Here is a 138271-nt window from a genome sequence, read left to right as displayed (position 1 = left end):
AGCACGTCTCCACTCTAGCTTTTTGTGGTTAATTGGAGATAAGAGGCTTTCAGACTTTATCCTGCCCAAGCTGGCTTTCAACCATGATCCTCAGATCTCAGCCACCTGAATAGCTAGAATTACAGGCATGCGCCACTGGTGCCCAGCTAGCTAGTTGATTTTTTTTAATATATATATTTTTTTATTGTAAAGATACTATACAGAGGGTTACAGTTACATGAGTGAGGTAATGAGTACACTTCCTCTTGAACATTGTTACCCCCTCCATTGTTTTCCCCCTACCATCCCCTCCCTCCCTCCCTTCCCCAAGGTTCTTTTTTTTTTTTTGATTGTGATTAAGTGATTACATAATTTCCGGAAACTCACAGTATTGTGGAATAATGATGCTCATTTAAAGTCACAAGTTCATTCTAACTTTCCTGGAGCAAACTGTCTATCACAGTCTGTAATATATAACGGTGCTCACGTTATTTTTTTTTTTTTTTTTGTGGGCCGTGGGGCTTGAACTCTGGGCCTGGGCGCTGTCCCTCAGCTCTTCAGCTCAAGGCGAGCGCTCTACCACTTGAGCTACAGCGCCACTTCCGGTGCTCACATGTTATATACCATACATGTGATCAGCAGCATGGGGATATTTGGTAGTGGTTCAACCAGATGAGTGGGAGTTCTTTGTTTCTTAAGTCCTGTTAGTTTTGTCATATCACCTAACATTTTGGATTTAGCATCCACTTATCAGGGAGACCATGTACTGTTTGTCTCTTCGTTCTTGGCTTACCTCGCTCAACATGAGCTAGTTGATTTTTAATAAATACAAATTAATCATCTATCTTCCTCTTTGCCTCTGTAGGTCTTTGTGTGTGTGTGTGTGTGTGTGTGTGTGTGTGTGTGTGTTGTGTTGATGATGGGTTTGAACTCTGGGTCTGGGCGCTGTCCCTCAGCTCTTCAGCTCAAGGCAGGCACTCTATCACTTGCGCCACAGTGATCCTTCTGGTTTTCTCGTGGTTTATTGCAGATAAGAGTCTCACAGACTTTCCTGCTCAGCTGGCTTTGAACCATCTTAGTAGCTAGGATTACAGGTGTGAACCACCAGCACCTGGCCTCTTTTTGTGTTTTTAATCTGACCTCTCTGAGGTCCTCCCTATGTATAAAATGAGTGGCCTAAAGTACAACAGGCATACTTGAGTGGCCCTCCACTGAGAACCTCAGGGACTATGAGGAACAGAGCTGTGAGGAGGCCCACCTCTCCCTAGGACTGTTTCTCCAGACAAGCTCTGATTTATGAGAACACTTTTTTGAGTAAAATTCCATGGGAGATGGCTGACATTCATGTATAGGTCTCATATGGGGTGAGTCTTGTCCTCTGGGCTCCTGTTTGTTTTTTTTTTTTGTTTTTTTTTTGGTCGGCTGTGGGGGCTTGAACTCTGGGCCTGGGCGCTGTCCCTCAGCTCTTCAGCTCAAGGCAAGCGCTCTACCACTTGAGCTACAGCGCCACTTCCGGTTTTCTGGTGGTTTATTGGAGATAGGAGTCTCACCGTCTCTCCTGCCCGGGCTGGCTTTGAACCTCGATCCTCAGATCTCAGCCTCCTGAGTAGCTAGGGTTACAGGCATGAGCCACCAGCGCCTGGCGTGGGCTCCTGTTTGTAAAGGCAAAGAGAGAAGGCATTTCTTTGTGAGCCAGCTGATTTCTGACACTGTGAACCTGGGTCTGTTCCTAGGTCCAGCTCCAAGAAGAATGGTACCTTGGATCATGAGTGCATTCATACTGCCACTGCTCCTGCTCCCACTGGGCCAGGCTGCTCCCAAGGATGGAGCCATCAGGTAGGAGGGTTAGGGATGTGAGCTGTGGGCTGGGGCTGGGAGTCTCTGAAGGATGATCTGGGCCTCTCTGGGAGCCAGGTGCTTGGGCTCCCCTCCCCCAACCTTCTTCCTTGTGCCTGTTAGAATGGTACAAGGTGGGCATTCAGTTCCTGGTTGTTGACTCCTTTGCAACAGAGTGCTTAGCTCCAGTGCAGCGTGGAGTGCTGAGGAGCTAGGGACAGGGAAGAGTCTGTGGGAATGGCAAGGAACTAGAGATCATTAGTATATCATTTCTAATTTATTAGAACCCATGCTGCGCAGTACATATCGTGTGTAGGAGGGAAGGTAGAAATAGCCTCCAGGACTGGCAGCCGTGACAAAAATGGCCTCAACGACTCCTGCTAGCTCTCTGCCATCATGGCCTGGTTTATATGTAGCCCCATCCAGAACTGGGCACAATGTTCTGAGCATTGAAGGCAGACCAAGAGATGCGCAGCGACTGAAACCCCAAATTGAGCTAGCTATCATGGGTCATGGAGCAAGCTGGCCTGTATAAACATGGTCAGTGCCAGCACTGAAGGAAGTTGTTCTGAACCATGCTCCCCTGCCACTCAGTAGGCTGTCACCTCCCATTGTCTACAAGGTATGGCTTCTTCTGGTCTTGTCTACCAGATAACCTCCTTTGGGTTTTTATTTCCCTCCCTTCTTCCTTCTCTTCTTTCTTTCTTGGAGGTACTGGGGACTGAACTTAAGAGTCTGGAGTAGCAAGCGCTGTCATTTGAACCATATACCCAGTGTGTGTGTGTGTGTGTGTGTGTGTGAGTACTAGGGCTTGAAATCAGGGCTTCCCACTCTTGCTTGGCTTCTTCACTCAAGATTCTACCATTTGCTGGGACTGGGAAGGTGGCTCAGTGGTAGAGTGCTTGCCTTGCATGCATGAGGCCCTGGGTTCGATTCCTCAGCACCACATAAGCAAAAAGAAAAAAGCCGGAAGTGGTGCTGTGGCTCAAGTGGTAGAGCGCTAGCCTTGAGCTGAAGAGCTGAAGGACAGTGCCCAGGCCCAGAGTTCAGGCCCCTCAACCAACAACAACAAAAAAGGTTCTGCCATTTGAGTCACATCCCCAATTCCTGCCTTTTGCTGGTTAATTGGAGATAAGAATCTCATGGGCTTTTCTGCCTGGGCTGGCTTCCAATCTGAGTAGCTAGAATTAAAGGCATGAGTCACCAGCTCCCTTTGCTTGTCTTTCAGATAGGATTTCAAGCTAAATTTCCAGGGGTTAGTCTCCTGCCATAATCCTCCTACCTGTGCCTCCTGAGCAGCAGGGGTTATAGACATGTGCCAACATACTCAGCCTTTCTTTGGGTTTTCTAAAGACTAAATAAGGCAGCTGCAAAAACAGCCTGAGGCATTGACGTTCTGATTGCTAAGGCACTTGAAGTTTCTCGTCTTAAGGATTTTGGGAATTCAAGGAGCGCACAATTCCCTTTGGGGTTGAGGAGAACTCAGCCAGGAGTCTGGGGCATGGAAGGCGGGTAGGCTGGCCCTCAAGGAGGTTCTCTGAAAGGCTGGTCTTTCCTTCCCTACTCCAGGCCAGCCCCTGAAGAACAGCAGCGGCTCCTGCCCAACCCCTTTGAGCCAGGTCCAGAGCAGCTTCGGTGAGTAGCTGGGCTGGGGCCGTCAGAAAGGTCAGGTCAGGCGTGAGAGACTGGATGTGCCTGGCCGACTTACCTCTTTTCCAACAGGCTTCTGCAGAACTACCTGAAGGGCCTGGGGAAGATGAAAAGGGAAGAGGAGCCAGAGGCCATGAACCGGGAGCAGGGTGAGGAGCCGGGCTGCTGGGCCTGGGATGCCCGGGGCAGTAGCGCTGCCTACGGGCCTTCCCCACAGGCCCTGTGCCTCTCCTAACCAGCTTCTCCTCCCTAGTTCTCCTCTACCTCTTTGCACTCCATGACTACGACCAGAGTGGACAGCTGGACGGCCTGGAGCTCTTGGTCATGCTGACAGCAGCTCTAGCCCCTGGACTCGCTGACTTTCCCATCAACCCAGTAAGCTCCACAGGAGACTCTGCGGTGCTTTTCCATTATGGCTGTTGGTAGAGCCTCTATAAATGGTGGCTCGCACTTGTAATCCTAGCTACTCAGGAGGCTAGGATCACAGCCTAAGGATCTTTGAGGATCCTTGAGGATCACAGTTCTAAGCCAGCCCAAGCAGGAAAGTCTGTGAGACTCTTATTTCCAATTAACCACCGAAAAGCTAGAAATGTAGCTGTAGGTCAACTGGTAGAGCACTAGCCTTGAGCAAAAGAACTCAGGGACAGTGCCCAGGCCTTGAGTTCAGGCCTCAAGATGAGCACCAAAAACAAAACAAGAGCTGGGCACAGGTGGCTCACACCTGTAGTCCTAGCTACTCAGGAGGCTAAAATCTGAGGAACTCAGTTCAAAGCCAGCCCAGGCAGGAAAAACCATGAGACTCTTATCTCCAATAAACCACCAGAAAGCCAGAAGTGGCGTTGTAGCTCAAGTGGTAGAGCATTCGCCTTGAGCTGAAGAGCTGAGGGACAGCTCCCAGGCCCAGAGTTCAAGCCCCATGACCGACAAAACAAAACAAAAATGAAACAGAAAAACAGGAGTAGGGGAGGCTCCAAAGCCTCTATGGCAGGGCTGGGGTATCGGATGGGGCGGGCCTCCTGAGAACACGTCTGGAAACTCCATGGGAACTCTGTTGTACTCCCATAGGTGATCCTGGTTGTGGACAGGGTGCTTGAGACCCAGGACCTGAATGGAGATGGGCTCCTAACCCCGGCAGAGCTCGTCAACTTCCCAGGAGAAGCCCCCCGGCACACGGAGCTCCCAGGACTCCTCGTCCCAGCTCTGCAGGAGCCCCAAGCTACTGGGAGACAGGCCCTATCTGCTAAAAGCCCACTGAGACAAGAAACCCAGGAAGCCCTGGGATCCAGGGAAGAGGCATGGGGCCAGGACGCAGCCGGAAGGGAGGCTTTGCAGCCTCTACAGGAAGCTGCACATAAACCAGGAACTGAAGGCGATGCCCCCGCTTCCCGCCTCCCTGAAGCCAGGGGACAGGAAGTGGCTGGAGATACCGCAGGTTCTGAAGGAGAGGCTAGGGAACAGGTAGAGGTGGAAGGAGGATATGTCCCAGGTCCCAGACAAGATGCTGAGGCAGAGGCAGAGGCCAAGGACAATGGAGGGGAAGTCCTTCTGGGGGAAACACTGGAGTCCAAGAACCTCCCAAATGAGTTTGAGGTTCATAGTATTCAACTGGAGAATGATGAGATATAGACATTGAGGACACAGGCTTGCAACTCTCAAAATCTCAGTGTCAGGACACAAGCCTAGGGGGACAAGAGCCACCTTGGAACTGGATGTAATGGCCCAGACTAGTGATCCTAGCACTCAGAACACGAAAGCAGGAAGGTAGTGTGTTCAAGGCCAGCCTAGACTACATAGTGAGACCTTGTCTCAAAACCAAAAGAATATAAACCAATTTCTGTGGCCCCTTTGGGGGCAACAGCAGGAGACATGTCTTTCTGTGTAGTTCAAGGAGACCCTAAACTGAGAGACAACATTCAGATTCAGACAACCAATAAAGAACAAAATGAATTTATCTCTTGGGCTATTCTGCACTGGTCAAGCTTTGCCAGATCCTATCAGGGATACAGAGTTGGGGTGGGGATTGGGGGGGGTGTGCGATGGACAAGCATTTTAGATTCTTAGATTCAGCTTTCCCAGTGCCTCTGACCTGGGACTGTCAAAACAGCCAAATCTGCACCATGATCCACAACCTGCAGCAGACAGCCCAGGAGAAAGCACAGTCTGTCTCTGGAGCCTGAAGCTGCTCCCACACCTTCCACAGGGTGGTCAGATACCAGTGCCCTCCTCCTGCTCAGGCAGACGGTCTGTGTCATCCTGCACCTGCCCTCCTGTCTCTGGTAATACAACAACTACCATTTGTGAGAGCCTCCACACAGGTACCATGCCGGCATTTCCTGAAACTTCTGGCTTTTATCCTCACAACAATTCTATAACCAGATAAAACTGGGGTCCCCTCGTTTTGACAAGCTGAGATGTCATTTTGACAGATGAGGAAACTGAGGAAGATAAACTGAGTAATTTATTCTAAGGTGACACACCAAATTAAAGGACAGACTTGCAGATTTGCCATTCAGGTCTGTCTGACTCTAAAGCCCATGCTTTTTTTTTTTTTTTCCTTTGTCCATCGTGGGGCTTGAACTCTGGACCTGGGCGCTGTCCCTCAGCTCTTCAGCTCAAGGCAAGCACCCTACCACTTGAGCCACAGCTTCTGTGGTGGTTTATTGGCGATAAGAGTCTCATGGACTTTCCTGCCTGGGTGGCTTTGAACTGTGATCCTCAGATCTCAGCCCCCTGAATAGCTAGTATTACAGGTGTGAGCCAGCTTTTTTTTGGGGGGGGGGAGGGGAGAATGCCAGTATTGGTTCTTGGGCTCAGGGCCTCATATCTCTCAGCTGTTTTGTCCATGGCTGATGCTATACCATGGAGTTTTGCAGACTTTTCTGTTCAGGCTGGCTTTGAACCACGATTCAGGTCTCAACCTTCTGAGTAGCTAGGCTTACAGGCATGAGCTACTTAGCACCCAGCAGTGCTCATGCTCTTGATCCTGTTACAGGACCTCACCTCCTACTCCACCCTACCCCGCCTCTGTATCTGGTTACCTCTGTGGCTGAGATACTGAGGCAGGCAGGGAGGGTGGAGCACTGGAGAAGGGATTTTTGGACAGCAAAGGCCCCATGGAACCACAGAGCAGGCTCCCTGCCCACTGCTGATGTTTGGCTTCAGATCCTGTGGAGTCTACACAGCACAGGGCCCCAAGGAGCTTTTCTCACAGCTTCTGGTTGTTCTGTTGGCTGGCTGGGCTACGAGCTGCTATCTGTCCTAGAGAAGGATTCAAGGTCTCACGCCCGGAGCTGCCACCAGATTGAGGACAGCTGGCTGCAAGGCTGGGACACTTCCTGCCCCTGGGGCCTAGACAACCACTCCTCTGAGCCTGGCTGGGGAGGTTAGTTTGGAAATGGGGGATAAAACCTTAGGAATCTGAACCAGAGCAATTCGGACCTCAAGAAGGACAAACAGCCAGCCGGAAGCAGCTGGTTTGGGGAAAGAGATTTATTTGCTCAGCGGCTGTGCAGGATGAGATACGGCAGGACAAAGGGCACCAGCAGTCATTCCCATCTTCCCAGGAAGCAGGGCTGGGGGAGTCAGGCTGGATGGAGGAGGGAAGCAACAGCAGGCCGTGCGGTCAGCCTCCAAGGGAGAGGAGCTGATGGCCCGGCCACACAGCTCTCACACAATGCCATCGAACCCCTGTAGGCCACACTTCGTGCCAGCCACCCGGCAGCCAAACCTGAGTGAGTCTTCCATGCTGTTCCCTGGAGAGGGGACAAGCGGCTGGGTCAGCGTGCTGTGCCAGACAGGGCCTGGCCCCAGTCCCCAGAGGACCCCATGGCACTCACCCTTTGAGAGGCTGAAGATCACAGAGGCATTGAAGGTGTCTCCAGCCCCCAAAGTGTCCACTACCCGAGGTGGTGGGAAGGCATCTGAGTGGAGCAGCTGGCCGTCAGGGCCCAGGGCATCGGCACCCTCCTCGGCCCAGGCACAGATGAGTGTGGCCCTGTAAGAGGTCCACTTAGCTGAGAGCACACCGTTCCCCCACACAGCGGGGATGACCCTTGAAGGAGAGGCTCACCTCCCCCCATGGCCTCTAGGGCCCCTTCATGGCTTCCTTACTCACCCCTTCTTCACACGACTATACAAGCCTCTCAGGGCTTCCTCGGCTGACTTGAACCCCAGGTGTTTAGCTATGTCTTTGCTGACAAACACCTGTGGGGAATGGAAGAGAGGCTGGCAGCCACCTCAACGCTCACCACCACCAACCTGGGGTTGCCCCCTCCCCCCTCCCCGTGAAATAACACAGCCCCCCTACAATATAGCTACATAAATCCCCACATGGCATCTCTCTGTCTCACAGGAGCACAATTTTATGTTTGCTTAGAACACACCCTTGTGAATAGGAACCCCAAAGTCCTGGTCCATTCGTTCTAGCATCACAGAACTGAAAAACCAGAGTGGATCTGGAGCGCCATCTTGTGATAAAATCTATCCCTGCCCAGTTTAATAGTGCTAGTTCTCAAGAGTGAGCATTATTTGCTTTTGTTTCCCACACACAAATATGTACCACCCCCCCCAAAAAAAAACAGGTTTCTCTAGAACTCTCAACACTAGCTGTACATTAGAGTCTCCAGAGATAGCTATGGTAAGAAATAAAGAAAACCTGGCTTCTACCCTTACCAGTTAAATAACAAAGAAACAAAAAATGAGAGTAGCTGAGAGCTGCTAGTCAGGAGACTGAGATCTGAGTATTGATATTCAAAGCCAGTGTGAGCAAGAAAGTCTGAGAGACTCTTACTTTCAATTGACCAGCAAAAATCCAGAAGTGCCTGTAATCCTAGCTACTCAAGAGGCTGAGATCTGAGGATCCCAGTTCAAAGCCAACCCCAGGCAGGAAAATCCATGATACTCTTATCTCTAATAAACCACCAGAAAACCAGAAGTGGTACTGTGGCTCAAGTGGTAGAGTGCTAGCCTTGAGCTGAAGAGGTGAGGGACAGTGCCCAGGCCCAGAGTTCAAGCCCCATAACCAAAAATAAATAAACAAATCCAGAAGTAGAGCTGTGGCTCGAGTGGTAGACTGTCTTAAGTATAAAAACTAAGAGACAGTACCCAACCCCTGAGTTCAAGCCTCATTTCCCCTGGGGGCATGGAGGATGAGAGGGAGAGAAAAGAGAGAGAGGGAGGGAGGGAGGAGAGAGAGAGAGAGAGAGAGAGAGAGAGAGAGAGAGAGAGAGAGAGAGAGAGAGAGAGAGAGAGAGAGAGAGAGAGAGAGAGGAGAGAATGAGATTGACTCAGGCATCCATACTTTTAAATTATGTACCAAGGCCCAAGACTAAGATTCAATTCCATTTCCCCCAGTCCTGCCCATTACGTGCAAGTCTCCTTCCTGCCCTCCCCTCACTCCTAGTGGCTACCACCTGCACTCCAGAGATCAAAGTGTCTTGGAACCTCAGAGAACAGCTTGATCTCCATACTTGGCAGAGGAAGTCTGGGAAGGCTCAGAGGGAAGGTGCTATGGCTCTCTGAACACTTACCCAGGAGCTGCCATTTGGAGCTGATAGGTATGCAAGACCCCCGCCCTCCCAGCCCCGCTAAGAGCTACATTAGCTGAGTGTGGCAAGGGGCAGCTGTGGTGTACTCACCACCTCTCCATAGCCAAATAGCTGGAACAGTTCCTCCCGGGGCTTCTCTATCTCCACAGACACCCGAATCTTCTGCTCTGGAGGCTGCCTGGCATTGTGCTGTTCTATCCGATGTAGCATCTTCACCTGTTCTGATGCATTCCGGCCCTGGGGCAGGATAGGGCTAGCTCAGGAAGTGCTTGGTTCATAGAGCTCATTCTGGGTGAGGAGGTAGAGGGGTTGGAGGGGCTGGACTGGAACCCCATCTTCAGCTACAAAACTTTAGGGCTGTCACTGGACCTTGGAGACCTTATTCACCAGCTTTGCCATTTGACCAGCGAGGCAATTACAAAATAAAACAATATGAATGCAATGGTGCATGCCTGTAATCCCAGCACTGAGGCAGAATGATCAAGAGTTCAAGGCCAGCCTGAGCTATATATCCAGAAAGAGAATATTCCTCTGTACCCCTCTCCCTTCTACTACCTTCCATTTTTCCTTTCGGAGCCTCGTGCTTGTTAACCAGGTGCTCTGCCACTTGAGCTACAAACTCCAATGTTCTGCTTTTAGGTTATTTTATAGATAGGGGTTTTGTGGTGACTATAATCCTCCTTCTGACCTATTTACCTCCCAAGTAGCTAGATGACAGGGACATGCTACTACCCTGGGCTTGTTTTGTTGAGATGGAGTCTAAGTAACTTTTTTGCCCAGTCTGGCCTCACACTACAATCTCCATCTTCCAGATAGCTGTGATTACAGGCTTCTGTAACCTCACCATGTTGAGCCATCACGGCCAACCTCTTTTCTGGCTTTTTGAGATAGTGTTACTATATAGCCCAGGGCAGACTCCAACTGACAATCCTCTTGCCTCAGCCTCATGAGTACTGGGATTACAGGATATTGCTGTCACATCGAATGAGAGAGAGACTTTCTGAAGGATCTACAGTAATTTGAGTGACAGTGCTAGGATTGGAACTTCAGATTTCTAGGTTTCCTCTCATCCAGACTCCAAGACTTCTTCCAAGAGAGTGATGGCTCTCATTTCCTTTATTAGGGAGCGAAGTCAGCCTGTCTGGGCCCCCACCAACACAGGTAGAACAGAGCTTGCCTCAATGTGGATCCATTTGAACCGGGTCAGATCAACCTTCTCGAAGTCCTTAGCAGACACATCTGGCAGGTTCCTAAGCCGCAAGAGGTAAGGGGCAGAGAAGGCGCATGGTGAGCTCCGCTACATTAGGTTTTCAAACTGGCTGCGGAAGACCCTGGACCTAGTAGTGCTGCCAGCAGCATGGCAGGAAGCTGAGAAGCATAGGGTTCTCAGGATAAACTCTAGGATGAATTCTGTCCCAGCTGGCTGATGTGTCTCCTTTTGAGTTGCTGGAGGCTAGCTCTCCGGCCTAGGAGACCACAATATCCCAGAATGCTCAAGTGCCGGGGACTACACTTCCCAGAATCCCTCTTGCTGGCAGCATACAGCTCCCAGCATGCAGTGCCTCAGTGAAGTACAAGACCCAAGCCAGGTGCTCGTTCTAGTCCCACTTACTTTTGGTACCCCAGCATTGTGAGCTTGCCTGTGACAACAAGAACACCCTATCCTGAGTTTGGCAGCTCCCTGAGGACAAAGTTGTCACTTGAAGAAGAGTTTGTGTCTAGCTGGTCTAGGGGTGGAAGCCCAAGAAATGGTCTGTCCCCCAAACTCCTTGGCCAGAGCCCTATCACAGCTGGAGTCTTCCCTCCAGGTTCTGTTCCCAGCTGTGTGACTGTGGTCTTTCTGAGGCTGATGACCCACTGGTACCCAGGGCCCAGAGCTGTTGCCTTGCAGGCCTGCTGCAGTTGGAGGTATGTGTGTGAAGACGCCTGGAGTGAGGCTAATGGAAACATTTTCCCTCCGAATTCCACTCCCATGCTGTGAATGCCCGTGCGATGTCCTTGATCAGGTGCTGCAGATTGTTACTTAATAGGCAATAAACTGTCCAATGATAGACTGAAGGTCACTGCTAGCATATATGTGTGATTGCATGTGTGTTGGGATAGAACCTAGCATCATAAAACCTTTCCTGGAATGACTTCTCCTCTCCCCCAGAATCCTGGGGCAGCTGGCCTCCAGCCCTCCCAGCCCTAACCCAGGATTTGTCATGTACAAGGTTCTCAGAAAACTGGACCTCTTAATCTGAAGAGTGGCAAGCTCATACTTGGGTCTCTCATGACATCTGGTGGTCCTGATTTTCCAACTCATTGTTCCCCTTCCTCCTCCTTCAGCAAGGACTGAAAATCCTGTGTGGCACATTTGGTTTGGTTGGGTTTTGCCAGTCCTGGGACTTGAGCTTAGGGCCTGTGCATTGGCCCTGAGCTGCTTTTACTTAAAGCTAGCTCTCTACCACTTGAGCCACAGTGCCATTTCCATTTTTTTCTGTGTATGTGGTACTGAGGAATTGAACCCAGGGCTTCATGCATACAAGCACTCTACCACTAAGCCACATTCCTAGCCTGTGTGGCATGTTTGGTGTGTGGTGTGTTTGGTTTCATCTTGGCGGGACCTTTGGAGCATCATCCCTTTTGAACACTTCGATCTCAGCTCCTTGGTGCCATGCTGCAGGCTGGCAACCGTGACACTGACCTTAGAAAACCCAGTGAATCCATTAGCCCTTCAGGGACTCATAGGGGTCAATTTACATCTCCTACCCTCTGTCTTGGGAATAGATTCTCCAACTCCAAGCTGCCCATTGGCTAATTACAGAGGAATCACATCAACAATTACGTTCTGTACAGACTTGCCTTCCCATCCTTGGTGTTGGCCAAAGCCAAATGACCATGCAGAGAAGAGCCCGCCCCTCCCACCCCACTTCTCCTCTCATTGGAAGCAATTAAAAAATCACCAAACAGCTTGGCATGGGGGCAATTTCTGGCATATAGAAGCCATGGGGTGGCGGGGGGGGGGGGCAGTGGGATGGCCACCGTGGTGGGAGCTGATTGGTGGGTTGTGGCAGGGTGAGGCCAGGTGCCTTACGTGTCGTAGAGCAAAATGGTACGAGAACCATTGGAGGTGTTGACGATGCAGCAAGAGCAAGGGGTGTCCCCTCTGCTCTGCCAGGCCACGTGAGACACATCCACGCCCCGCCGTTTGAAGTCAGCCACCAAGAAGCTTCGGGTGGAGCCCGAGCCAAGGAGAGGGCAAGGAGATACAAGTTAGAGCCTACACACGGCCTGGATCTTCCCCAGGCATGGGGAGAAGGTGCTGGAACACATGGGCCTCTGGGAGAAGAAGAGTCCTGTCCTGGGAGTTGAGCGACGGCGCTAGCAGCTTGCAGAGAGCAGACAGATGCACAAACCTGTAGGCATGCAGGATGGTGCGGCTACCACTGGCTTCGCTGATGATCACTGTGGAAGTGGGAATGGAGCCTGTAGTTTGATAGACAGCGTAGCGTAGATCCACGGAATAGCGGCGGAAGTCATCCAGGACAAAACTGCCAGGGTGGAGCAACCCAGGGGAAGGGCAGTTCGGCAAACATTTGAGGGAGCTGGGAGCTAGATGGCAGGGACACTAGAGACCTTGAAAGGTAATGGAGCAAGCAGAGTAGAGGCTGGGCGAATCCTAGTCTTGCCACAGGTTGTGTTGTACTTAGGGTCAGGAGGAGCATTTCCAGGGTCTGGAACTAGGGTGCAGAGCTAGGATTTGGAAGGGGTGTTTGTTATTGTTTATTTGTGGTACTAGGTTTTGAACTCAGGGCCTTACACTTGTTAGGCTGGCCTTGCTTTTTGCTGGTTATCTTAGAGGTAGAATCTAGTGAACTTTTCTGCCTGGGTTGGCCAGAACCAAGATCCTATAGATCTCAGCCTCCTCAGTAGCTAGGCTTAAAGGCATGCCCAGCTTGGAAAAGACATTCTTTTAGGTCCTGACTCCAAGTCGGGCTGGAAAGAATTTACTCTTTTTTTTTTTGGTCCGGTCGTGGGGTCTGAACTCTGGGCCTGGGCGCTGTCCCTCAGCTCTTCAGCTCAAGGCTAGCGCTCTACCACTTGAGCCACAGCACCACTTCTGGCTTTTTTCTTTTTGCTTATGTGGTGCTGAGGAATCAAACCCAGGGCCTCATGCATGCAAGGCAAGCGCTCTATCACTGAGCCACCTTCCCAGCCCAGAATTCATTCTTGTTCAGAAAGCTAGACCTGGGTAAATTCGAAGTCTAGAACTTCTATGTTGTTTGAAACAAGTAGGTGTGGGCATTCATGCCAAGCCCAAGCAGAATTAATAATTACCAAGGTGATACTTTGTTCCCCTCCCAGCTTCCCTCTGCATGTTCATGCCCATGGCACTGTCCTCTCTGGAGTCCCTTTTAGTTCTACTGTGATTCCTTACTCTACATCTCTTTCAGGATGCCCAGCCAGGAAGTGGTGCAGTCCTAGTGGGCCTGCTCACTGTCCTGTCCTCCCAAAGCCAGGCTAAGGCTGATGAGCAATGAGCTGGCTTCAGCAGCTGAGGTCTCTCTGTATGGACCCAGTCCATAGTGATTTCCCCCAAAGACAGACTCTAAGGATGTCCCTTCAGAAAGACTGAGCCAGCAGAAATAGGCCAGCCCCAGACATCCCTATAAGCATAGGAACTGGCAACTAGCCCAGCAGCCCAGCACCATCCTGGCATATCTCATTACGACTCCATTTTCAGCAGCACCAAAGCTGAACAAGACAAGGTTGCAGGCACCAAAGCCTCTAACTCGAGTCCTTCAAAAGGTAGTTCCCCTCCCCAAGTATCTGAGATTTGGTTTTGTTGGCCAAATAACATTTGTACCCACAGTGTCTAGCATGGTAGGTGCTCATTAAATATTTGCAAACACACAGGAATTCTGAATGGCCTACCTACCAACATGATGGCTACGAAAAGGAGAATCTGCCACCCTAAGCTGCAAGCCTGCCTCCAGCCAGGAGGAAAGAGACCATTCAAGAGAGCATGTGTCTCCAAGTCCCTCTGTCCCACCTCCAGGGCAGGCTTTCTGCCCCTATTTGTCTTGTGCCAGTTCATCAAAGCATGGAATCTGGCTGTGGCTCAGGCTGGGCTCTGGCAGCAACCCCCTCAAACCAAGGTTCAAAGGGCTGAGTGTCACAAGCCAGTAACCTGGCCATCTGCCCCGGAGCCCACAAGAGGGCAAAGTGTGGGCCTCACCTCCTGATAAGTGCTGCTGAGTTGGCAGAGCCAAGGGTTAAAGGGCCCTTGAGTCCCTGAAGCAGCGAACATGGAGAAAGCACGTGGGGCACTTTTGGATTGTAGCATCCACAGCGAGCTAGGAGGCGTGAGTTCTGGACCCAGCTTTGGCACGTGGCTTCTGGGTGTCCTGAGCAGGGATGTTCTGTTGCTCCTCTAATGAGCAATGACATGAACACTAGCCCTGCCCCTCCACTGGAAAATGAACCAGGCCTCTGCCCTGGGACTGTGGAGGGTGAATATCCCTGAGGAAGTATGAGTATAGCATGTTCCTAACTGCCTTCTGCCTGAAGTACAGCCAGGATAAAGGACGTGAGAAAGGAAAAGGCAAGTCCGTCGCAGGGCCTGTAGGAAGCAAAGGAAGGAAGGAGGTAGGGATGCCTAAGCAGCTCTATGGCAAGCTATGGAAAAGAAACCGTCAGAGCAGCAGTAACTCCTGAACAGTGAGGGCCCAGGAGTCTCGCTCTCCACTGAATCCCCTCCTATCTATTTCTTCTTCTTCTTCTTTTTCTTCTTCTTTTTCTGATCATGGGGCTTGCACTCACGGCCTGGGTGCTGTCCCTGAGCTTTTTTGCTCAAGGCTAGCACTCTACCAAAAGTTCATCTTCCAGTTTCCTGATGGTTCATTGGGGATAAAAGTCTCATGGACTTTCTTACCCTCAAGTCCCAATCCTCAGATCTGAGCCTTCTGAGTAGCTAGGATGATGGGCCTGAGCCACAAGCGCTGGCTCCTCCCACCCATTTCTGATGGTTCACCAACCATTCACTTCTTTGCCCTGGCCCACTCAAGGTACAGACATTCTGCTCTCTACACCCTGTGATTGACTTCCCCCAGTGGGCAATCCCCCTGGACTCACTCAGCAACATGGTCACGGGCCAGTGAGCCCATGAAGGCACAGGGGGCTCCAAGCAGGGAGAGGACGGTGCAGGAGTTGGATGCATTGCCTCCACGTTGCCATCTCTGGGACAGGCACCTGCAAAGCACAAGGTAGATTCCTGCAGCCCTACCGGGCTGCTCCCAAGTGAGGTAGAGCAGACACCAGGCCCCTTAGTGGGCCATAGAACGCAAGAGCCAGGGGACATCCCAGGTAAACACCTAGATACCGGCTCATTCTCTGCATGAAGCAGCTGAGGATCAGCCAAGGGAGGGGCTTGGCTGCCAGCTAGGTCTCTCTCTCACACACACATACCCTGGATGCTTTATTCAGGCTCATGGCAGGGATTCTTTTGGCTGTTCCAAGAGAATCAGGAAACCATATGCTGGGGTCCACCACATTTTGAAGGCTCTACCAACTGGGCTATCTCCTCTCCAGTACAATGACAGCCACTCTCAGAAGGCTGTTACCTTCAGTCTCCTTCTCCCTGACCTGGTCGACTCAAAGAGTTCAAAGACTAAGTGTCACTCCCCAAAGGGGACATGTTTACTACCTGCTCCTGTCTCAGGAAAGCCTACTTCAATATTAACTGCAGAGCCGCAAAACAACATGAGCAAGCAGGAGAGCAAACCCAGTGCAGTGATCATTTAAAAAGTGTGTGGAGCTGGGCGCCAGTGGCTCACGCCTGTAACCCTAGCTACTCAGGAGGCTGAGATCTGAGAATCCGTTTAAAGCCAGCCCAGGCAGGAAAGTCCCTGAGACTCTTATCTCCAATAAACCACCAGAAAACCAGAAGTGGTGCTGTGGCTCAAGTCTCAAGTAGTAGAGTGCTCACCTGGTGCTGAAGAACTCAGTGACAGCACCCAGGCCCAGAGTTCAAGCCCCACAACTGACCAAAAAAAAAAAAAAAAAAAAAAGTATGTGGAGGGCTGGGATGTAGTTCAGGGGCAAAGTACCTGCCTAGCATGCTTACGGCCCAGGGTTCCATCTTCAAGATCTAATGTGTGACCTGGGTGCTTGAGTAGTAGAGCAATAGCCTTAGGCTGAAAAGCTGAGGGATAGTGCCCAGGCCCAGAGTTCAGGTACCACGAATGACAAAAAAAAAATAAAAAATAAAAAATAAACCAGCTTAAGACAGCTCCCAATGACTGAGTTCAAACCCCAAGACTGGCATACACACACACACACAGAGGAAAGTATTTGGGAATGACTTTTACAATGTTAAAAATTCAAAAGAGTGGGATGCTGGTGGTTCACATCTGTAATCCTAGCTACTCAGGAGGTTAAGATCTGAGATGGAAGCCAGCCCAGGGAAGGAAAATCTGTGAGACTCTTATCTACAATCACAGAAAAAGACACAAGTGGCAATGTGGCTTACGTGGTAGGGCATTAGCCTTGAGCAAAAAGGAGCTCAAGGACAGCACCCAAGCCCAGAGTTCAAGCCCCAGGACCAGAACAACAACAACTCAGGCACCTACACACTTTGGTGAGTTCTCATTTATGCTTAAGCAAGGCAAACAGTGTAGGTGGCTATTTCCATGTGCCAGCTCCAACAGAAGTAGTAGTAGTAATAGTAGTAAATGGTAATAGTAGCACCTTACAATAAGAAACAAGTGCCAAAGAGTCATCAAGAGAAATAACCAAAGCCAAGCTTGAGACTACATGCTTGCAGTCTCAACAACTTCAGAGGCAGAAGCAGGAGGATTGCAAGTTTGAAGCCAGCCTAGACTACTTAGCAAAACTCTGTCTCAAAAAATAAAACAACAAAAGAGAATTCAAACTAGAAAATTTAGGCCAAGCCATATTTGCATAAAATTCAACCCTGGAGTTCCCTTCAGTTTAGGGGAAAGGAGAGCACTGGGGAAAAGGATGCGTTTTTGTAGGGGATCAAAGATCTGTCAAGTGTCTTAGGATTTTGTTTTTTCTGCACAACAGAGCCTAGAGGAATGGGACCTGCTCAAGATCATATTAATGACACAACTGACATCAAAGATGAGTTTTCCAAAGCCATTGCTATTAATCCTGTATTTTTTTTTTTTTTTTTTTGCCAGACTTAGGGCTTGAACTCTGGGCCTAGGCACTGTCCGTGAGCTTCTTTTGCTCAAGGCTAGCACTCTACCATTTGCGCCACAGCACTACTTCCAGCTTTTTTTTGTGTACGTGGTACTGAGGAATCAAACCCAGGGCTCCATGAGTGCTAGGCATGCACTCTACCACTAAACCACATTCCCAACCCTCCTGTAATTTTTTTTAGTACATTTTAATTGTATAGAGTGAAGGGTTTCGTGGTGACATTGCTATACATGCATGTAATATAGTTTGATCAAATTCACCCCCTTTACCACTCTTTCTTGTTCTTTGATGAAAAGCACTTAGTTAGGCCTAACACCCTAGCCTACCTGCCTTCCTTCCTTCCTACTTTTTTTTCTTTCTTTCTTCTTTCTCTTTCTTCCTTCCTTCCTTCCTTTCTTTTTTTGTGCCAGTACTTGGGTTTGAACTCAGTACCTGGGTGCTGTCCCTTAGCTTTATTGATCAAGACTGGTACTCTACTAGTTGAGCCACACCTCCACTTGCAGCTTTTTGCTGGTTAATTAGAGATAAGAGTCTTACCAATTTTTCTCCCTGGACTATCTTTGAAGTAAGATCCTCAATCTCAACCTCCTGAGTAGCTAGGATTACAAATGTGAGCCACTGGACCCCTGTACTATGATGTTTCTAAAGATGAGACATTTCACTGAGGAACACTTCAAAGGCACACACACACTTCCTTTGCAGAAGTGCTCAGAGAGTACAGATGTTTTCTGAAGGCTTCTACTGGGCAGGGACTCCAGGAGACAGGGGCCACTCCTCAGGGGAATGGCTGAGTTCCAAGATCTGAGGTCCCTGGGACAGGCAGGGCTGATCTCAGAGCTGGTTCCACCTTGATAAGTAATTAGACATACACAGCAGCACACCCTGTACCCCTTCCCGCTGTCCCTGGACCCCTGGCAAACAAAGCAGCTCAAAGGGTAAACTCTATAAGACAGGCAGCAACAAAGGGACAGGAAGGATGAGACCACAGAGGGCTGGAGCATTAGATTCTGAGCTAGGAAAGCTGTAAGAGCTGTCTGTCTTGCCACTTGTTAAAGAGATGGCCTGGTCAATTTTCTCTAAATTTTCAGCTATAAAATGGGCTTGATTGATGCTTTTCTGTTCCTGGAGAAAGTGTGAGATAATGCATGGGCGGCAGGGGGGGGGGCACTAATGTGGACCCAAAGCAGGAAGAGCTCACAAGCCTCCATTCCAATTAGCTTCAGGGCTGTGAGCCCTATAGAGTCTCTCACCAGAGTTCACCTTGAGCTGTCATGAGTTCTCACCTGAGAACTGATGGCCAAGGAGCAACTCTCTGCTTGGAGTATCCCATCTTATGAAAGCCTTCATGGCACAGCAGCAGCAATAATGGAGAGTCCTCGTCAAAAGTACAGATAAAAACCATCAAAGAGTCGAGCACTGGTGACTCACACCTGTAATCCTAGCTACTCGGGAGGCTGAGATCTGAGGATCACAGTTCAAAGCCAACCCAGGCAGGAAAATCTATGAGACTCTTAACTCCAATAAGCCACTAGAAAACTGGAAGTGATGCTGTGGCTCAAGTGGTAGAGTGCAGCCTTGAGCTGAAGAGCTCAGGGACAGTGCCCAGGCCGAGTTCAAGCCCCATAACCGACAAAAAAAAAAAAAAAAAAAACCATCAAAGAGCTCAACTACTGCTGGACAACTAGGAAGGGGGTTCTTCTATGTCAGTCACCTATCTTTGTAAAAAGGACTTCTGGTAGACTGTGTTTGGGATTTAGTATAAAAAAATAGCTTGTTTTGGCTCATGAGCCAGTTTATTCCTAATCTGGAGAATCCCCAGGTTTGCATGTAGTTCTAGTGAGCCCTGAAATACAGGCCACTCAAGTATCATCCGTTTGACTGTTCAACAGTCTCATTACTTATAACTACATTATAAACTACCTTGCATCCTTTTTTGTTTTTAATTTTAGCAATGGGTGGAATACACATGTGGTAAAATAAATCAGAAATAATTGTTTCTGACAGAGGCTTGGATTTATTTTCCTTAATTTTCTTACCAACTGTAAACCCTTGGACAAATCACGTTATACTGCAGTCACTCCTTGTGTTTCAGTAAGTGGGGGCGGGGGGGGGGTGGGAGTCCTGATGGTCCCACACTGTCCCAGGATTGAGATGGGAAGTGGCTAACACTGCTGACCAAAGCTTGGGCCTTGAGCCCAGCACAGTGGCTCATGCCTGTGATCCCCCCACGTGGGAGGTTGAGGCAGGAGGATACACAGTTCAAGGCCAGTGTGGCTACACAGCAAGGTGCTCTCCCTCTCTGCCTGCCTGCCTGCATGCATGCATGCCCCCTCCCCCTCTCCTGGATGTTATTAAAAGCCTCCACTCTTGTCTCGGGCTGAGTCCCCAGGCTTTCCTGGCACAGAGCACCGGCAGGCTGGCCTTGCTGTCTCACTGTGGAGATCGCAGCCCTGCAGTCTTGGATGCAGGTTGCAATGGGCCCCTGGGGTCTCCGAGGGGCCTGGGCGCCCCTACCTGCGGTCCGTGTCCTCCTCTGGGTACTTGTCTACCACATTAATGACGTCCAGCACCACCAGCCCCACGCACAGGATCTGCTTCTCTTCCATGAGGCTGCTCGCCGCTGGGCTGACCGGGGCCTGCTGGGCTCTGCCTCCTGTAAGCCGGCCGGGTCCCCGCTCCCCAGACTCCTCCCCAGGCTCCTCCCGGGAGGCGTGCCGAGCTCCTCCCGCAGGAAGCCTCGGGCAGCTGCAGAGCGCAGGTTGCGGGCCGCTGGCAACGCCTCACCTGTCAGCCCGGCGGCGCAGCCCCTCCTCCGGCGCAGCCCCTCCTCCGGCGCAGCCCCTCCTCCGGCGCAGCCCCTCCTCCGGCGCAGCCCCTCCTCCGGCGCGCCCCCGGGCAACCCGAGGATGCAGAGCGGAAGCGCACAGCCGCGGGCCACCTCCAGGCCTGGCCTTCGCCCGCCAGGCGTCTGGCGACTCTGGACCGGAGCTGGGCCGAGGGGGGCAGCTGCAGCCACCACGCAGCCCCCAGGAGCGGCCTCGCGCTGGGGGCCCGCCCTGCCCGGGAGCCCGGCCCTTCCCATCCGCCAGGAGCCCTGGAGGTGGGCGGGTGTCCGGTGGCTAGGACTGAAGTCTCGGGCGCAGCGGCCCCTAGCGGAGGCCGGGGGAACCGACGTGACCCGGCGGAGGACCCCGCAGGGACCCCGCATCCCGGCCCACCTGGCGACCCGCACTTCTGGGGCTAAAGAGGGTGGAAGGGAGCGGGTGCCGTGGGAGGCCCGGGGTCCCCAGCCAGGCTGTCGGGTCCCGGCTGGCAGATTTTTGCCTCCTCGCGAACCTATACTGGGGCAAAATGTTAAGTTTTTGTAAAAAAAAAAAAAAGTGTCTTTATTATTCCTGAATAGTTTAGAATGACGGTGGCGTTGCGGGCCCGGGCACGCCCTGGATAGAGCCAGGGAAGTGGCCTGGAGGCCGGTGGAGGGAGGAGCAAGGGGTGCGAGGATCGAGGATCAAGGATCCAGGATCAGCTCCGGCTCCTGGAGCGAGGGTCCGGGGGGATCCGGAGGGGCCGTGCTCAGGCCGATGGCTGGGGCTGGACTGGGGGCGCCCGGGACCCCGCGCTCGTGTGCCCCGGCGCGTGGGGAGGCCGCTCTGGGCGTCTGCAGCGCGGCGGGGCTGGTGCAGCGGCTCCCCGAGGGCTGGGTGCCCGGAAAGGCTCCTGTGTGGCGGTGTGGCGGTGGAGACTATGCGGCTGGTCTACGCCCGCTCAAGCTCCAGGTCCCCGTAGAGCAGAGCTCCGCTGAAGATGGTGAGCGGCTCCTCCGAGTGCGCGAGCTGCCCCATAACCAGGTCGATACAGACGGTGTCCCCGGGCTGCAGCGGCAGGATGAGGCTGAAGACGCCCAGAGCGCCGGGGCTGGGCTGGCTCTCGGCCACCGGCTTGTTCTCCAGACCCTCGGGTTCGTAACCCCCCGAGTCGATGCGGGCCACGCCCAGGTTAGAGCGGGACAGCACCGCCTCCACTTTCTCGTGCCTGTGTCCCGTGAGCACCGCGCTCAGCAAGTAGCGGCCAGCTAGTGGCGCGGTGAACACACCTGGGGACAAGAAAGGACATCAGGGGGAGACATGGCAAGGCCTGGAAGACTTTAGGGGGCCCTCCTAGACCACAGGGGGAAGGCCTTGCACCTCTTTTGAATTAGGTGGACAACTGTAGGGGAATCGCGCCCTCCCCTCTCATTTCCCCTTCTGTGTGTGTGTGTGTGTGTGTGTGTGTGTGTGTGTGTGTGTTTCCCTCTTTTAATTTTTTTTCCCCCTGTGGATGTAGAGTTGGGAACCAAACTCAGGGCCTTATACATGCTTGGCAAATGAGCTAAATCACCAGCACCATATATATTTGTCAGTACTGGGGTTTGAACTCCCACTTGTCTAGGCTTGCCAGACAGATGCCCATCCCAATGCACTTAAAATAGACCCCAGTAAAGATCTGGGGAGGGAAATGTCCTCTTCTCACCTATTCTTTCAGCTAAAGGGCTAAAGCTGGGGTGAGGAGGAGTGAAGTAAAGGAGAGAGTAGGGGTCATTTAAACTAGAGAATGAATTCATGTTATCTGAAGAGGCAAAAATAACACTATCACTGTCCTGCTGTAGCCATTTCCCTAAGTATCCAACCCAGGAAGTACTCAACCCAGTACCTTCTTTGCTCACCTGTCTCTGGGTCATAGTAGCCTCCATCATTGAGCAGGATTCTGTCGAAGGGGACTGTGCCTGGTTCTGATCGGGGCAAACTCAAGGCAGCTGAAAATGCCACCCGGGGCACAGAGACTGCTGGTGCCCCCTCCTCTCCTGGGTTAGGGTAAGGTGGATGTTAGAATAGGTCATTAGTCAATTTGCTGGTTACCCTCCCCTCTACCCAGGCAGCCCAATGGTTTCCATCTTCCAGCCCTGAGTTTGGCTCTCTTTCCTCCAGAATTGAATGAGAACTTACCCTGTTCACCTTGGGGACCTGTGGGAACAGGAAAGGGAGCAGTGAGAAGTAGGGCAGCTGAATCAAGTCACTCAGCAAATAGCTGCTGCTGAATTAATTTCTCTCTTTCTCTCTTTTTCTCTCTTTCTCTCTCTTTCTTCCTTCCTTCCTTCCTTCCTTCCTTTCTTTCTTTCTTTCTTTCTTTCTTTCTTTCTTTCTTTCTTTCTTTCTTTCGTTCTTTCTTTCGTTCTTTCTTTCCTTCTTTTGTCAGTTGTGGGGATTGAACTCTGGGCCTGGGCACTATACCTGAACTCTTCAGCTCAAGGTGAGTACTCTACCACTTGAGCCACAGTGCCACTTTTCTGGTGGTCAATTGGAGATAAGAGTCTCACAGACTTTCCTACCAGGGCTGGCTTTGAACCTTGATCCTCAGATCTCAGTCTCCTGAGTAGCTAGGATTACAGGCGTGAGCCACTGGTGCCCTGCCTTGCTGAATTTCTTTCTACTCTGCATGCTAGGTAGATTTCAAAGCTGGAATAGGGTACCAAGAAAAGGAGGAATGGGCAGGGTCTGTTTTGTTTAATTGCTGGGCTGTGAATCCTAGCCTTCAGCCTTTCACATCCTAGATGACCCTTATAGCTCATCCTTAATCTTCAGTATACCTGTAGAACTAATATATCCAATGGCCGAATACAGCGACCATCTCAGCTCCTAGTCATTTTCTTCTCTTTCCACTGCCATACATTAGAACTCCTCAATTTCTTATCTCTTCCTCCTTTCTCTATGAAGATCAGAGAATAGAATTTCACATCTAGGGTTGCCCAAGTAGGTAGCAACTCTGGCTATATAACAAACCCACATACCTGGTGGTCCAATGGGTCCCTTTAGTCCATCCTTGCCTGGAAGGCCAGGAGGTCCAGCAGGGCCTGGGGGGCCCTGGACTCCAGGAGGTCCTGGGGGCCCAGCCTCACCAGAAGGCCCTATGGCGAGAAAATTAAGTGGAGGGAGAGTCATAAAGGGATGACAAAATTGTGTGGACATGTTGGTTTCTTTTTTGGGGGGGGTCTGGTTGTGGGGCCTGAACGCTGTCCCTCAGCTCTTCAGCTCAAGGCTAGCGCTCTACCACTTGAGCCACAGTGCCACTTCCGGCTTTTTTCTTTTTTCTTATGTGATGCTGAGGAATCAAGCCCAGGGCCTCAGGCATACAAGGCAAGCGCTCTACCACTGAGCCACCTTCCCAGCCCCATATGTTGGTTTCTGAGTGGCACCTCCACCCCCAGGTCTGAGCAGTCAGAAGATGGGGAGGGAGTTAGGATCTTGCATCTTCTCTCTGGACATAATGACTCCTGGGAAAGTGGCTGGGGCTATAATTTGTACTTGGGAGAGCCAAGAGGAGATAAATGAGATGAAGGAAATGAAGGAAGAAGGAAATGGCTGTCCTGCCTCCCTTTGCTCTCACCAGTGTGATCCTTCAGGCTGAGCTGCTGCAGGCGGTCTTCCAGGAGCAGCAAGGAGCTGTTGAGGGCACTGAGCCGTCTGCCCAGGCCTGCTTGTCCCCCCAGCAGCTTCTCTAGCAGGGCAGCCTGTGTCAGGGTGGTGCTGTTGGTTTCCCGTAGCCCAGCCCAGAGCCCAGCTACGTGTCTGGAAAGGCCTTCACGCAGTCCTTGCAATCCCGCAGCCACAGTGTCCAGCCGCTCACAGACTCCCTCAAGGCGACCCAATCGCCCCTCCAGGCTGGGGCACTGGCCAGCCTGTGCCTGCCCCTCCTCCAGGCCTCGGAAGCGCTCCTCACTTTCTGTAATGTGCTCTGTTGCCTCCTGTTGCAACCTGTTGATCTCAGAAATGATGCTGTCCTTGGTGGCCCCGAGGTCTGCCAGATCCGCACCCTGGCCCTCCACGGTGGTCTGCAGCTCATGGAGTGAGTCATTGAGGGAACTGAAGGTGAGAATGACCTCAGACAGCTCTCCTTGCAGGGCCTGAAGGGCTGAGCCTGAACTGCCCCCAAACACGCTGAAGCCATCCAGGGGCCCACGGCTTGGTCCTCCAACACCTGGACCAGCCCCAGGGCCCCGCGGAGGTAACAGGGGACAGGAGCAGCGCTCCACACCATCCCGAAGGCGGCCCAGCTCCTCCTGGACACCACTGCAGGCCCCACAGCCCTCGTCTCCACGGGCCTGCAACAGATCCTCCAGTTGGCCCAGCTGTGTAGCTGTGAGATTCAGCCGCAGTGCGAGTACTGAGGCTGCCTCCTCCTGTGCATCCATGCGCTCCTGGAGCTGGCTCATGACCCCTTGCAGTTTCTCCAGCAGGACCTGCTGGGCCTCTCCTGCCGCCCCTACCTTATGCAGGCCCGAGCCCACCAGCCGCAGTTGGCCCTCACTGTCCAGCACGCGACGCTCCAAGGCCCTGAGGATCTCACTGGCTGCAGAGTCCTGCTCCCGGGGGACTGCAGAACAGAGCTGCCCACATGCCTGCACAGCCCCTGCCACCTGTTCTTCCAGGAGATCCAAGCGTCCACCCAGCCTCCCACTCACATTAGCCAATAGCCCCTCCAGCTTCTCTAATCGGCCCCGGGTAGCAGGCAGCCAATGGACTAGGCCCCCGGGTTCCTTGGGCCAGCCCTCTTCCTGGTCCTCTGAGGGACCCAGGGTAGAGTTGAAGCGATCCTCCAGGCGAGAGAGGCGGGAGGCTAGGCTGGTATAGCCTGGGGGGTGACCCCCTTGCCCCGCAGCTCCTCCCAGCTCTGTTCCGCGTCGCCCGCTCAACACTGTCACCGAGCCAGCCACTACATCCAGCCTTCGCTCCAGCTCTGCCAGTCGTCGGCCCAGCTCTGGAGGGCAGCATTCCTGAAGGGGCCTGCGACCCATGGCAGGTCCCAGGAGCTGCCGCTGCCGCTCCTCCACAGCAGCCAGTGATTTCTCCAGTGCCCGCAGCCGCTCCCTGTCTTCCTGCTGCTGCTGGCGGAAGCCATCTAGCCCGGCCAGGCACACAGAGCAGGATTCCTGCAGCCGCCGCTCCAGCTGCCTGAGCAGCTCCTCACTGGGGCCAGCTGGGGCTGGAGCCGGGACTCTGCCTTCTCCACCACTACCACCATTGTGATGGTTGTTGAGGTGGCCCAGCTCTTGGTCATGGGTGGAGACACGGTTGTCAAGCAGTTGCAGTTGGTGCTGGATCTCATTGAGGGTTTCGTGCACGCCAGGACGGGCAGCTGCATCTGCTGGCTGCTGCCTCCCATTGAAGGCTGTCTCCACGGCCCGTTGCACGTCTTCTGCCAGGCGCCCACTCAGCCCCTGCAGGACACTCTGAAGGCCTTGCATCTCCTTGGTCAGGCTCTGCACCTGCTGCTCCAGCTGCTGCACTTTCTCTGACTCCCCAGGACCTGAAGAGAGGAAAAGGAAGAGCACAGAGGGGCTGAACCTCAGAGCCCAGTGCCTACCTCCTAGGCCCTGCTTACCCTAACCTGGGGCTGGGAATGTGACTCAGGTAGAGTGCTTGCCTAGCATGCATGAAGCTCTGGGTTCAATTTCTCTGTACCACATAAGCAGAAAAAGCTGGAAGAGGCGCTGTGGCTCAATTAGTAGAGTTCTAGCCTTGAGTATAGAGAGGTTCAGGGACAGTGCTCAGGCCCTGAGTTCAAGCCTCAGGACTGGCAAAAAAAATACCCTACCTCTGGCAAGAGTCAGAGGCTTCACTGCCCCTACCTCCCCTTTGGGCAAGAAAAGAAGAAAGAAAATTCCATTCACTGAATTCCTCTAGGCCAGATTTGGATTATGGCTCCATATTCCTTCCTACAGATTCTCCCCAGGAAGATACTCTTAACTCTTCCTTTTTTTTTGGCCAGTCCTGGGGCTTGAACTCAGGGCCTGGGTGCTGTCCCTGAGCTTCTCTGTGCTCAAGGGTAGCACTCTACCATTTGAGCCATAGCACCACTTCCCCCCTCTTGGCCTTCCCTCCCCCCCACCCCCTCCCCATTTATGTGGTACTGAGGAATTAAACCACTAAGCCACATTCCCAGACAACTCTTTCTTCCCATTTGATGGCTTGAGAAACAGAGAACCAAAAGAATTAACCAGCTGGTTAATTGTAACAAATGGCAAAGCCAAATTGCAAACCCAGATTATCTGTCTTGCCATCAAGCCTGCTCTACTTGTCCACAGTGTCTCTTAACTTTATGGATATTGTCATTTCATCTGGAAATGAAATGGGGCTATCTGCTATCATGGGACTATCAAATGACACAAAATGGGAGGCACTCTGGACATCACACAGTAGCAATGGCTGAGCACACTTCCCTACAACACCACGGGGACAAACAAGAGCTCGGTGACACGCCTGCTGGGATTCTGGTTGGATGGTTAGAATCAGCCAGAAGTTCCTGTTTCCCTAATTATAGTACGGCTATCTCTTTGTCAGAAAAACAGCACATCCGGTGTGCCTTTTGTACACAAGGGAGTGAAGACAAGCAAGGACTGCTGCATTCTGGGACCTGCAGTCTCCAGAGGCCATGGAGGGGTCTGGGATCTGTAGTCAGATGCAGTGCATGCTAGGACTTGTAGTCTCCACTGTTTTCTCCATAGACAGAGCTTCCCAAAGGAATTCCTTCCTTCTGCAGCTGTGCCCAGCTAGGAAGGATCTTGGCCACATGTGGGCGTGTGTGAGCACATTCTCTTTCTGCCTCTTTGCCCATCTGGTCTGTCTTTCTGACTTTCCTACTCTCATTCTGCCTGACAGCCACACACACACACACACACACACACACACACACACACACACACACACACACACACACACACACACACACACACACACACACACACACACACACACACACACACACACACACACACACACACACACACACACTCTGCAATCTCAGGATCTCACTAACTGGAATTCTGGCTCTCTCTTCCCTCTGATTTAGCATGTAATGGTTTTCCCTTAGCAGTTTGCCCCCCAGATTTTCTACCCAGGATCCCTACTCCTTTCCAGCCGCTCCCACACTCACCTTCTCCCCCTAGTCCACTGAGATGGCTGCCCGCACTGGAGCCAGAGAGATTGGGGCGGGCAGGACGGGGCCTGGGGTGTGGGGTAGAGAGTGCAGGCCCCAGTGCTGAGGCAAGACCTTCTCCACAGTCATCACCCCTATACCCTTGACAGCACCGCCATTCCATGTCTGTCACTGTCTTGTAGGCCACACGGTAGCGAGGACGGAAGAAGTTCCGATACCTGGCAAAGGTAGAGGGGGGGAGTCTATTCTCTCTATGCTGTTAGTGACCCTGGGCCCTGTCCTCAGAGATCAGCAACTGGTCCCTGTCCTCAGAGATCAGCAACTGCTGAGGAGCAATGACTGTATTTCATGCCGGGTCCCCCTTTCTGGCCAGTATGTGGCCTTGCTCAGTTGACAGCTGTCAGCTTTTTGTCCAAGAGTCAAATCTCTGCTCCCCTTGTCATATGCAGGAACCTTGAGCTCCTGACCTGTCCCAGAGAAGGCTGAGGGCCAGAGGCAAGGGAATTGTGCTTTCAATATCCCACCAGCCAAACTGCTGCCCTAGCATCTCCTCAAAATGGCTCTGACTGCAACCTTGTCATCTCCCCCCATATCAGCTTTGTACAAACTCCCTAAATGGCCACCAGCCTTCTGCCCTTGCTGATTTCCCACCAAGTTCCCATTTCCCCATGCTGGGGGCTCACATGATGCTTCCGGGACATTGGGGCTGGCCCCAGCTGCAGGGTTGGTAGTCTGACTTGATGAAACTTTCTACTCCATCTTCAAGGACACAGCTCACAGTCCGGGTCACCACATAAGCACACCAGTTCCTGTAGACACAATCCTATGTGGGCCAAAGGACCAGAGATACACGCCCCAGACCAGGATTCAGAGGTTTACCAGAGGGTCTGACAAAGGGCCTCTGGGGACCAGTGAGAACCAGGGCTCGGGCAGGGGCAGCCCTCACCCCCCACGCCTTCCTGTTTAGCCATAGCAGATAAAGACTTTTCAAGATGCGGGGGGGGAGTACAGAATGGAAAACCATAACTGAAAGAAGTCAGTAGATGTAGTCTTAGCTACTTCTAAAGTCACACAAATGCTTGTCCCAACTGGTCATACTATGTGTACAATGGCCAGCTGGGTATCTGCGGATGATCCCCTGGATATAGACCTCCCACCGCACAGAAAGGACAGAGCAGGCCAGAGTATGGTCAGGGTTAAGTAGAGAATAAACCACTGATGAGCTCTGCCCCTCTTGGGGTTTGAGCGCTGCCCTCTTGGCCCCATTCAAGCTGGCCCTTGATCCACAGCTGGGGAGCAGACCAGGAGTGGTGTTAGAATTACAGGATCACTGCATGGGCCAAGGAAGCCCTGAAGATCCAGGGCTGGCATACAGCTGGCACCAGGCAGGAAGGCCTGGCCCATTTCTATGAAAGTCTTTTCCCTGGGCCCTCAAAATGCAGGTCCTCATAGGGAGGTGGTGGGAGCTGGTCCTCCTCCCACCATAGATCACCTGGGTTCTGGAACACACCCTACAAGAAGATAGGCATGTGAGGGGCCATTGATGGATTGGTTTTGTCTCTCCCCTCTTTCTTGCATTAAAAGTACAGCCAAGGAAGGTACCCAGCACACCCATACATCTTCCCGCCCCCCTCCACCCTGCGCTGGGACACCCTCTTACCTGTGGCGGCTGGCGGGCCGGGGAGCGTTCTGGGCCTGGGTCCTCCCAGGGCTGAGGGCCCCGTTGCCCCCTGTGTAGAGGCTGTAACCTCGAGGAGGGTAGCTGGCAGCTTTGGTGGCTGCAGTGAGCAGGCAGCAGAGGTAGCAGCTCCAGAGGGTGCTGGGGGCCATGGTGGGGGACTCCTTTCAGCAATCAGAGGCACATCCCGATCTGACAATTAGTGCCTCTGCCTGGCCCCGGGGGATGCCGCTGCTCCCAGGCTCCACGGGACAGCACGCCCGGCCGCCCTGTGCCCCGCAGGAAGCCAAGGCCGGCAGCCCCCAGCCACACAGGCCCAGCCACACGCCTCCTCCTTGGCTGCCAGGCCTGACCCCTCTCCCCCTCTTCTTTCCTTCTCAGACTCCTGTCTGTCCCTCCCTCGGTTCCTTCCGCTCTCCTCTTCTGCACTTCTGAGGGGAGTCTGTTCTCTGGGCCCCTGGCCTCCTGCGCCTGGTCCCTGCCCTTCTCAGATGCTGCTTCCTGAGCCTCCACCCCCTGGCCCCAGCTGGCCCTCCTCTGGTCTCCCTGCCCTTTTCCCTGATGACCAGATCCTGGGGGGTGACAAGCTTTACCCCTGTGGCTGTTCAGAGGCACAAGAGTGACTGTGAGGCGGGCCAGCCTCCTCCCTCCTCTCTCATTCCCCTCCCTTCCCCCCCTGTCTGGCTGGCGGTCCAGCCTCCCCCTTCCTCCCCCCCACCTCTCCAACCATCGTGCGCCACATCTGCTTCTTGTTAACTCTGGGAGAGAGAGAGAAAGAGAGGGGGGGGAGAGAGAGAGAGGGAGAAAGAGAGAGAGAGAGAGAGAGAGAGAGAGAGAGAGAGAGAGAGAGAGAGAGAGAGAGAGAGAGAGAGAGAAAAGGAAAAACAGAAATGTGGAGTTGCTGCAGGGCTTGGGGCCAAGCTCTCAGACAGGACACATGGAGCCAGGGCCAGAGCTGGACAGGAGGCCCAGGACTGGTGACTAGGACCGGGAATAGGAGTTAGAGTCCCAGCTCTCCTGGGCCAGGACAGCCTCCCATGGGAAAGGATGGGGAAGGAGGGAGGGAGCCAAGGGGAAAGCAGGAGGCAAGACTATATAGGGGAGAATGAATGTACAGGGCTCAGCAGGAGCTCCCTCCCTATCTGGTCCAGATGCCTCTTTTAGAGATGTGAACACTAAGGCCCCAAGTGGGAAAGTAACTTGTTCAGGGTTACACAGAAAGTCAATGTCCTCTAATGTACAAATCAAGCAACTCTAAACACCCAGGTCAGTGACTCAGGAGAAACAAGTCAGAGAGAAGAGACAGCAGCTCCCGGGGGGAGGAGGAAAAGATGGAGTCCACCGAGGCAGGCAGGAAATCCAGAGAACACAGAAAAGGAAGAAAGGAATCAGGAAATGGGGTGGGGTGGTAGTGATAAGTTAGGTCCTTTTACTCCCTGGCCTAAGGGCCAGTCCCCTCTCTTCAACAGGCCAAGAGCCCTCAGCTTGGCATGAAAGCTCCTGGTAAGATGTCTGACCTGCAAGCCTGGCCTCCTCTTCCAACTGTGCTCTGAACCAGGCTTTCCCAAGTGGGAGAAGAGGTATTAGATGGAGGGGAGGCACGAAGGTGCTGGGCACTGTGATGGTGCTTCTGTCACAAAGTCATATCGAAGACTCAGGCATTGCCAACTAAGAAACAAGTCAGGCTGTCAGAGAATAGAACACAGTCCCTAAGCGGAGAAGAACCACCAGAAAGCAGGACAGATCAACTGCCAAGAGGCCAAGACAAAGGGATGATGTGTGTTCTGGCTAAGAGGAGGGGAGAAACAGCTGGCTGCTGGGGTAGTCAGAGAAGAGCTGCCGGAAAAGACAGAAGTTGAACAGCGCTGGGTGGCAGGGAGGAAGCAAAAAATAGAGACCGAGGAAGGGCAGAGATTTCTGTCAGGGAATATGGCCTACCTGTTTCCTTCTTTACAATACAGAGATAATAGGAGTAGCCTTTATCCTAGCTTTGTGAGGATTAAGTAAGCTAATATATGTGAAACATTTTAAACAGTACTTGGAATATGATAAATGTTCAAGATATGTTAGCTTTTCTGTGTGTCAGGAACAAGTAGGGCAAAAATCGAGAGGCAGATTATGAGCAAATTAGGGAAAGGCTCAAGTAATAGATAATGAGATTGGATTGTAAGGTTTTAGAGTAGAGAAGCACAGGTATACATAGAAAAGACTCAAAAGGTCCGACACTGATTGCTCACACCTGTAATCCTAGCTACTCAGGAGGCTGAGCTCTGAGGATTGTGGTTTCCTGCCCAGGCAGGAAAGTTTGTGAGACTCTTATCTCCAATTAACTACCCAAAAGCTGGAAGTGGAGCTGTGGCTCAAGTGGTAGAGCACTAGGCTTTGAGCAAAAAAGCTCAGGGAGAAAATCCAGGCCCTGAGTTCAAGCTCCAGGACCAACAAAAAGAAAGGAAGGAAAGGAAAGGAAAGGGGAAAGGAAAAGAAAAAAGAAAGGGGAAAGGAGAAAGTGGCAGGAAAGGGGGAAATAGAAAGGGGAACGAGGAAAGAGAAGGAAAGGAAAGGAGGTGCCGGCAATCAATGGACAGAGTATCAGGGACCAAAGACTATAGTCTCACACCAACTAGCATTGTAATTTTGAGCAAATCCCATGCCATCATTGGAAGCTTGCTCATTGTCTAGGACCCCTTCCAAATTCTACATTACAAAATGATACGGACAAGCTTGGATGGTAATAATGACCATGAGGAAAAAAAGAGGAGGTTGTGATTGCTTGGTGACTGTGTAGGTAGTAAGGGCCCAGATGGAAAGAACACACCAGAGAAGATTCCAGGGTTTGAGCCAGGATGGGGAGGTAGAAAAGAGAAGCAAATTTTTGTTTTGAGGTATTAGGATCTGAACTTAGGGGCTCATGCTGTGCTTGCTATGCAGACACTCTACTACTTGAGCCATGTCCTCAACCCAAGATGAGAATAAGCTGGAAAAAAAAATATATCCATAAGATGGTTAGAAATGAGGATCTGGATTCTAGGAACCCCTTATAAAATGATCTTTAGAATAGATGCTACCAAATCTTCAGCATGACTGTGGGTGATCTGCCTCTTAGAATATGACCCTGATGGCTGGAAGAAATGTTTGTGCAAAGTCAGGGTGGTGAAAATAAACACCAGAACCAAGAGAAGTAGAAATCTGTGCCTGTGCCTTACAAGCCTAGGGACCAGCACAAAGGGAGATTTAAAAGAAATGTTCACAGGGGATCCTATCTCAAGAATCTGTCTGTGGAGGCTAGCATCTTTGTCCCTGACTCTGGCAGAGAGCCTGTCCACTTCCCTTCCAGATTGCTCTGGCTGCTGTTATAGGTTTTCTTCTCTATTCTTCGTCTTCTCTCCCTTCGGGGCCCTCTGGCAACCTAAACAACAACAACAACAACAAACATCTCAACCATCTTGTCACTGCCCTGTTACTACTCATTTCCTCTTCTGTCCCTGGAGTTAAAAAAATGTTATAACAGTTTAATTATGTCAACTCAAAAATGCTGGCTTTGAAATAATTCCAGTAGGTTGCATTTCATTTAGCCTTGTAATTAGGAGCCAAGACTAGAAACTGAAATGAATGTCTGCGAGATTACCAATAAATCAGTGGCTCCTGGGTCACTGGGGAGAACAATTCCCACTGCTGGCCTGGTGATGGGAAAGCAGGCTTCAATAGAAATTAAGGCTGGAAAGGATGCAGTGGTGGTAGTGAAGGTGGCAGTGGTATTATAGTGGTGGCACACATTTCCAGCCACAAATTTCCAAAAGCAACTGGAAATAACTGCAGACACCAAAAAAGGTTAAGTTGCTGGAACACTGGAGCAGGGCCTATTTAAAACTTCTCCCAAATTGGGATTTCCAAGAATCTCATGCCAGTGAGAAATCTTGCCATACTAGACAACTAACTCATTCATTTTAAGTATCACAGACTGAACTCTGAGTTCAATGTTTTCAGGGACAGGACAGTAGGGGGCACCAGCAATGTCTAGCACTCCTGTCAAATGATTGAATGTAGGGAAGAGAAGGGGAATCATGAATTGGACTTATGTCAACCAAGATGGGAATTCAAACTTGTAAAGAGTCTTGAGCCAGTTGCCTGCGGCTCACACCTGTAATCCTAGATACTCAGGAGGCTGAGATCTGAGGATCACAGTTCAAAGCCAGCCCATGCAGGAAAGTCCGTGAGACTTATCTCCCAGAGAACCGGAAGTGGTACTGTGGCTCAAATGGTAGAGCACTAGCCTTGAGCAAAGTACTCAGGGACAGTGCCTAAGCCCAGAGTTCATAAAAAAGAAAAAAAAAAAAAAGAGTCTTGAGTCAAAGTCCACTGCTTCCCAAATGCATACATTTTCCCCCTTTCAACCTTTCTACCAGGCACAATATTTTAGGAGCATGGACTTGGTCCAGTCTCTTTCTCCAGGTCTTGCAGATTCCAAACTCTGAAGCCTAACCCTAACCTTTTGTCCTTTCCTTGAAAACATCACACGAATTGAATCAGAGATTAAGCTCTAGTGTCCCTTCCAATCTCCCTTCTCAACTTCCTTCAGGATGCAGTTTTGCCTGTCTTATTTCCCATATCATTTCTATCAGTTTGTTTTTCTGTTGTCCTTAGTTCAGTTCTAGATACCATTTTTTTATTTTCTCTTCCAAGCACTAAGCCAAATGATCCATTCAAGGCTGATAAAGATTTGCTGACCTAGATACAGGAAGTGCTGGAAGGTGAAGAACATTTCTGGTTGGTTTTAAAATAAATCATTTCTCTCTTTTCTTGGACTCTAGGCTTTCTCTCTTCTCCTGGACTTTAGAACAACCTATTGTGTCCATAGTCCCAAATGGAATATAGAATGGAGGTGAGAACAAGTTAAGCTGACTTTAATCAGTGGTAGACCCTTGGCAAGATTACCCTCCAGGACTCAGGTTTTTCTTTATAAAATGAGGTATTAGTGGTTCATACCTATAATCCTAGCCATTCAGATGGCTGAAATCTGAGGATCATGGTTCAGAGACAACCTGGGAACATATATCTGAGAGATTCTTATCTCCAATTAATCGGTAGAAAGCTGGAAGTGGAGGTGTGGTTCAAATGGAAGAGTGCTAGCCTTGAACCAAAAAGCCAAGTGAGACCACAAGGACCTGAGTTCAAGCCCCAGCAGGATTGTGTAGGAGTGCGTGTGTGCACGTGCATGTGCGCGCGCGTGTGTGAGCGCGCGCGCGCGCGCACACACCTTGACGATGCCCTTCAGCTGTGGTTGTCTGCTAGTCAGCTAGCTTAGGACAGCTTTGGAAATCTGAAGCACTTCTAAAGGCTTTCTTTCATGTCGTCTGTAGGTAGAAAGTTTACCTTCCGTGGTAGCCTAGAAGAATTGCTTATTTTTAAAAAGTAAAGTCTAGTTCTGATTCAACAGTAGACCCAAGTGTCTGGTTGACTTGGATCTGCTTCAGATTTCCAGGAGACAGGAAGCATAATGATGTGTAATCCTTTAGGATCTACACCTGCCTTCTCCCAGAGAAGAGCTGGGAACACACAAGCTCACTGAGGGCTGCATGGGGAGTGTGTCTGGGTTTCACCATTATGTGGAGGACGTTATGTGGGTTGGGGATTCTAACCATGAAACTTCTGGGAAATGGTGAGGGAAAGGGGAATTGGGAGGGGAGGCCAAGGGAACCGCACAATATTCAAGGCGGGACTTGAGTTAGGAGCCACCCCCCTGAAAGGGGGCGGGGTTATGCTCAGACACAAACAGTTCACGTCTGGTCTCAGGCCGGAGAAACCCACTTCGAGATGGTTTAATCACAGCCCATTGTACACACAGGAGGTAGGCTGGTCTCCCGTCCCAGCTGTTCCAGCCCCACAGCAGCTCCTGTAGAGTTTTCTTTGGCTCGGAGAAGCAGAGGACTCCCCTAAGCGCTGGTTTCCCCCCCCCCCGCCCCCCCAAACCAACTGGCTTCCATTACCCCTGACAGCTCCGGAGCCACAGCTTAGCCCCCCAGGCCTGTCTGGCTGCTGGCCGTTCCCTTTTATGGTGAAGCTGGGAGAAAGCAGAGTGACGGCGGGACGGGCGGGGGAGGGGGTTCTGGCGGGCCAGGGACTGTAGCGAAGTACCTCGCCCTTTACCAGAGACCCCCGTCGGACGAACCGCAGCCCTCTCTTCTTTCTCCGCCCTGAATCCACCCCCCCCCCTCGTGTGTCCCAGCCTCTCCTCCCTTGGTCCCTCCCTCACAGGGGGCGGGGGCGGGGGAGGGGCGGGGGAGGGGGGGGAGAGTGGGGGTGATTTCCCGCTTGGCCGAGGTCCCACCGCTAGGATTTGGATTCCGGGAGAGTCCACCCTATTTCCCGCGCCCTTCTCTAGGAGCGGGGTACAGGCACGGAGCCTGCTTAAGGCAGGTACTATCGGTCCGAACGGCGAACGGCTGGCTGGCAGTGGCGAAGGAGCCCCGGCATTGCCAGCCCTGTCCAACCCCGTCCTCACCGCTGGAGCGACCGATGGGCAGGACCCAAAGGAAGCACCTGGCTGGGCTGGGCCGGGAAGCTAAGGGGGTGGAGAGGGGGGTCAGAGCAGGAAGGGCTGGAGCCTGCGGGTCACGCCCAGCCTCCTGCGTGGCCCGGCCACCGCACCCTCATCCTTGCTCACTATTCTGCTCCGGGGGGGGGCGGCCCCCCACTGATTCAATAGCCGCGACCCAGGTCCCCCGCCAGCTGCAGCCAGCTGGCAGACTCTGCACGAGGCCCCGCCCCGCGGCTGGCGGCCCCCAGGCCCCGCCCCGTGACTGGACTGCTCCCAGGCCCCGCCCCTCGCACGTCCCACGGGAGCAGGCGAGATAGAGATAGCGGGGCTAGAGAAGCCGTTTCGACTGCGCCTCCCGGCCGGAAGTGCCTTGTTAGACCCTAGTCCGCCTTACGAAGTTCCGGTTCAGGCCTCCTACCTCGAGTTGTGCGCCGGCGGAGCCGAGCCGAGCCGAGCCGGTCAGGTGAGGGACACGCAGGCGCCGCCGTCTCTAAACACCCGTGCCGTGTCTGGACGTAGGGGCCGGGGCCAGGGCCAGGGCGAGAACCCGTCCCGAGGGCGAGGAGAGCGCCGCCCGCGGCTCAGTCCCTCCCTTCTCCGCAGGATGATCACGGACGTGCAGCTCGCCATCTTCGCCAACATGCTGGGCGTGTCGCTCTTCTTGCTTGTCGTTCTCTATCACTACGTGGCAGTCAACAATCCCAAGAAGCAGGAATGAAAGTGGTGTTTTCTCCGCCCCAGGTAACGGTCCGGGGCGGTAGCGCCCGTCCTCGGAGAGCGGAGTGGCGAGGCCGCGCCTGGGCCTGCAGGGTTCGAAACTTCAAGTCAGAAAGTGTGGGCCAAGCTTGATGCGGTGCAGAGCCGAGCTCCTTCGTCCGCACAGACTGCCATGCGGTGCCCGGCCCCTTCCCTAAACTGCTCCCTGCTACAGTAGGGGTGAACTTCCAATCCTCAGTCCTCATCTTGAGGCCCTGATGGGTAAACCCCAAGTTGGGGCTATGATTATAAGGAGGCGCTTACTGCAGTGTGTACAGATGCTCTGAGGATGTTTTATAAAAACGAGTGGGGAGCCAGGCGCCAGTGTCTCACGTCTGTAATCCGAGCTACTCAGGAAGCTAAGGCCTGAGGATCGCAGTTTGAAGCCAGCCCGGGCAGGAAAGTCTGTGAGACTCTTTACCTCCAGTAAACTCAGAAAAAGCTGGAAGTGGCGCTGTGGCTCAAGTGGTAAATCTCTAGCCTTGAGCAAAAGAAGCCCAGGGACAGAGCTCAGGCCCTGAGTTCAAGCCCCAGGACCGACCAAAAAGGAAAAAAAAAAAAAAGAATAGGGCTCTTCAGTAGCCCCACTTTCCCCAGATTGCAGAGGCTTTATTTTTTTGTGAGGGGTGCAAATGTAGACTTCTATAACATGTTCTGAGGCCAAGGGCATTGGTTTACGGGTTGGCTGCTATAGACTCAAGCTAGAGAGAAGGGGAGGAGGGGTTGGGAGCCAATCTTAAGTGTGGGTCAAAAGTGTAATGGAACAGGCTGAAATGGGAGTTGGCTGCTGAAGGATTCCTCAGAGGAAAGCTGCATTTTTCCTTACCTCAGATCTTTCCCCCTCTTTTCTAGGGTTCCAGGACATAGTCTGAGGCAAGATGGAGGGTGTGAGGGGCCTTCACACTTCACTTCATCCCTTCTACCCATCACAACATACAAAGCAACTACATCTGGATTTTCCCAAACAACTTTTATTTCCTCAAAGTCTTCCTTAACCCTATGGAACAAGAAGCTGCCACTGGATAGGGCCCAGTATAGGGGCTGCTTTCTTTTCTATTCCCTCCCCCCAATACAAAAATATAGATATATTTCTTGTGGTCCCCAAATCTTGTGCTGTGGAGGGAGGGAATGGGTGGCAGGTCCCTATTTTGTCCTGTCTCAAATGTTCTGCAAGGCCGCAAGAAACATTGTGACTGCCATTTCAAGGAGTTAGAATTGCCACATGAAATCAGCAGCCAAGGAAGGGAACAAACATATTTCCATGTTCCCCTACCTTGTGGTTAAATCCTGGGTATGAAGGTATAGGCATTATCAGACCCGGGGAGAAACAGTGAGTGGGGGAGATTTAGGGACAAAACAAACCTCAGGTTGGCCCAAAGGCCCCCTACTATAACAAATCCGGGGTGGGGAGTCAGATAGTGTACAGGAAATAGGAGAAAAGGCAGGAGCAGAGTGGGGCCGTGGGGGGCCAGCCTGAGGCAGCCTGCAACAGAGAAAAGAGATGAATCAGGGCTGTGATAACTGCCCCTTTTCTGGTCTGTTAGGCAGGTGCTGAGAAGTGAAGGGGAAGTGAGCTAAAGATGGGTTAGGATAGGTAGGTTGACTACTGTACAAGAGATTAGATGCTTGTACTAGCTAGCTAGCTCCTAGGCCTTTAGGCCCCAATTAGAAATCGTTTTCTTGTTCTTTGAAGTGAAGTTCTGAGGCTATAGTGGGTTTCTGTAGTCTTTGGAGTCAAGGGAGTAAGGAAGGGGTAAAATTGTCCTGAATGGAAGAAATGGAGATGAAGGGATAGAAGAAATGAGGGATGCAGAGCGGGAATGGACTCAGGCTCACCCTGATGTAGCAGAGCTGAGTTCGGGCTCTGGATCACTGCTCTCTCTGGTCCAGGGAACAGGGGATGTGGGGCCTGAAGAGCCTCTCATCCCTCTGCAAGTCGGCGGTGAGCCCCGGCACAACCTGGGCCTAGCCTGTGTGGACAGTGGTAAGCTAAGAGGCTGGGTTCTTCTATGAGCTTTTCCGCTTCTAGAGTTTCCATGCATAATAGCCTAGTATCGAAGTCAACAGAGGTCCTAGGACCTTGAATTGCTGGGCAGCTCTTAGCTGAGAGGATGGAGACTGGATGTCAGCTAGAGAACTGAATTCAATCCGTGACTATGCATTCCAAGTCTTACATAACGAGGGATGGCAGAAGGATTTGGCAGTGGCTTTCATGGGTACACCGTGGCCAACAGCTGGCTGAGTAGAGAAGCACTGTATAGAAAGATGGACAGTAGGCTTTCCTAAGCACTTTCCAGGGGCCTTAGCCCCTGCCAGAGCAGTTTAAGTGTCACTCTTCTAGTCAGCTTCTGCTTAAACCCATCTTAGCTAAACTAGTATGGGATTTAAACTGAAGTGGAGGTGGTGGCAGGGCTGTTCTAGGAGCAGTGACCAGATATGTTACCTGGGGAATCCGGGACCCCTCTTGGCGGAAACTCTCCTCGAGCAGGTCTGGGCAGAAAGAGAGGAGAAGCTAAGGGCAAGGGCAAGGAAAGCCACAGCTAGCAGGCTGGACTTAGAGTACATCTAGCAGGGACAGATGGGGTTGGAAGCAAGCAAGACACCTGGCTGATGAGGACTGGAGTAGGCAGGCTCCAGAGCAGCTCTCTGATATTGCTGGAGTAGAGGCTGTAAAGCAGGGCTGAGCATTTTCCCTCCCACTACCCAGGTGTTGAATAGTGCCTTGCTGGGTCCTGCCAGAGTTGTGCCAGGGACTAGGGAAGGCCCCCAAAATTTTACCTGCAATCGAGTTCTGATGCAGGGAATCCGAGCACTAGTCCCTAGAAGACCTTTTCCAATCACCATAACAGCCTCTGACTTGTCCCCCGAAGACAAGAGTGAGCAGCCATTCCCTAGAGAACAGAGGAAACTGATCATCAAGGTAGGGGCCACAGAAGAGAGGAGACCACTTCCTTTAGATCAGTTTCTTGAACTTCACCCTCTTATTTTTTCAGTGCTGGCAACTGAACCCAGGACTTCATACATGTTAATATGATGTCACTGAATTATATTCCCAGTTCCAAACTTTGGCACTATTAATATTTTGCACTGGATAATCCTTTCTTTTAGGAGCAGTCTTGCACATTGTAGGATGTTTAGCAGCATCCCTAACCTGTAACTACTAAATCCTATTTCCTCCCTGGTCCGTCTCCCATTTTAACAAACAAGAATGTCTCCACATGCTGTCATATGTTCCCTGGAGGCAAAATGGCCTAGTGAGGCTCTAGTCTGATTCAAGCGATGGCATAGCAACTTTTGGCTAAAATCAGAACCTATCCTAGCTTAACTAGTGTGAAAATTGGGGCCCAACCATCTGTGTAGACTTTTAAGGATAAGGTCTACTGGAGACCTGGATTGAAGGCTGCCCAGTAAGAATTGACAGGTTGCATGTAGCAGGCTCTTAAGAAAGAAGATATTGGACTTGAGTCTTAGAGAACAGTTTCATCCAATCCTTTACACAGCTAGATGCATAACTTAAAGGAAGAGTGGATGGCATAGATTTTGTATGGAAGCTAGGATGAATGTGCAGACCTTTGACAGGTCACACACACAAAAAAAAAGCCTTTTCACATTCTCCACTGTTCTCCAGTGTTGCATACCTCTTGAATTTATGGAACTTGCTAAGTAGCACTTTGCAGGTAGAAAAAGTTCTTAATTTCCTGAACTGTAGAAATGAGGATTAAATTAGGTAAGGTGCATAGAGCAGTGGCTGGCACACAGTACATATTCAATGTCATTTATTTTGCAAACTCATTAAATTACAGCTTCTGTACAAAGGCACAAGTGTTAGGGGTTTAGGGTGCCAGGAGGATAAATGATGAACCCTGGAGTGGCTTGCATTATATCTGGTTAAGCAGGAAGTCAGATTAGGTGGCAGTGTGGCTGAAGGAGTTTCTTTAAGTCTACTCAGGAGCCTCAACTAAGCCCTTAGTGGTCCAGAAGGGAGGAGATTGGAATTTAGGGACAGTTGGTACAGACCTGATATGCTCAGTGAATTGGGTAGTAAGCAGGAACCTATGTTGCGAGAGGAGGCTGGGCCAGAACTAGCAGAAGTTGGGGGTGGGGCTAGGCTGCTTGCAGTAGGGCGATGGTTTAGTGGCTGCTGCCGCTTTTTCCTGTCTTGGCTTCTGGGCTCTGAGTGGAAAGGACACAAGCAGGTCAAATGAGTTAGGCACCAAGATACTCTGCTGGTTCCCTTTGGTCAGACAATGTCTGTCTTTAAGCTTGTCATCAGAACAGCACCTCTCTTCTACCTCTTTTTGTTTTCTGAGACAAAGTCTTGCTACATACATAACCCCAGATTGTCCCCAAAGTTGCCATCCTGCCTTAGCCTCCTGAGTACTAGGATTTCAGAAATTCAGGAATGCACCAGCATAGCAGGTTGCAGCACACCTTTTCTGAAGCAGCTGTAGAATGGGTAGTAAGACCTTTACTATTCCAGTACTCCATCTCCGCTCATTCATTTTCAAGAAGTTAATGAGTTTAGCATGGCAAACACAGCTTTCCTAGGTTCTCATCTACAATAGTTCCTTTTCAAATTGCTCATTCTTGTCCCTTTTGTCAGTTTTACCCACCATTCTGACTTGGTCTACTGAAAACTCCTAAATCTCTCTCTAGCCCTTTTCACTGAAATTCAGTTCTGTCTGTTGGATATGTCCATGACCAAATAATATTTTTCTCTTTGTCTCTCCCTGTCTTGTTAGAATCTTGTTTGATCTTTCTACTCTTTCTTAGTATTTTGGTTTGTGTTTACTCAAATCCTGCCTTTCCATTACTAATGTCTAGATACATCTTTCACTTAGGTTTTTTTTTTTTTTTTAAGTCAGTAGTGGGGTCTGAACTCTGGGCCTGGGTGCTGTCCCTGAGCTCTTCAGTTCAAGGCTAGTGCTCTACCACTTGAGCCACAGCGCCACTTCTGGCTTTTTCTGCTTATGTGGTGTTAAGGAGTCAAATCCAGGATCTCATACATGCAAGGCAAGCACTCTACCACTGAGTCACCTTCCCAGCCCACTTAGTTTTGGAAAAAAAAACTTTCCTAATGGCCTGGCCCCTACTGCTACTGTGTGGTTCCTTTGGAATTTGTTTCCAAAGGAATTTGTTTCCCTTTCTAGAGGTACCTCTATGAGGCAACTTGACAATCATTGACAGAATTAATTGTTCTCATTACTTTATTGTCCTTTGTTTACATGACTGGTCATTGTTTATGGATCATTTCTTGGAATTTAAGGGCATACAGTTATTCTTTGGGACAGTGCTGTGGTCCATCCCTGTGGGGATGGCCAAATTCTGAAAGCTGGGAAAGATGGTGAATTGAAGACCTGCAAGTGTGGCAGGTCCTTGTTATAGAGGGAGAGCAGGTGCCAATTCAGGGGGCAGTGATAAACTGACAGTTGACCCTTAATACATGTGTTAGATTTGAGAAAGCCTCAAATTTGGGAAGTAGGTGACAATAAGATCATCTTATCTAATTATACTGAGAAGTAACAAGCAGTATCAAAAACATTTCTGGTTTTTTTTTGGGGTCTGGTCGTGGGGCCTGAACGCTGTCCCTCAGCTCTTCAGCTCAAGGCTAGCGCTCTACCACTTGAGCACAGCACCACTTCTGGCTTTTTTCCTTTTGCTTATGTGGTGCTGAGGAATCGAACCCAGGGCCTCAGGCATGCAAGGCAAGCGCTTCTACCACTGAGCCAACTTCCCAGCCCTCAAAAACATTTCTGAAAGCCAAACATAGTGGGCCATGCCTCTAATCACAGCAGGAGGACTGTGAATTTATCTTTGCTACATGGCAAGACCCTGTCTCAAAAAGCAAAAGGAGTATTTCTGAAAGGCCTACAATTTAAAACAATATCTCAGTACTGGATTGGTGTCTGTAATTAAAGCTATGTGAGAGAGATGGAGTGGAGTGGTTCAAGCCAGCTTGAACAAAGAACAAGACATCCCTCTGCATGTATGTGTGCATGCGTGTGCGCGCGCATGTGTACGTGCCAGTCCTGAGACTTGAATTCAGAGCCATATGCTTTTTCATTACTTTTTTTTTGTTGGTCATGGCATTGAACTCTGGGCCTGCGAACTGTCCTTGAATTCTTCAGCTCAAAGCTAGTGCTCTACCACCTGAGCCACACCCCCACTTCCAGCCTTTTCTGTTTATGTGGTGCTGAGGAATCAAACCCAGGGCCTCATGCATGCAAGGCAAGCACTCTACCACTGAGCCACCTTCCCAGCTCCCCCCTCCCCTTTTTTTTCCCTCAAGACTAGCAAACTACCATTTGTGCCATACTTGGCTGTTTGGTGATTAACTGGAGAAAAGCATCTCATAGACTTTGCTACCCAGGCTGGCTTCAAACTGTGAGTCTCAGATCTCAGCCTCCTGAGTAGCTAGCATTGTAGGTATAAGCCATCAACACCTGGCTGACAAAATCCTATCTTAACCACTAAGCTGGGCATGGTGGTATATGCCTAGTATCCCAACTACATGAGATGACATAGGTAAGAGGATCATGTCAGGCTGAACAAAAATGTGAGAACTTACCCAAAAAATAACTGAAGTTTAAAGACGGACTGGGAATAGGGCTCAAAATCCTGAGCTCAAACCCCAATACAGGAGGTTGGGAATGTGGCTTAGTGGTAGAGTGCTTGCCTAGCATGCATGAAGCCTTGGGTTCAATTCCTCAGTACCACATAAACAGGAAAAGCTGGAATAGTGCTGTGGCTCAAGCAGTAGAGTGCTAGCCTTGAGCAAAAGCAGCTCAGGGACAGTGCCCAGGCCCTGAGTTCAAGCCTCAGGAATGGCAAAAACAAAACAAACCCCAATACAGTATGTAAGAAATCTCAGGATAAAAGCCAATCTGACATGGGTATCAAGTAGTCTGAAGAGTCTAAAACAACCAGACTTTAGGGGGCTAGTTAGAATTGGCACAGAGATGCCAAGATGACAAGTTGGGCAGACTCATGGACACAGTCAACCGAAAACACTAGCCACACCAATGACCTAAGAGCAATACTCAAGGAGGACTCAGACCAGGGTGATTCTGGGTGCTGGGGGTGTGGTTCAGGTGGTAGAGTGCTAGCCTTGAGTGAAAATCTAAGGGACAGCACCCAGGCCCCAAGTTCAAGTAACAACACCAAAAAGGACATCTGGATGATGTCCAGATGGTAGTGGACAATAGAGGGAAATAGTGAACTCAAAGAGAAAATGCTGGGCTCATTGATAAACACAGGTATACTGAAAGCACATTAAAGGATGAACCCTATGGGGAAGAAAAAAGAAAAAGTTAGTAAAAATCTTTGGGACATTTGTAGGTATTAGTAATAAGTGGAATGTCATTCCAAAACATATGAAACAAGATAGTCAAAGGGTACAACAAATGTCAGTGCAAAAATGGAGATGGTATCATGGAAAAGATACGAGATTATAACCCAACTCCTGCCTCTAATCTGAGTTTCAGGATAGAGGACAAGAACTGACTTAAGAGAAAGGCTTGGTCTAGGAAGAATCAAGCATTTGAAGATGGCACTTCAGTTATCACTAAAAGACTTATGGAACTACCTGTACTCAGAGCCTGCTTTCATGTTTTGACTTTCTACCCCTGGTGTGATCCAGGCCTACTCAAATCATTGTTGAGATAGAAGGGGAAGCCCCATTCTGTTTCTTGGTTTTAAGCTATAGCAGCTTAAGCTGAGTATAGAAGTGACATGTGAGGTTATGATAGGGTGTTTTGTGACAATGACATATAGGTTCCATTTGAGGATGGCAGGATAGCCCTGGGGCCAGGGATGGAGAGGCTGAGCTAAATTGACTTTAGCTTGCATTGGTTAGAATGGATGTTCTAAAGCCTTAGTTTAGACAAGCTAAATTATTTGTCTGTACCTTCATCCAGCATCATCTTTTCAAATACCTTTGCGACTATCGGCAGACACAGTCCATGAGATGATCACAGGCCTAGTTAATACCCTAAGAAAGGCAGGAAGAGGGGCTGGGAAAGTGGCTCAGTAGTAGAGTGTTTGCATGAGGCCCTGGGTTTGATTCCTCAGCACCACATAAGCAGAAAAAGCCAGAAGTGGTGCTGTGGCTCAAGTGGTAGAGCTGAAGAACTGAGGGTCAGTGTCCAGACCCAAGAGTTCAGGCTCCACAACCGACAGAAAAAAAAAAAAGGAAAGGCAGAAAATGAGGCCAGTATTAAGTTGGCTCCCAAGTAAATTTTTTGGTAAATGCTGGTGCTAAGAAGATGTATTTAGAACCATTTCCACTGGTTTAGTGGAAAAAGTAGAAGTAGTAATGGGTTACAACTAAGTCCTGCTCACTAGTTCAGAATGGGATATTAGCTATTCTACCTAAAGTTTGTCTCAGCTAAGCTAAGTCATTGCAGAGACCAAGAAAGAGTTCTAATAAGCCAGGCACCGGTGGCTCATGCCTGTAATCCTAGCTACTCAGGAGGCTGAGATCGGAGGATTGCAATTCAACGTCAGCCCAGGCAGGAAAGTCCATGAGACTCATCTCCAATTAACCAGAAAACTGGAAGTGGCCTTGTAGCTCAAGTGGTAGAGCACTGGCCTTGAGTTGAAGAGCTCAGGGACAGCGCCCAGGCCCAGAGTTCAAGCCTCATGACCAACTCCCCTCCCCCCCCGCCAAAAAAAAAAAGAGTTCTAATAATCCCAGGTTCAAGTGACAAAGCTGGGAGAGAGGAAAGTGCATGTAATAGTGTTAGCTAAAGATGCTTGTTTTTAAACCTGAGTACCTTGACCTTTCACTTCTATATTCAGCTGGATTGGTTGGAGAGCCAGGAAATAAGCTGGAACCCAGGGCCAGGACAAAGCAAGTGAGGTACCTACGGTGCAATACTGAAGGACACACTTGAACGACCCTAAAGGTGAGTGCTCCTGTGTCCTAGGAGCCTCATCTGCCTGCTAGTCTGTCCTGCCTGAATCCATTCATAACAGATAGGAGATAGGGGAAGCTACTTTACATTTCCCCTCTCACCCTGGCAGGCCTTTCTTTAAGCTTTGTTTGCATCTGCTTTTGCAGAGTATCTTGTAGGCCTTTTATTTCTCACTCTATCACTGCATTAGCTATGCTCCAATGACCATGTCTTCCCCCACATCTATAGAAGCTACAGTGTCTGTCTATGCTTCTGAGACTGTGTGGATTGGAACTGTACTACGGGTCTGGGAAGGTGGTACTTCAAGAGTGTGTTTTGCAGCTGGAGAGATCTAGGTAGAGAATGTCTTAGTGCTAAGGTCAAGGTACTTAAAGGTTTATTCAGAACTTTTTAGCCTTCCGTCCCAGCAGCATTCCTGTTTGTCCCAAGTTGGCTACTTGCTGACCTCTGCAATGCCAGGAGTCCATGACTGACTGGGCCTACATCGTTTCTGAAATTCCCTGAATAACCAATCTCATGTGTGTTCTAGCCAATAAAGGATAGCCAGTAGAACTCCAGTGGCTCATGCCTGCAATCCTAGCTACTCAGGAGGTTGAGATGTGAGAATTGCAGTTCAAAGCCAGCTTGGGCAGGAAAGCCCATGACACTCTCATCTCCAATAAACTACTCAGAAAAAGTCCTGAGTTCAAGCCCCAGGACTGGGGCCAAGGGGGGGGGGGGGAAACAAGGAGGGGAGGAAGATGGAAGGTTGTGGGGGGAGGGGATCTTTGTCAAAGAACAACCCCAGCCAAGCATGTAGCTTATACTTGTAACCTTAGCTATACTTGTAACCTTAGCCACCTGGAAGGATTGCAGTTCATGCAGTTCAGGTCTAACCAAGGTAACACTCCACATGTAAATCACTAAGCCAGACATGGTGGCATGTGTCTATCATCCCAGCTCCATGGGAGACAAATAGGAGGTTCATGCCAAGCTGACCTAAGAAAAATTTTGAGAGTCTAATTCAAATGATAAAGCAGCCGAATATCAATGGCTCACACCTGCAACTCTAGCTACTCAGGAGGCTGAGAACTGAGGATCACAGTTCAAAGACTGCCCAGGCAGGAAAGTCCATAAGACTCTGATCTCCTAATAACTATCAGAAAGCCACAAGTGGAGCGGTGGCTCACTTGAGTAGAGTGCTAGCCTTGAGCAAAAAAGCTAGGGGACCTGAGTTCAAGCCCCAGTACCAAAAAAAAAAAAACCAAAGCAAAAAGCTGATGTGCCTCTCTAGTAAATGTAAGGCCATGAGTTCAAACCTGCTAAAAACAAATAAAAGTCACTAGAAAGTATAGCTAGTTTTACAGTTGAGATTTCTGAGGTCCAGGGCCCGTCATATTTTTCTAGCTCAGAAAAAAAATATAGCAGGGCTGGGAAGGTGGCTCAGTGGTAGAGCGCTTGCCTTGCATGCGTGAGGCCCTGAGTTCAATTCCTCAGCACCACATAAGCAAGAAGAAAAAAGCCAGAAGTGGCGCTGTGGCTCAAGTGGTAGAGCGCTAGCCTAGAGCTGAAGAGCTGAGGGACAGCGCCCAGACCCAGAGTTCAGGCCCCACGACCAGACCAAAAAAAAAAAAAAAAAAAGAAGAAAAAAAATATAGCTAGATGTAGCAGAGACTAAAAAGCTAGTTATGTGGAACTGAGAAATGCCACAAAGCAACAACATAAGACAGATCACACTAAATAAAGACACAAGATGAAGCAAATGCCCAAAGAACACAGGAATTGGAAGTCAAGATTCCTGGGATCTCATTTTTCAACCCCTTACAGTAGCTCTGGTATTATAGCTTTTATCTTTATCCCTTGACTTGTGACCTGTAGTTCCTAGTCCTTACAAATACTTACACAAGTCTCTAGAGTATCTGTTCTCCAGCCATGTTTTCTTCTAAGCTCATTTACCTGTGGGACATCCCTTTGTATTGAGTTACCTGGCACCTGTATGTGATCATCCCTAGATCTTCAACCCAGCACTCATTTTCTCTACAGTCTGCCTGTAGGGTATCTTCATATAGATAGCCTAAGACACTCAAGCAAGTTGAAATTGATAATTTTCACTTTGTCTTCTAATACTGTCTTATTGTTATCATGAGTTTTTCCTCTATCTTATAGCCTTGAAGCCTTCTCAGTTCCTCTCCTATCATGAATCCTGCCATTTCTCTTTCTAATATTTAGATTTATCCCTTTCTTGCTGACCCTGGTACAGGCTGTAGTCATACCTAAGGCTCCTATCTACCCTTTCCTGTTCATTACAGTACAGGATCTTGTGTTCTTAACCCTATGTATTAGTTTCATAATCCATGTTTTCTGGACACCTCAACTTCTCACTTCTACCTACTTCCCAGGTGAAGGGCCATGGTCCCTTGTATACCAGGCTACATATACATGCTTTTGTTTTCTACCCAGGAGCACTATTCCTGATCCTAGATGTCATTTCTCATTTCTGGAATGCTTTTGTCATACTACCTGTTCAAAGCTATTTTTCACTACTATATGCTATACTCTGCAATAGTCTTTTTTTGTTGTTGCTGGTAAGGGGGCCTGAACTCTGGGCCTGGGCGTTGTCCCTCAACTCTTTAGCTCAAGGCTAGCACTCTAACACTTGAGCCACAATGCCCCTTCTGCTTATGTGGTGCTGAGGAATCAAACCCAGGGCCTCATGCATTCAAGGCAAGCAATCTACCACTGAGCCACCTCCCAGCTGCAATAGTCTTTTGAATAGTGTCTTAATAAACCTTTGTTTCTCCTAAAAAATAGAACCAGAACAAAAGTTTTTCTCAACTGTACATTCTTTTGTTTTTTGGTCCGGTCGTGGGGCCTGAATTCTGGGCCTGGGCACTGTCCCTCAGCTCTTCAGCTCAAGGCTAGCGCTCTACCTCTTGAGCCACAGCGCCACTTCCAGCTTTTTTCTTTTTGCTTATGTGGTGCTGAGGAATCGAACCCAGGGCCTCTGGCATGCAAGGCAAGAGCTCTACCACTGAGCCACCTTCCCAGCCCTCAACTGTACATTCTTTATACCTATTATGTTGTTGATCTAGCATAGTAGGTCACTAAGTGTCTTGGATCTTTAACGTATACATGTGTTTTTATGTTTTACTGTCCTGTTTCCTCTATTGAGTTTCAAGTCAATCAGCCAGGAATTACTAACACTGCATATTTTCCATTAGTTATCTGGGGAAGTAACAGAGAAATAGAATATATGTCCCTTAGCTCAAAGAGTTCAATACAAAATTATTCATTCAGAGGGAAGCCTGGAGAATGCCAATAATTAAGGTTGAAAACTGATTGGTATCCTCCAGTGATGGCCTAGAAAAGGCTCTTGAGTAATTTTCTTTGTAGTCAAAGAACAAGAACTTATTCGGATGAAGGAATTCCCAGGAACTGAGTTATTAGTTAGAAGAGGCTGACTGATGGGCTAGGAATGTGGTTTAGTGGCAGAGTGTTTGCCTAGCATGCTTGAAGCCCTGGCTTCAATTCCTCAGTACCACATAAACAGAAAAGACCAGAAGTGGCACTGTGGCTCAAGTGGTAGAGTGCTAGCCTTGAGCAAAAGAAGCTGAGGGACAGTGCCCAGGCCCTGAGTTCAAGCCTACAATTGGCCAAAAAAAAAAAGGAGGCTGACTGAAATAGAAAGATAAAAAGAGGTAGAGAGAAATGCAGCACAAATGGTAAAGCATTTGCCTAGCAGGCTTGAAGGCCCTGAGTTCAAACTCCAGTACCACAAAAAGAAAAAGAAATGGAAAAATGTATCCAGGTTTAGTATAAGGAACTAGGTATATTGGAAGAGAAGGTTGACACTGCCACCTAATGGCTGTGCAATCTTGCTTCTCCTTACTGTATTTTTTTCTTCTTTATTTTGGGACAGGGTTTTGCTATCTAGCCTGGGCTGTCCTTGAGCTAGCTTACGATCCTCCTGCCTCAGATTCCCAAGTGCGTACACTGCCACACCCAGCTGGACAGGATATCCTTCAATAGCCTAAGTTTCTTCATCAGAAAAATGGGAACACCATCCTTCCACAGGTCCTGGTGAGAATTAAATGAAATTAATTTTTCTTTGTTGCCATTGGAGCTTGAACTCAGGACCTTGGGCTTGCTACACATGTGTGTTTTAACACCTGACCCATTTTTGCTTCCATTATTTTTTGAAAAGGGTCTTGCTTAAAAAAAAATCTTTGTGGAGAAAATTTATTTTGTATGCATAACATTACCCAAATCGATCAACTGGGCATAAAGTAGGTATTCCTTGTTACAGGAATGAAGGTCTCACTTTTTTGCCTGGGTCAACCTGGACCACATTCCTGTTTATGTGCCCTGCATAATGGGGATGACAGGTGTGCACCACTGTACCTAGCTTTTTGTTGGTTGAGATGGGGTCTTTTTTCCCCCATCTGGCCTTAAATCATGATCCTTCTGATCTGAGCTTCCTAAGTAGTTAAGACTGCCTGTGTGAGCCACAATACCCAGTAAAGGAAATTATATGATACTGTCTTTTCACTGTTAAATGCTATTTATATAAGGCATTGTTACTTTAATTACTGTCATAAATACAGTGCATAATTATCCTTTCCCAATCATGATAGAACTTCAAAGAATACAGTTTAGAATATAAAGAATCGAGTTGAATATCAGGGACAGCACATTTTCACTGGCTAAAGCTAGTAAGGATCTCTGTAGCTTCTCTAACGGAAAACCCAGCACAGTCAGACTAGCTGCCACTGACCCAGTGCTGACTCACTCTCCTAAAAGCTCGTCTGCAAGCTGACTGGCAGGAAAACATTTAATATCAATGGGTACAGCTGAAGACCAGCAAAGTTTGTAGCTCCAGCTTATAAACTTCCATACTGTGGCAAGCTAGCTCCAACCAGAGGACTTGCACAGCACTGACTTGTATAGTACATTTCCAGAAGTGGCACTACAATAGTCTCCCCTGCCACAATCTAGGCATTCCAAGTTACTTCTCTTCTTTTTCCCTAGAATAGAGTTTTGATCCAGAATCTCACATTACCAGGTAAAATCTAGGGATAATAACGTATAGTTGAGCAGTTGTGCACACTACTGGAAAGGAATAGACTTGGTCTGAGAGCCCAGAACAGAAGCTGCTGCCATTGTTTTACTTTTCTTTGGAAGAACTGGAATACTGATACGGTGTTTTGAGAAATCTCTGAAGCCAGAAACAATTTCAGCCTCTAGAAACTGGATAGGCACTCATCATTCTGCAATTTGGTTTCTATGGACAGTTAGTGCATACGGCCCCCAAGAAGATACAATGACATTGTCTTTGATGTGAAGGCTCCATGTCTGCTTGGCATTTCATCTCTGGAAACGTTCCCAGGTCCTAGCATGAGCTAAAGTCCCAGGACTTCCACCTATGGCCATATACATTATTGCTCTGAATCATGTCGCAGGGAACACCAAGCTCGAAGGAGAGGCTGCAGATTCTACTACAGGCTAATTTTATTGATTCACACCTTGGTCCCAGGCCAAGTATATAATATCTTCAAGTTCTCACTTCCCCCAGCAATGCCCCAAACAACTGAACACCTGCTGCAGGGGCTCCCAGACTGGCTTACCTCTGACGGGGCCCAGCACCCGGTGGCTGACCTTTTGGGTGCTACAGCCCAGGCCTGGAAGCCCTGCAGGCCGACTGCCATGAAAAGGAAAGCTTGGGGAGTTCTTTATCTGTGGAGAATTTTGTTGGCTGTTGCTGCCAACACCAGCACTTGTGCCAGTGCCAAAACTTCGAGCCCGGTTCAGAGCATTTTCAGAGCAGGAAGTAGGCAATCCACTGCAAAAAAAACCAAAAAACAAATGTCAATTAAACCTAGGTCAGAGTGGCAAGGTCCCTACCTTTCCCCAGAATCTGATGCTCAGTTAAGCTACATATCTGAGCTAAGACCCATTCCCAGGAAGAAGGGAGGAATTCATGCCCATGAAAGGGGCCTCCATCCCTGAGCATAGTAACTAATCTCAGAAGGACCATCCCAAGAATTTCCCTTTATTACCTTAGTGCAGGCTCTTTAATTCCTTTCAGTCATTCACAGCTTTTGAGAGCTGAGACCTGCCCACCTTCACCACAAAAATAATAGCTTTTGTGCACACTCAAGCAAAGAGTCCTCTGGCCTGATTTTCAGATCCCTTAGAAATATGTGGCTCCAGGCAAGAGGAAAGAAGATCCCATTCTCAAAAAGTAAATAAAATGTACTAACATTAATCTACCCAGAAAATTTTTAGGAGTGAGGAAGGAATACAAATCTCTCAGAACCCCTACTTTGAGAATCTACGCACTTTCCTACCCTCTCTCCTTTCCATGTTGCTGGTCTTACTTGTTACTTTTGGGAGGAGTTCGAGAATATCTCTTCTTGTTGACACCCGCATTCATACTGCTGGTCAGGCCTCGGCTGTTTCGCACATGCCTCAGCATCCAGGCCCGCAGGTTGGTGAGGCTGCTGTGCTCTGACAGTACAATTCGGGGCCATGGGTTACATTCTGCCATGTCCAGAGCTGCAATGGCCATAGCTCGTCCCACCTGTAGGGAGTCCACTTTGGTTCAGCAGCATGGTCCTTTAATTTAGGTTGCCTTTTTTGTGGGTACCCTAGCTTTTGTGCTCAGGCTGTGTATCTCAAGTATGTTTACAGCTGTTAGGGAACCATTTGGGGATCTTCATCCATTTTGCTAGAGATAGGTATGCTTGCTGGCTAGCACCATGAAGAAATTCTCCTAACAAGAGTTTGGATATCTTTTCTCACCTATAGCTCTTTCTACCCTTACGTGTCCTAGAGTAAATGGGATTACCAAGACCATAGTAGTGGGGTACTGTTAAGCTCAGGAGAGTATAAGCCCCATAGAATATGAAGAACAGCTCAGAGCTGCTTGTTCTGATTCCACTGTGCTAGCATTCTCTGGTCCAGGATTAGACATCGTGCCTGTTCATCCTCTCCATGTGGAGCAGAGCTATACTCCTGTAATGGACACAACCATGTCTTTGCAAAGGACCTTAGAGTCAGGCAGGAAGAGTAAAGGCCTTTCCAGACTTTGAGGTTTCCCCTTTTCCACATAACCCAAGGAATCATACCTGCTCAAATAGTTCCACAGTATATCTGGAGGGGAAAGCTGGCGGGGGAGGAGGGCTGGCACGCCCGTTGTCATGGCAGGCAGCAGGAATGCTGTTTACTGAGCGTCCAGTGTTGTAGTTGCATTCAAGTGTGTAGCTAAGACACAGAGACTTTTATCAGTGTCCTGCCTGAACAGACCCCAGGAGACAACTCAAAATGGTCTAAGTAGTAATCACTTGAAAATAAAGTGAAGACAAAGAACACACTAATAATACCAAGCAACTAGCAACTACCTTGGCACTACACCATGTACCCAAGGAGTCAGACCAAAGACAGTCCTGCCAACTGTGAAGCTTTCTTTTAAGATTTGGGCTGTCCCACACCTCCCTAAGTACCCTGGACTGGGTATCGTTTTCTTTAAGGAAGACATTTCCTCAACTCTATCCCAGTTTCCACCCAACCTGTGGATTATCCCTGAGGCTTTGTAGATTGCCACGCGGCCGCTTCCCTCTTTAGACTGGCCATCTCTACGGTCTCGGGCATACATGTTCTTCTCTGAGAAATTGCAGCCCTGGAAGTCAAAATGGGCTGAATTCAAGGAGATGAGCTTTGGGTACAGCATGTTTTCCACCTGTTTAGGGAAGGAAACAACAACTCAGAAGGAGAGACAGAAAGAAGGGACAAGGGGCAAGGAAGAGATGATAAGCATGCAGCCATGTGACTCAGTAAGTATGTAACATATACCATCAAAACCATCAGCAACAATCAACAGTTCTTCAGTCCCCACTGTCTGACATTTCTAGGCACTGAGAAGGTATGATTTACCTCCTTTTAAGTTCTTCGTTTCTTCTTTTCAATAATGTAAAATTTTCCTTCTGTCCTGGTTCTCTAAAACTAGGGCAGCTGGACCCTCACTCAGATGTAATGTCTTGTAATGCCTGAGACAGAAAGCCCTAGTGCCATCTCTTGGCCCTTTGAAGCTCATGCAGAGATGGTCTGCACAGGATTTCCTGCCAAAGGGTTTCCATTCCTGTTTGGTGACCTAACCATTATCTCCTAACCTGCAAACCTCCCACAATTAACAAGGTCCTCAGGACTCTTACCTGGGTGCTCTCATCATTAAAGCTGTTTCCATACATGAAGCAGCCCCTTTTGGAAGCATGTCCATGCAGGTCTACGTAGTAGGCAACACCACTCTCTTTTGGGGGGATGGTGTCAGGAGCTGGCTGTTCAAGGTCAGTAGACTTTGGGGGCACAATCCACACACCACTAGCCTTCTGTTCTGCTGGCTCTGTCTCAGTCCAGGCCTCAGGGTTTTCCCCATCAGGTGGCTGCCCAAGGTGAGCTTCATTGTTGAGATTGTTGGCTTTCTCGAGGTCAGAAAGAGGAGCATCAGGAGGGAGACGAGAACTGGGTTCACGTTCAGGGGGATTCTTGGAGCTCAGACGCGAGTGCACGTGGTGGTAGAGAAGCACAGCTTTAGCTCCATAGATGGCTGGGTGCAGGATAGCATCAGGCTTCAGATACTGACGGTTCAGATTCACGCCACGTGAGTCTGTGCTGTAGGATGATAATGACTGAAGCAGAATCTAGTGGCTTACTTAGCAGAGGAGGCACTAGAGTAGTTAACAAGGAGACTATGCAAGACTGATCAAACGAGATGCTGAGATTGTGTCATGAAAGAAGACACGACCCATCTGACCTGCTGTCAGTCCTACCATAGAAATTTAAGGCTAGCTCCCTCTATGCAGATGAGCCTAGACCTATCAGGTTTGCTCCTTTCCAAGAGTGCATTAGATACAATCATATCCCCTCTCAGATCACTACAAGACTAAATGGGTATGCCCTTATTAGTGTAAGAGAACACAAGGAATACAGGAGAAGCTAGAAGGCTAAGAGTCTCACTGAGAAGTACATGAAGGAGACAGAATAATCCAGAAGACTGAGGATGCTACTTACCGGTAGTGGCCCCGGACCACACCATCAGGGTTCAACATGGGAATCAACTTAAAGACAAAGAGGCGACGTAGGGTTTGAGCTCTGGGATCATCAGGTCGAAGGATGAAGTCCAGAAAACCATTGAAGACAAAGCTAGATGGAGTCTCCCCAGGGTGTACCCTGCTGCTTAAGAAGAATATCTGAGGTAGAAAGGAGAAAAGACATGGGGTCAGTTATGCCATAGTTTCATTTTGACATACAGGGGCTTAGGGTGGGTGAGGCAGGAAGAGCCCCTGGGCATCCACTGGCTGAGTTTGCAAGGGGAGCAGGGGCTCACCTTTCCTCAGGCTGCAGGCAGAGCTGGGTCCTAGATGCCTAGTGATTGTCAAACCTTAAGCTATCCACACTGGCCAGAGCTAGAAAAAGCCCAAAGTGCTACTTTTATGCTGTCCCTACTCACCCTCTTGCCTGTGAAACGGAATGGACGGGGAGTGCTGGTATCAGGAAATAGCTGTTCTAGACGGGGCTCTCGATCTTCTCGAAGCCCATGGCAAGAAGAAATTGTTAACAGATCTACACGAAGTCCATCCAGAGAATAGCACAGGAGCTCCCGGTGATAATAGATAGTATCTAAGGGGCTGCAGGGAGAAAAAATCATTGCGCCAGGAGAAATTCTTTGAAGTCCTAGTAAGAAGTGGGCCTTGTCACCAGCCTTCCCAGTTCCTCACACTGTTAAATGAGGCTAAGGACATGGGTGGGATTGTACTGCCAGAATTGCTGCAGAGTACAGGACAGATGAACTATTGTTTCCCCTCCCCAAGCTGTGGCTCCCCTGGATAGATTACTTTGTGTAGACAGAGTTTCTCTCTGTGGGGACAGATGCAAAAGGTGTTCTGAGCCGCTATAGTATTGGATAATTGATGTGAGCTGGGATAGTCAAAGGCTTAAACTGGGCAGGTGGTAATATGCTGAGTACAGAGTCACAAAGAAATGTATTTTCAAAGGCCTATATTCTATATGGAGAAAAAAACTGATGAAGTTTTGATTCAGAGCTCATAGGACAAATTCTAGAAATAGTAGAGGGGCTGACTGATCCAGGATGATATGACAGAAATAAGACTGGAGATTGCACCTGCCATGGGTAGGGTGATTCTCCGGAAAGCGTTGGTCTAGCTGGGTTAGCAAATCCTGGCAGTCACTGTAGGAGAAGGGGTAGCAGAAGGCGAAGAAGGTAGTGGACCCCCGACCTTCCACGAAACGGTGAACAAAGGACAACACAAACTGCGTCTCTGTCATCTGAGGAGCAGAGGAGGAAGAAGGAGGGGCAACATGCCGTCCATGTCAGAAGTGCACCAAGAGCTGACCTCATGCCCTTTCCACTGTTACCACCTCCCTCCCTCATACTTTCCAATGAAAACCAGCTTCTTCAGGCCTGTTCAATCAGGGACTTATCTTGGACTCCAGCTAGTGGTGGAAAGAACTTGAGATCCTGCCTATCTACTCTTCTATAACAGGCAAATTCTACTTTTCTCTATTAGCACCCCGTCTTTGTTCTTCATAGAGAACTTACCTCAAAGGTGGGCCGGTCTCGAATGCGTTCCCAGCGAGGCCGGGAGGGCAATGTACGCACAAAGGGAGCCATGCCCTGGGAATAGAGTTTGCTTTGCTTATTCATGTTCATAATGTTGATCTTGATGAGTCTTCCCGGGGATCCTCCCCGGACACTGAAGTAGAACCATGACCTGAGGGCCAGGGAGAGGCAGGTCAGTACATATGAGAGGGTTGAAGATCGGATAAGTGTGAGAGCTGGAGCAAGGCAAACTGGCACGGGATCAAAGAAGCAAGGAGGGGATAGAATTGAAGGGACTGTGCTGCTATGAACAAGCTAGCCAAGGGCTGACTGGAGTGAAGATCTTGGTACCTTGCCACGCTTTCTTCTTCCACCCTCCCCATCTTTCCTCGTACCTGTTTCCATTCTCAAATTCTGTCTCAGCACAGTCTGGCCGGGTCCACACGTTGAACTCGTAGTCAGGGGAAGAAGTAATGCTGCTGGTGAGGGCAGATGCCCCCCCTCCTACTCCTTCCCCATCAGTAGTCACAGACTCCACCTTCTCCACATGGGCTAGGTTCCCTGAATCAAAGCGAGAACTGAACAGCAATCCCCCACAGCGCAGCTCCATGGTGGGGCTGGGAAAGCATCCTCTTGCCCCACTCTGGCCCTGAGAGCTGGGGGAAGAAAAATGAAACAAGATTTTTTGGCATCTTTGGATAAATAAAAACCGTCTTAAGTAATTCTCGGTGAAGCAAAAAGCTCTGTCCTTAGAAAGCACAGAAGTGGCCTTCCAGCAAAGCCAAGAGCCAACAGCATTTTGACCCTCAATAGTTTAACTACGGCACAGCTGTTCCCAATGCTCAATAGTTTAACCATGCTGAGCTTCTTTGTAGGTAGACTTGAGAGTCGAGAATAACTATTCAATACATACACACCCACTACAGCACAGGCCATCTTGAGACTCCCCATTCTTTGCCTCTGTTTCTTAGATTGGCTCTGCACCTCTAATGCAAAACAATCAGGTTTCTAAGTTTGAGTAGCTTCCTCTCTCCACCCGTGTGTCTTCACAAGCACTGACTAGAATTATACTGTTGCTTCCTGGAGCCCTGGAAAGGCTGGTTCCCCTTGCCCCACTTTTATTTTATTTTGCTCCTACACTGCGCCTATTATGGAAGAAAATTACAAAAAGGTGCCGTTCCCAAGTTAAAAGAAACTGGACAATTGCCACCTGCTCACCTAGACTGCAGTTCAGTTCCAATTAGGGCGTGGGTCCGTTTCCATCCCCCGCCCTAGGACACTGGAGCCCTGCAAAGGCTTCCCTGGTAGTTACTGCTTTGGGTGTCCCAAGTACCCCCTTAAGAGCCTGGGCTGGCAGCCCCACTTGGGGCAGCGAGTGGCTCCTCGACTCCCATCTTTGGAGCCCCTCACACTGATGGGCTGGCCTCGAGCAGGATGGAGTTCCGAGGCAAAGGAGGGGTGGAGACCAACGCCCTGGAGGGCTGGGAGGGCGGACCCCGGGGGTCAGGGATGAGGCCACAGGACGGGGGTGGGGCCGGGCAATGGGGCCGCGGGGGCTGGGTCGGCAGGCCGGGGGGCGGGGTGGCATTCGAGAGGTGCTCGGGCCGAGAAGGGCTGCGAGAAGGGGGCGGGGCCGTCCCGGCAGAGCCCCTCACCTCTCTCCGGGCCGCTGCTCCCGCTCCCTGTCCCGCAAGCGAGGCGGCACCTCGGGCCCCGGCACCAGGGCCCTCCACCCAGGACCCACACAAAACCTGAGCGCCGCGGTGCCGGGACCCCGCTCTGCCAGGAGACAACAAGTCTCTCTCCAATTGGCCGCGGCCGCAGCTGGCTACCCGCCCAGTAAGGCGCGCTGCCATTGGTCGGCGCGCAGGGTTCCGCGCACGTTAGCGGGTACCTGCGCGCTGGCGGTTTGGGGGTCTCCCGAGGTCCGCGCGGCGCAGGCCTTCGGCCGGGGCTCGTCCCGGGGCGGTTAACGCTTGCCTCCGAAGGCGGGGAAGGCAAGGCGACGGAGCGAGAAGCTGGACCAGACTTACCTACGAACAGAAGGAAGTCGTGTGAAGCTGACCCTAATCACTGTCTCTCCCCCTCCCCGCCCCGCATGTCTGTAATAAAACGTCCGCGGAGACTCTGCGGGTCTTGGTTACTGCTCCGTGTGTTCATTTCTCACGTGCGTGGATGGCGAGAGGGGAAAAAAGGCGAGTGGAGGATGCGGGCATCGATCCCGCTACCTCTCGCATGCTAAGCGAGCGCTCTACCATTTGAGCTAATCCCCCGGCTGCTCCAGCTGGCCTTCCTTTTGCCTTACAGGTACTCGGAGCGCCCAGCCGCGCTCGTGCGGGGACGATGTTTATAGAAAAGGGAACAACCTACCGCTGTAACGCGGACAAAGCTTTTCGGGACCAGACACACAGCAGTTACACACAGACCCCGCTTTTTAAAGAAAACACGCATCGAGACAGATGCGTCCAGTTCGCAACCTCTCACCGTACCGCGTGACTGCACCGGACACGGACGACCTCCTGCACCCGCGGGCCGCACCCTCGCAAAGGAGCGGCCCACCTGCCACTCTTGCCTGGGTCATGAGACCGAGAGCAAAAGGAAGGCAGAAGTCCTTCGAGCCGGAATCGAACCAGCGACCTAAGGATGACCAGGTTGCTCCACTACAGTCCTCCGCTCTACCAACTGAGCTATCGAAGGCTCCGCTGCTCCCGGGCGCTGCCAGCCGCCCTCTAATGCTTACCGCGCCGCCGTCCTCCGGGGCTGCGGAGCTGTTTGGTTTTTAATCAAAGCTTGCTCCGGGTCCCCTCTACCCGCCCGCGGAGCAGCCCGGGCCAGGAAGCCCTTCCGGTCCTCACACAGCAAAGGAAGCCGGAGACAGGGACGAAGCCGCCCGAAGCCGCCCTTCCCCGGCCGGGACCGGGAGGCCGAGCGTGAGCTTCCCGGATGGTTCTCCGCTTTTGACCAAACGCTAGCAGCGTCCCGCGGCGCTCCCTAGGGGTCGCGAACTCACGGCGGGACGTCCACACGGCTGGGCCGGGGGGGCCGGGGCCGGAGGGCCGGGGGGGCTGGGGGGTCGGGGGCCGGAGGGCTGGGGGGCTGGGGGGCCGGGGGCCGGGGCCGGGGGGCTGGAGGCGGGGACCCCGCGGGCAGCTTGTGCTGGCAAGGTGCACGCTGTCCCAATCCGAGGACGCGCACCCACCTCACCAATCAACCAACCCCGGGGTCGATCCGTGCTGACCGGAGCGCGGGTGAGGCCGACCCTGGAGCTGCGGGAGGCGAGCGCCGGGCCGAGCCCCGGGGCGGCCCGGGACGGCGCCGCGGCCCTCCTCCCCGAGCAGCGCGGGGCCCGGGCCCCGCGTTTCTAGCCCTGGTTCAGTCTGACTCTGCTCCTGCCGCGTCGGGGAACTCCAGCCCGCGGCAGGTTTCTTAGCACGGCAGTTTAGTGCTAGCCACTCCGAGCACAACTGAATTATGGCGCTCTGAGCACAACTGGTGCGAAAGTCACATGGTGAAATGAACCTTCCCACGGTGAGCAGGGCGGGGGTGCTGAGTGCACCCACGGTGCCCAGCAGATAGAACCTCTTGAATAAGTTCTTTCCACCGAGGGGGACCCCTCCCACACAGATAGATACCTTTAAATAATCACTACCCACCCACCTCAGTTCCCCTCATTCCCCGGCAACCTCTAATTGGCTTCCTGTCTGCTTGCCTCTTTCTGTAGATTTCATATGAAAGAAACTGTAAAATATATGATCTTTTGTGCCTGATTTCTTTCACTTAGTATTATTTTGAGATTCATCTAAGTTGTGGCATGTATTAGTATTTCATTTCTTTTAATGGCTGAATACTACTCCATGCAGTGGATGGAATACTAATGTTAGCCTTGCTAATATTATCTATCAGTTTATCCATTCATCTGTTGGTGGATATTAGGCTATTTGCGACTTAAACAATTTCTCTTGAGTATATATCAGGAGTGGAATTGCTGTGTTACACGATAATTATGTGTAATTTTTGAGGAACGGCCAAACTTTTCCCCATGGAAGCGCTATTCCCACCAGCACTGAATGATGGTGCCCATTTCCTTGCCAGTATCTATTGTTTATCTTTAGAAATTACACCGTGGGTGTTAGTGGCTCATACCTGTAATCCTACTTACCTGGGAGGCTGAGGTCTGAGATTGCAGTTTGAAGCCAGCCCAGGCAGAAAAGTCTGTCTGTGAGACTCCTATTTCCAATTAACCACCAAAAAGCTGAAAGTAGAGCTGTGACTTGAGTGGTAGCATCACACACACACACACACACACACACACACACACACACACACACACACACACACACACACACACACACACACACACACACACACACACACACACACACACACACACACACACACACACAGAGGCTGGGAAGGTAGCTCAGTGATAGAGTGCTTGCCTTGCATGCATGAGGTCCTGAGTATGATTCCTCAGAACCACATAAGCAGAAAAAATGGGAAGTGGTGCTGTGGCTTAAGTGATAAGAGCACTAAGCATGAGCTGAAGAGCTGAGGGACAGCACCCAGGCCCAGAGTTCAAGCCCCATGACCAACAAAAAAACAAATGACAACAACAACAACAAAAGCTGAGCGCAGGTGGCTTACTTCTGTAATCCTAGCTACTCAGGAGACTGAGATCTGAGGATCCCAGTTCAAAGCCACCCAGGCAGGGAAGTCCGTGAGACTCTTATCTCCAATAAATCATCAGAAAACTGGAAGTGGTGGTGTGGTTCAAGTGGTAGAGCGCTAGCCTTGAACTGAAGAGCCCAGAGTTCAAGCCCCATGACTGACAAAAAACAAAAAACAGCCAAGGAGGGCACAGAACTTGAGGGATAAAGGGTGAAAAAGTACAGCAGTGGAGCTCACTGGACATTATGAAAGTGAACTATACAACTTGTGGATGGAGAAGGGAGGAAGGGACTGCGAGAGAATGAGGGAGAGAACTGGGAGATAATATACTGTATGAAAGGAAACATACGCATTACCTGACTCATGTAATTGTAACAACCCCAATAGCCACTATATTAATAAATTGAACTCAGTTAATTTTATTATATTTACACTTTAAGATCATTTAAGGGTTTTTTTTCCCTGCCTTTGTGAATGGATCTTTACTTCCATCTTATTCTCTACTAGTTGTCACTAGATGATGGAAAACTCCTCTTCCTTCTCTCACTTATTTTTTTTTTTTTGTCAGTCATCGGGGCTGATCCTCAGTCTGGGCGCTGTCCCTCAGCTCTTCATCTTAAGACTCCTACTCTACCACTTGAGCCACAGTGCTACTTCCAGTTTTCTGGTGGTTAATTAGAGATAAGAGTCAAGCACTTTCCTGCCTGAGCTGGCTTTGAACTTTGATCCACAGATCTCAGCCTCCTGAGTAGCTAGATTACAGGTGTGAACCACCAGCACCCAGCTTTTTGTTCCTTTCTTGACAGGATCCTACTATGTAGCCCAGGCTGGCTTCACATTCTGACTTCTTTTACTTATCTACTTGATTACAGGCATGTGCCACTACACCTAGCTTTGTTTTGCATTTTATATCCAGCTAATTTACCACTCTCTCAGTAATTTTTTTTTTTCTTCTTTTCCTGTCAGTCCTAGGGCTTGAATTCAGGGCCTGGGCACCGTCCCTGAGCTTCTTTTTGTTCAAGGCTAGCACTCTACCATTTGAGCCACAGTGCCACTTCTGCCTTTTTCTGTGGTACTGAGGAATCGGACCCAGGGCTTCATGTATGCTAGGTAAGCACCCTACCTTTAAGCCACTTTCTTAGCCCCCTCTCAGTTAAAAAAAAAAAAAAAAAGTTTGGAAGTGGGTTCTGGTAGCTCACTCAGGAAGCTGAGATCTGAGGATTGCAATTTGAATCCAGCCCAGGCAGAAAAGTCTGTGAGACTCTTATCTCCAAATAAACTGCTGTTAAAGCTGAAGTGGAGCTGTGGCTCAAATGGTAGACAATTAGCCTTGAGCAAAGTGAAGCTTAGAGACTGCACCCAAGCCCTGAATTCAAGCCCTAGTGCCAGTGCAAGAAATAAAGCAAAGAGCTTTGGGCATGCGTATTATATCTACAAATAATTACCATATTAGAAATTAAATGAGAAAAATAAATTATTTATGAATTAACAACAATGAATATTCATATTTATTAGCATAGTTTAAACATGTTTAAATGAAAGTGGCATTTTTTTACATTAAAGAATTTCTGATCTCGTTGAAAAGAATATATCTTCTATATTGAATCAGTTATTTATTTATTTTGAACTCTGGGCCTGGCACTGTTTCTCAGCTCTTCAGCTCAAGGCTAGCGCTCTATCACTTGGGCCACAGCACCACTTCCAGCTTTTTCTGCTTATGTGGTGCTGAGGAATCAAACCCAGGGCCTCATGCATGCAAGGCAAGCACTCTACCATTGAGCCACCTTCCCAGCTCCCTTGAATCTGTTATTGATTTCATTAGTTGAGGATTAAGAAGAAAGTCTGGTTTCACACAGATAAGTTGGAAAGGAAAACAGTATTTTGATACCCTTTCCAGATAACCACCTCTGGTGGAGACATAACAGGAAGAATACAGTGACAACATAGCTGGTGTGGACTTGAATACCAGTGCTTGACCATGCTCAGGAACTAGCAGTTCTACTTCCTTTTATGCTAGATTTCTAAGTGGTGTCCATGTCAACCCAGTAACAAAAGCAAATGACATCTCAGAATTATTACGAAACAATTCTGAGTTCTCAGAAGTCCCCAACAGGTCTTAAGGCTCTCGAGAGTCCTCAAGCACACTGTGTGAGCCGGTAGATTAGACTGCCCCAGGAGGCTGCAGGGAAAGCGGACCCACCCAGCTACACTGAATACCCCACCAGGCACTTCAGAACCATCAGCTTCAGTGAGGATCTCTCTAGCCAGAAGCTTCTAGGGGCTCTTCTCACCAAATGTGGAGACAAAACTTTTCTCCCATAGCTTTTTACCTCTAGTGCCCCCATGGCCAAGAGTAAACCACATTGCTTTCCTTCAAAAATATTCCTACGTCAAAATTTTAACTCCATTTTAGTCCTGACAGATCCTCGCATAAGCACATTTTGTGTCTCTGGGTAAAGACCCTCATGCCACCAGGTCCCCCACAGTGGGCAGATAACAGAGCACCAAGAGAAGTGGCTGTGGCCCACCCGGCAAGCAGGACTATGTGGTCTAACGTGATTCCAGAAAGCATGAAGTATGTGGTCTAACATGAAGATGGAAAATGATCACTTAAGAAATTTTCAGGAGCCAGGTGCCAGTGGCTCACACCTGTAATCCTAGCTTTTCAGGAGGCTGAGATCTGAGGATCCTGGTTCAAAGCTAGCCCAGGCAGGAAAGTGAAACTCCTGTCTCCAATATACCTCCAGAAAAAATGGAAGTGGCACTGTGGCTCAAGTGGTAGAGCATTAGCCTTTAGCTGAAGAGCTGAGGGACAGCGCCCAGGCCCAGATCTCAAGCCCCACAACCAACAAAAAGAAAAAAGAAAAAAAAAACCTTCAGGGCTGGAAATGTGGTTTAGTGGTAGAGTGCTGGCCTAGCATGTATGAAGCCCTGGGTTCCTGGGTTCGATTCATCAGTACCATATAAACAGAAAAGCCAGAAGTGGTGCTGTGGTTCAAGTGGTAGAGTGCTAGCCTTAAGCACAGAGAGGCTTAGGGACCTGAGTTCAAGCCCCAGGACTAGCAAAAAAAATTTTTTTCAGTTATGCTTTCTAATTCCCATATGGCTTCTGAATTCTGTTCCAATTTCACCTCATCTGAACTTCTCTCAGCTCTCATGTTTAGAACCTATTCTGTGGTTGAAAAGATGTACCTCAAGCCGGGCGCTGGTGGCTCACTCCTGTAATCCTAGCTACTCAGGAGGCTGAGATCTGAGGATCACGGTTCAAAGCCAGCCCGGGCAGGAAAGACCGTGAGACTCCTATCTCCAATAAACCACCAGAAAACCGGAAGTGGCTCTGTAGCTCAAGTGGTAGAGTGCTCGCCTTGAGCTGCAGAGCTGAGGGACAGTGCTCAGGCCCAGAGTTCAAGCCCCACGACCGACAAAAAAACAAAACAAAAAAAAAGAAAAGATGTACCTCAAAATACATGGTGTAGCTGTGTGTTAGCGGCTCATACTTGTCATCCTAGCTACTCAGGAGGCTTGAGATCCAAGGATGGCAGTTTGAAGCCAGCCTGAACAAGCAAGTTCATGCGACCCCCCTATCTCCAATTAACCCCCAGAAAGTCAGGGGGTGGAGCTGTGATTCAAGTAGTAGAGCTCCAGCCTTGAGCAAGAAAGCTCAGGGTCAGCACCCAGGCCCTGAATTCAAATCCCAGAACCAGCACACGTGTGTGCAAACACATGCACAAACAAAATTTTAAAAAAGTGATCAATGCCGGGGCACTGTGGGAAAGACAGAAGTCCAGAAACAGCAAAAAGCCTAGTAGCTGCCAATGGCACTGGCAGTAGGGGCAGGAGGGAATCTAGGACAGAGAAACCCTTCTGGAGAATGGTGGGTGCATGTCACTAGGCAGCTCCTGATCTGTCGTATGTGAAACAAATAGCAAGCCTTTGATAACTATGGATGCTAGGCAGTAACTGAGTTACTGTAAGTTTGCTAAATACACGCATATCCCACAATAAAGGATGTTGATGGAGAGGTTGTGTGTGTGTGTGTGTATGTATGTAGAATACATGGAAGCTGCTACTTTTGCTCTATTTTGACTTGAACCTGCAACTGCTCTAAAAAGTAAAGCCTATTAAAAAGTAATAACTGATGTGCTAACATAGTAAGAGAATGAGACTCCTGTTCCTCCAAGAACACATTGGAAGCAAATGCCTTTTTACACAGGATATTCAATGTTCTATTAATATCTACTGATGCCCTGAATGGTGGAACCTCTCTTCAGATTCCATTCCTTATGCTTCAAATGTAAGGCAATGAGAATGGCCAGTGAAAGCAGAATACCACACGGGAAAAATGCAAGGCCCTGTGTCCCTGTAGGAACAGAAACTCTAAACTTTATAGGATAGATCATTTTAAGCACCCACGTAAATCCCAACTCTTTTGGGTGGTTAGACATTAAGATGCTCAAGTGTCACCTGACCACACAAACATATCATTGCTAACTGAACCTTATGTAATAGGGTAGAGTGGACAGGCCTATGACCATAAACACGGTATATTTAAGGGTGGTGGCATTTTGAGCATGGATAGCAAGGCCACAGGGCTAAGTTCTGCAATACTGTTATACACCAAGTACCATCAGACTGCCCTGCTCTGATACCGACAGTGGGGACACAAAGATGTAAGGGAAATGGAGGCTTGCTTTGACATGTGGAAATATAGGTTAGAAAGGCCCTCTCTGTACATCACTTTAATAACAATAATGAGTTATTAAGCTGGGCAGTAGCTCACACTTGCAATCCTAGCTACTCAGTAGGCTGAGATCAGAAGACCCAGGTTTGAAGCCAGCCTGGACAGGCAAGTTTGTGACTCTAGGAACCACTAAAACGCTGGACTGGAGGTGTGGCTCAAGTGGTTGAGTGCCAGTCTTGAGCAGAAAAGCTAAGAAAGTGTGCCAGGCCAGTTAAACTCCTGTACCCAGTACTGACACAGGGAAAAAGTGTATCTATTTTCAGGTTTTCATGAGAATTGTGATAAGCACCCATACTCACTCAGCCCTTCTGTCACCCAAAACTTATGTGTGGAACTTCAGCTGTGTATGAGCAGCAGTTACAGCTTCCAGATGTCTGAGGTGACGGCTTCCTTCTATTCTCAGTAGCATGGCCAGACTTACTTAGTGTTGCTCATCCCACACCCTGGAATACTCAGGGGGCTCATATTGGTTTAATTTACTAGCTCAGCTTGGATTCTCCACTTGTTGACAGTTATGTAAAAACGCAACGTCTGGATGTCTGGTTTTGCTTTAATGGAGAGCAGGTGCAGTGCTGGACTACTGACAGGAAAAACTGTGGACAATCTCAATATTAGGTCAAAAAAAAAAAAAAAAACCAACAAAACTATTGAGCCTGGTGTGATAATGCTATAGTCCCAGCACTAGGTAAGTGAGTTTGAGGCTTGAGACCAGCCTGGGATACACTGGGAGATGCTATCTCAAAAAGCCAATTAAGGTAAACTTATTACCTCGAGGTTATGGAGATCCCAATGAGCCTAAGCTGAAGGGAAGTATTATCCACAAGTACTCTAGTGTTAGAAATTACAGACACAAGATCAGATCAGATCCACTTCCTGTTAGGAGCCTGTGGTATTCCCAATTGTTGGACCAAAGAACTCAGCCTTGCTGCTGTGGACTTTTCTTGGGACAAGTGCCTTACCTGTCCCGTGCTGCTTCCCACCTAGACTCACAAAAGCCCTCTCCAACGTACCTCAAATACTGGCCAGTTCCACAATTCAATACTCTTAGGGAAGAGTTGAACCCTTTTGCCTGATAAGTTAACAGAAGGAATGAACCATGTCCTTTGCCATGCAGGATTCCTCTTCTGGGGAAGAAAATAATCAGTTACCTGCCACTACATGAGCAAGGGTCTGCAGAATGTAAGTGGTTTGAGAGATACAGTGTGAGATGCTGTAGTGGTCACAACTTCCCTTGGGTTGAGATGTTTTTACATATGCTATTTTATACTCTCTTGCTGCCTGGAGAAGCCGGGAATTTCTTAGGGGACCATTTGCAAAAACTGGTGTGTGTGTGGGGGGAACTGAAATAGCAGCTTCGGCTTTGTTTGGAACCAAATCCTGTCCTGTCTTTGGAGTTTTAAATCTTTCACCCACTGCCTTACGAAATCGGTCGATGGAGGTCTTGGCAAGCACAGGACTACAAGACCCCCACCACTCCCACACCTCACATTTCTAGTCATAAACACGCAAGCTATGGAAGCAAATTATGGGACAGGAATCACTATGACAAGAGACGATAAAAGTAGCGGAGCAAGTTTTGAATGACGGATGCAGGCTTTCCCTGACATCGATAGAGCCGGTAGCCACAAGACCCCAGGCAGAGGCTGGCTACTTTGTTGTTCTGCCCCATATTTTTGGGAAATCTGTACGTGGATGTGGACAGGAAAGCTAGAAATCCAATGTGTCCTTTATTCCACCAGGTAGGCACCCCTGGGAGCCATATGCTGGCTCCCTTGTCAGCAGGCGGATGGAAGGTTCTCTGGCTCCCGGCTGGGAGTGGGCTGGGCAGTGGAGATGCTAAGCCAAGGCAGAGTCCTCAGCACTGAGGGGGGCAGGGCTGAGGAAGGAGGACACAAGTGGAGTAGACGGTGAGGGGCCTCAGAGGGCTTATTCTGGGCGGTCTGAGGTGACAGGCATTCCCCCATGTCCACCAAGGTAGCTGGGAAGAGGTGTAGCTGCTGCTGCCCATGGTGGTACAGAATCCTTCTGAGGTCTTTGCCCTTTGTCACTGTAGCTAATGTTGTGACCAAGAGGAGGCCGCTGAACTCACCAGGAGCCCCATCTTTGGAGATGAGCTGTTGGAGCATTAGGAATTAGATGGAAGTGGAAAGGAAGGCCAAGAGAGCAGCTGAGAGGCTGCCAGCTCAAAGGAGGCTGAGAACTGTGCAACCAGGTCCCTAGGTGTCCAGTGGTCCTGAGGGCAAGGGGCTGACAGACCCCTGGCCTGGCCCCACTGAAGATGAGACAACTGGGGCAGAGGAAACTGGCCACTTGCCTAGGAGATGGAACTTGGGCACCAATAAAGAGCTGCCACCCTCTGTTCTGCAGTAGTCTCAGATGGCCTGCCCAGGAAGGAAACGTGGCCAGGGAGACAGGGCTTATTGTTGGGATATCATGGTGAGTGCCCAGTCCAGGAAAGCCCCTGTGATGTCCTGTAGGAAGAGCCAGGTCCAGCGGGCAGCCTCACCAACCTGTGTCTTCACACAGTCCCAGGTCACCTCACCTCTGGGAGAGAAGGAGAACATTTTGAAGTCAGGAAATGTGTGTGTGGCTGCATCAACTCACAGGACTACAATGCTGACCCACAACCTTCATCCCCGAGTATCCGAGAGTGAACAAGGGGTGAGGAAATGTGACAGACTCAACAGGGCTGCCTCATCCCTGGGGGCTAGGAGTGGAGCCACGGGGTGGTGGGGCTGCAGGGCCCCAAGTAAAGGTCCTACCTGCACGCCTTGTGGCAGTGCTCCTGGGCCTGCACCAGGGCTGACAGCAGTAGATGCCACACTGGCAGCAGCACGCTCTGGTAGAGGAATAGTATCAGCTCCCTCAGAGATTGGCACAGCTGGTACAGGACATCAGGGAGCTGGACCACAAGGAATGGCTGGTCAGAGCACCCAATGCAGCCAATCTAGGTCCTGAACGACTCTCCCCAGCTCCCTACCACTGCCCCTTCCCAAGAATTCTGCCTCTTGTAGGACTGGCACCCTGTCCAGCTTACCCTCTGGGAGAGACCAGTGAAACTGTCACCAAACCAGGAAAGGTGAGAGGCACAATGGGCAGAAAGGAAGCTGAGTGTGGCATTGGTGTGGGCCCAGGCTAGCTGCAAGCTGGGCTGAAGCATGGTAAGCAGGTAGGAGCTGCAGGCTGGCAATGTCTCCTCTAGCCAGCTGTTGAAGAGGTGGAGGGGAGAAGGGCAAGCTCTAAGTTTCCTCTGGCTAGCTTGGCTCTCAAAGCATAGCCAGGGAAGGGAACAGGAAGGGAAAAGAAAACCACAAGTACCTCCTGATGTCTACATCCACCCTGTCCACCAGCCCCACCCTGAACCCCAAGCCTTCTCTCTTTCACACCCTGGCTCTCCTTCTCTACCTGGGAGCAGCTCACCTGTAGCCTTGTAGGCTGTAGGAGTAGAGTTTGGTACACACTTGTTGGCCAGCAGGCACGACACCAGACGACTGAAGCAACTGACCGGTGAGGGAGGCTGAGTAAAGAAGCTCTGTGAGCTGGGAGGAGGGGGGCAGGGACTTGGGGAGACACCATTGAGTTCTCAGGTTGCAGGGCCAGCTCCAGGCTGACTGGAACAGGCTCAGAGGACAGCACACAGGCCTGCAGGGCTGTGCCAGGTAATCAGGAGGAACAGGACAGCAAATTGGGCCCAAACCATAGGACTTAGAAAGCCTCAGGTCTGAAAGTCTGCTCTTCCATTTACTAGCTCTAATAGTAAGCTATTTTAAATCTTCAATTTCCTCTGGAGTTTAAAGGACACAACACCCACTCAGATGAAGTTATATGCAACCAACTGTGTATGTGTGTGTGAGCACATGTGTGCACATGCACACATGCTGCAGATTGGGGCTTGAAGTCAGGGCCTCATATTCTCCCTTGGTTTTTTCACCGAAGGCTGGTGCTCTGCCACTTGAGCCACATCGCCACTTTTGGCTTTCTTCTGGTTAACTGGAGATGGGACTCTTTTGGATTTGTCTGCCTGGCTGGCTTCAAACCAGGAACTTCAGATCTTAGCCTCCTAAGTCGTGTGAGCAGAGCCAGGCGCATAAATGTGTTACCACTTCCCTGGCGCATGGTACCAGCCAAAGTGATGGAAATGTTATGTCTACAGATAGACAAATCCATCAAAGTTTTTTCCCCCCTGAAGTGTTGAGAGCTTTGCAGGGCAGTGAGTGCGGGTGCCACGTCTAGCTGTGTGGGCCACCACTGTGTGCTCTTCCAGTCACTGCTTACCCTGGAAAGACCTGTGTGACCACAAGTCATGGCACAGCAAACCTACAGCAAAGACCAGCAGCAACAGGAGTAGCCGGGTCCAGGGCGGCTGAGGGCCCCGTGCATGCTGTAACAAGCCCTGGAGGACAGGGGGAGGAAACAGTGGTTAGAGGGGAGAGAGGCTGGTCCTTGCTTCCTGCTTCAGACCCCAAGCCAGGCCTTTAGGACGAGAGTCAGGCCCACACATCAGACATGAGGTAATGGGGGTTCCAGACAGGTAGAGATGTGAGCCAGACCCAACCTGGGGTGTGCCAAGACATGCTGCACCTTGCAGGCTGCTTCACAGGTGACGGCATGTGGGTTGCCCTTATTTAGCAGCTCCTGGTTGGTCAGCTTGAAGGACTGAATGGTTTCTTGCAAAGACTTCCGCACCTATAGAATAGCACAAGTTAGGTTGTGAATAGGAAATCTGGCCTGGGAGAGACTCCTGCTTCTACCCTATTTCATGTTCCATGCCAGGTACACAGAAAAGGGAGGGCAGTGGCAAAAGGGAACCCAGACACCAGAAGAGGCTCAGCCTCCCATCCTCCCAGGCCCTCACCTTCTTGGGGATCTGCTCCCAGGTCCTGAGCAGGTGCTCCAGCAGCAGGCTGTGGGTGAAGAAGGCACAGCCCTTTAGTCAGGCAGCCCACTCTGGCCTTCTTGCTGCTTACGAGACTCTTGCAGGCTGAAAGCCGGTCCCACTGCCCCAAATTGCCAAGCAGCTCTCAAGGGTAAAGTTCCCACTTAAGTTGAAGCATGAGCCTCTAGAACAATGACCAGTGTTGCCCTTCTGCTTCCAGGACAGGGACAGGCCAGTCTCAGGATGGAAACACGAACTGGAGTTTTTCTATGTGGGTCAGAAGCAAGCAACCCCACCCCCCACATGCCTGGACTGTGACAGGTGCTTGGGGTACAGCTGCCTCCAGACGCTGGTGCTGAGGGGGTCCACGGTCAGGCATTGGGTCAGGCTGCTCAGGAGCTGCACAGGGGGACAGAACAGAGAGTGGAATGTGCTGGGGGCTCAGGTTGGTAGAGGAAGAGTTCTGAGAGGTCATTATGTAACACACCCACCCAGAGAGTGCAGAAATAGTGTCAGGACTCACAGTTTTGAGACTGTCAAGGGGGCATCGGTCGGACTAGGGCTCAAAGATCATGCATCCATAAATGACAAAGCATCAGAGATCCCACACACCTGATCCATTGCCTTTCCAGACCCAGGCTTGTGAGGGCAGAGCACAGGGTGCAGGGAAGGCGGCTGCAAGAGCACCTTGTAGAAATGCCAGGGAAATGGGCTTCAAGAAAGGCAGGACCCTGGCCGGCAAGCAGGGCCCACCATAGCTGATCTGGCCAAGGAAAAGAAGCCTCCACCAATTCTTTACCTCTTTCTTCATCCCAGCCGGACAGCTAGGGGTGGCTCTGGACAGGAAAGAAGGGAAGTAGGTGTGCAGGGTAGATTCCGGCTTTGCTCCAAATGCTAGCACCTTCAGTCGGGGGTAGAGCTGACACAGTTGCTCCTGTAGGCTAGGGAGGTAAGAAGGGCCAGGCCCTGGTGAGCTGTGCCATGTGACCGTTTTGCCTGCTTGGGAGGCTATACCCTGATACGCTGGTAGAGGAGCGATTACTGAGGGCCTTGTGAGGGCTCTAATTCTTTTTACTCAGACTCTGGAAAACCCGTGGAAAGCCACACACCCTTTCCCTAAGAAAATACCATATGCCAATCACTGATGGGCCCATACAATTTCAGGGGTTCACCAGTCCCTTGAAGCTTCCCTTTTTTTTTTTTTTAAATTTTGTTTTTGTTGTTCATGGGGATTGAACTAAGGGCCTGGGTGCTATCCTTGAGCTCTTTTGTTCAAGGCTAGTACTCTACCACTTGAGCCACAGCTCTACTTCTTCCCCATTTTTTTCTTTTTCTCTTTTTAGTCAGTCATGGGCTTGAACTCAGGGCCCAGGCACTGTCCCTGGGCTTTTCTGCTTAAGGCTAATATTCTACCACTTTGAACCACAGCTCCATTTCTGGTTTTCTGGTAGTTAGCTGGAGATAATAGTTGCACAGACTTTTTGCCCAGACTGGCTTTGAACTGTGATCCTCAGATCTCAGCCTCCTGGGTAGCAAGGATTACAGGCGTGAACTACCAGTGCCTGGCTAAGCTTCCCATTCTTTTTTGGTCCGATCATGGGGCCTGAACTCTGGGCCTGGGCGCTATCCCTCAGCTCTTCAGCTCAAGGCTAGCGTTCTACCACTTGAGCCACAGCGCCACTTCCGGCTTTTTTTCCCCTGCTTATGTGGTGCTGAGGAAGCGAACCCAGGGCCTCATGCATGCAAGGCAAGCGCTCTACCACTGAGCCATCTTCCCAGTCCCAAGCTTCCAATTCTTTAACTTCCCAGGTTGTGACTCTCAGAGCTAGTGTGTCTGGAACAGAAGGGAGGGGGATAAAATTCCTGGGCCTGACATTGCACTGGGATCTTTTCCTCGCATGTGTCCCCCAGAGCAGCCCTACCTGGGCGTTAGGGAGTTGTTGGGCATATAGGCAAAGTCCAACAGTGGGAAGAGGTCCTTGGGGCCAATCACGCCAAAGCCCTTGGTAAGATTGGGGTGCATCCTGTGGGATAGGAATAAAGGTATTTTGTTTTTGTTTTAAATCATGATCCCAGCTAAGCCAACATTAAGAAAAAGGGCATAAATGCTACCCTATCCCTTAGGCCTTAATGGCTCTCTTTCCTTCCTCATCATCACACTCAGAGGTGAGAGAAGCTCGCGTCCATGGAGGGAGACCAGGCTCATAACATCCCATTTTGCTGCAACAGCCTTCTATGGAAACCCCGGGCCTTCCCTCACTGTTCCCCACACTTACAGGAACAGGCGATCCAGGTACGCAATAGCAAAGGGAGACAGAGACTTGATGCCTAGCACGGGCAGCATGATCCCCAGCCACACTGACAAGACAAAGGTCAGAGAGGAAGCCTTAGGCTGATACACAGGAAACACCAAGTGACCAGCTCTTCTGGCCCTACTTCTCTGTTACCTTTCAGTCCCTCGGTGAGACTGGAAAAACCTGCTTGCCCCATGGCCCACATGATGGTCAGGCATTTGGCTGGTCGGCTCTGGTGGGATCTTAGCAATTCCAGGAACTGGTTGGGGAGGACAGGTTGAGATAGCATCAGAAATACCCTAGAGCCTACCCCATGGGAAGAGAGATGTTACCTGGGAGCGCAGGGAGCGCTGAGTGACATGGTGTGCTATGGCAGTGTAGTGCAGTGCTTCAGAGCACAGCTCACTCACCAACAGCTTCGGCCATGGACTGGCTGACCAACCCCAAAAAAGTCACTCAGTCTCTCCGGCCAATCCCACCAATAAAGTATGGGTCATGGCAGTACCTGCCTCGTGCATATTCCCAGCAGGTACACATTAAGTGCTGGCCAGCTTGTGTTATTCCTGTGCTGCAGGGTCTTTCACCATCACACAAAGGAGCCAGGTCTACAGATTCTGCCCAGACTCCCCAGTCCTGGCCCTGATATCCCCACCCAGGGCTCACCTTGGCCAGGTTTGCGGTGGCAATCTTGGGCCTATCCTGCAGAATGGCCTGGATACAGATGCGGTATCCATGTAGTGACTCCCCTGAAGAGACAGATGTTCTCAGACTTACTTGCTGTTTGTGGTGATCTCCTTGTTCTCATAGTTGTGATCCTAGCACTCAAGCTCAAGGAGTTCTAACCTCCTCCCTGTCCAAAAAGACTGTGAAAATTAGTACATTTCTCTGTTGGATACAGAAGAAAAGGAACAGGCTACCAGATGGTTACGGCTCACAGGTCTCCCCCTCACCTGGTGTCTTATCCAGCTCTTGCAGCATGGTGAACAAACAGTGGTCAAAAAAGAGCTCCAGAGACCCTGCCGCCTTCGTCAGGAGCCCTCGGATGATCCCACGCAGCTCCCGGCTCACCAGGCTGTAGGGATAATCTGGTGCCCGTTGGGCTCTATATAAGTGCTTGGGACCCTGGTAGCTTCAGAACACTGCCTCCTGAGTGGAAGCAGAGGTCCTTGTGCTGAGGCTAACATCCTCCCTCTCCCAAGAAGGCCCAGCCAACTTACATAGCCACACATAAACCAGGTGGGGGGCACTGGGCTGTTAAAAATGCACAGCCCATTCAGAATTTCCTTAATCCTGTCTGAGCAGAGAAGTTGGGTAACTAACCATGTGTGTGCTGGCTCAGGGTGGGCTCGCTACGTGGGGCCTGGAGCTTGTAGTTGAGATAGCTGGCTAGGTCCTTCAGCCATATGGAGGGGTTCCCAATGAACACACTCTGGCTCTTGTCCAATTCCTTCTGCAGAGCTGCCACATCTAGCTGCCAAGGACACATACTTCAATGGTGGGTTATAAGTGAGGGGAAGGGAGGCCAGGGAGGTTGGGAAAGGGGCTGAAAGGAGGGGGTGGGAAGGACCACAGGTTTCTGTTCTGAAGCCGAGGAATGTTGAATGCCACAGTTCTGCTGCATCCAGATCTTGAGAAAGCATGGGGCAGTGCAGCTGAGTAGGCTAATCTCAACTTCCTGGTAGGCCTTTCACATGTTCAAGGGGGAAAAAGCCAGAGGACAAGATGGGATGTGAAAGATCACTGCTTCAGTGAGAAAGGGAACCACAGCCAGCTTTCCTGTCCCCTTCCTGGTGTCTCCAAGAATTTCTTCTCACTCATCTGTGTTTCCATATAAACTTCCCATTTGTTTTCTATCTGAAGTGCAAACATTCTTTTCCCCTTGGCCTTTCTATCTTTTTCTGAACTACTCTCAACTGAGTGTTCAAAATCCCACAGGTCCCACACCTGCCTGACTTCCCACCCCCATCTTCTCTGTACTCAAATTTCAGATCCTTCCATGCCTGGAGTCTAGGAACACTCACAGCTTTCATTGCCTCCTCCAGGCTACGGAAGGGGCCCTGCTTCTGGTTCTGGTTGTTCAGAGTTGCCACCTTCTTTGGCTGCTTCTTGTTGGCTGGTTTCTTAGGCTCCACAGCAGGGGGTGGAACCTGTTCCTTATTCTGCCGCTTCATGATTTTCTCAAAGCCTCGCTCATAAAGGGTGCTGGTGGTCTGGATTGGAGCTGGGGTGAAGACAGAGAAAGGGGGGGGGGGTGACAGGAAAAGCTGAAGTCACCAGAGCTTGGCAAGGACAGTGGCCCCTTCTCTAACAGCACATAATTCATCTGCCTGGAGAAAAGTCAAGGCATCTTCTTGCTTGGGGGCTGCTCAGGAGCACCGTGGCCACCTGGTGGCTGTTTTCAGTCACCACAGTCTGGCTCTTGCAGACTGGACAAGTTGTTTCGTGGGGTTTTCCCCACTCTCCCTCTCTTTTTGAAATCAGAGATGTCAGAGTGTATGGGAATCCGCAGAGGCACTGATACTGAAACCTGGCTTCTTTGGTGCCTGGCTACTAGTCTGGGAGGGCAGGCTTTCCATCCCATTTCCACCCCATTTCCTCCTGATTCCCACATGACAACTCTATAATCAACAAGTAGCAAACTTTCTCCACTCCTCGGGACACCGAGGGCACATATGCCAACTGGGACTAACTCCTGGTGGGTGCTGAGTGTGTTCTTTCGCTGGGTTACTGTCCGTCCCGGCCCGGCCTGCGGGCTACTTGAGAGGCATGGTGTAGGATCCAGAAGCCATGCCTCCGCCCGACGCTCAGCCCGGGGACCGGCGAGGGCCCGGACAGCTGGAGCCTGAATCCCAGTCCACTCCGACACGCGACGCTGGGCCAGGAGTCCGCCTCGCTGGGGCTCCGTCCACCCTTGTGTGCGGAGAGGACGGCCACTCCCCGTGCGCCATTTGCCAGGTGGCCGGGGGATCTGCCGGCAGACGCAGGCCCTCGCGGGGCGAGGCGAGCACGGCGATCGCGAGCTGCTCGCCACGCCCGTCCCGCCCCGCAGGCCCAGGTGGGCGGCGGCCGGTACTCACGGGTCAGGTCGTATTTCCACACTCCGTTCGCCTCCCCGAGGGCCCGACGGTCCCCGCCGCCACCTCGACCACCGCCGCCGGCCCTAGGCCGCCGGCTCTTCTTCACCACTTCCCAGCGCCCTCCACCTGCCGCTTTGGCTGCCATGGCTCCAGCCCTCCACCCGGCCACCTCCCGTTTTTCCGGTCGGCGCGGGCGCCGCGCGATGCCACGTCTTCTAGCTGCCGCCGTGAGGCCGCCTGGGACTTGTAGTTCTTTTGCCAGTCACCGCGAGGCAGCCTGGGACTTGTAGTCTTCCCACCGCGTTCCCTGCGGGGCTTGGGGCTAAGCGGCTCAGCCCAAGTTCCCAACTCCTGCTTGGACAGCCACGAGGGGAAGCGGGCAGCTTGCAAAAATCCTTGACCCAAGCCGGGCGCTGGTGGCTCACGCCTGTAATCCTAGCTACTCAGGAGGCTGAGATCTGAGGATCGCGGTTCAAAGCCAGCCCGGGCAGGAGAGACTGTGAAACTCCTATCTCCAATAAACCACCAGAAAACCGGAAGTGGTGCTGTAGCTCAAGTGGTAGAGCGCTCGCCTTGAGCTGAAGAGCTGAGGGATAGCGCTCAGGTCCAGAGTTCAAGCCCACGACCGACCAAAAAAAAAAAAAAAATCCTTGACCCAGTACTTGCTGCACCCGTCCTTATTACTGTCTGACTTGGAGATAGAGCTGTTTCCATTTTTGTTGCTTTTCCAACGGTGCGAAAAGAATGGGCTGGAAATAGTTTGCACCTGGAGAGTGTTTGAAGCTTAAATGGTTCTTTCTTTCTAGAAAGGTGCTAGCAATTCTGTTGCTAATGATGAAACTTTAGTTTAGTGGGCAATACAAATCTAATCTATTGAGAAAGAACCCGAAAGTGTATGGATTGAAGGGAACAGGCAGACTTTGGGAGGGCCTGAAGTGGAGAGGCCCAAAACACTGATCAGAATTTCTCTGATGAGAGGCAGAGAAAAGTCTGGAATTGCCAGATCAGGTTTCCCTTTCAGGCAGTGACAGAACAGGTGCTGGCTTCTGCCATTAAGTGTCCATCTCAAGTTGCAGATATGGCAGGGAAGTGGTCATTCCCAGACTGTGGAGACCCTGCAGCCAGGTTACTGCTCAGATGTTCACATCCCCGGAGTGCAAATTCTTAAGAGAATGCACAGCTAAGGGACTAATAAAGTCCTCAGATACAAAGTTAAGGAAGGCTTTCTGAAGGAGACAACAGTTAAGTTAAATTTCGAGGAAAGGAAACATTTTCATTGCTAGAGGATTAGGGTGAGAGGAGAGAAAGTTTGAATTCTATAGGTGTATTAATTTAAGCAAAGTCCTAGAAGTGGAGAACTGAAAGTGGTGTAGTATGATAGTAAGCTATGAGATTTTGGAGGTGATGAAATTGGAAAGGAATCTGAACCCATGCAAGGGCCTTGCCTTCCAAATCTGGACTTCATCCACCAGGCCCTGGGAAGCTACTGGGAAGGTGGCATGAACTACTCATTTTTGGAAATGAACAAAAATTGGTTGGAAGGATGAGTTAGGCAGGGGATATGCACCATCCTTCATCCATGACTGGCTTTGCCTCAGGGAACTGAGATGGAATGATTTTTGGGTCAAGGAATATAATTAATTTCTCAGCTCATTCGTTCATCTCTACTAAGAGGGCAAGAATAAGCCCCTTCTTTGTTTGATCTCTGCTGTGTCTCACGTATGATCACAGAGAGGCCCTGTTTGGGGAAGAGAAACAGAAATGGCTTTCCTTAGAGGCAAAGCAGGGGCTGCTCCCCAATGGAGACATGCATGATGGATGAGGAAGGGACTTCTCTTTTCTAGTTCTTACTGGAATAATCTGGAAAGTTATCCATTATAACTTGGCATGTAGGGGATAAAAGAAATTAGAAGTGACTTTGTATCCATAAGCTCTGGCTATTTGAAGAATTAAACATTGGCTATTGAGGCACTCCTAGGTAAGTACCCACATGAAATTTGGGACTCAGAAGATGTTGGTTTAAGAGGTCAGGTAGATGTCCAATGTAGGGACACAAAGAAGGGTAAGATCATTTGATCTTTATAAGAGTTTTCTATTGCTTACGTAACAAATCATCACAGGCTAATTAGGCTTAGAACAAAACAAATTTATTATCTTAGAGTTCCGAACAAGAGGAGTCTGGCTCACATTTTTTTTGGGGGGGGGGTCCGATCATGGGGCCTGAGTTCTGGGCCTGGGTGCTGTCCCTCAGCTCTTCAGCTCAAGGCTGTGCTCTACCACTTGAGCCACAGCGCCACTTCCCGCTTTTTTCTTTTTGCTTATGTGGTGCTGAGGAATCGAACGCAGGGCCTCATGCATGCAAGGCAAGCACTCTACCACTGGGCCACCTTCCCAGCCCTGGCTCACATCTTGATGGGCAGAATAGAATCAAGGTGTCTGTGGGAATGTGCTCCTGAGGCCAGTGCATTCGCCTTGCTTCCTTAGCTTCTTGAGGCTGCCTGCATTCCCCAGCTCTGGCTCTTTCCTATCTATCCAGCAACAGCTGGTCTATTCTTACATCATATCATTCTTCCTCTCTTTTGGATTCTTGTGATTATTTTGTCTTTCTCCCTTCCCCCCAACCCCCATGGATAATCCAGCACATTTTTCCCAAGGTCCATGGAATGGTAGTTTATATTCCACCCATAGCCCTACTTTCCCTTTGTCATGTAATTTCACATATTCACAGGACTATTATAATTTTTGTTGTTGTTGTTGGTCATGGGGCTTGAACTCTGGGCCTGGGCGCTGTCCCTCAGCTCTTCAGCTCAAGGGTAGCACTCTACCACTAGAGCTACAGCGCCACTTCTGGCTTTTACTGCTTATGTGGTGCTGAGGAATCAAACCCAGGGCCTCATGTATGCAAGGCAAGCACTCTACCGCTGAGCTACCTTCCCAGCCCTACATGTATAATTTTTGTGTGTGTGCTGGTATTGGGGCTTGAACTCAGGGCCTGGGTGCTTTCCTTTACCTTTTTTGCTTAAGGCTAGCATTCTACCACTTGAGCCACAGCTTCACTTCTGGTCTTTGGTAGTTAACTGAAGATAAGAGCCTCACAGACTTGCCTGCCTAGGGTTGGCTTCAAACCATGATCCTCAGATCTCACATTCCGGAGTAGTTAGGATCACAGGCATGAGTCACTAGCACCTAGCTGACATGGACAGCTTTTTTTGGGAGAGGCATTGTGCTGCCTACCATACTCACTTTATGATCAAGATAGTCTAGGCCTAAAGTTGAACGTTAGATAATGCAGAAAATGACTCCTTTAACCTTGCATAGACTACATTAAATTCTTTTAATATTAGGCAAGGGAATTAAAAGTCATCAAAGCCAGGTGCTGATGGATCATGCCTGTAATCCTAGTTACTTCAGAAGCCTGAGATCTGAGGATTGCAGTTCAAAGCTAGCCTGGGCTAGCTTTTTTTTAACTCACCAGAATTAAGGCACTAGCCTTGAGCAAAAAGCTCAGGGACAGTGCCCAGTTGAAGTCCTACAACTGACCAAAAAAAAAAAAAAGCCATCAAAGTAAATAAATGTAGACAAGGAACTCGGAGAAAAACAGGATAAGGTCTGTGGGGGTTGGTAGGGGTTAGAGGTCAAGTTCGGAATGACCAGACACAAGTTGTTTATTTGACTTGTGCTCTAGAGTCAATGGAATAACGGTGAGGGTCTCTGAGAAGGGTTCTTGGGCAGGCCAAAGAAGCGATAGTTACAACTCCATCTTGGTCAGATCCAGGATGGTAAGGAGACTTCTGTGAGGGCTAGCCTAAAGCTAGAGGAACTCTGGAGGTCCTATCTCTGTGGTTTCTGGTGAGTACTGAATCAGAAGTCAAGAGGTCTGAATTCTAGTTCGGATTTCTACCACCCTAAGCGAGTCACATCCCTCTCATCAGTCCCTGAAGGCTGATCTAGGTGACACAATGTGCTCACATTCACTTTAGCATACTTCAAGCCAGGAGGCTTCCAGGATCTTGGCTGCTTCGACTCTTTTCCAGCATCTAGCAGGTACTTAGACTCGCCTTTGCCTAAAAGCACTCATTCCTCACTTGGGCCTGCAGATATGGCCCTCCAAGAGGGTCATAGAAAGCAGGAGGAAAAGCTTGTCTTCCCTGTCTCCATTTTGATCTCAGTCCTTGCTCTGAGCCATTGCCTCTGGAGTCACCTTGCAGCCACCTTGAAACCCAGGAAGGTCAGAACTGATGGATAACACCTGTGACAAGTCTATGCTGACCCCCTGCAAGGCAGCCATGACTTTCTCATGGCAACCAGGCCCCACCTGATCATCCTGAAGTGACAAACCAGACCAATCTCTGACCACCTGTGACTAGTTCAGCCTAATAGTTGTGCATTCCTCTCACCTTGCCTCAATTCTTACTTGATTAGAATCTGTAGCTTATGTTTGTGCCCAAAGCTGGTCTGGCATTCTTACTTTGCCTCTTCCTGAGGTATGCCTATCTTGTTCTTCATCACTATGCATCTCAGCATATTTGGCGTACTGGAGCTAGGGGCTAGACCTGGCAAGTGGAATACTTGGAGCTGGGGCCTGTGGCCTAGAACGGGAGGAAACACTGGGAATGTGGCCTGTGTGGATGAGGCAGCTTTTCTGACTTGCTTTTTCCACTGGAACTTATTCTTAGATAACAACCACTCAGGGGATGAGGTGTAGCTCATTGGTAGAATGTCTAGTGTACACGAGGCCAGGAGAGAGAGAGAGAGAGAGAGAGAGAAAGAGAGAGAGAGAGAGAGAGAGGGGAACAGCACCCAGGACCCGAGTTCAAGCCCTATGACCAAAAACCCCCAAACAAACAAACAAACAGAAAAAACAACAAAGAGAGAAAGAAAGATTGATTGTGCCCTCTGGGCCTCAGTGCTCATGGCTGCTTGTTCTCTGAACCCTCCCAGTCTGTCATGTGAGTCCTTGTCCCCAGCTGCAATGCTGCTGTGACAATGGGTGGGGATCATCATACAGTCCAACTGGCCCAGAGGCACTGGAACTGAGCACTTCTCCACCAGGCACTCCATAGCCCCACAGCTACTTTCCAGGCTGCCACTGACCCAGCACAGGTCTTGACTCCGTTCCTCCTCAGGAAGTGGGCTCCTTTGCCTTCCCTTAGACTCTTGTCACCAGGGTTGAGTTAGGTCTAGGCAAGTCTAGTGCTAGTGGCTTCTGATGGCTCTCCTGTATACCATCCCCTCTGGAGCAGGAAAGGACAGAAGTGACCAACCCAGACTCTCAGCTGGGGTTCAGTCAAGGGAGACATACCACAGACTTTTTACCACACAAGTTTATTTAAATAAAAGTGGACACATATGTAGGCTGGTGCCTGAGGGGCGGGGGTTGGAGGTGGGCAATGGGGGCAGACGGACAGTGGGGGCCAGGCAGAATCTGTGTGGTGTGAACCAGGCTTCAGGAGGGAGCTGTTGGGGTCTTGGGGCAGTGCTGGGGCCTTGGTGCTGGGGTAGGGGGTGAGCCTAGTGCCAGGAGGTCATTTCTGTCCCTTGTTCCCCGCCTTCTCTCTGACCCCCACACCCATAGCACCGCCTCCTCAGCCCCTCTCCCTCTCCTGACATCAGCCCTCCACTCAACTAGTAGGAAGTCAAAAGACAAAATAAATAAGAATCAGTGAGTCCTGCCCTGGCCTTGGCCCTGGGGAGAGGGGAGCCAAGCCAGGCACGCTGCCCCAGCCCTGCTGTCAGCCCTGGAAAAGAACGGGTAAAGTGCAAGGACAATCCAGTAAGTAAAAATATACCAATGACTTTGTCAAATATACAGCTGCTGGCTGTCGGGTGGCAGCAGCACCCTGGGAAGTGTTGGCCGACATAGCATAGAGACAACGGAAATAAATAGGGGCGGGGAGAGGGCAAGGGTCCTATCCCCCTGGGCCAGTGCCACTTGGAGGACCTGGATGGGCCTCTGCTTGCTCACCTGCCCCAAACCTCCCAAGCCCTGCTTGCCCGGCTCCCCCATGCTGGGGCACTGACACAAAGCACCCGCAGGCCAAACTGGCTGTAAGGAAAGGATTATAATGTGGGGGTGGCATGGGGAGGGGAGGCACGGGGAGCCGCGCAGTCAAGCCGCCCTCAGTACTCGTCCTGGTCTTCCTGTTGCTGTTCTTCAATCTCATCATCCTCAGGGGGTGCAAATCCCTCCTGGATAGGGGAAGGAGAGGGACAGAGTGAGCCAAGGCCAGGATGGGAGTATCAGCTTCTATAGGTGGCCTAGAAGCAAGGGCCAAGTGCCCAGGAGCCCAGAGTTCCAGTCCTTCTTTCCCTGCTAATACTGCAAGGCACGGTAGTGAGGGCAAGGTGACAGGGAAATTAGAAAACAGACATTATTTAAACAAACAAACAAACAACCCTCCCCCCAAATAAAGCCTGGTGCCATTGGCTCATGCCTGTAATCCTTGCTACTCAGGAGGCTGAGATCTGAGGATCACGGTTCAAAGCCAGCCCAAGCAGGAAAGTCTGTGAGACTCTTATCTCCAATTAACCACCTGAAAACTGGAAGTAGGGCTTGTGACTCACTCAAGTGGTAGAGCACTGGCCTTAAGCTGAAAAGCTCAGGGACAGAGCCCAGGCCTAGAGTTCAAGCCCCACGATGGAGCAAAAACAAAACAAAACAAAAAATGATATCTAGACTCAGGAGTTGTGACAGAACCAGAAACTCAGGCTGAAAAATGACCAGAACAGCAAAGATCTGAGTCAACTATTTAACAAGGAGCAGACCTAAATTCCTTCTACCACCCTCTCTTCTCTCTTAGATGTTAAATGAGTTCCACTGCCTTTAGGTAAGTAATTGGGTCTCAGGCAGAAAGGGCTTTAAAAAAAAAAAATCTGTGGCCAGGAAGAATTACCACCCCCTCCCCTTAACCCCTGAAAAAGACCACAATGAACAAGTACCTGTGTCTCAAGACCCTTTGATTGTAAGGGGCTACTCAGATCCATTATCTCCATGCTTGGGTGAATATGACCCAAACAGGATAATGGGGAAATCATTAGGTAACCATATAGCTAGGCGGCCAGTTTTGAACTGAAACCCAAGCCCAGCTTTGGAGCATAAACAATAGAGTTCAAGGTCACCCACTGAGCCTTAGCTCCCATCTTCTGCCTGCTCTTTCCTTTTCTTTTTCCCTGCTGTGTCTTCCTGCACTAAGTAAATTCTGCTGGCTATTACTTTGAGGATGATTTCAAAATAATTTTTGTCATTAGCCCAAGACCCTGGTGGGTGGGCTTGGAAAACTGAGTTGAGTGTTCCCTTCTGCTGGGGAGATTTTTTTTTTTCTGAATACCTTCCTGGTGCCGGGCACCAGTGGCTCACACCTGTAGTCCTAGCTACTCAGGAGGCTAAGATCTGAGCATTGTGGTTCAAAGCTGGTTGGGGCAGGTAAGTCTGTGGGACTCTTATCTCCAAATTAAAAGCACTGACAAGCTCGAAGCAGAGCTCTGGCTCAAGTGATAGAGCACTAGCCTTGAGTACTAAAGCTAAGGGACTAGTTTAAGCCCCAGGACGAGCACTCTCTCACAAAGAAATACCCTCCTGGAGACAGCTGTATGATACCCTGTACTGGTGATGTCATCAGCTGTAAATATTCTCCAGTCCAACTCTCCAGTCCTACTGTGTTTCTGGTCTTGATGCAGGGCCAAAGTTTGGGAGGAGCCAGCAGGCTTGGGGTGGGGTGGGGGGAGGCTCACCTCAGTGGCATAGAGAATGCCAATGATGCCCGAGATAACAGGGCTGTTTTCACTTTCATGTTCTTGGCAGATGAGCTCAATGTCACGAAGCTTGCTGAAGTAGAAGTCACGTTCCTTCTCCAGCCCATCCACTGTCAGCTTCAAATCCAGGAGCTGCTCAGGCAGAAGGCAGTGTTTAAATCAGCTGTCCTGCGTCTCCTCTGCCTGCCTGCCTGCCTGCTGCCTCTTATCCCTGGTCACTCCGTAGGGCCTGGCCTTTATGCCCAGAAGATCTCAGCTACTTTTAACCAACCCACTCACCTGCTGATTGAGTTCAAGAATCTGGGCATCCGTCTCATGGCCGCCATTTCGTGCTGATGGGGGATTCTTCCGGAGGATACAGGGTGGGGCCACATTGCTCAGTCGGCCAGAGGTCTGCATGTTCTTGGGGCCTGTGGGGGACGTCCTCTGTGGAACTGCCCAGAGGAGAAGAGTCAGGTGAAGCCACAGCAGGAGTCAGCCTGGTGTGAGGACTGGGGGTGGGGGTGGGGGGCAGGCCCATGCGGTAGGCAGGCACTGCCCCGGGGGAAGGGCATCTACATCTAGGCCTCAAGCCTTAGCCACATACAATACTACAGCAACTGGGCAGCCTTTGGCAAGCCTGGGAGCACAGGGCCACTAGAAAGTAAAGGAAGGGTGAGGGGCTGGGGTGCAAGGCAAGCTGGCCTGGGGCAGGCACACTGCGATGCGAGACACGGGGATGGCAGATTTGGGAAAGTAGGGTTTGGGAGGGGTCAGGGCTCTCTTATACTTATGGCCAGAACCTGAGGGAAAGGAGCTGGCCCAAGGTTTCCCCTCACAGAAAAGCCCAGGTCCAAAGCCACTCTCAGTGAAACCCCCGCCAGCCCCCCCCCTCCCCCGGGCCTATCTTAGGAGGGGCTCTGTTGCCCTCTGCTGGGCTACATGGGTATCTGAGCAATGGCGGCCACCGGCTCCTCAGCACAGCCCACATGCGGTGGCAACTCGCTCTCTATTGCTGCACTTGCTAGACAGCACAGCTGCTTCTAATGCAAAGCAAGCGGTCGGCGAGGACAGGCCCAGGCGGAACAGCAGCGCAAACAGAGGAGGCAGTTCTGCTATGACGGGTCAGATGCGGGCTGGGGCTGCTTTTCTTCTTTCCCTTCCCAGCCTTGTTGTTACCCAAAGCTCTGCCGCTTTTCCCCCACACCCTCTAGCACGCCAACAAAGTGATTGCTAGAAAGTCATCTCTCGGGGACTTTGGGCTATGGGACTTTGGGAAGGGGCAGATAGGATCAAGCTTCGTAAACTCCTGCTTCCAGAGGGCAGGGGTGAGAAAGGGCTGTGGTGCGGGCACCAGGCCCTTGGCCTGATGGACTTGGAGGAGGAATCATGCCAGCTTGCTGCCTCATGATCTTGAAGCAAACATGTCAGCTCACCCTCGGAAACAGAGTGCCCTGGGCTCTTACGGTCGGCTGCCACCATGGGTGCAGGTGGCTCTCCTTTCAGAGCAATTTTTGAAGCCCTCTCATCCCCTTCTGGGACTCCCTCATCTAAGTGGGCAGCAGGCGACGTCATCTGAACTCCGTGATAACAGTCTCCTCCAGGCTGGCAGGGCCGGGCCGGTAGCCAGGGGGGCACTCCTGGCTATGAAGCTCTGCCGGCCCGGCCCCCCAAACTCCCTCCCCCAGCTCGGGCACATTACCTGCTGTGCCAATGAGTTTCTTGGATTTGTTGAAGATCTGATCACCTGGGTTAGGAGGCGGCGCTGCGTCCTGGCCCTGCCGCGCCAGCAGAGGGTTGTAATCCTTCCCATCATAGTTTGCGTCAAAGAATTTCTTAAACCACTGAATAAACTCAAAATTATCTTGGAATTTTCCTTTCACTAATTTCTCTACAGGAATGATCTGAAATAGACCACATAAGCAGAACATGTTAACCACCTGTGGGGTGGGGCTGGCTTCCTCGGTGAGCAGGCCCAGCTCTCAGGAAAGCCAGCCCCAAGGCTGTCCATCTTTTCCACCCCCTCTCCCTCTCCCACGGCACCACAAGCAGATAGGTAGGCCGGAGGTCTGACCAGGGACCCAGAGGCCTCCCTTTCCTATAGGAAGAATTTTGTAGGGAGGTAGCCCGCAATCCTGGGGTAGTCAAGGCAAGGGTGAGCAAAGAGACTTTTCTTGAACCCTATGGAGATATATAACAGAGCAGAACACACAGAGCCTTGATATCTGGGTTAGGGTCCATAGAGGAGAAAGGGAAAGGAAAGTCATCATGGCGTGATGTCAGGTGCTGGAGTGTTTTCCACTGTGACTTCAACTGTGGAGAGTCAGGGGGTAGAGAGATGCATGTTGAAATGACCCAAGCAGCCCTTGTCACCCTGGCTGGTGGGCCATCTTCTTCCCCAGGGGCACACAGCTCCTCAGAGACCCCTGGGGGAACAGACACCTACTTTGTCAACACCCATCTTCTTGAAAGCTGCTTGCAGCACCTTGAAGTTGTGGATGTATTCATGTTCTAGTTTGGCTTGGAACTTGACCTTCCTCAAATGCACACAGCCAGGGAAGAGCATGTCCATGAACTGGCAGTAGGCTGCCCCTGCGGAGAAGAATGGTGGCGGTCATCTTCTACTCCTTCAGTCTTCTGTTGTCTTGTCCTAACAATCCTGGGCCCCTCTTTTCCCTCTCTGGCCAAAGGCTGGGGCTAATACTCATCCAGTTTAGACAGGTTCCCCCCAGTTTTCCAGGAATAAATGCAATTGTTACTGTTCAGTTACTTACTTATTCTTGGGTGGTACTAAGCAGGTGCTAAGCGGGCATCCTGGCCCACAATGGCTACTTATTGATGCATATCTCGTATTATCATCATTAACACTATATGTAGGTGAAGCCTATTGGCCACTTAGCTAGACAGGTGATAGTGTCTCACTAGGTAGACAGAAATCTGAGACCTAGAGAGCTGTAGTAACTTGCCCAAGGCTGTAGCAGCAAAAGAGCTGGGTGAGCCAGTAGGGTGGGCCTCCAGCTCTCTCTCTCCATGCTAATCACAAGCTACAAGCCCTGCTGTGCTATTCTGCCTTCCTACCCTCCCTTTCCCTCCAACAGGGCTGCTCCCAATCCCAGCCTCCTACCTGAACAGAGCTGTTCTATCTTGGTGTAGTTGAGGTGCAGGGAGTCATTGACCCACGCAAGCATATCATGGCGACTCAGATTTTCACTGGTCACAGATGTGGAGTACACATTGACGGCCATACCCCAGCTGCAAAGAGAGGAGGGGTGAGGTCAGACAGGGCCTCATGGGGTTTTTCAGCTGCCAGGAGAGGAGCCAGTGAGGCCTGGAGCCCTACTTCTTGGTTACCTTGCTACAAAAGGGGGGCATATTCATTCATTCATTCATTCACTCATTTATTTCATTTTTAAAAAATAGAATCTCAAATTAGCCTAGAATTCACTATAAGAGGCTAGTTTTGAACTCTTGACGATCTTGTTTCAGCCTTGCAAGTGCTACCACGTCCCAACTATTCCATTTTTGAAACATTTAAACACCTGGCACGTGTGAGAAGCAGGTGATACAAGGGTAACTGGTATGGTCCCTGACATTAAGGATTCAGACAGGCAAATCCACTCAGTAGGGAAGGATGGACATAAAAAGCACATAAAAATTCAAGGATGGCACAAACAAGGGTGTGAGCTCTTGGGTTTGGCAGGCTCAGTGAAGGCATTAGAGCAGAGATGTTGGAGCTTAACAAGAATAGGAATTTTCCAGACACATAAAGGGATGGGGTAGAAGGGCACGGCAGGCTGAAGGACTAGCAAGAGCAAAGGATGGCTTATTCCGAGAACTCTGGGTTGTTGGGGAGTTCTGAGCATCATGTTTCCGTTTTGGGGCATGTGTGATGAGGTTGGCAGGCACAGACCTGGGAGGGTTTTGTTTACCACGAAGAGGAGCCTGGAATTTCTATTTAGTCAAAGGGAAGCCATGGAGGTTTTAAGCAGGTAGTATAACCTAACCAGATTTATGTTCAGGGAAGCCAGCTAACACTCTGCCTCTCCTCTGACTTCAGATTCCCCATTTTTGTGGCTTGCTGGCCTCCTGGCTGACCCAAAGACAACTAAATTTCATTTGTCCAGAACCTTCTCACAAAATACGGTTCAGCTTCCGTATTTATTTTTGCATCGAATGCCCCAACGGCCCCTAAGTGAGTTAAAAACTCACTTTAGGGCATCATCTGAGCCCCTGTGCGCCTCAACCCTCCTTCCTCAGTAAGCGAGGCTTTTCATTTACTTGGGGGCTCCTAGGTACTTTTTCTGTAGCCAGAGCCACAAGAAACCTTTCCCAAGCCCTTTTGGCCTGCAGTCCCTTCCCTCCCCTGTATATCCCAACACTGCTGTGGTCAGAATCTATCTAACAGCAGGTCCAGCCACTTGTGCTCCAGCTTCAAGCCCGCAGTCATAAACAAGGCATCTGTGGCCGAATTTGCCTAACAGTCTTAGCACTCACAGGGTTGGAAACGTTTTCGACTTGGTGTCCAAAAATTTGAAGTTGGGAAACTTCACACAAACCCTTTGGGATTTCTGGCATCTTTGGGGGCCTACGTTCCTGTAGTCACACAACAGCTGGCACTGAGCAGAGATGCTCCCCTCTGACCGGCAGGCATGGGTGCTGCCCACCCCATCCACCAACTCACACAGAGGCCAGCTGTTCGCTGTTGCTTGTCACTGTTAGAGAAGAGCACGTGATTTCGGTGACTTGATCTTCATCAGAAATGGAGAAAACAGACAGCAAAGGGACTATGTATTCCCAGAATTGTGGAGTTCCTACTTCTACAGCGAAGAATATCTCCCCAGGTTTAATCTGCAGTGTTTTGTGAAGTGAAAACATGCCCCACACTCTTTCTGGTCCCCTATAAGCAACTGACACTCTCCCCTGCCCCGCCACAAATCCTGGGGCTTGAACTCAGGGCATGGATGCTGTTCCTGAGCTTTTGTGAACAAGACTAGTGCTCTACCACTTAAGCCACAGTTTTACTTCTAGCTTTTGAGTGGTTAATTGGAGATAGGAGTCATGGATTTTCCTTCCTGGGCTGGCTTTAAAGTACAATCCTCAGATCTAGCCTCCTGAGTAGCTATGATTACAGGCGTGAGCCACCAGCACCTGGCAGCAGCTGGCTCTAAATGCCACCCTCCCCCAACACATATCCAATTCTAAACAGAGCCCATACCTCCAGCCTTATCGCCCACTTTTTCTTCCAGTTAGAGGCTAGAGCTCCCCATTTGCCCTGTCTGGAAAGTTGCTGCCACCCCAAGTTGATTCCTTCACTGCTTCAGAGATTCACAAAAACCACTGGACCCGCAGCACTGGTGTAGTATGGGCGTCATACCTACTGCAGACCTGCTGAATCAGAATCTGCCTTTGACCAAGATGCCTACAGGGTCTGTACCCAGGCAGGGGTGGACTGCACTGATTTAGAGAGGATACTCAGCTCACCATGTGCTGGGTTGGTTCCTCTCATACCTCTATCGTGAACTTTTTTTTTTTTTTTCAGTACTAGGGTCTTGGAGTACAGGGGGTTGCACTTGGCTAGGCAGGTGCTCTACCTGAGCCATGCTTAAAGCCCTTAAAAGAACTTTTTCTTAAAATAAGAATTGTGAGAGAAAAATCCTGTTATTACCAGGTGTCAGTGGCTTATGCTTATAATCCTCACTACTCAGGAGACTGAGACTGGAGAGTCTTGGTTTGATCTTGGTTTGACAAACCGAGAGACTCCTTCCTTCAATTAACCGGCAAAAAGTGGAGAAGTGAAACTGTGGCTCAAGCGGTAGAATACCAGCCTTGAGACCCAGGACTGCACAAAACAACAACAAAGAAAATTCAAGACTGCCAGCCTTTAGCAAAACAAATACGCGTTAAAAATTTGTTTCTAGTTCTTCATCCATTTAAAAAATCAGCCTTATCCTTTACTGCCTGGAATCCCAGGCAGGGATCAAAAGCCAAGAAAAACAAAAATGATTATCTTGGGAGCTTCTGAAGATTTAGAAACTGGCAGTTTCAGAGGTTTTCCAGGGTAATTTTGACTTGCACAGTGGCTTTGAGCCTGCCGTCCTACATTCCAACCCTTGCGCTGAGCCTCAGACTTGGTTCTTTGCCTGCCTCCGTATCAGGAGGTGCCTGGGCTCCCAGGCCCTGTCATAGGCAAGGTGTTCAGTAAAGCTAGACTCACTGATGGCTGAATGACAGCTCACATTTTCTCCTCTTAGTATCTTCTCCGCTCCCACCCCCTAGGGCTTGGCTGCAGCATCCTCTCCAGGGACCTTTCCCTGAACCCTGTGTGGGACGCATGTCCCACCTCTGTTGCTCTGTCACCCCGAGCACAGATTCCCCTGAAGTCATCTTTGACCAATTTTTAGTGAAGAGCAACTGCCTGACCATGTTGGCGGAAGGGAAGGGCAGAGACTGGAGCTAAAAGGGTGCTTCTGAGCTTCCAGGGGCATCATCTAAGGAACTAGCAGGGAAAATGGATTGTACTTAGGACTTCATACTTGCCAGGCAAGGACTCTACTGCTGGATCCACATTCCAAGCCTTTTGTTTTAGTTTGTTTTTTAGGTAGGGTCTTATACTGAGTAGCTGAGATTATAGGTATCTGCTACCACATCCAATCCCCCTCTTCTTCTTGGTACCAAGAAAAATTCTCCACTTTCCCTAGAATTTAAAATACAATTGAAGACCTTCCTGTCAGAAGTCATCAAGAACTACATGGCCACTTTAAAATGTTCAGGTCTTCTCAGCTTGCCTAGACACTCCCGATTCGGTGGTGCCTAATGATGGGAGGGTATTTTTCTATACCTCTCATCTTGCCTGTGACAGGGTAAGTAGTAACAGTGACGGTAAAAGGAAACTGAGAAAATGGTTCCTCTTGGGACCCAGTAATTAAGCATGCTGCCATTTCCATGGAGCTTTTGGATGAGTGGGCCGCCAACACTAGAACCCACATTTGGGCTGCTTTCTGCCCTGGCTGGGGGCATCTTTGCTCAGGATGACTCAGCCAAAAGTATCCAGGGGTGTCGGCAAGAATCCTCCATTACATGTGCCTGGGCTCCAGGAAGAAATCAGCCTTCCTGTTTCCTTGCCCCTCACCAAGCGGAGGAAGGCGGGGAGCCCTTTTAATTTTCCTCTTGAATTTTGGCACTATGCCTGGAACTAAATATGGCCAGCAGGTGGCACCCAGGTTCTGAGCAAAGATTCCTTTAACTGCCTCCCCCATCCCCATATCATCTTTCCCTGGCTCAATTTAGAAAACAGAGAGTCTCTGAACTTGGATCTAGCCCCCAAAGAGGAAGCCAGTGTCCATGAAAATTTGGTCTCAGGGAAGGGCCTAGCATGGCGTGCCTGTCCTCTCAGAGCTGGCCCAGCACTAGCTGCGTGAGCGTGGGGGGGTGGGGAAGGGAGGAGGGGTCCTGCTCTAGGGCTGAACTGAACGAAACCAGCTCCCTTTCCCTTAAACCGTAGTTGAATTTGTCAGAGTCCAACTTTGGATGGCCTTTGATGTGGATGACATAGGCCTGGACACAAAGCAGACCAGCTGCTGGGACATGAAGTATTTGCCCAAGCATCTGGTTCTCTGTGACCACCTGCCTCAGAAACAGCAGAGACAGTCCAAGAAAACAGTGATAACACATTTGTATAAGAGCTCTTTACCTCTGTGGGAGAATAGAAGGTAACAGCCGGAGAGGGCAGCTCTGTCTCAAGAGCAGCAATAGCTGGGTCTATCTAACCCTGTCTTTCCACCACCATCTTTGACACATAGTGACTGTCTGGAAAAGCCACATCCTGACTAAGTTACAGCATGTCACCCCTCAAGTGGGGCTGTGCCTCTCCAGATAGACCAGATCAAGACTTGGGAAAAGTCTGTATTTCAGGGTATTGACTCCTGGTAAGACTACCATGTCTAGAGATGGGGGAAGAAAAAGTCTAGGAGGGTGATCCAGGCACTGGTGGCTCATGCTTATAATCCTAGCTAGGAAGCCTGAAGCCAGTCAGTGAGACTCTTATCTCTAACCAGCAAAAAGCTGGAAGTGGAGATGTGGCTCAAGTGATAAGAGTGACAGCCTGAGTAAAAAGCCAAATGAGAGTATGAGGCCCTAAATTCAAGCCCCAATAATCCCACACAATATAAACTTTAGGACATTTAATCTGGTGTCTTTGCTTAGTCATTTCTTATGCCAGAATCCTAGGGTCTTGGCACATTCACAGTTCTTGCTGAAGATGAGCTACTGGTCAGTTGCATACTGAAGCCTTGGAAAAATGTTCATCAAGCCCAAATCTTGATAACCAAAGGCCAGAAGGATTTCTAGAGACCAATCACCTTTCCCAGAACTTCTATTCTGAAATTATAAAGATGGTCAGTGAGTCTGAATACCTCTGAAATCTCACACTCAATATTTAACAATATTCCCAGCCTACATTTAGTTTTGCCTTTGTGTTTTTAAATCTTCAGTGAAAATCTATCTTCTACAGATATGTATTGAAAATAATTCAGGAGCCTCAATCTTTCTTAATTCTCAGAACTCTACCACTTGATCCGTATTTCTACTTCCAGGTACAGGTCCTGGGGCTTGAACTCAGGGGCTAGGTGTCCCTTAGCTTCATTTTCTCTACCAATTGAGCCACCACACCACTTCTGGCTTTTTTTCCAAGTAGTTTATTGGAGATAAGAGTCTCACAGATTTTTCTGCCTGAGCTAACTTCAAACCACAATTCCAAGATCTCAGTCTCCTGAGTAGCCAGGATTACAGGTATGACCACCAGTTCCTGGTGCACTTTCAGCATTTTTTTTTGGTCAGTCATAGGGCTTGAACTAGGGGCCTGGGTTACTGTTCCTGAACTTTTTTGTTCAAGGTTAGTGCTATATCACTTTGAGCCATAGTTCTCCTTCCAAATTTTTCGTGGTTAACTGGAGATAAAGTCTCATGGACTTTTTTAACTGGGCAGGCTTCGAACTACAATCCTCAATGTCAGCCTTCTAAGCAGCTAGGATTACAGGCATGAGTTACCAGCGCCTGGCACTTTCAAGTTTTTGTTGTTTTGTTTTGTCTGTCATGGGCTTGAACTCAGGGTCTGGGTGCAGTCCTTGAGCTATTTTTCTAAAGGACAGCACTCTACCACTTTGAGCCCCAGCTCTACTTCTGGATTTTTGTTTTTTGAGTGGTTAATTGGAGATAAGAGTTTCAAGGGGACTTTTCTGACCTGGCTGGCTTTGAATCTCGATCCTCAGATCACAGCCCCTTGAGTAGTGAGGGTTGAGCCACTGTCACCTGGCTACGTTCAGCTTTTTGATGGTTAATTAATTGGAGATGAGTGTCTTGGATTTGTCTCCCCAGGGTGGCTTTGAACCTCTATTCTCAGATCTCAGCCTCCTGAGTAGTTAGAATTATAGGTATAAGCTACTGGTACATGGCTCCAGTGGTCTTTTTACCCTACATTCAGCCCTGTTCTGATGGTCTCTAGAAAATTCCTTGTAGATCTCATCTCTTACCAGGATGGCTATGAAAGACACACATTTTCTGTTACTATAGGTAGTGACTGGCATGCAAACCAGCCATCTCCAAAGTCTATGCTTTGATAACCCTGAATCTCTAATGAGACCACCTGGGTTCAAATTCAAGTCCTATCATGTCCTGTTTGATTTTAGGACTTGGATTCCACATCTAAATAATGGGATCAGTGACAACTCCCATCTCATAAAACTGTTGTAAGAACCAAGTGAATGACTGTACAAAGCCTTGAGCATAGAGCTTGGTGCCCAGTGTTTGCCAAGTGTTATCAGCATTACTATCCAACAGTGAAAACCCAAAGGTATATATTTGAGAAGAAGGCTCCCAGTACACAGCCATCTTTGAACTCTGAGACCACAGATAGGCCAATTCAGAAGGAAGACAGACTGCAGAAATGCACTTTTCTCTGCCCTGTGTCGAGGGACAGCCACCTGGATTTTCTGAAGTGGAGTATCTAACTACGATCCTTCCCCAATGCAGATTTCCCATATATCTACTTCATAGATACCACCATACCTTCCAGGAAAACTGGAACAGACACTGTGGGACCAGAGGAGAGTGAGCTCTGTGGAGTCTGCCAAAACCTTTCTGCTCCCAGTGTGGAGCTATGCCCATCTTCACTGGGCTACCCTTTCCTGCCCAGGCCCAGGAGGGCTGAAGTCACCTGTTTGGAAACTCTGCAAAATTGCTACCCCTTGCCCCCTTGGCTCACACATCCAGGCTGTCCTGGAGTTGTGTGCAGGCAATATATGCAGGCAGGGATGGAGAGTTCTGAGGGCCTGGAAGAGCCCTGCTAGCGGGTCACAAAGCCCTGGTCACTCAGCCAATCACCTTCTTCTAATGGCCAAGCAAGGACTCGGCTCATAGAGAGGCTTAAAGTTGAAGCAGTCAAAGTAGAAAGGAGCCAATGGGTAGTTCCAGGGTTGGCTGGGACAGTATGCACCTACTCCAGCAGATACAGCACGGACAATTGTAGGGACAGGTAGGGCCCAGAGCTTCTCCAGGATTCCATTCTCCCAACTACTTCATGTTATATTGCTCTTCCCAAGATCCTGAGCCTTACTGCAGTCCCAGACACTGTGTCCTGGTATATTCTGCTAAACACTATCTGGACTCTGTGGGTTACCCTCATTCCAGCCTGGGAAATATAGCCATACCCCTGTAGCCACTGTTTAGAAGTTGTCCTTGGGGGAGGCCTGGCTGACCATAATTCAAAGGCTAAAGGGAAACCCAGGACCATAGTAAAGAGAACTACTTCTCACTGCTAAAATGAATCCCTTTTATTAGGCTCACCCATATGGCCAATAGAGAGATCCTAGAAAACCTCAAAATTTTCCTTGGGGTATCTTTAAGTTCTTTAAATGCTGTTATATATATATATATATATATGTGTGTGTGTGTGTGTGTGTGTGTGTGTGTGTGTGTGTGTGTGTGTGTGTGTGTGTGTGTGTGTGTGTGTGTGTGTGTGTGTGTGTATACACATACATATATACATACATACATATATATAATTTTTTTATACTGGTACCAGGGCTTGAACTCAGGGTCTTATATTCTTTCTTTAGCTTGATCTACCACTTGAATCACACCTTGAGTCTGGCATTTTACTGGTTATAGTTAATTAGAGATGGAGTCTCACAGACTTTTCTGCCTGTACTGTCTTCAAACTGACATGTTTAAGCCAACCAACTTCCATAGAGCTACCATCAAACCCAGGCTACCAGCATCTGGCTTCTGGAGGCTCATTTATCCTCTACCCTTTCTGCCAGAAAGCCTGCCCTAAAGATATCCAGAACAAATTTAGTAAGATTCAGTGTGCATTCTCTGTCAAGACTCTTGCCAGCATTTCAACCATTCTTTGTGTGGTTGTCCTGGTACTCCACCCTGCAGGCTTATCCTGCAGGACTAACCCCAACTGGAGATGGCCAGCCCCCACCTGAGTGAGGATTCACACTGGAGAGGTTCCAGAAGGTTCCAGAAACTTCTCTTCTGGCCGTTACAAGGAATTTCTACCAGGAACACCCTCCCCCCCTTTAATTTTTGAGCTGGTACTAGGGCTCAAACTTATGGCCAGGAAGCTTTCTCAGCTTTTTTTGCACAAAGCTGGTACTTTACCACTGGAGTCGTAGTTCTGTTTCTGTTTCTAGCTTTTTTTGTTTGTTTGTTTGGCCAGTCCTGGGACTTGAACTCAGGGCCTAGACTCTGTCCTTGAGCCTCTCTCTGCTAAAGGCTAGCAGTCTACCACTTGAGCCACAGTGCCACTACCAGCCTTTTCTGTTTATGTGGTACTGAGGAATCAAACCCAGGGCTTCATGCATGTTAGGCAAGCACTCTACCACTAAGCCACATTCCCAGCCACCATCTAGCTTTTTAAAAATAAATTTTAAATTACTTTATTGTTATTATAAAGGTAATGTACAGAAGGGCTGTAATTAAATGAGTCAGGTAATGAGTACATTTCCTTTTGTTTAGTGCCTTCCCTTTCCCCACTCTCTCCCAAGTCCCTTCCTCATGTGTCCACCCATGTGTTATATAGTATAATTTTATCAGTGTCCATGTATGCATGTGTGTGTCTAGATATATAAGTATAGCTAAATATCAATATATACATAAATATCTTTACTTTTTGTTACGGATGGTTTTAGTTTTGCTGTCAATTGTGAATGATAGTTTCACTGGGCACACCAGTTTGGGTTGGCAGTTGTTGACCTTCAGAGCTTGAATTATACCATTCTAGTCTCTCTTGGCATTCAGAGTTTATGGGAAGAGATCTGCAGTAATTCTGATCTTCTTTCCATTGTAATATAGTTTCTTCTTTAATTTTGCTAAATTTAAATTTAATTCCCTAATAAAAACGAATTCCTTAAGTCCAGAGTTTTCACTATGATGCATGTAGAAGTATTTCTTTTTGGGTCCTGTCTTCTAGGAATGTTATATGCGGAGATTCTCTCTAAAGTTTGGGGATGTTTTCTGTTAAAAGTTGAATGCTGCTGGGCGCTGGTGGCTCACGCCTGTAATCCTAGCTACTCAGGAGGGTGAGATCTGAGGATCGCAGTTCAAAGCCAGCCTGGGCAGGAGAGACCGTGAGACTCCTATCTCCAATAAACCACCAGAAAATCAGAAGTGGCACTGTAGCTCAAGTGGTAGAGCGCTCGCCTTGAGCTGAAGAGGTGAGGGACAGCGCCCAGGCCCAGAGTTCAAGCCCCACAACCGAAAAAAAAAAAAAAAAAAAAAAAAAGTTGAATGCTTTTCAGTGCCTTCAGTTTTGAATTCTTCTCCTTCATCTATTTCGACTATTTGCAGAGTTAATCTTTTGGCTGAATCTGCCAATCTTGGATTTCTCTTTGGGATGTTCTGAGTGTTTTTTCCATACCTTTGATTTTTTTGGTTCTAATTCCTGTGTTTTATCCTCAGCTCTGGATACCCTATTTCCTATTTTGCTTAGTCTGTTGCTTATGCTTTCAACTGTGATCTGCAATAGGGAAATTGAGACTTTCGTGCTTCCAAAATGTTTGTTGATATCAGTTCATAGGGTGTTAATTTCATCTTTTAATCAGGTATATAGTGTTTCTATCTTCCTCCCCATGTCTTTTTGGGTGACCTGTATATTCTTGGTCATTTCCTCCTTATATTCTTCTATTTGTTTTTGGATATGCACTGTCATTTCATAGGCAATTGTATCATCATTCCTTTAATGGTCCTTTTGTCCTCTATCACTTTTTCTTCACTCTCACAAGGTCCTTCCCTGGACTGCTGTTGGCTTTTGAATTTGGTGTGTTGTCTTGATTGTTCATGAGTTTCGTAATCTTTCATTGTAATTTATGCAATTGGGTTCAGGGACTGTTGGGGATGTTCCAATTGTGTATTAAGTTAGTAGTGGTAGGGTGTGACTCACTGGATGGATCTCTGACTTTGTGTTTAGCAGCTTTCACCTCAAGGTGGTACAAACAGTGTAATGGGTCCTGGCCAGTTGTTAGGCCTCTGTGGTGGGCTGGGTAGTCTGGTGTCCTAGCCTGGGTTTAGGCCCAGTGGCAGGTTCCCATCATGAGGTACCTGCACAGAAGTCTACTGTTCTGGTCTGGACCTAAGTCTAGAGTAGGCAGATGCCCACTAGTGGTAGTGGGGAGGTCATGTGCCTGAGTCCTGGATTGGTGTCTACTTCCAGTGAGTTAGGAAGGAGCATTCTGTTGCCTGGACCTTGTTTGAGTCCCAGAGGGGACCTAGTCACTGTGTGATATGGGGACGTCCTGGACCGGCATCTACTTTCCACATGGTGGGGAGTTGCATTCCAGTCTCTGCATCAGGTATGAGCCCAGGAGGGGGCAGGCTACCATAGGGTGTTGCAGGAAATTGTCTCCACCAGAGTCCTGGACCAGTGTCTAATTCCCAGGGTGGGGAGCTGCATTCCAGTCTCTGGACCAGGTATGAGCTCTAGAGGGGGCAGTGCTGGGGAAATGGTTCCCACTGACATTTAGCAGGTCAGGTTGTTTTTTTTTTTTTTTTTCTCTGTGTTCAGCCATGGCTACAGAAGTGCCCATTTTCAGCTTTTGCTGAAATGAGTCTCACAGAGTTTTCTACCAGGGATGGCTTTAAACACCAATCATCAGTTCTAAACCTCTTGAGTAGGCTTACAGCCATGAGTCACTGATGCTTGCGTTATATTTCTTTTGAAGTTACTGCATGGTTGCTTTAACTGGCAAGTTTCTGCTAACCACTAACACACATACTAAATGGTCTGTGGGGTACCCTGAAGCCGCAGTACCATTTTAAGGCCTGGGTGTCTTGTCTTTAAGGAGCCTTTGTTTGACTAGACAGATTAAAAAAGTCTCCCATAAAATAAGGGATCAGAAAACTAGAAGTGCTCAACAGGGCACATACATTTGGCTTTCATGCTCTCTGCAGCATGCAAAGGATGAGTGAGGGCTCAACAGGAAGAGGGTTTATCAGGGTATCTGGTACCTACTTTAGGCTTGCAAAGATGTCAGGAGGTCAGCAGTGAAGAGAAACTGGGGAACTGGGAACACTGGGAACATGTTTACTATTACTATTATTTGAAAAATAATAGTAATAAGTCTTAGACTAAGTCTTAGAAGAATGTTAGGGCACATAATCAAAGAAGAGAAGGTGAAAAGTGGTAGGTGAGGTCCAGGAAGCCAAGGGAAGGGCCAGGATCCAGAGGAGGACATCTGCCTTAATGCTACCAGACATTACATGGAGAAATGGTCATTGGGTTGTACAATAGGGCATGATGAAACAGTGAATCATCGTGTTGTTGGAGAATGGGGACAGAAGCTAGATCTGTAGACAATTAGGGAGTTCCAGATTGTTTGCTCATGAGGATGCTGAGAAATCAGGAGTATATCATCAGGCCATTGTGTCTGTGCAGTTTCAGGGAGACCAGAGTGGTTGCCTGCATGGCAACCACTTCAGTTAAAATTTGAAGAGACAGATTGAAATACAGGCTTGAGCTCTTCAGCTTTACACCCCCATTCTCTTTTGAGTCCATTGCCTACTACCCTAAGAAAGTTCTACTTCTTTTATCTGAGCAGAGAAGCTCAGAGGTACAATCTTATGATCTCCTTCAGCTGCTTAAACTACTTTGTCAAATGTGAGAAGAAGAAACAGGGAAAATGATAATGTAATAAAATCTTAGCTAAGCTGATCATTTGGAAAATGCTGTTTTAAATATTCATGTGCTGCTCTGTTTAGCTGTGGCTAATCAGAACTCCTTCTGACCTTTAGTTTTATGGAAAATTAGTGTATTAGGACAGGGAGGAATAAACAATACTGATGACCAAGGACTCTGCAGAGGCTCCAATCCATTTGGTCAGTCACTCACCCATCACCATTTATGGAGCAGGTGCTCCTCTCACACAATGTTGAGTTTCAGGCACTGTGCCAGGTTTGGGTCCAGGTTTGGGACTGAGGCTCCTGCAGGAACCCAAGAACAGTGGGAGCTGTTCAACTGAACAAAATTACCAAAGGAAATCATACTATGATCTGCTCTTAGACACTGTTGGAGCCATGCTGCTGCTTATTCAGGCCAGGCTCACAGAAGAGGCAGAGTGTGAATTGAGGACCAAGGTTAGGGAGACATATGAGGAGGTGGGAGGCCTGCAAAAGCTCACCCAGAATACCTGTTGCGGTAGGAGATACTGCTAGAAAGGTAGACAAAGCCACATCAAGGACCGCTGGACTGCTTTTATCCTAGGAAGAAATCCACCAAAGGATTGTTTCTTATGTGTATAGTATATTTATAATAATATAAAACACTGGTAACAATACTATAGGAAAAATAATAACCTAATTTCCAAATAAAAGTTATAATAAGTAAAACTATAGCATTTATAAACAGCATACAGTAAATAATTTTAAAGAGGATTTATTTTATTTTTTTTGGTGGTCCTGGGGTTTGGCCTCAGGCCTTGTGCTTGCTGGGCCCGGGTGGGGGGGGGTCTATCACTAGAGCCACACTTCCAGTCTGCATCCCTCTAAATTTTTTGTAACTTTTATTTTTATTTATTCTTATTATTAAGAAGTTATAGAAAGGAGTCATAATACCATAAGTCGGGTTATGAGTACAATGCTTCTTGGTCAATGTCACCCCTTCCTTCATTTTCCCCCATTGAACTTTTAATGTTGAAATAATTTTAGACTCACAGTTCAAACAGAAGAATTCCTATGCATTGTTGCCTAGCTTCCCTCATAACATATAAAGATGATGATGATGATGATGATGATGATGATGATGATGATTTGTTGGTCAGTGGCTTGAAATCTGGGCCTGGGTGCTGTCCCTCAGCTCTTCAGCTCAAGGCTAATGCTCTACCTCTTGAGCCACAGCACCAGTTCAGGTTTCCTGGTGGTTTATTGGAGAAAAGAATCTCTCGGACTTTCCTGCCTAGGACTTTCCTGTCTGGGCTGGCTTTGAATCGCAATCCTCAAATCTGAGATCCTCAGATCTCAGCCTCCTGAGTAGCTAGGATTACAGATATGAGCCACCAGCACTGGCTTGTAAAGATTAGTATTTAAAATTTTATTATTGTAAAGATATGTACAGAGGGGTTACAGTTACATGAGTAAGGTAACACATTTCCTATAGAGCATCGTTACCCCCCTTTTGTTTTCCCCCTACCATTCCTTCCCTCCCTACCTCCCCAACTCCTTCCTCCCCCCCCCAAGTTGTACAGTTTGTTGGCTTGTAAAGATTATTAAAATCAGGAAATTACAATGTCATCTTATTAAAATACAGACCTTACTTGTTTTTCACCACTTTCTATGAAGTTTATCACAAGTTATGGCCCTCTACTAGGATACCAAACTGTTCAAAGCCAGGTGTTAGTGGCTCAATCTGAGGATTGAGGAGGTTTGAAGCCAGCCTGGGGAGACAAATCTGCAAGACTCTTATCTCTGATTAACCAACAAAAAGCCAGAAATTGAGATGTGGCTCAAGTTGTAGATCATCAACCTTAGTTGAGCCTCTAACCTTAGTTAGAGGCTCTGATACAAACAAAACAAACAAAAACCCACAACAACAACAACAAAACCAACAACAACAACAAAACCTCCCTTCAACTACCTCTGGGAACCACGGATCTGTTCTCCATCATTATAATTTTTTATCATTTTATGAATGTTGTATAAATGGAACCATATAATAACCTTTTGTATTTGGCTTTTTCCCTCCATAGTCCAGTGTTTTTGACTTTCATCTGAATAACCGCAGGGATTAATAGTTTTTTTTTCCACTTCTGAGTAGTATTCCAATTAATGGTAGGTGGCTAGAAGCACCACAGTTTATTTGTTCACTCACTGAAAGACTTGTAGCTTGTTTCCAGTTTTTGGTGATTACAATAAACCCCATGAAAACATTCCCAGATATTTCTTTGTTCACGAGGATCAGGCCCTGAGAAAGATCACTCCAAACCTTTCTATCTTCTGAGAACTGCAAACCTGGTTGAGGTATAAAGAACACAGATAAAACCACAACTTGACTAGGTGCCAGTGGCTCATGCCTATAATCCTAGTTATTCAGGAGGCTGAAATCCAAGGATTGCAGTTTGAAGCCAGCCCACGTAGAAAAGTCTATGGGGCTCATTTCTCTAATAAACTGCCCAAAAGAGCCAGAAGTGGAGCCCTGGCTCAACTAATAGAGCACTAACTTGAGCAAAAGAGGTTCAGGGACAGAACCTGGCCTTGAGGTCAAGTCCCAGGATGGGCACAAAACAAATTAAAAAAACAAAACAAAAACCCACCACTATTTGGAGTCCTTACATTCATTTTATTTATTTATTTTTTGGGGGTCCGGTCGTGGGGCCTGAACTCTGGGCCTGGGCGCTGTCCCTCAGCTCTTTGGCTCAAGGCTAGCACTCTACCACTTGAGCCACAGCGCCACTTCCGGCTTTTTTTTCTGCTTATGTGGTGCTGAGGAATTGAACCCAGGGCCTCAGGCATGCAAGGCAAGCACTTAACCACTGAGCCACCTTCCCAGCCCCATACTCATTTTATAATGGGGAGTAGGAAATGTTTCTTTTTCATATCTTTCTACTTTATCCCCTTACACTAAAATAAATCCTTGATCAAAACTTTCATCTTGTACAATTCCTTTTTTGTGAGATGCTTTAGAAATGATTCTCACATGTGAATCTTAAGAACTTATGATTTTTGCATAGAAACTGGGAAGTTGAGGGAGCTCACCCTTCATTTGGTGACACTAGGATTATTTGGCTGATTATATCAAAGTTCAGAATGACTTATTTGAATTTCTACCCAAACTTGTACAGTAACTAAAGGAGATCTAAAACAGTCAAAAACATGGTAGAAAATGTCTTGGGGAGAAGTCTTTAAAGGTAGGATCCTGGCTCCCATTTAAAACCCCCAGTGGCTGGGGCTATAAATTTTCTCAGGATGCTGGAGTCATAAACAGAACATTCCCTCGCCAGAATAAAACACTTAAAAAAAAATCTCCTTGTGCCTTCTGAGGCGGCTTATTTTACAGATGTAGCTATATACCCTGCTTTCACTAGTGTTGTTTTTGCCTTCCTCTGGAAATATCAGTATACATGGACTGTTCTGTCTCAGAGATTTACTGAGAGCGGATTCCTCAACCACAACTTCAAGGATCTACCCTGTTTGTCATTCTGCTCTTGCTCTAGATGTGGATGTTTTTTGTTTTTGTTTGTTTTTTGTCTTTTTTTGTTTGTTTTTTTGTCGGTCTTGAACTCTGGGCCTGGGCGCTGTCCCCACACTCTTCAGCTCAAGGCTAGTGCTCTACCACTTGAGCCACAGTGCTACCTCCGGTTTTCTGGGTGTTAATTGAAGATAAAAGTCTCACGGACTTTCCTGCCTGGACTGACTTTGAACGGTGATCCTCAGATCTCAGCTTCCTGAGTAGCTAGAATTATAGGCATGAGCCACTGGTGCTCGGCGTAGATTTTTTTTTTTTCATTTCTGCATGTGTGTGCACACATGGTGTGTGTGTGTGTGTGTGTGTGTGTGTGTGTGTGTGTGTGTGTGTGTGTGTGTGTGTGTGTGTGTGTGTGTGTGTGTGTGTGTGTGTGTTCTAGAGGTGATATAGAATCTAAGTCTGACTACAGCCGTCTTTGTTTTCTTTTAGGAAGGACAACGGGGTTTTCCAAAGAGTTAACAATTGTGAGTTATCCCAGGGAGTAAATCCTTTAGTTCTGATAGACTGTTGGCCATTCCAAACTCCCCAGTGAAAGAAATCCTGGCTGACCACTCAGCAAGTCTCTAACTTTTCTGTAATCACTGAACTTAAAAGTATGGTTGGATGGTTCATAAACACATACTCAACCACCTCAGCCCTCTGGAATGCATGCAACCTTGTTCCTTAGTAATATAAAGATCAGGCCTTTTATGAATTAATTATCCCTTAACCAATCTGCTATCCTGAGCTTCCTAATTCTCACAAACCTTTCCACCTATCTATACATGAAGATACAGACAAACCATTGGGGTTATGACAATTTTTGCCAGTCTTAGAGCTTGAACTCAGGAACTGGGTGTTGTCTCTGAGCAATTCTTTTGCTCAAGGCTAGCACTCTATCACTTGAGCCACAGTGCTAGTTCCAGCTTTTTCTGAGAAGTTTATTGGAGATAAGAGTCTCATGAATTTGCTTGCCAAGGTTGGCTTCAGTTGCTCTGATCTCAGGCTCCTGAGTAGTTAGGATTATAGGCATGAGCCCTGGCAGAAGAACTTTTATTTCCTCTTTTACAATGGGAGTTTTCTCTCAATCTCTCTCTCTCTCTCTCTCTCTCTCTCTCTCTCTCTCTCTCTCTCTCTCTCTTAATCTCTTTCTCTTTTTGTCGCTCATGGGGCTTGAACTCTGGGCCTGGGCACTGTCCCTGAGCTCTTCAGCTCAAGGCTCTACTACTTGAGCCACAGCACCACCTCCAGTTTTCTGAGTGGTTTATTGGAGATAAGAGACTAATGGACTTTCCTTCCCAGGCTGGCTTTGAACCATGATCCTCAGATCTTAGTCTCCTGAGGAGCTAGGATTATAGGTATGACCCACCAGTGCCTTGCAAGTTATCTCTCTTGACTCGAGTACAAAGCACATAAAGCATCCCCTCCTTGTCTGATATCCTCAGAAGTTACACTAGCGTAGGCATCAACACACCTTGTTTCAGGATAGCCTTTCAAGATGACGGTCCTTCCTACTGTACAACATGTGCTTCTCACTGAAAATACCAATTTCTCAGCCAGTGTGTTTACCACAAAGGAAATCCTACTACTTCTCTCTTGCCTATTTCTATTCATTGTGGTCATACTTTGAACCCTGCTCCTCTGCCTCCCCTAGGCCATATGGCCCATTGGCTTCTGCTCTAGGAACAAGAGATTGCTGGATAACTTAATTGGAGGAGACACCCTGGGTCTTGACTTAGGAACTCTCGCCCTAACCATTCAAAGAGCAATCAGGATTGCTTTCTCTTCTCCTCAAGCTCTTTCAATTCATGCTTGATAAGAGACCTAAAAAGAAGGGTGAGTCCTACTAAATGTAAAAGTGATAGGATTTGCTGCTGAAGGAGATGTGAAGGAGAGAGGTCAGGAAAGAACTTCGTGTTCTGGCCCATGACATAGAGAGCATGAAGAAACTGCAGGAGGAGCAAGTTTGAGTGTGGGTGAAGACCAGGAGCTCACTTGTTTTATGCTGTTAATCACATTCAAAGAACACTCATGAATATTAGAGATTTTATTTCAGTGTTTGCCAAGTATGCTGCCACTGAGGCTATACCTCCAGCTTCAGAAACATGTGAAATGGGCATAATATTCCATACCAGACATTTTTGATATTTAAATATTCTTGGAATTAATACCTTTAACATTCAGTTTTTGTTAAATATATAACTATTTCCTTGGGCAGGAAATTACTAGGTCAAAGGTATGACATATTTTCTAAGGCTTTATATCTTTCCAGAAACCTGTACTTTTCTTCTTCTTCCAGAAGTTTATGAATGTTCACTTCAACAATGCTCACAAACATTGTATTTTAAAGAAATGTGTTGATTAAATAATGGCCTTTTGGGTTCTTTACCCTATTTCTTTGATTACTAGTGAAGGAGACATTTCCATGATTACTGCCCACATATATTTTGGACAATAGAGTTTGAAAGATGCTTGCGTTTAATAGATATCTAGAAATCCTGATGATGAATTCTCAGCATTCACACCTTCTACTGAAGATCCAGGATCCAGGGATGTCTGTACTGACCTATATCCATGGCATTTATCTTTTTAAAAGTAAGTCCTTGATAGTCTATATAATTTATTATGTAATGAAACTTATCCTGAGATATTAGAAAACATCCCTTTATGAAGGTTTTGAAGACTCACCTGAGATGTATCTGAATAATGTTGCCATACTCAAGTTATACTGAAATGTAATTTGAGATAGAAAAAGTAGAAGTTTGGAAACAATGTAGAAAGCCTACAATCCTAAGAAGCCAAGACAAAGCTAGATATTATCTATGATATTCCTCCCTCATATTTCTTTTTTTTTTTTTTTTTGTCAGTTGTGGGGCTTGAACTCTGGGCCTGGGGGCTGTACCTGAGATCTTCAGCTCAAGGTGAGCACTCTACCACTTGAGCCACAGTGCCACTTCCAGTTTTCTGTGGCTTATTGGAGATAAAGAGTCTCATGGACTTTCCTGCCCTGGCTGACTTTGAACCACGATCCTCAGATCTCAGTCTCCAGAGTAGCTAGGATTACAGGTGAGCCACCAGCACTGGCTCTCCCTCATATTTTTGTCTAGAAGATTGGTATGAGATAAAACAAAGAAAGGGAAATGACTTAGGTAAGTAGAGGAAATTGAGAATTCAAAGGCAAACATTAATTGTGCTACCAAAATAGATAGCCTTGTGGTGAATTTCCTAAAAACTACATGGACACATTTAGCCATGTGGACAGGCAGTGCTGTCCATGAAAAAGGGATGGAAAAGACTCTGAAAGGCCCCATTCTAGCTCTGCAGCTTGTGATCTTCCATGCTCTGGGGAATGGCAGCCTTCCTAGGCTTGGGTTTCTTACCATAAAACAAAAGCACTTTTGAGCAACACCATGGTATGACTTAGGGGCACAGAGATTCTCTACCACAATTCACGGACAAGAGATGTAAATAGTCAATACAGGAAGCACTCTCACCTTTGTTAGCAACCTAAAAACATCTGTCATCAGACAGTTATGAAGGTAAAAGATAACCTCAGGTACAGCCATAGCAAACCTGACACTGCTCAATTCAAGTTAGATGTGTGTGTGTGTGTGTGTGTGTGTGTGTGTGTGTGTGTGTGTGTGTGTGTGAGTGCACGCACGTGCACGCATGTGTGCATGTACACATATTAATCTTAGGGCTTGAACTCAGGGCCTGAGCGCTGTCTCTGAGCTTTTTTGTTCAAGACTAATGCTCTACCACTTAAGCAATAACTTCATTTCTGCCTTTTTGGTGGTTAATTAGAGATAAGAGTCTCATGGACTTTTTTGCCCAGGCTGGCTTCAAACCATTATCCTCAGATCTTAGATCCCTAAGTAGGTAGGGTTACAGGTTGAGTCACTAGTGCTCAGCTTAGGCCATGGATTCTTAATGCAATTTTGGTAAGTAGAAGGACACTGAGGACTATGATTGTTCAAGTGTGCAGGACTGACTTTGTGGAGATTACATTGGGGAAGGAGAGATTTTGGTAGAATCCTTCCCTCAAGAGTTTGACAGTAGGTGATAGAACAAGGTTGTGGCTTCAGCTAGATTCACAAAAGATGCCTCATAGTTTCTTTCTTTCTTTTTCTTTTTCTTTTTCTTTTTTTTTTGAACTCTGGGCTTGGGCGCTCTTCAGCTCATGGTGAGCACTCTACCGCTTGAGCCACAGAGCCACTTCCAGTTTTTCTAGTGGTTTATTGGAGATAAAAGTCCCACAGACTTTCCTGCTTGGGCTGGCTTTTAAACCGTGATCCTCAGATCTCAGCCTCCTGAGTAGCTAGGATTACAGGTGTGAGCCACTGGCACCCAGCCTCTTTTTTTTTTTTTTTAATAAGTTTTTTATTGTGAAAATACCATAGAGAGGGGTTACAATTACATGAGCAAGGTAATGAGTACATTTCTTATCAAGCATTGTTGCCTTTTCCTTTGTTTTTCCCCTACCATCCCTGCCCTACCATCTCTACAACTACACTCTGAGGCGCCCCACATCCTCACCCCCTGCCCCACGTAGTGAGTGTCTTTTCCTTTCTCTTCTCTAGTGCTGGTATTAATGGACAAATAAGCATAAAACCACACCCCAAGAAAAGAGCTCAGAGAACCCAGAGTCCTTCCAGTACTCTGGGGTGACTTATGTAAAGGACTACTAAACTAGAACCCTTCCCATTTTCCTCCTGGCATCAGACTTCTAGAGTGCCTACGTGCCTGCGTTCAGCTTTAGTTCAGCCTAGCTCATCACTCACTCCTCTGAGCACATAGGTTTCATGAATATTTTAGCACCTGCTGCATGCACAGAGATGATCTGGCCAAAGGACTTCAGTCCAGGGAGTCTTCCTCTGGCCCATGTCTGAATCCTCATTTGATGAGGAACATGCATAGTGGCTAACTGCTCACATAACACAGTGGTGATGCTCAGGGATAATTTACTCTTAATACTACTTCCCCAGGAAATTGCAGCATGTCACAATAGCAGCTTAATGTGATTCATTGTCCCCAGAATCTACTGATACTGTCTTCTCAGCTTTTTCTCTGTTACAGATTATGGCCAGTATCTCCCCCTCCACCCCCAACCCCAACTTTAGGAGCAGCTCCAAGTTTTTCCTCCATCCTCTTAGCCACATAGGTCTTGTTAGACATCCCATCCTCCCAACTCTCATTTATTATACGCAGGGTCTCACACTTGTGAGGCAGGTGCTCTACCACCTGAGCTACCTATAGTTTCCAGACTCAGTCTTGAATAAGACATTTCTCTAAGGTCCTTTAGGGGAGAGATAATCCAGTTTGAAGACTTAAGAATCACATAAATACTTAAGATCAAGAGAGACAGTGGCAAAGCAGGGAAGGACAGGAGAGCTCCTTATGACAATGTTTCCTAAGTGGGGGCCAGCAAAGTGTAGGCCACAGGTCTATCTGCTTTTTCAGTAAAACATTTTGTTGGAAAAACATTTAATGCCCATTAATTTACCTACTGACTACAACTGCTGTCATCTGACAACAGCAGAGGGCTCCACTCCCACTGCCGATAATGTAGACTAGAACTCAGCCTTGTGCCCACTTTGCTTGCTTGCTTGCTAGGTTTGCTTGCTTATAGCTGGTGCTCTATCACTTGGACTACACTTCCAGCCAGGATGTTTTTAATTGGAGATAAGACTCTTGAGGACTTTTGAGCCTTGTGATCTTCTGGATCGTAGTAGCTAAGATTTTAGGTGTAAGCCACTGGCACCCAGCTCAGAATGAAGTAGTGTTCTGACTAAGACCATCTTGCTTGAAAAAGTCAAATATGTATTAACTTGCCCTAACAGTACCTACTGGTTCTTGTTAACAAGAATCTACTTATTAATCTACATAGGATCACCTAACTGGAGAAATAATGTGGTTTGGAGATATTGCAGATGACAAATATGTCTTCCCAGGTATTATCCGGCACTGCTGATTTAAAATTTATCTCTGTAGAATAAGTTATAGACTTGGAGACCTATCATATGGTATGCTGTAGGATCTGGTTATGGTGGCAATTTTAAACAGAAGTGGTAGTTATTATGGAAGCTAGAAAAAGTAGTTGAAGAGCAAAACAATTTTGTCAGTACAATTTTGATGATATCCAGGAATGGCATCCTGTTTAGCTAGAATTTATATTCTGGTTACCAGGACAATGCCTCATCCAGTTGACAGAAGAGAATTAGACAAGCCTGATGGTGTGGATAACTCGTGATTTCCTAACATCTTCCAACTCTACTTGTCCTGATTTCATGCTCACAAAGCAAGCTCCAATTACTCTTCCTATTTTCAAGGCACCATGATATTGGGAAGAAGTATATTGCTTGCTACATTAAATTGATCTTCTGATACAAATGTGTCTGCAAACACAAATTAAGTAAAATTTCTTAAGAAGAGATGATCATTAAGATGTTAGATTTAAAAACCCAAGAGGGGGGCTGGGAAGGTGGCTCAGTGGTAGAGCGCTTGCCTTGCATGCCTGAGGCCCTGGGTTCGATTCCCAGCACCACATAAGCAAAAAAAAAAAAAAAAGAAAAAAGCCAGAAGTGGTGCTGTGGCTCAAGTGGTAGAGTGCTAGCCTTGAGCTGAAGAGCTGAGGGACAGCGCCCAGGCCCAGAGTTCAGGCCCCACGACCGGACCAAAAAAAACAAAAAAAACCCCCAAGAGGCTGTAAATCTGAACTGCATCAGTTTCCTTAAAACATGGCACACAACAGTTAAGACAGAGCATCACTAAACTTTTCCAAATGTGCAGATGCACATGTATGCTGAAATGTTGGACAGCTCCTACCTGTGAAGATGAGGGCTCAACTCCTGGGGTATCCTGGAAGCAATCCCCAACTCAGACAAGCACGCTTCTCCAGATGTCCATTATATGCCTTGGGTTTTCCTGCCAGACAAGAACTTTTGGACCTATCCAGTGCTTGTGACCAAGCTGGGCCTACAGTGGTAAGATAAAGGATCAGAACTACCATGTTCCCTAAACCCAGCAATTTCAACTAATAAAGCTAAAAAGGGGATATAGAGGCTCCCAGGTGGTCTTCAACCTGGCAGTTGCACAGTGCAGTGAGCCATACTGTACACCAAGAACTTGGTCACCACCTAGTGGCCACAACTGTAAGGCAGGCATTACATTTCCTTTTGACCACCAAGCACTCTTCCCCAAGAAGCTTTCCTACCCCTGAGAGCAACTTCTGTGTTTGAGGAGGGACTTAGGCATATGACTATGGAAACTGGTATATTTTGATTTTTGTTTTTTGTTTTGTCAGTCATGGAGCTTGCACTCTGGCACTAGCTCAAGGCTAGCGCTCTACCACTTGAGCCACAGCATTACTTCCAGTTTTCTGATGGTTTATTGGAGATAAGAGTCTCATGGACTTTGCTGCCTGGGCTGACGTTGAGCCATGATCCTTAGATCTCAGCCTCCCGAGTAGCTAGGATTACAGGTGTGAGCCACCAGCGCCTGGCTGAAATTGGTGTATTTTGGCAGAGGAATTTGTGAATTTTACACTAAACAGCTTAAAGTGACTTAAAGTCCAAGAAAGAAAGGAGGCATAGCAAACCGGTTTTTGGTTTTGTTTGTAATGCCCTAATGTGGTACCTTGTTAGGCCTTCCAGTTGGAACATGCATGTCATTCCAGAGCCATGCAATCCTTATGACTGAATTGAAGCCAACCCCTCCAGCCAAGTGAACAAACATAAAATGAGTCTGAAAGCACAACATGTATAGCAGGAGATAAAATAGAACCCTATATTTCTCAGGAGAGAAGCAACACATTATGCAGAATCAACCCTCCATGTAGAGAAAAGGTTTTAAGTCATCTTCATACTTCTGGCCCACAAAGTGTTCTAACAAGGACGTAGCTAAGAAAGACACAATCAGTGGTTATTTGATTCTAGCTTTATGAGACTTATAACATTTGTACTGCAACTCTATTATCTTAGGAGATTAAGAGCTGAGGATCCTAGTTCAAATCCATCCTGGGCAGTAAAGTCTATGAGACTCTTATCTGCAATTAATCAGAAAAAATCTAGAAGTGGAGGTGTTGGTCAATTGGTAGAACACCAGCCTTGAGCAAAAAAGCCAAGTGAGCGCAAGTCCCTGAGTTTAAGCCCCAGACCAGTTCACACCCACACCAAAAAAGTATTATGAAAGCAGGAGTAGGGATAGGGGAGTGTCTCCTAATTTTGTCTCTTTAATTTCAAAGCATAGTGAAAGTAGATGCTTATTGTTTGCTGTTTACATCTGACTTTTTTTTTTGTCAGTCATGTGTTTGAACTCTGGGTTTGGCACTGTCCCTCAGCTCTTCACTGTCCCTCAGCTAGCACTCTACCTCTTGAGCCACAGTGTCACTTCCAGTTTTCTGGTGGTTTATTGGAGATAAGAGTCTTGCAGACTTTCCTGCCTGAGCTAGCTTTGAACTGCAGTCCTCAGATCTAGCCTCTTGAGTAGCTAGGATTACAGGTGTGAGCCACTGGTGCCCAGCTTACCTGACTTCTTTTACTCTCAAATGTCATTTCATCTCCTAGAATAAATCAGTATTAAAAAAAATGATCTAAGGACATCACTTTGTTAAGTGCTAGGCTTCCCCTAAAATGACTATATATAATTTTTTTTTGGGGGGGGGAATTGAACAAACATTGAGGATGCAAGGCAAATGCTCTACCACTAAGCTAATACTCAATCCTAAAATAATATTTTTGTCAGAGAGTAGAGCTATTAACTTTTAGATGTAAATATAAGCAATATGAACATGTATTATTTGTTCTCTCTTAGCTAGGAGTAGTAAGCAGTCATTTGTTCATGACTGGTCTCATTTAGAGTTTGAGAACTGACTACAAGTGTGAGACTAAGCATGAATTGACCAGAAGGTGACAGGGGCTTCCAGAGAGAGCATTTAGGCAATTCCATGATAGAGAATTCTGAAAGAGTAGAGACAGACTAGCGATGTCAAGGACTCTTAAAATGAGTGCATTTCTTTCTGTTCTACAAATAATGGATACGGAGTTTTGAAATTTCTGTTTTGAGTAAGAATAGAAGTTACTTTGGAACAGGCAGACATGGGTCATAAAATTGAGTCGTGACTTTTAATAAAGCATGTGGCCCACAAACATTTATAGTGAACTGCCACCACAAAGTTCCCTTCTTCCTTCCACTGCTGTCAAACTCTCTTATTATGGAGGCTGTAAGCAGTTTTGGTCTTAACTACCACTTCCTTCCTGCTACTGCCCTACTATTAGGACTAGTCATGCTAACTGACCTTCAGCTATCCCTCAGAGTCAGCTCTGACCGTCCCCCAGGATGGCCATCTAAACCTCACCAAATGTGCTTAAGTGTTCTCTCTTTTTCTCTATTTCTTCTTCCTTTTCTCCCTCCCTCTCTAATCACCCAGGTTGGCCTCAAATTCATAATCTTCCTGCCCTAGTATTCTGCATGCTGTGATTACAGTGTTCACTTAGCTAACTACTACTAGCTAAGAGAGAACAAATGATACATGTTCATATTGCTTATATTTACATCTAAAAGTTAATAGCTATACCCTCTGACAAAACTATACTCTCTGAGAATATTAGCTTAGTGGTAGAGTATTTGCCTTTCATGCTCAATGTCTGTTCAATTTCCCCCTCCCCAAAAAATTATATATATTTTAGGGGAAGCCTAGCACTTAGCAAAGTGATGTCCTTAGATCATCTCTTAAATCCAATAAATATTCACTGTGCATTCACTGAATGACCAGACAGTGCTGGGCACTGGTGACAGACAGATAAACAGCATGAGGCCCTGCCATTAAGGACCTTATGACTGAACAGTAGAAAAAGACATGTACGATAATAACATGACATACAAGGGCTATCGATGCAATGAATTCTTCTATGGTAACTCTGAACAATTACAATAATTACTTTGTTATTAAGTTAAAACTTACATAAATAAGCTGGGCGCTGGTGGCTCACGCCTGTAATCCTAGGTACTCAGGAGGCTGAGACCTGAGGATCGCGGTTCAAAGCCAGCCCGGGCAGGAAAGACCGTGAGACTCGCATCTCCAATAAACCACCAGAAAACCAGAAGTGGCGCTGTAGCTCAAGTGGTAGAGCGCTCGCCTTGAGCAGAAGAACTGAGGGACAGCGCCCAGGCCCAGAGTTCAAGTCCCACGACCAACAACAACAACAAAAAAAAAACTTACATAAATACTGTAATCCTAGCTACTTTGGAGGCCGAGATCTGAGGACCACGGTTCAAAGCCAGCCCAGGCAGGAAAGTCTGTGAGTCTCTTATCTCTAATAAACCACCAGAAAACCAGAAGTGGCACTGTGGCTCAAGTGGTAGAGTGCTAGACCAGCTGAAGAGCTGAGGGATAGCACCCAGGCCCAGAGTCCAAGCCCCACAACCAACAACAAAATTATATAAATAGAATACAAATTAAAAATAACACAGATGAGTTATTAGGACCTTGGATGGCTTTTCTTATCAGTCAAGGCGATATTAGCAAAGCATCTTGCAGGGCCCACCTCATTCAGAGAAGAGCCATTTCCCTCCTTGTCCATAATGGAACAGGCACTGAGGCTCTGGAGCTTAGCAGGTATTCAGAAAACAGCTGCCAGAAGTTCCATGCAGCCTCTTCTTTAGGATTCTGACAAATGTCAGAATGCTATCACACAATGAAAGATGGTTGCATTTCAAGATTTGGTTTCTCTACTAGGAGCTGTTTATGAGCAGTTGTTCATGAGCATGTTGAGTTGGTAATGAATAATAAGCCTGGGATTTCCTTGAAGGCAGTGTTGAGCCAGTGCACAACTTTGTCCTGGTCCAAGGTGACAGGAAAGAAGTGTGGCAGAGTTTGAATGAAGCCCTTCAAGCCAACATAGACCTCATGGAATATAAATGAGAATGATTCAGGAGATCAGTGGGGTGGAGTCAGAAAAGAGGGTGATGAGGGGATGATCAAGATCAAAGTACTTTATATGCATGTATGATAGAATTATGAAACTCATTACAATTGGTAAAAAAAAAAAAAAAGGGAGGAGGGGATTAAAATGGGCTAAAGGGAGCCAGACACCAGTGTCTCACACCTATAATCCTAGCTACTCAAGAAGCTGAGATCTGAGGATTGTGGTTCAAAGCCAGCCTGGGCAAGAAAATTTGTGAGACTCTTATCACCAATAAACTACTAAAAAAAGCCAGAAGTGAACCTGCTAGCCTTGAACTAGAGACAGCTCAGGGATAGCACAGAGGTCCCAAGCTCAAATCCCAAGGCCAGCATGTACACACCCACCCACACATACACATACACACAAAGGGCAAATGGGGGATGAATTTGATAAAAGAATATTAATTATAGGGCTGGGAATGTGGCTCAGTGGTAGAGTGCTTGTCTAACATGCATGAAGCTCTGGGTTCAATTTCTCAGTACCACATATACAGAAAAAGCCGGAAGTGGTGCTGTGGCTCAAGTGGTAGAGTACTATCTTTGAGCAAAAAGAAGCTCAGGGACTGTGCCCAGGCCCTGAGTTCAAGTTTCAGGACTGGCAAAAAAATATTAATTATATACATGTCTGGAAAAACCACAGTGAAAACTCTCTGTATAATTAATATATGTTAATAAAAAGATTGAGCTCAGAATTTGGTGTGTAAATAAATGACCTGAGTGTATGATGACTATTCAGATTCCTGACACTCCCACAGAGAAGCAGATGTGGACCAGGGCTTGGGACTAGACGTGAGACCTTGCCCCAGTGACTTTGCAAAGTCTCCCTGCTACTGGCCCTGCTCTTGCCACTGCTAATCAGTCAGTAAGGAGCTGAGTCACTGTTATTCAGTCAGTATGAAGCCAAGACACTGCAAATCAGTTAGTATGAAGCCTAGTCAGGACATAGCATATTTTTTAACCTATGGTTTGTGTTTTTTTGGGGGGGGGGTCCAGTCCTGGGGCCTGAACTCTGGGCCTGGGCGCTGTCCCTCAACTCTTCAGCTCAAGGCTAACGCTCTACCACTTGAGCCACAGCGCCACCTCCAGCTTTTTTCTTTTTGCTTACGTGGTGCTGAGGAATCAAACCCAGGGCCTCATGCATGCAAGGCAAGTGCTCTACCACTGAGCCACCTTCCCAGACCCTAACCTATGGCTTTTTCCCCTCATCTCCAGAAGCATCAAGTCTTTTTTCTTGGTTTCTAGAGTGTTGTGATGGAATAATGCCAAGTGGGGGACAAAAATAAATATGCTGACTTTGTATATAGATGCTAAAAAATGTCTATGATAGGTCATAGCTACAATGATCACCAAGCTAATTGCTTTCTTCTGCTAACATTTATAATTCAGTTAAACATATGCAGTGTTCTTTCTTAATGATGAGATACGCAGATTTTAAAAGAATAGAGACTAGAACAGATGTTTCTTCTCATAGCTACAATGCCAAGATTTTCTACAAATTGGCTTTCCTTACTTTAAACAGTATTCTTTTCAATTAAAAAAATTTTCATTTTCGTCCAATGTGACTCAGAATAAAAGGTTTAGTGTACAAGGTTTAGAAGTGACATCTTTTTTTAGTTAAATAAAATATATGAATATGAGATTTTTTTTTGGGGGGGTGTCTGGTCATGGGGCCTGAACTCTGGGCCTGAGCACTGTCCCTCAGCTCTTCAGCTCAAGGTTAGGGCTCTACCACTTGAGTCACAGCGCCACTTCTGGCTTTTTTCTTTTTTCTTCCCAGCCCATATGAGATGTTTTTAATCTTTAAAAATTGTCTAGAGCTGGGCTGGGAAGGTGGCTCAGTGGTAGAGCACTTGCCTTGCATGCATGAGGCCCTGGGTTTGATTCCTCAGCACCACATAAGCAAAAAGAAAAAAGCCGGAAGTGGCGCTGTGGCTCAAGTGGTAGAGCGCTAGCCTTGAGCTGAAGAGCTGAGGGACAGTGCCCAGGCCCAGAGTTCAGGCCACACAACTGGACCCCAAAAAAAAAAAATTGTCTAGAGCTGGATACCAGTGGTTCATACCTGTAATCCTTGCTACTCAGAAGGCTGAGATCTGAAGATCTCAGTTTGAAGCTAGCCCAGGCAGGAAAGTCTGTAAGACTCTTATCTCCAATTAACTACCAAAAGGCTAGAAGTGGAACTATGTGGCTCAAGTGGTAGAGAGCCAGCTTTGAGCAAAAAAAAAAAAAAAAAAAAAAAATGACAGCATCCAGGACAGCATGCAGACCTTGAGTTCAAGCCTCCATCAGGCACAGAAAATAAATAATAAACTGTCAAGAAGAACCCTTTTACCGATTCAAGAAGCTAGTGTTACAAAAAAAAATAGTGGTTGGGAAGGTGGCTCAGTGGTAGAGTGCTTGCCTTGCATGCATGAGGCCCTGGATTTGATTCCTCAGCACCATATAAACAAAAAGCCGGAAGTGGTGCTATGGCTCAAGTGGTAGATCACCAGCCTTGAGCTGAAGAGCTGAGGGACAGCGCCCAGCCCAGAGTTCAGGCACCATGACCGCCACACACACACACACACAAACACACACACACACGACACTAGTGTCCCGTCATATGTTTGCTCAGGCTAGTGGGCCAAAAGTCACATCCTGTTTCAATGGCCACATCAATGTTTCAATGGCTTGCACACATACCTCCAACAGCTGGTCTGCTAGGAGATAGCCGTGTTGTCTGTGGAAAGGTGGTACTGGAGGAATGAGTTCCTCTGCTGTCTTTTGCCTTGCTCTTTATGTTCTTAACTAAAGAAAACATTCAACAAGCTCTCTCTCTTTTTTTTTTTTTTTTTTTTTTGTCGGCATGGGCTTGAACTCTGGGCCTAGGCGCTGTCCCTCAGCTCTTCAGCTCAAGGCGAGCGCTCTACCACTTGAGCTACAGCGCCACTTCCGGTTTTCTGGTGGTTTATTGGAGATAGGAGTCTCACGGTCTCTCCTGCCTGGGCTGGCTTTGAACCGCGATCCTCAGATCTCAGCCTCCTGAGTAGCTAGGATTACAGGCGTGAGCCACCAGCGCCCGGCTCAACAAGCTCTCTTTTGAAGTGAAATTCATTAACGGGGGTCTCAAACCCTCTTGCTTATGAAAGAAGAGCTGAGGTAGAATTAAGCCAGCAATTGCCTGGCAAGGTTCTAAACACTGGTCAGAAATCCTTGCTGCATTTCACAAGCATGTAAGGGGTAGCAGTTTGCTGACATCTTTGTCTAATGCCTCCTCCTAGAATGAGTATGGGAGGTTAGGAACACACACATTCTCTCCTAATTGACTCTTCTCAGATCCTCGTATTGGTGTCAAATCTCTTTTTTGAAATTCTCAACTTTATATTCAACCATGAGAAACTTTTTAAAAATAGGCATGAGTGTTTCCTAGTAGATAATTTTAATGTTGAGAATTAATTCTCTTCCCTTGTCCCCAATATACCTCTTTGAAGTCAGCATGCCTTTCATCTGTAAATGTGAAAATAAACATGAATTATAAATTCTTTCTCATCTCCAAGGAGGAAGTTCTATTTACTTCTGAGGAAGAAATCCTTATTTTTCAGAGCTAGAGAGACAGGAACAGAATGGGGACTCTTTTTTGATGGCTGGGATATATTTTTAAACTAAAAATGTCTCAAGTAATTCCGTCTACTTTTTATTTTGTTGGTTGTGGGACTTGAACTCAGTGCCTGGGCACTTTCCCTGAGCTTTTATGCTCATCACTAGTACTCTACTACTTGAGACACATCTCCACTTCCAGTTTTCTGGTGGATAATTGGAAATAGAGACTCATGGACTTTCTTGCCCAGGCTATTTTGGAACTGAGATCCTCATATCTCAGCCTCCCGAGTAACTAGGATTACAACATCCAGCTTCCATCTACTTTCAATAGCAACTATGACTAGGCCACTCCTCCTGAGCTCTTCTTTAGATGTATTTTATACAATGGGTACGAGCAGTCTGCATCTTTTACAGTGGGAGTTTTAGCACCTCCCACATGCCCAGTAATGGTTCTGTTGTGAGGAACCTGACCATCACCTCTAGTCCCCATGTCATGTATCCTGTGACTCATCTCCAGTACTCTGTGCCTCCATGGGCATCAGCTTTATGATTGATGGATACACAAAATGTCCTTACTGGGCCAAACCAATGGTCTTCTAGGCCTAGTCTGCCTAACAAGCTCTAAAGGTGCGTGTTTTGGAAGATTTAATCCACCCACCTTTTTAATTACCTTAAAAGCTTCAAAGGAACACTACATCTTGCAAAGCTCACATTCATACCCGCTGCTCTTTACCACTACTAATCGAGTACTGTCTATGTTTCTGCCAGAAGTAGTCTGGGAAGGTAATACACCCTTTCCTTCATTCTAACTTTCTCAAGCTTTAAGGAAGAACTTTTTTTTCTTTAATTAATTTATTTTTTTGTCTCTACCACTGAGCCACCTTCCCAGCCCTACATTATCTTCTTGCTAAGTTGCAGTCAGCTCCATGCATAGGGGTGGGGGTGGGGGCAGTCCAGCAGCCATTTTCCCGTCCCATTGCAAGATTCAGGTGCAGAGTGCTGCCCATTGCCACACCTCGCATTGCTGTTTTTATCCTTAGGAGCACTTCTTCCAGAACACTGAAATATCATATCAGGAAACTTCATTTTGAAGTCACCTCATCCCCAAGAGATACTTTTACTGTGCTAGCAGAGACCTGAAACATAGCATGATGACTTAAGATCAAAAGAAAACTCTATCTTAGCTACACTTACCCACAGGTGTCTGAATGCTCCCCCTCACTGGATGGCCTGTCTATAAAATTTACTGGAACATTTAGGAAGGAGTAGAAGGGACATGCCCAGGTCTTGAATTCTTCCTTGTCCTTTAGCCTAAGTATCAGTTGCTTAATATGATTTATTGGTTGATTTCATAAGATTGATTGTACTGGAGTTTGTACTTTGGACCTTGTGCTTGCTAGGTAAGCATTCTACCACATGAAACATAGCTCCTGTTTCTTTTTGCTTTAGTTACTTTTCAAATAGGGTCTTCCTTTTTCCCCAAACTGGCCTAGACTACAATCTTCTTATTTATGCTTCTCACATAACTAGAATGACAGGTATATGCCAATATGCTCAGGATATTGTTGTTTGTTTTATTATTGACTGAGATTGGGTCTTAGGAACTTTCACTGAGGCTGCCTCAAACTATGATCCTCTTTATCTCTGCCTCCCAAGTATTTAGGATTGTAGGCATGGACACGGTACTCATCTTTGCTTAGATGGAAGTGCTTCAGCCCCAAGAGAGGTTGTGAAGACAATTGCTACTCAAACTCATTTCTTCCCATTTAGGGAAGGATGTTGACTGTTCCTCAGGGTCAAACACAATCCTTCATGTTCTAAGCTCATGAGGTATTTCACAATATTCTTGTTCACAATATTTCCTGAGAATGTGTCTATACATTTCATTTCCCTATGTGTAAACACTTAGCCAAGAGAGTTCTGAGAGCACCAGTCTGAGTGTCACAATCCAGAGCAGCCTCTGCAGAGTGAGAGTCAGGGTGACAGGAGGTATGATCTAGGCAATAATTTCTGTCTCTTTTTTTTGTCAGTCACGGGGCCCGAACTCTCGGCCTGGGCACTGTCCCTCAGCTCTTCAGCTCAAGGCCAGTGCTCTACCACTTGAGCCACAGCTCCACTTCTGGCTTTTTCTGCTTATGTGGTGCTGAGGAATCAAACCCAGGGCCTCATGCAGGCAAGGCAAGCACTCTACCATTGAGCCACCTTCCCAGCCCCTAGGCAATAATTTCTTATTGCTATGTTACAAATTACAAATTTAGTTGAATAGAATAGTACATATTTATCATTTTATAGTTCTGGAAATTAGAAGTTGTCTCGGCAGGCACAGTGGGTTAAACAGTGCCTCCCAAAATATCCTAAACCACAGAAAATGTGAATATGTATGTATGTACATATTTTTATCAGTTGTGGGGCTTCAACTCTGGGCCTGAGCATTATCCCTAAGCTCTTTTACTCAAGGCAAGCACTCTACCACTTTTTTTTTTTTTGGCGGGGGGGGGGGAGGGGGCCTAGTCGTGGGGCCTGAACTCTGGGCCTGGGCGCTGTCCCTCAGCTCTTCAGCTCAAGGCTAGCGCTCTACCATTTGAGCCACAGTGCCACTTCTGGCTTTTTTCTTTTTTCTTATGTGGTGCTGAGGAATCGAACCCAGGGCTTCAGGCATGCAAGGCAAGCGCTCTACCACTGAACCACCTTCCCAGCCCCCACTCTACCACTTTGAGCCACAGTGCCACTTCCAGTTTTCTGGTGGTTAATTGGAAATAAGAGTCTCATAGACTTTCCTGCCCTGGCTGGCTCTGAACTGTGATCCTCAGATCTCAGCCTCCTGAGTAGTTAGGATTACAGGTGTGAGTCATCAGTACCCAATTGAATATTGATTTGACAAAAGAGTAAGCATTACCTTCTAAGGCAAAATGTATGAGAAGAAATTTATCCTGGATTATCTGGATGACCCCTGAATATAATTGCATGTATTCTTTTTCCAGGACTGGATATGAGGCTCAGTGGTAGGGCCCATGTCTAGCATGTGTGAGGCCTGCGTTTCATCCCTACCACCACATACACCATATTAAAATAAAAATAAAATATACTATACATATATTTTTATGAGAATAAGGTAGGAGTTTGAGCGAAGAGGTGACAGTATGACTACAGAAGCAGAGATTGGAATGATGTGGCCATAAGCCAAGGAAGCCACCAGAAGCTAGAGGAGCAGCAGATTTCCCTAGAGATTTCAGAGTATAGCCACTTTGATTTTGGACCTCTGGCCTTCAGGAGAGAGAATACATTTCTGTAGTTTAAACCATACAGTCTGTAGTAATTTGTTACAGTTGCATGAAAAATAGATACAGTTGGTCAGCATCAAGGTTGGTAGGGCTGTTTCTTCTGGAGCCGCTAGGGGTTAAGAGGGGAAATCCATATCCTTGCTTTTTCCAGCTCCTAGATGCTGCCTGCATTCCTTGGCTCTTGGCACCTCTTCTGCTTCCATCATCACAATCCTCCGGGGTTTCTCTTTTAAGGACCAGATTGGGCCACCTGGATAATCCAGAAATATCTTTCCATCCCCAGATTGTTAACTTACCCTGCAAAGTCCCTTTTGCCATTTATTTTTATTTTTTTTATTTTTTTAGGGTCCGGTCATGGGGCCTGAACTCTGGGCCTGGACGCTGTCCCTCAGCTCTGCAACTCAAGGCTAGCGCTCTACCACTTGAGCCACAGCGCCACTTCCAGCCTTTTTCTTTTTGCTTATGTGGTGCTGAGGAACTGAACCCAGGGCCTCATGCATGCAAGGCAAGCGCTCTACCACTGAGCCACCTTCCCAGCCCCTAATGCAGTAGGTGTTTTTTTTTTGGGGGGGGGTCTGGTCATGGGGCTGGCCTGAACTCTGGACCTGGGCCCTGCCCCTCAGCTCTTCAGCTCAAGGTGAGTGCTCTATTACTTGAGCTACAGAGTCACTTCCGGTTTTCTGGTGGTTTATTGGAGATAAAAGTTTCATAGACTTTCCTGCCTGGGGTTGGCTTTGAACTGCGATCCTCATATCTCAGCCTCCTGAGTAGCTAGGATTACAGGCGTGAGCCACCGGCGCCCGGCTCTTTAAACATTTTTTTTTAGGGGCTGGGAAGGTGGCTCAGTGGAAGAGTGCTTGCCTTGCCTACATGAGGCCCTTAGCACCACATAAGCAGAAAAAGCCAGAAGTGGCGCTGTGGCTCAAGTGTAGAGTGCTAGCCTTGAGCTGAAGAGCTGAGGGCTCCACAACTGACAAAAAATAAACATAAAATAAAAAAAACTTTTTTTTTAGTGTTGGAGTTGACCTCAAGGCCTCACACATACTAGCACTCTGCCATTGAGCTACACACCAGCCCATTCCTACCCACACCCATTAGGACTGTAGACTGTGGGAGGCTCCCCAGGAATCCATGTCCTAACGTCAGGAAGCTGTGAATGAGTTAGCATAAATGGCAAAAGCGGGGCTGGGAAGGTGGTTCAGTGGTAGAGTGCTTGCCTTGCATGCATGAGGCACTGCGTTTGATTCCTCGGCACCACATAAGCAGAAAAAAAAAAAAAAAAAAAAAAGCCAGAAGTGGCGCTGTGGGAAAGAAGATACATGTAAATGCAAGTAAATGCAATCAGATATCCACAGATCTGGTGCCTGGTTAGCACCAGGTCTTCCTATGGTGGGCATAGGGCTGGTACTGGCAGGGGAGGAGGACTGGAAACAGAGGGCCTGTGGCTGTACCTGCAGAACAACAATATTTATACATGGATTGTATGTTTAGTGGGGTCACTTGTGAAGAAGGTAGTGCTTCAGCCCACTGAAGCCACCGTGGCTTCAGTCTGAGTGGAATAATTTCAAGTGGTTAATTCTCTCAGTCTTTTCCACTCTTTAATTTTTCTATAAAAGAAAACTAGTAAGATCCCATTTTTAAAAAATAAACTGTGGCTAGGTGCCAGTGGCTCATGCCTGTAATCCTAACTACTCAGGAGGGTGAGATCTGAGGATCACGGTTCACAACCAGCCTGGCAGGAAAATCTATGAGACTTATCTCAAACTAACCACCAGAAAACCAGAAGTGGTGCTGTGGCTCAAGTAGTAAAAAACAAAACAAAACAAAACAAAAAAAACCCCACGCCTACAAACAAAAACTTGTTAGTGTGTATATAGAAAAAGTTAGGATAGTCAACAAAACAGCAGCAGTGATTCTTTGGGGGACAGGTTATAAAGATCTTCTACTTCCTGAATTATGCATTCCTGCAGTGTTTTGATTTTAAAGTAATTATGAAGTAGGTTTCTTATGTAAGAAGTGGGGGAAGAGTGTTTTGTGACTTGGAAGCTTCTCTGAAAAGATGGGTAGAAGGCTGGGAAGGTGGCTCAGTGGTAGAGTGCTTGCCTTGCATGCTTGAGGCCCTGGGTTCGATTCCTTAGCACCACATAAGCAAAAAGAAAAAAGCCGGAAGTGGCTCTGTGGCTCAAGTGGTAGAGCGCTAGCCTTGAGCTGAAGAGCTGAGGGACAGCGCCCAGGCCCACGACTGGACCCCTCCCCCCCAAAAAAGAAAAAGAAAAGATGGGTAGAATATGATGATTTTTGAGAATAATCTCCCCTTCTTGCCCATAAGTGAGGGGGACTGCTAATCCATGTATGCAAACACTAGCGGATGAAGGGGAGGCAAGTGGAGCAGAGGTCCTGCTGGGAATACTCTGGAGGAATAGCTGTAGGCTGATGGCCACTGGAGAAACAAATACCTGTTATATCTCAAGTCCTCAACACTGGGAAGGTGGCTGGTGCTCAGAATAACCTGGAGTCAAGGCACTGAGGTACATTTCACACAAGGACTAAGCCTTTATGAACTCTGAGAGACATTCTAGATCCAAACTATAATAAGTCCACATTAGTACTCAGGAAGCTGAGACCTGGAGAATTACAGTTTGAGGCCAACCTGGGGAATAAAAGTCCATGAGACTCCATCTCCAAAATGACCAGCAAAAAGCAGGAATGAAGGGTGGTAGAGCACCAGTAGACGAGAAAGCTTTTCAACTGCAAGATCCTAAATTCAAAACTAGTACCACCAGAAAAAGAAAACAAAAGTGAATGCACCTGAGTCTCACCTGGAGACTTCAGCCTAATGGGAGTGGCATTTCCACTGTCACTCCCAACCTGGAGATGAAGTCAAAGAATGGCTGTTCAGGCACCCTTTCCCCTCATGGACACACATGAGGGCTTTCCAGTTCTTACTGAAGTCACTTCCTTCTCCTAGGAATTAGTCATAGAACTAAGGACAAGCTACACCTCAGAAATCCTCTCTTTCTGCGGTGTTTTGTTGAGGCCCAAGTATTGCTCAGGTCTTATTTGTTTGGCTGTTTTTTATTTTGGCAGTACTGGGTATTGAACTCAGCACCTTGTGGTTGCTAGGAACACCTAGGCAACACACCTCCAGTGTGCTGTTCAAACACATTAAATGCTATTAAAAAAACAGATTTTTGTGTGTGTGCCAGGTCTTGAACTCAGTGCCTGGTTACTGTCCCTGAGCTTTTTTGCTCAAAGCTAGTGCTCTACCATTTGAGCCATAGCTCTACTTCTGGCTTTTGGTAGGTAATTAGAGATAAAAGTCTCACTTTCCGGGCTGGGAAGGTGGCTCAGTGGTAGAGCGCTTGCCTTGCATGCATGAGGCCCTGGGTTCGATTCCTTAGCACCACATAAGCAAAAAGAAAAAAGCCGGAAGTGGCGCTGTGGCTCAAGTGGTAGAGCTCTAGCCTTCAGCTGAAGAGCTGAGGGACAGCACCCAGGCCCAGAGTTCAGGCCCCACGACAAGACCCCCCCCCCAAAAAAAAAGTCTCACTTTCCTGGCCAGGCTGGCTTTGAATTGTGATCCTCAGTTCTTAGCCCCCAGAGAAGCTAGGATTACAGCCATTGGCACTCAGCTGATAGAATATTTTGTAAAGTAGAAGAATATTTTGTAAAAATAAATTTGACAACTCAACACATATACAAACACTACACATATATATGATAAAACAAAGGTTTCATTAAACATTTCTCATCCTTACTATGAGCAATGCACGCTTATATTCTCAGGTGCATTCACTTTTGTTTTCTTTTTCTGGTGGTACTAGTTTTTTTTTTTTTTGTCGGCCGTGGGGCTTGAACTCTGGGCCTGGGCGCTGTCCCTCAGCTCTTCAGCTCAAGGCGAGCGCTCTACCACTTGAGCTACAGCGCCACTTCCGGTTTTCTGGTGGTTTATTGGAGATAGGAGTCTCACGGTCTTTCCTGCCCGGGCTGGCTTTGAACCGCAATCCTCAGATCTCAGCCTCCTGAGTAGCTAGGATTACAGGCGTGAGCCACCAGCGCCCGGCTTGGTGGTACTAGTTTTGAATTTAGGGTCTTGCAGTTGCAAAGCTTTCTTGTCTACTGGTGCTCTACCACCTGGACCATGCCTTTACTCCTGCTTTTTGCGGGTCATTTTGGAGATGGAGTCTCATAGACTTTTATTCCCCAGGCTGGTCTCAAACTGTGATCCTCCAGGTCTCAGCTTCCTGAGTACTAATGTGGACTTATTATAGTTTGGATCTAGAATGTCTCTCAGAGTTCGTATCTTAAAGCCTTAGTCCCTGTGTGAGTGGTGCCATTGGGAGGTGTTGTAACCTTAGGAGGGGGGCCTAGTGGAAGGAAGTTACATCATTGGGGTATGCCCTTGGAGGGGATTTGGGGACCCAGGCCCTTCTCTTTCTCTCTCTCCCTCTCTCCTTTCCCTCTGTCTGGCTTCCCAGTCACAATAAGCTGAGCAAGTTTGTTTCACCACGCCGTATTGGATCAGTCAACTGCAATGGCTCAGTCAACTGCAGAATGAAACCGTGGGTCAAAATAAATCTTTCTTGCAAATGGATTTTCTCAGGTATTTTGTCTCAGCAACAGAAGCTAATACCAGGACCCAGACCTAAAGTGGAATTAGGGTGCATGTCACAGAATACTTCCCTGTAGGAAAGACATTAGGCCAACACTTAGGAGGTTAGGAGAGTTAGTTCCAGGCAGAGGAAAACAGCATGTACAAATATCCCTCATTTCAAAGGAAACATATCAAGGAGATGTGATTTGCTTAAGGTCCCCATCATGCAGGCCCAAGTCTCCCAAGTTCAAAGATTCTCCACAGCAGCCTATCAGTTGTATTGTTCTTCATTTTACCTAATTAAGAACCAAGGACTAATTATTCTCTCCTAGGCTGACTAGGAGAAAAGAGAGAATCCAGGAGGCTCTGTTTACAGAGAGCCCATTAAATTCTACATGCAAAACAATGCCACTAAACTCCTACCCCACCTGGCATGAGGCCCGCACTATGGGTGTTTGTTCCTTCCTGGTAGGACCTGGCCAGGAGCCAGACCCCCGCTTAGTCCGGCTTTCATGAAGGGGCATTTCACAATGTCCAGATGGGGGTTAGTCTCTGTTGAAGGGATTTCTATCTTTGCACATGGATGCCTACCCCTAACTTTCCACATGGTTTTTTCCACCCCACAGTCTCTGCCATCAGCCCTGCGACGGCTTCGCACTGTGAGCTGTGTAAATGACTTCAGCTATGCAGCATAAAGGTAGTGTGAGTTGAGTAAGTCAAATAAAGGTTATGACCAACAGTGTCAGTCAGGGCCAGGGTCACATGGACAATGTAAGAGAACATGCACAGAGGGGTCAAAGGGCCTCAGGCCAAGCTTCAAACTTGGCAAGTTGTATAGTTTGTCTACTTCCCCAAGCTCATCTCCAGCTGAGGGGATGGGTGAGGGCAGGAACCCACGGACAAGGAGTTGCATCTGTCTAGAGGACACGCGGGTGGTCCTCTTTCACTTACAGAGACTGGATGGACTTAAAGTGACAAAGGCCGGAGAGAAATGGCTCAAGAGGGCAGGTGTTCAGAGTTGGAAACAACTGGACCCATACACAGCATATCTACAGTAGAGTATCAAGCCGGGGAAGGTTTCAAACACTGGCTGTGCAGGCAGATAAGGACTGGTGACAAGCAGGGAACATGGGAACCACAGCTGACATGCAGAGGTGCCACACAGGCCCAACACCTTTTCAAGCATGACCCTACCACCCAACTCCACTACATTACATTTCTCCCTCATCAGTCTCAAAGTAATCTAATTATAACCGCAAAGACCTAGCTCTTCTGAGATTTTAACTATTAGTTTTGAAATATTACTAGTTTTACATGTCCACTAAAAAGAATCAAAATGTGATACAAGGGTAAACAAAAGTAAAAACAGCCTCTGTCAAACTGTAAAGTTAAAGTTACAACCTTTACTCTGCCAACAACTTCCTCACTGCTCATCCATCAAAGTCCAAACCTGTTTTCTGTTCTTGCTGGGGTTGTAATTACTCTGCCCCCTCATTCTGGCTGACAACCAGCACCGACTTAGATCTGCAGCCCTTCCCTCCACCTCTGGCCTCAGGGCCAGCTGCTTCACTTCCATCCTCAATTGTGCCTTCTCAGAAACTTTGTCCTGAACATGCCAAACCACCCCCAGTCGTGGTGCCCCTCCCACTGCTGCTCCTCCAGGCCAGCATTTTGAAGACCCAGCCAATTATGAATTAAAGAACCCAACTTGGCCCTTGCCCTTATACAATATGACTTTTATTCGTTTCCACACACCCAGGCTCAGTTCTCACCATGGCTAATTCAGGCCTTTCAGACCTCGATCCCCCACATCCTCCTCCTCATCCCCTACTCAGCAAATGGACTTGGCTCTGCTTTAGAGGATGTGACAAGCTTTTTCTCAGTAGAAGCCCCAATTGTGTCCCCCGAACGTCATATGCAAGTGAAGTAGAAAGAACCATCTGTCAGATGCCAGTGGCTCATGCCTATAATCTTAGCTACTCAGGAGGCTGAGATCTGAGGATCCTAGTTTGAATACCAGCCTAGGCAGAAAAGTCTGTGAAGTGCTATCTCCAGTTAACAAACAAAAAAGTTGGACTGCAGGCATGACTGGAGTGTAGAGTGCCAGCTGTGAGCAGAAAAAGCCAAAGAAGAGCATGAGGCCCTGAGGTCCTAGTACCAGAAAGAAGCCCTCATACCAGAAAGAAAAAAGCCATCTGCTGTCCTCTCCTTCAAAAGCCCCAGCGAAAGGGAGGGGCACCTTTCTCTGTGAAGTGATCCCTTCCTTGGTATCTGAAAGATGAGTCCTTTTTGTTCCCTTTCTCCTTAGGCCAGACTATTTTCCTCAAATAGGGTTTTCCCTTGGTATCTATGGGGAAGTAGACCCCTCATGGATACCAAAATCAGTCGATGCTTATGTCTCATATTAAACAGCATAATACTTGTATATAACCATATATATATATTTATTTTATTTTTTTTGTCTGTCATGGGGTTTGAACTCTCAGCCTGGGTGCTGTCTCTGCACTCTGTAGCTCAAGGTGAGCACTCTACCACTTGAGCCACAGTGCCACTTCCAGTTTTCTGGTGGTTTATTGTCAGACTTCCCTGCTCAGGCTGGCTTTGAACCTCAATCCTCAGATCTCAGCCTCCTGTGTAGCTAGGATTACAGGTGTGAGCCACCAGCACCTGGCTCTCCCTTATATTTTTAATCAGGGTCCAGGGACAAAGTAGATGAACTAAGAGTGCCTGAGAAGATTACATATAGTACTTAATGTGATGGCTACAAATGGCTTCATTTGCATGGGTTCAGTATAGTACTTGGCACATGACAAATTAAAAGTTTTGCTTCTGGAAACTTTCTAAAACCAAAAAAATTTCTCTGTGGTCAGTTAAGTTTACAAATGTAGAAGCTGCAGACATGGAGGGCTGGCTGTAACTTTTTTTACTTTCTGCCACTAAATATGCTCAGACCTCTCCAGTATCAAAAAAATCACTCTAATATCAAACTCTAAATCAAAAGTTTGTTGGATCAGCACAATGTATAACAATACTATTCAAAATAAAAACAAGTCAGACACTGGGCTCACACATAATCCTAGCTACTCAGGAGGCTGAGATCTGAGAATCCTAGTTCAAAGCCAGCTTGGGCAGGAAAGTCTGTGAAAGTTTGTTTTTGTTTTTTTTTGTTTTTTGTCGGTCATGGGGCTTGAACTCTGGGCTTGGGCACTGTCCCTGCACTCTTCAGCTCAAGGCCAGCGCTCTACCGCTTGAGCCATAGTGTCACTTCCAGTTTTCTAGTGGTTTATTGGAAATAAGAGTCTCATGGACTTTCCTGCCTGGGCTGGCTTTGAACCGAGATCCTCAGTTCTCAGCCTTCTGAGTATCTAGGATTACAGGCGCGAGCCACAGGTGCCCAGCTGTCTGTGAAACTTTTATCTCTAGTTAACCACCAGAAAACCAGAAGTGGAGCTGTGACTTAAAGTGGTAGAGCACTAATCTTGAGCAAAAGAGCTCAGAGACAGTGTCTAGGTCCCAGAGTTCAAGCCCCATGACTGATTAAATACATAAATACCATTTGTACCCTTTGCCTTTATAATTCCATTTTATTGAATATACCCCCAAAGTAATATCCATAAAAGAAAAACTCCCTTACCCAATGATGTTCAAAACAGAATTTCCTTTTGTGTGTGTGTGTGTGTGTGTGTGTGTGTGTGTGTGTGTGTGTGTGTGTGTGTGTGTGTGTGTGTGTGTGTGTGTGTGTGTGTGTGTGTGTGTGTGTGTGTGTGTGTGTGTGTGTGTGTGTGTGTGTGTGTCAGTGCTGGAGTTTGAGGTCAGGGCCTGGACACTGCCCTTGAACTTTTTTTTGTTGAAAGATAGCACCCTATCACGTGAGTCACAACTCCACTTGTCTTTTTGGTGGTTAATTGGAGATAAGAGTCTCAAAGACTTCAGACTGTTCCTCAGATCTCAGTTTCTTGAGCAGATAGGATTACAGGTGTGAGCCATTGATGCCTGACTTTAGAAAAGAGATATTTGTACATAAAAATGTTGGAAATACTCCAATTGCCTATAGCAGATAAACGGTGATGCGTACTTGGTATACAAAGATATGACAAAAGAAATGAAGTCGTCAAAATGATGATATCTGGATTAGGTTAATAGAGAAATCTGCAGGTGAAGCACCCTGTAATATATCAAATATGTTTTAAACAATAGCTATATAAATTACTATGAAACAATACATCACAAATTCATCTATGTTTGCTGATAAAGAGCAATTTTATAATAAAGAATGTATTCTACCACTTGTTCTGATCACTACCTTTCCCCTTCCATTCTCATGTGACCATCATCAATCCCACCAATTCCCCACTTACCACTGTGTAATGGTGATTTCCCTCTCCAGTTTACCTGAACTGACATCCAAAACAATCACCAAATCTTTCTTCCAGTTAAGTCAGCAGCACTGAAGCCCTCTTCTGGATAATTTTCTTCCCTTGACATCACACTATCCTTAGTTCCCATCTTGTCACTTATTTAGCTATGGATCATTCTCAAAGCTTGTTACTTGGGATCTGGCCTTTGTGTCCAAGACCTCGTATCTCTGTGTTGTTGACTCCACATCTATTGCTTCATCCCCAGCCTTACCTTCAACCTCTAGTTCTATTGTGATCATTTCACTTGGATGTCACCATTGTCATATCTTGCTGTCCTCGTCAAACTGCCTCTTCCAATGTCCTAATTTTCTCTAGTGTTTCTCAAACTCCAAACCTCATGTGGCACGGGTGCCATGCTCAGGCTTCTCAGTGCCCTCTCTCATGGCACCGTTCCCTCACTGCTGCCACACCTGTCCTCATGGAAAGTCCCCTTCCATGTTCTGTTTACTCACGGTCTGCTCGTCTTCAGCACAAGATCAGATTCTGCTTCCTTTGAGAAGTCTTTCCCAGTTCACAGTGATCCTTTTCCTCTCAAAAGTCTTCAGGGATTCAGACTCCATAGAACCACTGACACCTGACACACAGTTCACTTCTTCTGCCTGACTCTTGCTGAGCTGTCCATCCTGCATACTCAGCTCTAGTGGGTCTCCTTCTCTTGAAGTCTTCCCTGGTTTTCCCAGGCTAAGGGCCACTCCTCCTGCTGGGCTACTATGCACCCTTTCCCATCACTGCTAAGTTCCCATCTTCTTAAGCTATATCACATACAATTATGTTTGACTCACTCACCAGAATGTTAGCTGTGTTCCATAGGAGCAAAGATTACATCATATGCAATAAAGCACTAGAGATGTGTTGCTGGCCTCCAATGTTGTTATATATAACCATCACCCCCACATCCACCTTATCTTCCACACCAGACTACAGTCTCCTAAAAAAACAATTGAATCTCATTATTTTATACCCTATAGTGACTACAAACACAAAACAGAGAAAGAACTTTTGATACTATATTTATAATAAGGTATTGGGAAGACAATATGCAAATATAGTTGTAAACTATACTTTGTGGAGAATACAACAAGCTTTATTAAGTTGTTTCAAAACATTGTACCCTGCTATTTGGGGCCAGCATGCTACATCTCTGTACGTACAGGGCTCCTGTCACATAAGGGTGTTAAGAGGATGCCCAAGTGGGATCTTTCCGCTGCCAACTCTACCAATGTAAAATCAGAGCAAGCCAGAGACCAAGTCAGAGTCCTTGACAAGAGGCAATAACCTGCAAGGAAGGGGGAAGGGAGGACGCTGGCTGGCTGCCAAGAGCTCAGAAAAGTCTGGCCACAGGTACAGTTTATACCATCAGAGATAAGCCCTCAGCACAACACTCCTCACGTGAAAAGGGATATTTAATTTCATCCAGTGGGTTGAGACCTGCCCCTTTCACATGGCAACACTATGTTGGTCCAAACTATGATCTTGCTGACTCAGAGGGAGGTAAGATTTCATATCTTTCTAGTCAGGTAGTACTATTACAGGGTGACTAGGATATTATTTTATAATTATATTATATTACAAGGTGACCAGGACAACAATGCCCTAAGAAAAGATGATTACTTCTCTGACAACCACTCAGAAGTAGAGCCTTGTTCATTAATTCTAGGCAGCAGGGAAGGCATCTGCCCCATCTGGGACAAGTGTTTGGGTCATCAGAACCATTGGGAAGAAGAGGCAGATCCTGCTTAGTAAACATTTATTAAAGCACAGGCCGAGCTGTGCGACAGGCCATATGTCCCTCATCTGCAAGGATCTCCGGGAGGACGCCAGAAACACTACTTTTCCTGTGCTCAGAGTTGGGCAGATTCCACCACTATTAGAAGTCAGGGTCCATCCACTGAACTGAAAGATAACATGGAGGTGTGGAATGACTAGCAAATATGATGATAATGGATGTCAGTAACACATCTTTGGTGCTTCACTGTATAAGATATAGTCTCTGCCTTTATTCTAAGGCCATATACAGTGGGTAGGGAATACAGGCAACAAGACAGCTACTGGGCCAGCCCTGACTGAGAGTCAGTGGCTCCAGAGACCTGAAGTAGGAAAGAGGAAGCTGATTAGCCTGTCCCTGTACAGGTTTCTGTCCATGATGCAATCATTGGTGGGGACTCGTCTGTCTCCATCCCTAGAAGAGAGAAGGGCCTCAGAATGGATAGATGAACAGAATCTGACCAAGGACTAAAGGAGAAAAGAGGCTTCAGCAGTCTTTGAGGATGTTTTAGAAGCCTGGGAAGTCTTTGAGGATGGTTTAGATAGGTACACCATACATCCAAACCACAGCTAAAGCCCTCATGAAGGCCTCTGAAACACCGAAGAACTAAAAATTCAGTCTAAAAAGACATGGCAAAAAGAAAGGCCTTGTTGGGTGACTTCTAATAAAAGTCCCCAGCAAAAGTTAAGAGGCAAATAAGACTATCTCAAGACCCACTTTCATAACTTTTTTTGTGGTATTAATGTTTGAACTCTGGACTGTGGGCTTGCAAGGCAGGCATTCTACCACTCAAACTACATCCCTAGCCTTTTTTACTTTAGTTATTTTTGGGAGAGAGAGAGTTACATTTTTGCCTGGGTCAGCCTCAACTGCAATCCAGCTACTTACATTTCCTGCATAGCTGGATGACATATGTGTGCCACCATACTCAGCTATGGTTGAGATGGGGTCTCACTAACTTTTTGCCAAGGTTGGCATGGAACTGTAATTCTCTATGCCTTGTCTTACAAGTATTTTTATTGTGTAGTATTTGTATGAGCTTGACCAATCCCTAATTGCTGGCTCTTTTGGATGTTTAAAGTATTTGATATTATAAATAATATTATATTGCCGGGTGCTGGTGACTCACACCTGTAATTCTAGCTACTCAGGAGACTGATATCTGAAGGTCGAGGTTAAAAGTCAGCCTGGGAAGGAAAGTCTGTAAGACTCTTATCTCCAATTAACCACCAGAAAACCAGAAGTGGTGCTGTGGCTCAAGTGGTAGAGCACTTGCCTTGAGCTGAAGAGCTCAGGGACAGCACTCAGGCCCAGAGTTCAAGCCATATGACCAACTCCAAAAATTATAGTAATAAAAATCTACATACAGTACTTTTAAATACACTTTTGATTTTTCTGACTAGTCCTAGCACAGTAATTTCTGGTCTAAGGACATGTGTCCTTTTAGGGGTTTTGAAATATACATATGTGTGTGTGTGTGTGTGTGTGTGTGTGTGTGTGTGTGTGTGTGTGTGTGTGTGTGTGTGTATATATATACATATATATACATATGTATATATATTATATATTATCTAGTCAAAACAACTAGGCAAATTTGGAGTCATGCTTCTTGCTTAGTTATTTTAAATATATCATACAAGTGGTATGTATCTCCTATATATAGGAAACAGTTTCAGTAAAAGAAATCATTTTGCATGGAATTAAAACATTCCAAATAGCCCAAGTCTTTATTTACTTGAAACAAATCAAGCATCCAGGGCTTAGAACACTGATGTTATGATAAAAAGTTAGGCAACAGTACCCAGCCAGTTTAGCAAAGTTAGTAGGGCCCTATGCTAGTGAAAACAAGTCTGAGTGCTTGGGCCAGAGTTGGCCAGCCAACTTCACATAGGAAAAAACATCCTTGGCCACAGGATGCCTCACCAACCTTAGCCAACTGTCTCACGAATCTGTACTCCTGGCCAAAGAGAAGATTGGGTGCTGGAATGTGAATTACTCAGCATGAGCCATCCTAACTTCTGGGTAAGCACCCAAAGCACATGCCTGACTGATAGGTGTGTCATCTTTCTATAATAAACAGGGCACCTGGTGAAAACACACAACTGGCCAACTTAGGCCCAAATCAAAGCAAGATAGGCAATTGCCTCTTTTGTAGCAAAATATCAAAATGGATTTACTGAACCACTACTGCTAACAGCTTGACAAGGTCTTCCCTAAAGTACAAAGCACACAGGCATGTTATAACAGGTCAAATATTGAAACATAAAGTAAAAACTCCCCTGTAAGTCTTTTTCTCTTCCCTACACCCAAATTCCACTTCCTAGAAGTATATACTATTGCATTATACTATGTTACACTATGTATTATCTTTTCAATCTTCATTTATTTGTGGCACTGGGAATCAAACCAAGGGCCTTGTGCATGCTAGGCAATGCACTAGCGCCAAATTATACCCTAGCTCCTGTTTTCTATATGTATGTATGTGTATGTGTGTGTGTGTGTGTGTTCCAGTCCTGGGGTTTGAACTCAGGGTCTAGGTGCTGTCCCTGAGTTTTTGTTTGTTTATTTGTTTGAGGCTAGCGCTCTACCACTTGAGCCACAGCTCCACTTCTGGCTTTTTTTGAGTGCTTAACTGGAGATAAGATTCTCAGAGCCTCCCTTGCCTGGTTTGTCTTTGTATCACAATCCTCAACTCTTAGCCTTCTAAGTAATAAGAATTAGAGGCATGAGCCACTGGTGCACGGCTAGCTCCTATCTTTTCCATCTTAAATGCCTTACATGTTTATTTTCTTCCCTAATAATGTGTGTGTGTGTGTGTGTGTGTTATTAAGTGTTGAACTCAGGGCCTCATGCTTTTTAGGCAGGTGCTGTACTGCTCTAACTCCTTTTTTATTGGGTTGTTTTTATACAGGGTCTCACTTCTTGTCCTAGTATGTACCTGGACCAAGATCTTTCTATTTTTCGATTCATATGGTGGCTGGTTTGACAGGTGGGTGCTACCATATCCAGCTATTGATTGAGAAAGTACTTTTCTGCCAGGCTGTCCTTAAATTTAGTCCTCTTGATCTCAACCTCTCAAGTAGTTAGGGTTATAGGAGTGAGCTTACCAGCACAGGATTCCTGAAATTTTCATAGGAATTTAAATTTATTTGTGTTCCCCACCTGAACAGCTTGGCCTGACTCCTTAATTACTCCGTAACTGCTATTATCCAAATGACCTTCCCTTATCTCTCCTCATTATTCAAGGGGATTTTCCCCCTAAGATGAATAGCTCTGGTCCCATTTCCTGCATCTCATGAGTGTGGAAGGTGATTTGAGCAGTAAAGGTACACTTTGAATGGTAGAAAAACTGAATGAAGGCTATATTAGTTTTATTCACAAGCAAGCACATAGCAGTTTTTCCATTTAAAATTGAGATCATTCGCTACACTGGCCTCTATAGACTACCCCATGACACACAAACATGCCAAGTCTGTGCTGTGCTACAGTCAACTGCTTGTGCCTGACCGTTCTTTCAGATAACCAGGTCAGCTGAATACATGGAGACAAAGGGGCATTTCATATACACTGTCTCCTATTTGGCAGTTGAAATAATACTGCAAGTGGCAGGCCTTTACAGGACAAATCTCTCTGTGCACACCAAACACACTGTGAGGGTTCCCAAGGGAAGGTGGGGGGGGGGAATCTAAGTGGAACCAGGGGAGACTTAAGTCATGATAAAGTTTAAAGGCATTATTTTTTAAAAACCTGGACATTGGTAAATATGAAATAGTGATTGTTACCTCTTAGTTAACAAATACTCTGTATACTTTATTCATTTGATCCAATAACCCTGTAAAATCGTCAGTCATTATCCAGGCTTCCAGGTGAGGAAATTAGCAGTTACATAACTTGTTCAATGTCACCCAGCCAGGAAGGGGCCCCACTGGAATTTGAACTCAGATCTGTCTGCTTTCAGATTTCCTCCTTTTCCTAGGATAAGGCTTAGAAGTCCCTATGGCTCCCAGAATCAAAAGGTTCCATTTGAGAAACTAATTCTGAAATTAGTCAGTGTGTACTCCTGATCTGAGCCCCATTTCTGCCCTTTCCATGTTGCTTCTGGAATGTAGCACACAGAAAAGAAGCTGAAAAGACTTCAGCTAACAAACTCTGCATTTGCTTTCTGTTAGTTGATGCAAATTTTAGAAATGAAAATCTTCCTGAAGTCAGAATGTGTAAGGAGAAACTATTATTTTCAAGGTGGCAAGAATAAATTTTTAATTAGACAGTGTCACACTAAATTTTGCCTGACTTTGCACATCTCAGATAATTAAACAAGCCTTTGTTTACAGGGCTAATTACACACTACTAAATTATTTTTTATTAAAACCCTCTGGACTATTAAGTATGAGGGATGAAACAATGTAGTGGTGTAAAATTTCTAGTCTGGAAATTAGGGTTTTAATCCTCACTCAGACACTAATAACCACCAACAATCATGCATAGTATACACAATGCAAAGCGCTTTCACATACTTTTTACATTTTGTTGAGTAACCTTGGGATAAATCACTTAACCTTGGGGTCTCATGTCACAATCTGGAAATGTGGACATTAAACTATGCCACATGAGGTCCCCTCCATTTCTGACATCCTAAGAAGGGGGAGGAACACCATGATCTTTAGAATTCTTAGAAATATATGTGTAAACAAATCATGGAAGATGCATTCTGGTCAGAAAAATTGTATTTTCTATTCAGTTTCTGAGAAATACCATTTGCCTAAATCAGTTACAGGTTTCAGATGATGTTTGCTGCTAGCTGTTTGATCATTTTCTGGACAGTACCATAGTAAGTTCCCTTCCAAATGGGAACTTTCCCCTACCATGCCTAACTCTACTCGATCACCTTCCAAATACAGCCCTCAAAATAGTCTGGCTTGAAGGAAGGCATAGGAGAAAGCCATCTTCAGAGAGCATGCCACTCTCAGGAGGCTCTGAATAATGGCATCATCACACAGGAATACAAGAACAGCATCCTTTCTAATGCAAAGATACAGAAAGACCTTCAAGTCTTGCCGCTCCCTGCCTGTTTTACTTTTGTTGGTGGTGGTGGTTGTGGGGCTTGAACTCAGGGCCTGGGCACTGTCCCTGAACGTCTTTGTGCTCAAGGCTAGCGCTCTAACACTTGAGCCACAGCACCACTTCCTCTCTGCCTGTTTGAATGTTTCTGAAATTAGAAAGCACCTTGGATTCAGCATATATATTTTGATCTGGCAGCATCAAATTATTTCACCTAAAAGTTGCTGGTAAATTTTTGGTGTATCTTAGAATGAAGGAAATACAGTCCTTCCCAGCCTTAACATCCATCACAAAGATTTAGGTCTAATTCAGTTTAAATCATGTCCCTCTTTCTAATCTTAACAATTACCTTCAGTAACACTTGGAGAGGTGATGTATAAGAAAGGTCTTAGTCCTGTTTCCTAAGAGTAGAAGTTTAAAAGGCATTCCATCATCATCTTATAAAACATTAGTATGGATTTCAAAGGCAAATTAGTCCATATAAAAACCACTGTGATGTTCTGAAAACCTACTATCCCACAGCAAACTGGAAAGGGAACATTTTACTCACACCCTCCTGATCTATCTAGCCTTGACACATTTTCTTAAATCACAACCCTCCACCCGAGTCATAACACTGATTCCCAAAATACACTCAGCCCAGGAGGAGCAGCTCTCCAGCACAGCTGTCTTCTCCTGCCCTCCTCGGGTATTTCAGTGAGCTATGTGACAGAGAGAGGACCACAAGAAGGAATGTAACTCGCAGGCCCCAGAGTTCCCACTGTACTACAGGCAGGTGCATCCCACCAAACCCCAGAGTGGCATTTGGAGCAGAAGAAACTGCATTGATGGGGGCTGCAGTTTCCCCAAACTTCATCTCTATGTTTAAAACTAGGACGACAGCCGTCTTTGCTACTGTAAACTAATCTGGTGGGCATGGGGGCAGGGAGTGGCTCTAAGAAGGGTTGCCAATAGGCCAGGATTGAGCAGAGTCACAGAGAAAAAAAAATCATTATCTCCCACTCCAAATGAGTGGTTCCTTCAGCATGATTTTTCAAAGAGGATTATCTACTCTTTTGTAGATTTAAGTAAAAAACTGAAAGCCTCATTCAGCAGGACTGGCTTACATTATACATATTTCCTAGCAGTACATTGAAATCTGGAAGCCAAAAGAAATGGGAGAGGGAAGCAAAAGAAGTTGAAAATAGATAGTTAAGAGACCTCAAGTTGAAGCATGAGGCATGACTATTAAGAGCTTCTGACTGTGAGAGACAACTCACAGATTCTCACTGTTGGAGACTGTCCTCTATTCCAAGATTAGGGACTGCAAGATGGGCAAGTGAGTAGATAGCAAACTTAACCCAGGGGGTTGTGCAAATATGCTAGAACCCCCTAACAAGTGACAACAAGCACCAAGATTCAGATGCAGAGGCAGGGAGACAGGCCTCAGTCCTATATCATGCAAAAACCTAAATTCTCCCTCCTCTCCACGCGGCTTCTGCTGTCAAAACTCCATCACAGGGTTAATCACTCCAAGGAACTCACAGATACCAGAAATCAAGTGCTGCCAATATCCTTCATTATACAAACCGGAAGCACTTGCTGTAGATACCAGGTCTAGTTTGAAATCTTACATTATACCAAGGTTAAAACGCTATGGGGGTGGGAGTGGTGCATTTTAAAGTGTTCTACAAGATGCTTCTGCACAACACCACACCGGAAGCACTGGAACTTAAGCTCCAAACACATCCTTTCTCCCCTCCCTACTGGAAGGCCACCATGCAACAGCGGGGGGGAGGGGGTCACCAAACAGTAGCTGCTCAGGATGGGACTGACCCCTGCTCAGCAAAGCCTATTCCGAAAGCCCCGCAGACTCTGGGCAGCCAGTTACAACTGCCCAGCCCAGCCGGGGCAGGGGTGTGCGGGTCCGAATCCTGGGGTCCCGAGGCTTGGACGAGCAGAATGCCCGCTCCGCAGGTCTCCTCTCTCACTAGTCATTCTTTCTGGCATTCTTTCTGGGGAGAGGCAGAGAGGCCAGGAGATGTCAGGCCCGGGAGAAGGGAAGGGGAGAAGGGACCGACCGGAGGTAGTTTGGGAGGTGCCGGGGGGGGGGGGGGGGCACCAGGCCCGGGCAGAGGTGCGGCACCACATCAGGTGGGGACCGACCCCAGGTGGGTCGGAAGGGACGGAGGGAGGAAGGGAGAAGTGGCTGGGAGGCCTGGTCGCTGAGGCCGCGGGGAGCCCCGGGAGACGGGGAGAGGCGGGGGCGGCCGTGGGGGAACGGGGGAGGCGGAGATGGGGAGCCCGGTTCCCCTCCCCCAGCCCGGGCCCGGGCCTCCCGCTGACTCAGCCCCACGGCGTCGGTCGCCTGGGCCCCGACTCACAGTGCGCGAGGTGGCTCCGGCGGAGGCGGCGGGGGAGGGGACGGGCGGCGGGGGGCGCTGCGGCTGAGGCTGCGGCTCCGGCCCGAGGCTCCGGGGCGGAGGGTCCTAGCTGAGGCCGCCGCGGTCTCCGGCTTCAACGCACCGAGACTGCGGGGGGACGGGAGCACTGCGCAGGCGCGTTGCGGCCGCCGCTGTCAGTCCGAGCGGGGCGGGGCCAGCGCACCCGCCGTCTCCACGGCAACCGGGAGGCGACGGGCGGGCGACGGCTACCTCCACCTCGCCTCGGCAACTGCGGCGGCGGCGGGGAGGTGCGGGCGAGGGAAAACAGTCTCCCTAGGTCGCCATGGCAACGAGGAGTCGAAACTGCGTCGTCAGTGCGCGGCGGTACCGCGGGAACGCTCTTACCTTGTCACCATGGCAACTGGGAACAGCCCCTTCCTTCTTCCTTAGCAACAGGATAACAATCCCTCCGTCCTGTCCCGTCACCG

General features: G+C 48.0%; 7 protein-coding genes, 1 long non-coding RNA gene and 2 other non-coding genes across 27 annotated transcripts in view; 3 read left to right on the top strand and 7 right to left on the bottom strand.

Annotated features, from left to right (window-relative positions):
* Cgref1 (cell growth regulator with EF-hand domain 1) overlaps positions 1-5416 on the top strand; it is an 18883-nt gene extending 13467 nt beyond the window's left edge. For all 5 annotated transcript variants that reach the window (XM_070025213.1, XM_070025215.1, XM_070025216.1 and 2 more), the window contains 5 exons: positions 1713-1815; positions 3385-3450; positions 3538-3614; positions 3719-3840; positions 4531-5416. In XM_070025213.1, coding sequence (XP_069881314.1) covers positions 1713-1815; positions 3385-3450; positions 3538-3614; positions 3719-3840; positions 4531-5091 — 929 coding nt within the window. In that variant the 3' untranslated portion in view covers positions 5092-5416. The remainder of the gene's footprint in view (positions 1-1712; positions 1816-3384; positions 3451-3537; positions 3615-3718; positions 3841-4530) is intronic.
* Positions 5417-6939: 1523 nt separating this feature from the next.
* Positions 6940-19898, bottom strand: Khk (ketohexokinase). Of its 4 annotated transcripts, XM_070025212.1 has the most exons (9): positions 19734-19898; positions 15129-15245; positions 12410-12544; positions 12088-12222; positions 10189-10261; positions 9102-9248; positions 7580-7668; positions 7302-7459; positions 6940-7217 (listed from the first exon to the last, which is right to left on the bottom strand). In XM_070025212.1, exons 1-9 carry the CDS (start codon positions 19823-19825, stop codon positions 7132-7134), a joined length of 1032 nt encoding a protein of 343 aa, XP_069881313.1. In that variant the 5' UTR covers positions 19826-19898; the 3' UTR covers positions 6940-7131. The 4 variants fall into 4 exon arrangements, with proteins under 4 accessions (XP_069881313.1, XP_069881311.1, XP_069881310.1 ...); XM_070025210.1 differs by lacking the exon at positions 12088-12222 and having other exon boundaries at positions 19734-19896; XM_070025209.1 differs by lacking the exon at positions 12410-12544 and having other exon boundaries at positions 19734-19893.
* Positions 19899-20333: 435 nt separating this feature from the next.
* On the bottom strand, positions 20334-29471 carry Emilin1 (elastin microfibril interfacer 1). The gene is made up of 8 exons (XM_070025207.1): positions 28849-29471; positions 27872-27997; positions 27186-27406; positions 23640-25559; positions 23044-23160; positions 22202-22219; positions 21922-22059; positions 20334-21312 (listed from the first exon to the last, which is right to left on the bottom strand). Exons 1-8 carry the CDS (start codon positions 29016-29018, stop codon positions 20975-20977), a joined length of 3048 nt encoding a protein of 1015 aa, XP_069881308.1. The 5' UTR covers positions 29019-29471; the 3' UTR covers positions 20334-20974.
* Positions 29472-35756: 6285 nt separating this feature from the next.
* Positions 35757-37245, top strand: Ost4 (oligosaccharyltransferase complex subunit 4, non-catalytic). Of its 2 annotated transcripts, XM_070025205.1 has the most exons (3): positions 35757-35864; positions 36005-36142; positions 37010-37245. In XM_070025205.1, the coding sequence occupies exon 2, from the start codon at positions 36006-36008 to the stop codon at positions 36117-36119; it is 114 nt and encodes a 37-aa protein (XP_069881306.1). In that variant the 5' UTR covers positions 35757-35864; position 36005; the 3' UTR covers positions 36120-36142; positions 37010-37245. The 2 variants fall into 2 exon arrangements, with proteins under 2 accessions (XP_069881306.1, XP_069881307.1); XM_070025206.1 differs by lacking the exon at positions 35757-35864 and having other exon boundaries at positions 35871-36142.
* Positions 37109-57716, bottom strand: Agbl5 (AGBL carboxypeptidase 5). 7 transcript variants are annotated; one of them, XR_011372492.1, is made up of 16 exons: positions 57322-57468; positions 56062-56322; positions 55667-55838; positions 55229-55392; positions 54557-54734; positions 54118-54296; positions 53262-53718; positions 52620-52789; positions 52179-52314; positions 51429-51631; positions 50676-50890; positions 40175-40330; positions 38936-39048; positions 38601-38647; positions 37994-38127; positions 37109-37640 (listed from the first exon to the last, which is right to left on the bottom strand). XR_011372492.1 is itself a non-coding variant. In XM_070025204.1 (15 exons), exons 2-15 carry the CDS (start codon positions 56274-56276, stop codon positions 37469-37471), a joined length of 2664 nt encoding a protein of 887 aa, XP_069881305.1. In that variant the 5' UTR covers positions 56277-56322; positions 57700-57716; the 3' UTR covers positions 37109-37468. The 7 variants fall into 7 exon arrangements, 6 of the variants coding, with proteins under 6 accessions (XP_069881305.1, XP_069881301.1, XP_069881304.1 ...); XM_070025204.1 differs by lacking the exons at positions 38601-38647; positions 57322-57468 and adding an exon at positions 57700-57716; XM_070025200.1 differs by lacking the exons at positions 38601-38647; positions 57322-57468 and adding an exon at positions 57561-57658.
* Positions 57717-57866: 150 nt separating this feature from the next.
* Positions 57867-57939, bottom strand: Trnaa-agc (transfer RNA alanine (anticodon AGC)). Its single transcript has one exon. It is a non-coding gene; the product is annotated as a tRNA-Ala (tRNA).
* A 336-nt stretch (positions 57940-58275) lies between these two features.
* Trnay-gua (transfer RNA tyrosine (anticodon GUA)) lies at positions 58276-58363 on the bottom strand. Its single transcript is given in 2 exon segments — positions 58276-58311; positions 58327-58363. It is a non-coding gene; the product is annotated as a tRNA-Tyr (tRNA).
* An 8420-nt stretch (positions 58364-66783) lies between these two features.
* Positions 66784-75517, bottom strand: Tmem214 (transmembrane protein 214). Of its 2 annotated transcripts, none has more exons than XM_070025196.1 (17): positions 75323-75517; positions 74267-74466; positions 73566-73716; positions 73196-73330; positions 72909-72991; positions 72399-72504; positions 72228-72309; positions 71874-71975; positions 70751-70892; positions 70259-70350; positions 69931-69979; positions 69657-69761; positions 69351-69468; positions 68496-68592; positions 68113-68281; positions 67838-67977; positions 66784-67619 (listed from the first exon to the last, which is right to left on the bottom strand). In XM_070025196.1, the coding sequence occupies exons 1-17, from the start codon at positions 75465-75467 to the stop codon at positions 67493-67495; spliced, it is 2043 nt and encodes a 680-aa protein (XP_069881297.1). In that variant the 5' UTR covers positions 75468-75517; the 3' UTR covers positions 66784-67492. The 2 variants fall into 2 exon arrangements, with proteins under 2 accessions (XP_069881297.1, XP_069881298.1); XM_070025197.1 differs by lacking the exon at positions 75323-75517 and adding an exon at positions 73813-73929 and having other exon boundaries at positions 73566-73712; positions 74267-74348.
* Positions 75518-80631: 5114 nt separating this feature from the next.
* Positions 80632-137939, bottom strand: Mapre3 (microtubule associated protein RP/EB family member 3). 3 transcript variants are annotated; one of them, XM_070025195.1, is made up of 7 exons: positions 137784-137939; positions 86178-86305; positions 85500-85645; positions 84756-84957; positions 83354-83508; positions 83054-83206; positions 80632-81511 (listed from the first exon to the last, which is right to left on the bottom strand). In XM_070025195.1, exons 2-7 carry the CDS (start codon positions 86296-86298, stop codon positions 81443-81445), a joined length of 846 nt encoding a protein of 281 aa, XP_069881296.1. In that variant the 5' UTR covers positions 86299-86305; positions 137784-137939; the 3' UTR covers positions 80632-81442. The 3 variants fall into 3 exon arrangements, with proteins under 3 accessions (XP_069881296.1, XP_069881295.1, XP_069881294.1); XM_070025194.1 differs by having other exon boundaries at positions 84801-84957; positions 137784-137867; XM_070025193.1 differs by lacking the exon at positions 137784-137939 and adding an exon at positions 93116-93354.
* Positions 93495-104354, top strand: LOC138829119 (uncharacterized). The gene is made up of 3 exons (XR_011372491.1): positions 93495-93581; positions 102216-102250; positions 104251-104354. It is a non-coding gene; the product is annotated as an uncharacterized lncRNA (long non-coding RNA).
* Positions 137940-138271: the final 332 nt, after the last annotated feature.

The sequence above is a fragment of the Dipodomys merriami genome, unplaced genomic scaffold, assembly GCF_024711535.1.
Source record: "Dipodomys merriami isolate MVZ:Mamm:240054 unplaced genomic scaffold, mDipMer1.0.p SCAF_17, whole genome shotgun sequence".
Lineage (NCBI taxonomy): Eukaryota > Metazoa > Chordata > Mammalia > Rodentia > Heteromyidae > Dipodomys > Dipodomys merriami.
This window is presented reverse-complemented; position numbering and strand designations above follow the sequence as displayed.

Bases quoted from the DNA above. Each gene is read 5' to 3' on its own strand.
- Ost4 (XM_070025205.1), top strand. From the start codon at position 36,006: ATGATCACGGACGTGCAGCTCGCCATCTTCGCCAACATGCTGGGCGTG.
- Khk (XM_070025212.1), bottom strand. From the start codon at position 19,825: ATGGAAGAGAAGCAGATCCTGTGCGTGGGGCTGGTGGTGCTGGACGTC. The intron at 10,262-12,087 runs GTAAGGCACCTG...CTTGCGGCTTAG, and splicing joins ACCATTTTGCTCTACGACAC to GAACCTGCCAGATGTGTCTG. The intron at 7,460-7,579 runs GTGAGTAAGGAA...GACCTCTTACAG, and splicing joins TATAGTCGTGTGAAGAAGGG to GGCCACACTCATCTGTGCCT.
- Agbl5 (XM_070025204.1), bottom strand. From the start codon at position 56,276: ATGGAGCTGCGCTGTGGGGGATTGCTGTTCAGTTCTCGCTTTGATTCA. The intron at 38,128-38,935 runs GTAAAATTTTGG...CTGTCCACACAG, and splicing joins GCATCAGAACTCGATTGCAG to GCTAGGCCCAGGTTGTGCCG. The intron at 37,641-37,993 runs GTGAGCCTGAGT...TCTCTGTTGCAG, and splicing joins CTCAGCTCTGCTACATCAGG to GCTGCCTCAGGCTGGCCCCC.
- Mapre3 (XM_070025195.1), bottom strand. From the start codon at position 86,298: ATGGCCGTCAATGTGTACTCCACATCTGTGACCAGTGAAAATCTGAGT. The intron at 85,646-86,177 runs GTAGGAGGCTGG...TCTTCTCCGCAG, and splicing joins GATAGAACAGCTCTGTTCAG to GGGCAGCCTACTGCCAGTTC. The intron at 81,512-83,053 runs GTGAGCCTCCCC...TCCCCTATCCAG, and splicing joins GCATTCTCTATGCCACTGAG to GAGGGATTTGCACCCCCTGA.
- Emilin1 (XM_070025207.1), bottom strand. From the start codon at position 29,018: ATGGCCCCCAGCACCCTCTGGAGCTGCTACCTCTGCTGCCTGCTCACT. The intron at 27,998-28,848 runs GTAAGAGGGTGT...TTGTGTCTACAG, and splicing joins CGGCCCGCCAGCCGCCACAG to GAACTGGTGTGCTTATGTGG. The intron at 23,161-23,639 runs GTGAGAGCAAAG...TTCTCGCCATAG, and splicing joins CAGCCTGAAGGATCACACTG to GGCCTTCTGGTGAGGCTGGG.
- Tmem214 (XM_070025196.1), bottom strand. From the start codon at position 75,467: ATGGCAGCCAAAGCGGCAGGTGGAGGGCGCTGGGAAGTGGTGAAGAAG. The intron at 72,505-72,908 runs GTGAGCCCTGGG...CTCCCCAACCAG, and splicing joins CCACCGCAAACCTGGCCAAG to TTCCTGGAATTGCTAAGATC. The intron at 69,762-69,930 runs GTGAGGGCCTGG...GCTATTCTATAG, and splicing joins GGGAGCAGATCCCCAAGAAG to GTGCGGAAGTCTTTGCAAGA.